We start from the raw sequence: 126,128 nt of genomic DNA, 5'->3' as shown, positions 1-126,128 counted from the left end.
GTTGCCATGGCGACGCGTGGCCGGTCGCCCGGACGCCGCCCCACCGCGCTTCTGTGACGTCAAGGTCTCGCCACTTGACGTCACGGCCGGGCGGTGCCGCAGGGCGTGGTCAGCGCGGGGCAGGCCGACTTCCGGAGCTGGCGGCGGGAGCCGGCTGGGTGGGGCCGGGAGGGGCGAGGAGTTTAGGTCGACGGGCGAGCGGTTTGGCGGCGCTTTCTCCGCGTCCTAAGAAACAGTGACGTAAGCGAGGAGCCAAGGAGGGGGGTCACCCAAGGCACTGGTCCAGCTGGGCCTTCCGGCCGAGCACGGGCCCTGGCACGCAGCTGGCGCTCAACAAGTGTCGTCTGCAGAGTGCTGGCTCACGCACTGTCAGTCCACGCCGGACCGAGAGGAAGCTTGGGGAGGGGCGACTGGCAAGGGCCCCGCAGTGAGGCCCTGCTCCCCCCGGGACAGGGCCTCATCCGGCGGGGCATTTTTACCGTTGGAGGAGACTCACTCATTCTCGTCTTTATTAAGTGCCTGCCAGCGGCTCTGAAAATAGAATGGTGAGCTAGGCTCTTGGCATGGATTCCCCCCGAGTCCTAAGTCCTGAGCCGGGGGATGGACAGGACGGTGAATAATGGACACGACGGTTTCAGATGGTGTTACAAGGTGGCTTGGAGCAGAGTGACCAAGGTCCAGGCCCTAAAGGCTAAGAGCTAGATGTGGCAGACGGGAAGAAGATTTCCATGGTCTCAGCAGCGAAAAACGGGGGAGGAGAATTAAACTGGAGGGGGGCGGCGGAATGACAACGGTTTAGGGCTTGTCCTGCCCCAGTCCTCCTGCTTCAGCCCCACTTACAATGTCACCGCCTCCGGGAAGCCCAAGCCACGTTCCCCTGTTGTCCTTTCTCACTGCATCCTCAGTGTCTCCAACCTGAGCCTTACCTTTGTTTCAAATCAAAGGCTTCCACCAGCCGTGCAAGAACAGGGACTGAATCTGTTTTGCTCACTGCTGTGCCTGTATACAGTAGGCACCTACTCTTGACGTTCAAAAAAAATCTGCCCTCAGGTGCTCAACTCCCAGGGGAGCAGGAGGCATGGTGGCCTCTCCTCCAGATGTATTTGAGCCTTAAACCTGAGCTCCAGCCTTGCCCCTGTAAAAGGCAGGGGGGCTTGTGCAAAGGAAAGAATGCAGAAAGGCCACGGGACTGGGGTTGTGCCAGCCAAAGGCTCTGTGACTATGAATAGGTCACTAACCCCCTCTGGTCCTCTGCATCTTCGTTTGTAAGTTGTAACTAACGATAGCCCCCTCGGGTACATCATGAGAATCCATGAATTAGTGAATAAAGAACTGCCAGCATAGGACCTTCTGCCTCAAATGGACATATTTCTCTCTAATCACTTGGGATCTTTGAAAAAGCAAACAGCCTTTCATGCTCCCTCTTTTTTAACCCACTTCAAAGGTGCTCCACATGTTCCTGCTTCCTTTTGGCTTTGATCATGGGGACACCATTTGGGGAATCTGGGGTAGGAAACAGCCCATTTGCGGCTCTCAATAAAATAATAAGAACATTGCAAAGAGGATGAGCTAGTCTCCACATTGCCCCCTCCTGCCACCCCTACCCATCCACCAGGGAAAGTCAAACAACATCCCCAGCCTCCCAATAAATCCCAAACAGCTGTAGATTTCGGGGAAGAGACAAACAGGGAGCACCCCCTTCTGTTCCTTTACCCTTGTAAGAGGCAGGTGCATGGAGAGACCCCAGGACAGAATCAGGGCTGCGTCCTGGTGTCCAGCACCAGCCCACAGACACAAGCGGGTGCCCCGGTTAGCTTTTGTTGAATTGAATGGAATTAGCCCTGCCTGCAGCCAGGCCTCTGCCCCAGTGGGGCAGGTACTTGGACACGTACATTTCCATTTTCGAGCTGTGGAAACTGAGGATTACAGAGGCCAAGTGACGTGCCCAGTGTCTCCCAGCTTCAAACCTCCAGTGCTGCTGCCTTCCACCAGTGGGTAGAGGGTGGGCCCAGCACCACCACCCCCCTCAATCCCAGTGGCTGCAGGCGAGGCCTGGCACCATAAGCTCACCAGTGATTGGGACAAATCAAATTTCTCTCTTTGGTCATTGTGAGCTATGGAGGGAAAACTGAGGCCAGAAGACACATACAGGGCAGTGAGGGGCAGCCATGAAGAAATCAAGGCCTTGAGGATGCAGAAGCTCCCTGGGGCGAACTGTTCACCCCAGGGGCCTCCCCATCCTCTGAGAACAGCCCCCAGCAACCAGGTCTGTACCATGTGACTTCCCAGCCATCTCTGATTGGCCCAGCATGAGCCAGTCAGATCCTCCTCTAGGACTGCTCAGCGGATGGAGACCAAGGTACATGACTTGTGTGAGATGTGACCCAGATGGTGGCCTTGTGCCATTGTGTGGTTTCTCTGGCATCCACCACCCCCCATTGTTGAGACACAGTGTAGGGTGACCAAGCACCCCAATATACCCAGGTCTCCTGGGACCCGAACCTTTCATTGCTAAAATCCCGAAAATCCCACCAAACCAGGAAGGCTTAGTCACCTGAGCATGGGGCATATAATGTCCTACCTGTCCCCAGGGAGCCCCCACGAGGAGCTCCTTCACCCCACTCCTGGGGGCCAAGGCCTGGGCAAGGTAGAGGGTTGGATAGCATCCGCCCAAATTCACATCCACCTGGAACCTCAGAATGTGTCCCTTCTTGGAAATAGGGTGTTTGCTGATGTAATTAGTTAAGATGAGGTCATGCTGAATTAGGGTGGCCCTAAATCCAATGCCTTGCATCCTTATAAGAAGAGGGACACATAGAGAAAACAGCCACATGAAAACGGAGGCAGAGACTGGAGGGATATGTCCACAAACCAAGGATACCTGGAGCCCCCAGAAGCTGGAAGAGGCAGGAAGGACCCTCAGAGGATAAATAGCTGATTTGAGCCACCCAGTTTGTGGTACTTTGTTACAGCCACCCCAGGAAACGCATACAGATGTGTACCCAGATTTAGCCACTGTAAAGAATTGTGGTCCCCAAAAGGTACATTGAAGTCCTGAGCCCTGGGACCTGGGATGCAACCTTATTTGGAAATTGGGTCTTTGCAGTCGTGATCGTTAAGATGAGATCGCACTGGTTTAGGGCGGCCCTGATGCAATGGCTGGTGTCCTTGTAAGAAGAGGGACGTTTGGACACAGACACAGGGAGAGGCCACATAACCACAGAGGCAGAGATTGGAGTGATGTGTCTACAAGCCAAGGAATGACAAGGATTTCTGGAGCCACTAGAAGCGGGGAAAGACATGGAAAAGATTCTCCCTGGTGGCTTCAGAAGGAACCAGCCCAGCTGACACCCTGATTTCAGACTTCCAGCCTCTAGAAACAGAAGGGAATAAATTTCTCCTCTTTTTTTTTTTTTTTTTAGGCCGCGCCACATGACTTGCAGGATCTTAGTTCCCCAACCAGGGATCAAACCCAGGCCCCCAGCAGTGGAAGAGCAGAGTCCTAACCACTGGACCGCCAGGGAATTCCCACATTTCTGCTCTTTTAAAAAAAAAAAAATTTTATTTATTTATGTGGTTGCACTGGGTCTTAGTTGTGGCAGGCAGGCTCCTTAGTTGCAGCACACAGGCTCAGTTGCTCCATGGCACGTGGGATCTTCGCAGACCAGGGATCAAACCCATGTCCCCTGCATTGGCAGGCAGATTCTTTATCCACTGTGCCACCAGGGAAGTCCAGGTCTGCTCTTTTAAACCACGCTGTTTGTGTTAATTTGTTACAGCAGCCCCAGGAGACTAAAACAGCCACTGAACAGTCCTGTTCGGGATATGGAGCCTGGAGCCAGCTCACACCAGCTCACTCCAGGGACGAGGCCGTGGTCCTACCCTCTCACCACGCAGGATGCTTTAGAAGATGATGTTCTATTAGCATCTCTTGGTCCTCACAGCCACCTTCGCTCCTGGTCCGGGGTCTGATTCAGGGTCCCCAGCCACCCACCAATTCCTTGGGCATCTGCTAAGTTCCTATAAATCAATTTACTCTGAAAAATCAATTCCAGTGAATTCCTGGGCCGTCTCGAGACAGCCGGAGTTGGTTTCTGATGCTTGAGGCGAGATGCCCGGCTTACCCGATGGGTGAACAGAAGTCACGAGGCAGTGGGGAGACATTCTGGGTTGTGGGTGAAGGACCTGGTTGGTGACGGCTGGGGTCACAGGAGCAGAGATGAAGACTGGCCAGGCGACAGGACAACCCGTCTGTGTGTGTGTCTGGGGACAGCTGTAACAAAGCATCCAGACTGGGTGGCTTCAACAACAGATTTATTCTCTCCTGGTTCTGGAGACCGCAAGTCCAAGGTTGAGGTGTCCCTCTGAAGGGGAGAGGGGAGGCCCTTCTCTGAGCTTCTGGTGGTTCCTTGGCTGTGGCAGCATCACTTCAACCACCCCCGGTGTTCTCTCTGCCTGCGTGTCCAAACTCCCCCTTGGATAAGGACACCAGCCATACTGCATTTGGACCATCCCATTCCACTATAGTCTCATTTTAACTAATTCCACATGCAATGACCCTATTTCCAAATATGCTCCCAGTGAGGTCCTAGGGTTTAGGACTTAAACATACAAATTTGCGGGGTGGGGGGTGACGGGGAGAAACAATTCAATTCATAACAAGACACAAACACATTCCCCACAAAAACACACACACACGCACGTGCACACACACAGACGCAGGCACACAGACCAGCACTCTCCACCTGAGGGCAGAGTCAAGGCCCCCCGGCCCCCAGCCCAGGTGTGTGAGCTGGAGGATGAACGCCCCTAGCACCCCCGCCCCCGTGGGCAGACAACCTGAGGCAGGGTCCTCGAGGGACTGAGCCCTCCTGACTGCCCACGGCTGTGACCTGCTCATTTATGACTTCTGCCTCCCGGGTAAACCTTTCACCCTCAATCTGTGTCTCGGATCCAAAACATCCTGCTGCAAAGGAGCCGACGGGAGAATCCAGCTCCTCCTCTCTGAAGCCACAAGTCAGAGATTCGAAAAATGAAAGCAATGTCACTCATCCTTTTATTTTTATTTTTGGAAAATGTGGTTTTTAAAAATGTTAAAATGCAGGCATAGAAAACAAACTTATGGTTACCAAAGGGGGAAGGGGGGGGGATAAATTAGGAATTTGGGATTAACATATACACACTACAGTATATAAAATAAACAACAAGGACCTACTGTATAGCACAGGGAACTATATTCAATACCTTTTAATAACCTATAATGGAACACACCACTGTAAAGCAATTACACTCCAATAAAGATGTTAAAAAAAAACAAACCTATAATGGAAAAGAATCTGAAAAAGAATAGATATATATGTATGTATACCTGTATCACTTTGCTATATACCTGAAACTAACATAACATTGTAAATCAACTATACTTAAAAAAAAAAAAGTTCAAATGTAATGAGTTTATTTTTTAAATGACATTAACAAATGTTTCAAAATTTTCTGTCTTCAATCCTAATATAGTAAATAACAGTACTGAGCTGGGAGAGGCAGGAAGGGTCCCCCCAAAGGTCTCAGAGGGAGCAGGGCCCTGTGATACCTCAGCCTTGCGCTCAGGCCTCCAGAACGTGGGCGTCAATTCCTGCCGTGTTAAGCCACCCAGTCTGTGGTCGTCTGTTACGTGGACCTTGCCACCTGCCCCCTGGCCCCTGGGTCTTTGTTGATGAAGGCACAGCATCTAAACCCAGATTCCCCGCCCCCCAGCTGATGAGTTTTCTTTGAGAGAGTAGGTTCGGAGTAAACTCGACAAATCAAATGTAATCTTGATCAATCATTCATTTTCTCCGTAGCAAAGTTAAATCGCTTCCACTTACCTTTTTTTTTTTTTTTTTTTTTTTTTTGGCCACACCGTCACTAGACGCCCAGGCAAGTCCCCTTCTAAAAACTTTCTGGTGTTTTTTGTTTCATGTTCTTACTCCTGGAAGTGACTTCCATCAGCATCGATGCTTTGGGATGAAACTGAGGGTACCTGATCCCTCAATCACATTAAAAAAAAAACCAAAAAACCTTCATCAAGTTTTCTAGTTCAGTTGCTGCTCTTGACTTCCACTGAGAACAGATTTGCCAGGTCAAATCTTGCAGCTAAAGCAGGGATCTCACCCAGGTGGTCCTGCCCCCAGGGGACATGGGGCCACGTTTGGGGACGTCTGTGGCCATCACGACTGGGGGGCTACTGGCATCAAGGGGGTGGGGCCAGCAAGGCTGCTCCACACCCCGCAGCACCCCGGACAGTCCTCAGAAGATGCTCCAGTCTGTGTCCGCAGTGCCCAGGGGACCCCGAGCTAGAGGACGGCTGGCGAGAAGCTGTCAGCTATCAACTACTCACCATTGGCAGGACCCGCCTGGTCCGCCGGCCTCCTGTCACCAGAAGTGACCTGTCCCTGCTCCTGACCAAGGTCAGCCCCTCTCCTCGGATCCCACTAAGGATGCTCTCAGCCCAGCCTCCCCTGCAGGAAGGCTCCCACGGGCGTCTCCAGGTGCCCTGCCCCCACCCTCACCTGCGCCCCTTCCCCCATGAATGATGCTCTCGTCCATCCCAGGGACCCATCCCCAGAGCCAAGCCCCTTGGTGCAGGCTCGGTTCTCTTTCCCTGGACGGGCTGAGCGGTGGCCCGGAACCCGTGAGCTTACTTGGAAACAGGGTCTTTTCAGATGTACTAAAGGTAAGGATCCAGCTGAGATCATGCTGGACGTGGGGTGGGCCCCAAATCCAAAGATTGTTTCCTCGTAAGAGACAGAAGAGAAGGCTGTGAGGACAGAGGCAGAGCCTGGAGCGCCCTGAGGGTGGGAGAGGCAGGAAGGACCCTCCCCTGGAGTCTGGAGGGAGCGCGGTCCGGCCACACCTGGATCCAGAACCGGGAGTGATAAATCCTTCGTTTAGGTCCCAGGTCAGTGGTCCCGTCACGGCCGCCCCAGCAGACGGCCCCCTTCTTGACCTGGCTTTGGTCCCCTCACCTCCACCCTGTCCTGTGTCCCCCACGTCACCTCTGAGCCGAGGACGCAGATGCCCTTCCCCAGACCCGCATCCACCGTCCGGTGTCCGCCTGACCCGTGTCCCCCAAGCCGACAGGCGAGCCCTACAGCGCGGCGCTCACGGCCTCCTTGCCTGCTCACCTCCGATATTCGCGGGGCGCCCGCGACCCAGCACCGCAGACTGCGCAGCTCACACACGTGTATCCCCTCAGCTCAGCAGGGCAGAGCCCGAGATCCGGGGTCCCAGGCTGGCTCCTGCCGAGGGACCACCTGCCCACCTCCGCCCCCACTCTCCCCCGTCTTCCGGGGGTCCCCGCAACCCTGGGCTCGGAGCGGCCTCACCCCGTCTCTGCCTCCGCCTTCACACGGCCCCTCCCCGTGTGTGTCCAAACGGCCCCCTCTTAAGGACACCAGTCCTGCTGCGTTAGGACCACCTGTTCCCATGTGACCTCCCCTTAACTAACTACTCCCGCAAAGACTCCGTTCCCACACAGGTCCCACTCTGAGGTGCCGGGTCAGGACTTCACGTGAACTTGGGGGGATGCGAGGAAACCCACGCCACTTGCTCTGGGTTCCGTCTGCCTCCCTCTCTGCGGACTTCGTTTCCTTCCCCTGGTGTCCGTGGGGTAACAGACCCACCGCCGCTCTCCCGCGTCCACGCAGGGTGTCCACTCCACCACCAGGGCCCCCCGTGAGCCGGGCTGGGGCCCCTGCAGACCCGCACCGCTCCTATCCCAGCCACTTCAGCCCTCGTGTCTCCTTCACAGCAAGTGGCGCTGGTGTCTCACTTTCTGCAAATTTTTTCAGATGAAAGCTGTTGAGCATGAAGAAAATATGACTGAAAGCAAGAACACGAAGGGACATGGCTTGCGGGCGAGGCTGCCGGCTCCTCCGCGGTGGGTGGGGCAGGGTCCCAGGCAGGGGCGGCCGGCAGCGTGGACGGGACTCGGCCCAGCGCACAGCCTGGTCCTGGTTTATCCCGCCGGAGGCCGTGGGTGCTGGGATCCAGGGGAGGAAGGCCCCGGAGGTGATACCACGTGGCGCCAGGAACAGCCCCTGCGGAGGCTCCTCTGATGCAGAAAGGATGTCTTTATTTCCTGGATATTCTCACGTAACAAAAACCACAACGCACAGCGAGGAGCGGGGTGGGGGTGGGTGCTGTGGGCGATCCCGGGCTGGCTGACGCCTGCTCATCGCCCGTCACTGGCGGCGCCCCGCTCACGCAAGACTCGGCCCCACGGGGAGCGTGGCGCACGCCTCCGTCACGGGAGGTGGCCTTGGGGACGCGACGGGACCCAGGTTTCCCATCTCAGGGACCCATCAGGGTCCCAGACCTGGGCGCTTTCTCGCGGCCGCCTTCGGGCACCGCGGGGCGGTCAGCACGAGTAGCCAAGCAAGCAGGCGGGGGCGTCGGGGGCGGCCCAGCTGGTGCGACAGGAAGGGTGTCCTGCCCCGAGGGCCGGGCGGCTAGGAGCTGAGGGGCAGCGTCCGGGGCGCCCGGGAGCCTGGACGGGGGCCCGTCCACTCACACGGGTGCAGGCTGCTTGTCTGGGAAGGAGCTGGAAGGACAGCAGGACAGAGCGAAGGGGCGGGGGTTCAGATTCCTAATAAGGCACAGACTTGTCACTCTCCTCTGTCCCCTCGGGGACTCCAACTCCTGTCCCCGCGGCCCGGGGAGGGCTGCGTGGATGGCAGCCCACGAGCCTCGGGCCCAGCGCTCGGCCGGGGGGGGCGCGCTCCGCGGAGATGCGCCTGGTTTCCCGTCTGCTTCCATCGGGGCCTGACCGGCGGCTCCCCTCCCCCGCAGAGTGAGTTGGTCCCAGGTTTCAGATCTGACGAGGTCCTGCCTGAGGGTCTCAGCTCTAAGACCCCTCCGGGGGGGATGAGAGCGTCTCGGAATGAGCGTGGCCATGGGCAGGGGGACTGGAGGCAAGCTGCCAATGGACAGATGGACGGCCAGCCAGCCGGCCAGACGGGGTGAAGCTCAGATCGTGGCACTGAGGCGGCGAGTCCACAAGAGGACAAACATATGGAGGACCCGGCTACCGTCGAGCCCCTCCGTCTCCCACCAGGGACCGGAACCTGGTGCTGGGAAGGCCTCCCTCTTTCCCTCTTACTGGAAGCTGGGTCAAGGGCGACCGCCCGGATGGAGGCCGGGAAGGGTGGACGCAGGCCAGGGCCCTTCTCCGCGTCAGCAGCTCTGGAAAGGGGGCAGCCGGCCCACCTCTGACCTGCAAGGCCCGGGTCAGCCCCCCGAGACCCCGAGGGGAGAGGGTGTGGCTGCAGCACAGTGGACATCACGGTGACTAAACGCATTCAGGACCACAGTGGGTGTCCTTCTGCTGGACAGCGGCGGCCGGACAGCTTCTGGGCAGAGCTCGCAGGGCACCCTGCTTTCGGGAGTGAGGTGAATGCGGGGACGGGTCCCCGAGAGCCCCCGGGTCTGCCGTCCCGGCTGGCGGAGGGGCCTCACCAAACCCAGGGCGGCGGGAGTGGATGGCGAGGGGCAGGTGGGCCGGGGGAGGCTGGGCAGCGGGGCCGCCGGGCTGCCCCTAAGGCCACTGGCTGCCGCTGGCCGGGTAGCTGGGCACGGTGGGGTACTCGGGCAGGCTGTTCCCCGAGAAGTTGTTGTACTGGGCCTCCCGGGATGGCGGATTCCGCCAGGCGCCTGTGCTCCACTCCGTCTGCGCCTTCTGGAAGCTCCCGCCAGCCCCGCGGTAGATGCTGTGCACCTGCGGGGGTGGAAGAAAGGACAGTGGAGGGACCCACTTGGGTTCGAGGCGGGGCTTTTCTTAAACGGATGACAAACTGCGGGAACTTTAGAAAACGTGCAGAAGCTGAGACGGGGGCTCTGAAGGCCGTGCCTGCGCTGTGACCACTGCCTGCCCGTCCGAGGGTCTCCGCCGCCCCAGCAAAAAGGGGCTCGTCCAGGACAGGTCTGTGGCCTGGCGACCACCCGGTGACTCACCCCCCGGGGCACATCAGGCCCCAGGCCCCTGTGTTGCCAAGGGCATCTCTGCAATGACTACCTCAGCAGAGACCTCTAGGGACTAACCACTGCCTCCTCCCCACCGTCCAGGAAGGCTGGGCCCTTCGGACACGGGGCTGGGCTATTTCTGGAAGTCCCGGCAAATCCACTAACTGAGAAGATGGCGTTTGTTTTAACTTGAGGCACTTGAGCAGCGAAGCTGACGCTTTTGTCCTTTGTCTTTCTCCTGTGCAATGGCCTCACGGCGAACCCCCAAACCGGGGCGGTGCTGGGGACCCCGACGGGGCAGCTCTGCTCTGGAGGACTCGCTCAGCTCGGAACCCCTCCCGTCTGCTGCTGAGATGTTCCTGGTGGAACCGCAGCTGTCCCTGCGTGGCCTTCGTCCCAGCATCTCCCCAAGCCTCCCGGGGCCTGCTTTCTGCTGGTTCCTCCTGCCCCCTTCAGGTCATCCATAGAGTCAGGGGACTTCAGGGGCAAACACGGAGGAGCAGGAACCCGTCTGTCCTTCCAGATGACCCAGGGCTCCGACGGAACAGTGCAGGCCTCAAAACCTGACAAAACAGCTGAGATTCCACGGCACGGAGGCTGGAAGGGACTCAAAACCCAGCTTTCAGGGACTTCCCCAGCGGTCCAGTGGTCAGGACTCCGCATTTTCACTGCCGAGGGTGAGGGTTCGATCCCCGGTTGGGGAGCTAAGATCCCACAAGCCCCATGGCATGTGGGAAAAAAAAAAAAAGTCGTGGGTAGGGCTGGCTTCCCTGAGCATTGGTACTGGGCACACAGGAGGGGCACGGCCGAGAGGGTCACCTCTGGGAAGGCCAGGCGGACGCACCGTCAGCCTTGTCACCCGTCGGTTTCCACGTGGCCCCAGGACAACCCTCGTGCAGCCGATGCTCCCAGACTATAGGGCTCACGTTCCTGCTGGAAGCCTCCAAACGCCTGGAGTGGGGCTGTCCAGGGAGAGCCCGTACGGTGGAGCTGGTCGGCGCCAGCCCCTCACGGCCTGAGCGCTCAGGAGGAGGTGGGTGCGATGGACACAAGGAATTTTTAGTTTTAGTTAACTTTACTCAATTTGGATTTAACTGTAAACAGTGATTAGTGGCCGGTGGTGGCTTAAGTGGCAGTGTGGACCACCCTCTGGGACACGCGTGCTAGGGGCTCTGGCAGGCAGTGGTCACCATCGGTCACAGGGCGCTGTCTCCCTGAGTCCCTCCTCCCTGGAAGGCCATGTGGGCGGGAAGGCAGGGCCCTGGCCTGAGCAGTCGAGGGTCCGGACCACGGAGGGTGTGCCCTGCTGACAGCGCTCACTTCACCTCCCGACGCTCGGTCTCTTGCTCCCGAAACAGCGTAAGATGAGCCCCCGGGGCTGGGAGGTCAGGACACAGGATGCGAGAGAGGAAGCGGGATGTCTCGGGACCTAGAGGAGTTACCTTCATGATCGTGATGGCCATCATGGTGGCCGACATGGAGAACATGATGGCCGGAAGCAGCATGACCACGGCGGCCCCGACACTGGTCTGGAAGAACCCGATCGCAGCCAGCCAACCACTGCAAGGGGCGAGAGGGCGTGTGGGAGCCAGCATGACCGCCAGACAAGGGCCCACTATCCCTCATATGTAAAGAGCTCCAATAAATCAACAAGAAAAAGGTAAATGACCGACAGAGAAAATGGGCAATTCGCAAGGAGCAACGAACTTAGGAAGCGATGCTCGAACCCACCAACAACGATGTGCAAGTTAGAAAAAGTCTTGTTCTCACACCATTGTCCCGGCAAACATCGTGAGGGAATGAAGAAACAAACACTACCTTGTCAGTGTGGGGTGCACCCTCCCTGGAGGGCAATGGGGTGTGACCTAGAACAAGACTTAAGCGCTCATTCTTTTTCCCCCAACTATTTCACTTGTAAAAATTTATGCCACGGCCATTGTTTGTAAGAAGAAAAAGCTGAGGGTAACCTGTAAACGCCCACTGGCTGGGAACGACTGGAACATCAGTTTACTAAGGAGACAGCAAAACAAGAGAAAGCTGGTGGTCCCTGGGTGCGTCCCGAGTCCACACGCGGAAGAACACCCATCTGGTCTCTGGGAGGGAGAGGCAGGAAATAGGGTGTTTTTGAGAATGTTTCTTCTTAGCAAGTAATGACACCGCATAGTTCAAGATTCAGGAAATTTTTAAAAATACACAATAGACAGTCTCTCTCCTGCCGACCCCCTCCCCAGCCCAGAGGGAACCGGTGTAGCTCATCTACTACGTATCCTTCCTGAGAGAGTTTATAAGATGTAGGCAACCCGCTGCAGGCACACATGAACAGGCCTCGCCCCTCTGTGAAACCAGGAGGGACGTCCTTGTGTACAAACAAGGACAGCAGAACACGCTGCTTTGCACTTTGAGGGGTATGAGCACAGCCGGGCGGCTGGGGGGCTCAGGTGGGTAGACAGGCAGCTAGGGCTGGGCCAGTGGGGCGCTAGATGCTGTCTGTGGGCTCCTGGGAGGGGAGGAGGGGCTGGCTCTGCTGAGGGAGGGGCCACTTTGGGGACCAATGATCTCACATCGGATCTGGGGCCATGAATCCTGGCCACTGGGGAGGGTGGGGCTGTAGGATGGGGACCTGCTCCACGGCCCAGCCTCCCAGAGGGACCGGCAGCCGGAGCTTCCAGAGAACAATCTCACCAACAGCCCAGGGTGACCCACTCAGGACAGTGGGTGATAAACCAGCCTCGACCAGCTACGCACAGACGTGCAGAGCCTGCGGCACCCACCAGGCGGGGCAGCCAAGGCAAGCGGCAGTGGGGGGAGGGCAGGGAGGATGACAGGCCTGGAGACAAGGCGGCGGGGACACGAGGGTGCCAGGTGCTCCCCCAAGGCCACTCGGCCAGGAGCTCGAGGGGACAGAGCCAGGGAGATGGGGACAGAAGGTGCAAAAGGACAGCACAGGGAGGCAGCCTGCAAAAGCTATGGGAGGGCCTGGCAGCTCCTCCGACGGCTAAATAGTTACTGCGTTGCCCAGCAATTCCACAACCAGGTGGAAGAGAAACAAGGACACACATTCACACAGATACCTGTAGAAACTGCACAGCAGAACGACTAGCAATAACAGACAGGCACAGACAACCCAAGCGTCCACCCATGTGTCCGTGAACGGACACACGTACCGTGTCCCTCCACACACGGGAGCATCACGCAGCCACGAAAAGGGGTGAAGCCCCGACACTCGCTACCACGTGGACGGACCCTGAGAACATGATGCTCAGTGAGAGAAGCCAGACACAGAAGGACACACAGTGTGTGATTCCATTGATGGGAAATGTTCAGAACAGGCAGGTCCACAGACACAGAGAGTGGATGCGTGGTTGTCAGGGGCTGGGGAGGGGGTGGGGGTGACTGCTGATGGGGACGGGCTTCTTTTTGGGGTGATGGAATGTTCTGGAATTGGATAGAGGTGATGAACCTCTATCCTTGTAAATACACTGAAAACCACTGAATCGTGCGCTTAAAAGGCTGCCTTTCTGGCTGTGAAGGCACCTGGATAAAGCCCCTACCGTGGAGACTACAGACGGTCGAGCTCCCGGATCAGAGAGGCGTGCACACCTCACCTGGAGTCTGATGTGAACCAACCGCAAAGGCCAAACGTTAACAACCCACAGGGATTCCCGAGGGGAAAGACCTGTCACGGAAACGCTGTGGAAACCCGTGACACCTGCAGGTGGGTAAGAGCACTGCACCCGCCACGTCTGGTCGTCTGGTCGAGGAGAGGCCGTCAGACGTGGGCGGCGTGCTCTGCCCCGGGTCCGTGAACCTCTAAGGAGCCCCACGTGAGAAGGTCACGAGAGGGCAAGAAAGACACGTCTGAGCATCTGAGGTGCTGGGGTCACTGTTGGTTTCTTGGTGCAAAGCAGCATTGCGGCCTTTTATGTAATAAGATGTCTCAGAGGTTTTAAAAGTCCACCTCCTGCACGGACTCACAGGGAAGCGTCTGGGGTGGGCAGGAAGGGACAGACCTGCGGGCCTGGGACTGGCTGGGAGCCGGTGCCCCCCGAAGGCATCCCCAAGGCTCCACATGCTGACCCCAGGGTGGTCCACTCGCTCCCTGGAGGTGACCTGCGGGACTGCGGCCACCTGGGCAGGAGGGTGAGACCCCAGGAACAGGGAGACCCCAGCCAGCCAGGAGGAGACTCCCGGAGTGGGCAGACCCCGGGCGGGGAGGCTCAGCAGCGGGGCAGACCCCAGGCTGGCCCGTCAGGGTGAACGCAGACCGGCAGAGCTGCAGCTCCTCGGCCCCAGCCCCAGCACTGAGCCCCGAGGAGGCCCCCGGGCCAGGCGCCATCTACTCCACCACATCTGCGGAGCCCGGGGGTACCCGTACGGGACCAGAGCCAGGACAGCTGCCCACACTGGCAGGAAGGGGAGGGCCTTGGGTACCAGGTACCGAGCCTAACCCTGACCCTAACCCCTGCCCCCATCCACGCCCGTCCCCCTGTCTGCAGACTAGGAAGTCAGGAGACTCCTTCAAGGGGAGCAAATGAGCCAGCCCTTGGGAGGTGCCCAGGCCAGCCTGCACACCCAGGAGCACCGTCACCGTCACTGTCACCGTTGTTATTACTACCCCCTCCCCCTCCCCACGACTTCCCAGACAAGGGCAACATCTCGGGGCAGCCCCTGCGCGAGGTGAGGTCACCAGCTGGGGAGGCCCCCATGGGAGGTGGGAAGGTCGGCTCCGATGTTCCCTTTCTGCAGACTGGGCCCCAAGGAAGGTGTGCGCCCTGCCCGTCCGCGCAGAAACCACGGCGATGGGGGGCCAGGAAGAAGGCGGCTGGGTGCTGGCGTGAGGCTGCGTCTGGAACCGGACCTCGGGGGCTCCCTGTCCCAACACCGCCTGTGCAAACGTGGGATCCACCCGGGCACCTACTCTCCCGCTGCATCTGGGGTCTCAGCCATGCCTGGGGGTCGCCCAGTGAATCACTGCACCTGGGGTGGTCCTGGGGACCCCAGACCCGCATCTGGGAAGGCATCGGCCAAGAGGAGGCCCAGCACTCAGGGTCTGCTCACCACGTGGGGAGGGAGCGATGTCAGGAACCCGGAGAGACGCACCCTGGAAATGACGCTGGGTGACAGGCTCCATGCTGCGGAGGGGTGAAGGCCCGGCAGCAAATGGACACCGAGAGGCCGTGCAACCTCAGCGGGGCCTCAAGAACAAAAGCAGGGCTTCCCTGGTGGCGCAGTGGTTGAGAATCTGCCTGCGAATGCAGGGGACACGGGTTCGAGCCCTGGTCTGGGAAGATCCCACATGCCGCGGAGCAACTGGGCCCGTGAGCCACAATTGCTGAGCCTGCGCGTCTGGAGCCTGTGCTCTGCAACAAGAGAGGCCACGATAGTGAGAGGCCCGCGCGCCGCTATGAAGAGTGGTCCCCACTTGCCACAACTAGAGAAAGCCCTCGCACAGAAACGAAGACCCGACACAGCCAAAAATAAATAAATAAAATTAAAAAAAAAAAAAAAAAAAAAGAACAAAAGGAGCGCGCACAGCTCACCACTGCCAAGGGCACGTGGCGGCCGTCCCCGCGGACACGGCAGAGTGACGGGGACAGACACCTTGAAGGCAATGGCGACAGGCACCCCCCACCCAGGAGCCAGAAGATCCACCAGAGGGCGTGACCCAGAGGACTCCCCGCCGCTCACACGGGCAAGGTCCCGACACGCCGAGAAATTGTACCAAGAGATGTGGGGACACGCCCGGCGGCACATGAGGCAGGAAGAGCAACCGCCCAGTGCCACCTCTGGGCACTGCCTGCCGCAGACGGACCCGCTGCCCCGACAGTGCCACGTCCTGCTCCAGGGCCCCGAGGATGTGGCACCTTAGGTGGCAAAAGGGACTTTCCAGGTGGGATTAAGTTAAAGCCCCTGAGACAGGGATGACCCTGGATTCCCCGGGGGGTCTAGCGTCATCCCAGGGTCCCTATAAGAGGAAAGCGGGAGGGTCAGAGGCAGAGAGACGGGAGATGCGGCACTGCTGGATACGATAGAGATACGAGGATAGAGGACGGGGCTGCGAGCCAGGGAGGCGGCGCCTCTAGAAGCTGGAAAAGGCGGGAACCGCTGCTCCCCTGGAGCCTCCAGAAGGACCAGCCCTGCCCACTCACAGGTTAAGTGAGTTCTGACCTCCAGAACGTGACATAAGTTTCTTTCATTTCAAGTCACTAAATCTGGAGTAATTTGTTACAGTAGCCACAGAAACCTCATATGATACCCCAAAAGCAAACAGATGGAAAATGGCTCACCCCCTAGATCGTAAGCCTAGGCACAGGTGGCCGCTCAGGGCAGGTCCTCGAGCTGCTCTCCCACCCCCCAGACACACCATGGACCACGCCTCCCAGGTCCTCCTGGGGCCGGGTGACCACGCACAACGCCGACTTGGCAGAAGGCGGGCGGATCCGCCACACCCAGCCCCCTGAGCCGGCACCTCCCTGGAGGGTTGACAAGAGCAAGGAGCAAACGTCAGGCCTCTCCCAGCTGTCGGAGTTTTGGGGTCCTCGTCACAGAGCTCGGCCTGCACTAACGGTATGAGCAAGTGACTCGTGGCCCCAGAGCTGACCCCGCTTGTCGCGGGCTCTCGGGGGCCCTGCTTACCACGCGCCCCATCCCGAGAGGCCGACAGCCTGGATGATGGTCAGGACAAACTGGGCTCCGAAGATGAAGAAAAACGCCATGAAATTGAAGGAGCTGTCAGATCTGGAGAGAAGAAAAACAGCCATTACTGAGGCCAGAGAGGAAGAGGCAGAGGCTGCGGGAGTGGGACGGCCCCTCCCCTGCAGTTCCCATCAGGAGGGGCCCAGCGCTGCCCTTCCCGGAGGACATCACCCAGACACACTCCTCCTGGGAAGGGAATTTAAGAGCCTCCTGCGTCCTAAGCACATGCCCGCACCCGCGTGGCCCGAGGGAGGTTCATCGCAGATTTGAGGTGCTCTGCATGCTGGACCCATGCCTGCCGCCCCGGACAAGGGAGGCTGCACGGGGCTCACCCAGGCCACTTCCGGCTAATGAAAGGAGGGCAGGCGCCGGGGAACCCCCAGCAGAGGAAGGGCGGGGGAGGCAGGGATGCTCGCGCAGCTCAGGGCTGCTCCCAGGCAGTCCCCGAAGCCCTCGGGGGTCCCCATTCCTGGGCACAGTCGCACCAGCCAGCCTGGGGCCTCAAGCAACGGGCCCCTTTCGCTTCAGCACATGTGAGCGGGTTTCTGGTTCTTGCCTCCAAGAGGGCATCAGGGGCCCTGTATGACTCCCACTGAGTCTTGGATTCAGGGACCTTCCAGGGGCAAACATGGCACACACCTGAGTAGCAGGGGGCTGGCTGGGGGCAAACATTCACAGAGCAAGATTCACAGCATCCAAAAGGTGGCAATAACTCAAACGCCCATCAACGGATGATGGATAAACGACTGTGGGGGGACTTCCCTGGTGGCGCAGTGGTTAAGAATCCGCCTGCCGGGCTTCCCTGGTGGCGCAGTGGTTGGGGGTCTGCCTGCCAGTGCAGGGGACGCGGGTTCAAGCCCTGGTCTGGGAGGATCCCACATGCCGCGGAGCAGCTGAGCCCGTGAGCCACAACTGCTGAGCTTGCGCGTCTGGAGTCTGTGCTCCGCAACAAGAGAGGCCGCGATAGTGAGAGGCCCGCGCACCGCGATGAAGAGTGGCCCTGGCTTGCCGCAACTGGAGAGGGTCCTCACACAGAAACGAAGACCCAACACAGCCAAGAAATAAATAAATAAATAAATAAAGTGAAATTCCTTTAAAAAAAAAAAAAAGAATCCGCCTGCCAATGCAGGGGACGCGGGTTTGAGCCCTGGTCCAGGAAGATCCCACATGCCGCAGAGCAACAAAGCCCATGCGCCCCAGCTACTGAGCCTGCACTCTAGAGCCCGTGAGCCACAACTACTGAGCCCTTGTGCCACAACTACTGAAGCCCGTGCGCCTAGAGCCCGTGCTCAGCAACAGAAGCCACCGCGATGAGAAGCCCGCGCACTGCAACAAAGAGTAGCCCCTGCTCTCTGCAACTAATGAAAGCCTGCACACAGCAACGAAGACCCAACACAGCCCAAAAAATACCCACGATATTATTTTTTTAAAAAAAACAAAAAAAAACCTGTTGTTCCTCCACACATGGGAGCACCACTCAGCCACGAAAAGGGGTGAAGCCCTGACACTCGCTACAACGTGGATGGACCCTGAGAACACGATGCTCAGTGAGAGAAGCCAGACACAGAAGGACACACAGTGTGTGATTCCATTGATGGGAACCGTCCAGAACAGGCAGATCCACAGACACAGAGAGCAGGTTCATGGTTGTCAGGGGCTGGGGAGGGGGATGGGGGGATGCTAATGGGCACGAGGTTTCTCTTTGGGGTGATGGAATGTTCTGGAATTAGACAGTGGTGATGGTTGTACAACCTTGTGAAGATACTAGAAACACTGAACTGTTAAGCAGGTGAGCTGGATAATATGTAAAATGTTATCTCAATAAAATTAAGAAAAATGAACAAAACAGGCAACAGCTGGTTTTGGCCCGTGGGCCGCTGTCTGCAGAGCCGATATAAAGTGCCATCCCAACTGGACAAGAGGAAGGGGTGGCGCTCACGCCTGGGCCTGGCGGCAGATGCAGACCAGGATGCAGCCCACGCGGGGCTGGGCACGGAGGGGAGCGCACACGGTGAGGTATCCTGTTCCCCTCGGTTTGGGGCTGTCAGCACCAGACACTCCCCGAGGGCCCCTGGAGGGTGCGGGCTGCCCGCCCCACTCACCGGAAGGCCTTGTATGCGGGCCGGAACCAGCACACGTAGCTGCAGGGGGAGAACAGCAGCAGCCAGACCAGGGCCAGGCCGAAGTTGGCTCCCGAGCCGCCGGCGATCCACCAGGCCAGGCAGGCGACGAGGTTGACGCCCAGGGTGGTGCAGTAGACTGGGGGGAGGGGGCGAGGGGGGAGAGAGGGGCTGAGCCGGGACACCCCCCACCCTGGACTGAGGCTCCCATGAGTGCAGGGACCGCGAGGCCAGAGAAGGGTCCAGGGGGCCCAGCCCCCCACCTGCTCCATGCACACCGGACAGGAGCTCATCAGAAAAGAGCTTTATTACCAAACCCTCAGGCTCTCACCGCCCGGGCACAGGGTGGCCTCCTAGCCTGTCCCTGTCCTGGGCTTGGGTCTCTGGGTGGTGCAGGTGGCCCTCCCATTCCTGCCCTGTCCACTCACACAGCCACAGGCGGTAGATCCTCTTCACCAGGACCTGGTGCTCGATAGGGATCTCGTCAGAGAAGTTCTGGTAGAAGCAGGGCTTCAAGGGGATGAACTTGGGCAGCGGGGGGAAGTTGTTCTCCTTTCCTGCAGGGACAGAGGGGCCAGAACAAAACCCACACTGCAATCAGCTCGTAGCGGCCCCAAAGATGCGCCCATCTGGTCCCAGGACCTGTGGACATGTCACCCCACGGGGCAGAGGGCACTTTGCAGGTGGGACTAAGTTAAGGCCCCTGAGACGGGGACGACCCTGGATTCCCTGGGGGCCCAGCGTCATCCCAGGGTCCTTATAAGAGGGAGGCGGGAGGGTCAGAGGCAGAGAGAGACGGGAGATGCTGCGCTGCTGGCTGTGAGGATGCAGGAGGGGCCGCGAGCCAGGGATGCGGCGCCTCCAGAAGCTGGAAAACGCAGGAACCGCTGCTCCCCTGGAGCCTCCGGAAGGACCAGCCCTGCCCACGCCTGGATTTAGCCCCGTGAGACCCCAGTCGGACTCCTGACCTCAGGACTGTCAGAGAACAAATTTTATTTAAATCACTGAGTTTGTGGTGATTTCTCAGAAGTCACAGGAACACACACAGACTCGATGGCGGGGCCCACGTGCCATTCACACCTTTGACTCCAGGGAAGGTTCTGGCACTCGGGACATATGAACTCCCCGGGGCGGCTGTAACAAACGACCACAGACTGGGGGGCTTAACACAACAGAGATTTATCCATCTCCATTCTGGACACCAGATGACTGAAATCCAGGTGTGACAGGGCCGCGCTCCCTCCACACGCTCCAGGGGAGGGTCCTTCCTGCCCTTTCCAGCTTCTGGGGGTGTCCTGGGCTTGTGGACCCATCCCTCCAGTGTCCGCCCCCATCTTCCCTGGCTTCTGTGTGTCTGTGCCCACATTTCCTCCACACGCTCCAGGGGAGGGTCCTTCCTGCCCTTTCCAGCTTCTGGGGGTGTCCTGGGCTTGTGGACCCGTCCCTCCAGTGTCCGCCCCCATCTTCCCTGGCTTCTGCGTGTCTGTGCCCACATTTCCTCCTTCTTAGGACATCTGCCATGAGACATCAGGGCCACCCTATGCCACTGGGACCTCAAATTAAGTCACATCTGCAATAGGGTCCTGTTCCAGGGTCCCGGGGTCCGGACTTCATGGTTTTCAACACGAAACTTTTCCGGTCTTGCGTGTCCCCCCGCGCAGGGGCCGTGCTCATCTCTGTATGGCTCCATTTTAGCGCACGTGCTGCCGTGTCAGGCACTGCACGGGCCTCAAGGGGGACGTGATCCTGCCCGCAGCACAGCGTCCAGCACCCGAGCGCTTCCCAGAGGGGTGGAGAAGCCGGAACCCTCGCTGCGCGACGTGGCCAGGACTCACCTGACATTTCCGCTGTGAAGACAGGGCAGGGGTGGAAGCCTGCAGCCACCTGGAGAGGAGACAGTCACAGTCAGGGGGTCCCCATGGCTGCTGGGCGACCCCAACGCCAGCTGCAGACCCAGGGGGCCACCGCGGGCACAGTCCTAACCACCAAACCGTCCACAGGGGTATCTGGGCTCTTGGCCCAAAGGCTGGCCCAGCCCCGAACGTGCGATCCCAGTCACCACCTCACCTCAGAGCCCCCTGGGCAGCCTGGCACTTATGCGAGGGGAGGCATCAGGCCAGAGGATCCCGGCAACCCACCCCCACTGCCCTCCTGCCTCATCCCCCCCACCCCCCCAAACTTCCCCTTTATCCACGGATGGCTCTGAGCACCTCCTATGGCCACAAAGAGTCTCTGAATCACCGATAAATGGGTCCATGCTCATTGCTGTGTGACTTCAGGCAAACCACACAACCTCTCTGGTCTGTGGTTTTTGCCCCTGTGAGCCTTCCAAGGCCAAGCACCCCATTGCAATCCAAGTAAAATGCCAGGGGACAGGCCCGGCACCCAGCGGCCCTGCCCAGAAGGAGCCCAGGAGCCAGTGTCAGAGAACAGCCCCTCACAGGAGACACCACCAAGGCGCGTAACTGAGCTGAATTCACCTGTTCCACGAGGGCCCTGTGGGCAGATGGTGCCATCTTCAGGAAATGGGCCAGGCAATGTGGCCACGCCTGGTGCCCACCTGGCCCTCACGGTACAGCTGGGCCTGCACTGCCCCCTGCGCCTGGCACCAGAGTGAGTGGGGGAGCCCTGCCTGGAGGTGGTCCAGGTGGGAAGGATCCAGTGACCGAGAGTTCCCTGGGTCCACCCCCCGGCCCCCTGCTCAGCGAGGGACCCACCGGGACCCTCAGCCCAGCCCGGCCCTGCCCTCCTGCCTGCAGGCCCCACTGTCTGTCCACTGCTCCGGCTCTGGCCGAGCCCCCCTGCCCTGTCCCCACGGGCTGGGCGCATCCCCGGGCTGGGGGCTGGAGCGGGGGCTCAGAGCAGGGATGTCTCAGGGCCCTGTGGCACCGTGTGGTCAGTCAACGCGTGTCTGCTGGATGGACAAACAGGCTGCTCCGAGTCCCACGCACACGGGTCCTAGTGCTAACCCGCCTTGGAAGAGCCCAACGGCCCCTCTGGGGACCCGGTGGGCACCTGCGAAGGACGGGAAATTGATGTGGTCAGCTGAGTCCAGGCTGGTGGGGCTTCTCCCCAGAGTCCAGCCACAGCCTTCCAGACTCCGGGGGCCCCGCCCTGCCCATGTGTGGCTCAGAAGCTCGCCGCCCACCCCCCCACCCCAGTACAAGCCCAGGTGTCGGCGGAAGCAGCCACCCCGACCGAGGGACCCTCGCTCCTCTGTCAACAGACAACGACCTGGTTTCTTTTTTTCTCTTGGCCGCACCGCGTGATACGTGGGATCTTATTGAACCTGCACCCCCTGCACTGGAAGCGCAGAGCCCTAACTACTGGACCGCCAGGGAAGTCCCAGACACCGACCTGGTTTTCAGTTGTTTATTTTCACACGTCAGAGCTGTTTCCTGACACCTGAGAAGAGGAGACACAATCCCGGTGGCCCCAGAAGCCCAGGTCTGAAGCTGCCTGGCTACTCGGCCCAGCTGGAGCCCCGCTATGCCCAAGCCCGGGGAAGAGCTCACCCAGACAGGCATGCACCCCACGCGCCGGCAGCAACAGCGCGAGTGTCCCCAAGCCGAGACGGGGCGGCAGCCTCCGGCAACATGAGGGAGGCCGAGGAAGGTCCGGGCCAGGCCTATGCGTCGGGGTCCAGCCGGCGGCACTGGGCCTCCAGCAGGCCACAGAAGGCCTGGAAGCGGTGGTTGAGGTCCGGCTGGGCGTGGAGGCGGAAGCGGGTGCCCAGCGCGCCGTCCGGAGAGGGTGCCCCGTAGAAGACGCGCCGCACGCGGGAGTGGACCAGGGCCATGGCGCACATGGCGCAGGGCTCGCGGGTGACGTACAGGTCGTAGCCGGTGCACACGTAGGGCAGGCCATCGGCGTCCTCGTCCAGCTTGCGCACGGAGCCCGCGCGGATGCCCGGGGGGGCGGTGGCTGGGGCGAAGGAGCAGGCGGGGTGGGGTGCGAGGTCATAGGCGCCGCGGCCCTGGCCCCGGGCCACCAGGTCGATGCACACCATGGTGGCGTGCAGCAGGGGGCCGGCAGCGCTGCTGCAGTCGTGGCCCGTGGCCAGCACGCGGCCCGAGGCCGGCTCCACCACCACCGCCCCCACGGCCCGCAGGCCCCGCGAGGCCGCCTGCTGCGCGGCCCACACGGCCCGCTCCATGTGGCTCTGCATCGCCGCCCGCTCCTGCGCCGAGAAGAGCTGCCCGGCCAGGGCTCGGGTCACCTGCCGGTCCTCGTGGAAGGTGGTGGGCCAGTGAGCGCGTGCCTCCTCGAACTGGCCCCTGGTCAGGGGCGGCCGCGCGGGCACGGGCACCAGGAAGGGCTGCCCCAGGCCGCGGGGGTCCACGGCCGGCGGCGGGAGGAGCTCGGCCAGTGATCGCACGCCCGCGGCCGGCCCCGCCAGGCACAGCAGCATCTCCAGCGCGTGTGGGCAGCCGGGGCGGGGGCTGGGTCGCACCCTCTTGAGGTGAGGCTGTGCGGGCAGCGGGTGGACGGCCGACACCTCCTTGAGGAGGCGTGAGGTCTGGCGCTTGTCCAGGACCGGCGCGGCGTAGGCCAGCACCAGCTCCACAGCGCCAGACTGCTGCTCAGACAGGATCGGGAGGGCCTGCCACGCCGGCTCTCGCTCGGGGCTCCCGACCTTTGCGTCTCTGTGTGGCTCCACGGCGCCCGGGGTGGGGTCCATCCTCGGCGGGGCTCCGACTGCGGGGACAGACACCGGAGCAGGACATCATCCTCAGCTGCGGGAGGCCTGCTGGGCCGGACGAGGGGTCGGTCCCAGGAGCGTGCGAATCTGGAGGCTCGTCCAACCGAGCAAGACGCATCAGCGGTCGTGCTCTCACTCACGGCCTACTAACGCTTGCTTTGCACAGAGTTTAAACCGCCCTCGTCACGGTGTCTTTTTTCCCCCTTTTGCTCTGAGATGTTTCATGTTGGGAGAATGCACACCGGACCTCAGAGACTTAATACAAAAGAAAGAACGTAAACTGTCTCAGTTTTTTCTGTATTCTACAGATACCGAGGACCGTCTGCACTACACCGTTTTATATAAGGGCCTTGAGCATCCTCGGATTTTGTTATCCTTGGGGGTCCTGGAACCAGTTCCGCATGGATACCGGGGAATGACTGTGTTGCCTACGTGCTGAAGTGGGAATACTCTGCCTGTCTCAGGTTAAAGAAACGTACTACTAACGTTAAGTTCACCTGTTTCTTCATACTTTTCAAAAACATGGCTTCTAAACGCTTCATCTCACATACATGCCCTGCATTACATTCCTACTGGTCAGGGCTGCCTTGGATGACGTTAGAGATGCACTACAGATGACCTTCGCGGGACCCCAGAGGATCTCGGTGCCATGCCCGCAGCGCCCTGCACCCTGGCGGCGTCTCGGAGTGGGCCAGCCCCTTCCGCCTCTCCCCCCGGACGAGGCTTTTGCTCCTGTGATGCGCCCCGGCTCACAGGCCCCCCCAGAGGACACGGTAGGTCCTCGCCCACCACCGCCTGTCCGAAGCTCACGATACGAGCTCGGCAAACGCACAGGACCAGGGGTGCAGGTGGCAGCTCTGAGAAGCGGCCAGCGTGGACGGCCCCTCGGGCGCCCATGACGCCCGTGCCAGGCGGGGCCCTCAGGAGGGTCTGGAGCACTGGCTCTGAATCCGCTCCCGGCACACACCGTGCCCAGGATGCCACGGCCCGCACAGCCTGCCCCAGGGCACAAAAGCTCCCATTGTCTCCTGGGCAAGACAGACACAGTCCCGTTTGTGTCTCCAAGAATGCAAGCTCTGTCTGATCAAAATAAAACAAGCGACAAATACAGGGGGCTGCCATTGGGACACTGCTGGCCGGGCTGCTGGCTCCCAGGGAGGATGCCTAAGAACCACAGCAGGCCACCGTCCGCTCCTAGGTGTGTGTCCAGGAGAACTGAGACCCACATCCACACAGGCACCTGCACATGCGTGTTTGCAGCAGCGGGATTCACAGCAGCAAAAGGTGGACACAACCCAAATGTCCACAGAAAGACGGACAGATAAACACAACGTGGTCCCTCCACACACGGGAGCATCACTCAGCCATGAAAAGGGGTGAAGCCCTGACACTCGCTACAACGTGGATGGACCCTGAGAACACGATGCTCAGTGAGAGAAGCCAGACACAGAAGGACACAGAGGGTGCGACTCCACTGATGGGAAACGTCCAGGACAGGCAAATCCACAGACACAGAGAGTGGCTTCGTGGTTGTCAGGGGCTGGTGGAGGGGATGGGGAATGACTGCTGATGGGGACAGAGTTCCTGTTGGGGGGATGGAATGTTCTGGAATTAGACAGACGTGATGATCACACAACATAGTAAATACACTAAAAAACACTCAAACATACACTTTAAGTGGGTGAACCACACAGTGTGTGAATCGTATCTCAGTAAAGCTGCTGCTCCTTGGGGGTGGTGGGGGACATCTGGTGGTCGCCAGGGCAGCCGGCCCCAAACGAGGCCCAGCACCTCATGACCGCTGCTGGTGCTGGAACCACTGCACGTTCTCACACTGCCGTGAACAGGCTCCCCGACTCCTTCCCATGACCCGGGACAGAGACTATGGGGCTGTTCCCTTTCTAGAGGACAAGGAACTTGCCTGGGGCCACGTGGCTGGGAGGACAGAGCCAGGACCTGATGCTGAGGCCAGGTGGCCAGGAGCTCCCCGACTCTGCCTTCTGAGCCCCAGACGATGGGGGTCCTGAGCCCCTTCTACAGATGAGAAACAGGGTCCGCAGAGGGTGACCCGCCCAGCGACTTGCTTCATCGTCCCCGGGGACCTAAGCACGCGCGCTCGGAGGCTGACCTGTTCCTCTTTTCGTCCTCGAAGCCCCGCATCCACCCCCAGCTCTGGGCGCCCCACTGCGCCCCACCCTCCCCGCTGTGCTCTTTGCTGCTCCCGCCAAGCTCAGGCCCTTCCCTGGGTGCGTCCACCTCCCTCTGCCTACAGCGAGGGCACCTCCTAAAGGTGCCTGTGCTCCAATGGGGCGGGCAGCCCCGGTCACAACTGTTTACATTTACGGTTGTAGCCTCTGCGGCGGGCACCGGCTGCCAAGCTCAGGGAGGGCTCAACTGCGTGGGGCAGGCCCTGGAGGGTCTGCGGAACCAGGGAGCCAGGACACCTAACAGCCAGTCCCCTCACTGGGTGCCCTGGAACTCCTGTGGTGCCCGCGGGCTGTGGGTCTGGGGTCCCAGGAGGCAACGGGGCTTATTCAGCAAGCTGAGTCAGGCTCTGAAGGTGACACCCAACCAGAGGAAGGGGCCTTATCTCACCCCTGGGTGTGTCCCGGCCCTGCCCGAAGCCCTCACCCAGCCCACATTTTCCTGGCTGAGACCTGATGTTACCTGTCCTAACGCCACCCCCAGCTTCCCCCTCTGTGAAATGGGATCCACTGCCGCCATGCACGGCTGCCTGGGGCAGAAAGTGAGAAAATCCACAGGAGGCTCAGCGGCCCAGTGCCCTGTGACGAGCAGACTCCAGGAGGGCTCTTCGGAGGCGGTGACCCAGAGGTGGGCCTAGAAGGAGGGTGGGGAGACCTGAACAGAAGGAACAGCCAGGGCTGGAGTCTCCGACGCTCACACCGCTCACACATTCTGGGTGGGCGCTGGTTTGAAATACGGTTTCCAGGACTCCGCCCCACAGAAGGGAGAGGGCCCCGAAATCTGCATTTCTGACAAGCTCCCCAACAGAGTGAGGTCTGCAGATAACATGCAGAACGCCTCGCTAAATTCGAATTCCAGATGAGCAGATAAATTTTTAGCATAAGTGTTGTGTCCCATGCAATCACTGGGATATACGTATTCTAAAATATATATGTATGTGTTGTTTACACAAAAGTCCAATTTAAGGGGGCAACCTGCGTGTTTACTTGCAGAACCTGGCCACCCTGTAAGTGGGCCTTCGTGCATGAAAATTCGAGAACCTCGTGCATGCGGGGTGTGTGAGAGACCCGAGGTCACAATTTTAAAAGGTCTTGAAAACTCACACTTTCGTTAAGTATCAGAAAGGATTATCAATGTTTAGGACGTACAGAAAGATTGGGGTCTTTCCCCCAAAGCGGGCGGGAAGCCGGTAAGTGGACAGTCCAGTGGACAGCCGGGAGGCAGAGGGCTGGCCGCGATGACCCCAGGGCAAGGCACGCCAGAAACAGCTGGGGCACGGGGTCTCCACCACGGACGGCAGGGGCGCACGCACGCGCAGAAAGGCGATGGCACGGAGAGCTGGGTCCCGCGGCCCGGCAGCCCCGCGCGCACGCGCACGCGCACGCGCACACGCGCCGCTCCCCGCCCCCGCCCGAGGCGCGCACGAGCCCGGCCCAGTTTGCTTCTTAGCTCCCCGCACGGCCGGCCTCCGCCGCAGCCGCGACCCCCGCCCCAGCTCCCGCTCGCCCTCCGCGGGAGCCTGGGACGCAAGAGCCCGAGACCCCGGGGCCGTGCGCTTACCTGAGGAGACGGGCGGAAGCGCTGCGCTTCACCAAGTCTTAGCAACCGGCCCGCCTGCCCCGCCTCCGCCACCGCCTGGCGCCGCGGGGCACGACGGGAGCGTAGTTCCAGGGGCGGAGTCAGCGCGAGGCGGAGGCGGAGCCGGGACTACAATCCCCACAAGGCCGCGCGCGCGCGTGCCGCCTCACTCCGCCCCTTTCTTGAGCGCTGGTCCCGTGACCCGCAGGAGAGAGGGGCGAGCTCTGAGTCGAGGGTTCGAGACCCATCAGGGCGGCGGGAAAAGTCCGATACTGGGGGCCCTTTGGGAAATCAGCAGAGTGAAGAGACTGAGGCAGAGGGGTACACGCCACCCGCTGCAGTCACTCCCCGAGTCCAGTTTGCTGCTGCCACGTGGCACCGGAGAGCCTGTTCCCAGAGACCAGGATGCGGTCTGGTTCCAGTTCTGCTCTGGGGCCCCAGCCGACTCCGGCCTCACTTTCCCGTCTCTACAGTAGGCGAAAGGGACCTCTTGACTCTCCCAGGCAAAACATGCTAATTTTTTAAACATGCTAATGAGCAAATCCGGTTATTCATTCTGGTTAAAGAGGATAAACCCAGAGGGTCTCAACCAGGGGCAATTTGTCCCCCCACTCCCAGGGGACACTGGGCGATGTCTGGGGACATTTGTGGTTGTTACGCCTGGGGTTCCTCCTGGCATCAAAACCTGGGATGCTGCCAAACACCCCACAATGCATAGGACGGACGCCCCCAAAACAACCTCCCCAATTGTCCACAGTGCAGGGGGGGGTTGGAAGACCGTGGTTTAACCCCACTGCTAAGCAAGGAGAAAGATTTAGGTCTAGAAGGACCCTGAAGGGGGAAAATTTTCAATCTTTCCATTTTCTCCCTGCTCCCCTCCTGCAAGAACCAAGGAATCCCCTGCCAAGATCCGTTCAACGTCTACCCTTGGAAGGCGGTGGCTGGAGGGGAGAACCCACCTCCTGGGGTCCCCACCGCAGCCCAGCTCCTCAACCTTGCAGGACCCTGAGAGTCCAACCCCCTGTGTTTCTCCTCTTAATTTGCAAAGCATCTCCTGGTGTCCCAATCTATTCCTATGTGAAACAGCACTCCGGGAAACCATCCTGCTGGAAGCTAATCACTCTTTTCTTTTCTAAATACTCAGATTAATGTGTGCTTTAGTTTAACTTTTTTTTTTTTTAGAGACATCTTTCCATCCCTGTATGTCCCACTCAAGCTAGCCAAGCTAGCCAAGAGTCCCTGTTTTGCTGATTTTTTTTTTTTTTTTTAATTTGTGGCCCTGCCGCACAGCTTGTTGGATCTTAGTTCCCCAACCAGGGATTGAACCTGGGCCCTTGGCAGTAGTGAAAGCACGGAGTCCTAACCACTGAACCGCCAGGGAATTCCCTGCTGATTTTTTTTTTTAATGCTCTTTAATTGGTATGTTGTTAAAAGCAATGCCTAGGGGGCTTCCCTGGTGGCGCAGTGGTTGAGAATCTGCCTGCCAATGCAGGGGACACGGGTTCGAGCCCTGGTCTGGGAAGATCCCACATGCCACGGAGCGACTAGGCCCGTGAGCCACAATTGCTGAGCCTGCGCGTCTGGAGCCTGTGCTCCGTCCGCAACAAGAGAGGCCGCGATAGTGAGAGGCCCGCGCACCGCGATGAAGAGTGGCCCCCACTTGCCGCAACTAGAGAAAGCCCTCGCACAGAAACGAAGACCCAACACAGCCATAAATAAATAAATAAAATTTAAAAAAAAAAGCAATGCCTAGATTATTTGCATCTAAAAAATGAATCTCTTCAATGTATCTTTCTGCTTATTTTTAATTTCTCAAAATGCAAAAACACATACAGGTATGGATGTAAAATGGTGCAGCTGCTGTGCAAAACATTGTGGTGGTTCTTCAAAAAGTTAAACAAAAAATTACCCAAAAATCCAGCAATTCCACTTCTGGGTATATACAGAAGAGAGTGGAAAGCAGGGACTTGAATGGATACTTGTACACCCAAGTTCATAGCAGCATTATCCACAATAGACAAAGGGTGGAAACAACTCAAATATCCGTCATCAGATGAATGGATGAACACAATGTGGTCCATCCATACGGCGGAATATTACTTAGCCATGAAAAGGAAGGAGATTCTGACACCTGCTATGACACGGATGAACCTTGAGGACGTGACGCTCAGTGAGAGAAGCCGGACACAGAAGGACAAATACTGTCTGATTCTGCTCACAGGGCATCCCTGGAGGAGTCACATCCAGAGAGACAGGAAGTAGATGGTGGGGTCAGGGGCTGGGGGAGGGGCTGGGGAGTGCCTGATAATGGGCATGGAGTTTCCTTTGGGGTGATAAATATGTTCCACAGTTAGATAGGACTGATGGTTATACAACATCGTGGATGTACTCTCTATCCCACCAAATTGTACTGTCAAAACAGTTAATTTTGTGTTGTGTGAAATTCTCCTGGAAACAAGAAAGACATAAAAGAGAGAAAAGAAATGATCCCTGTCTTCCTGCCTCTTGTTTGTATGCTGCCTTCATTTCCTTACCGGACAGGGACAGACAGGATTTCTGCAATCCCCTGGCTGCAACCTGACAGCTGCTGGCTGGCCTCCAACCCATCTGTCTACCAGTGGGGTCCCCTTGTCCAGGGACTCTGCTGTCAGGCTGTCCATGCAGACAAATGTCCGCCTACAACATGCATCCTCTGTGTCAACACAAAGAACTCCACTTTGGGGAGAAAAACCAACAAAGGCTCACTGAATCTTTCTTTTTTCTTTCTTTTCTTTTCTTTTTTTTTCTTTTGGTTGCACTGCACAGCAGCAGAATTTCGGGATTGAACCCGGGCCCGGCAGTGAAAGCGCCGAGTCCTAACCACTGGACCGCCAGGGAATTTCCCCCCCATGCCCGCCACTGAATCTTTCCAATGGAAGTCACGCACCAAGTCTGTGCATCCACAGGGCACCAAGGTGGGGAGGGAGAGGCAGTGTGGCGGGGTGGGCAGAACAGGGCGCACACACATAACAGCTTGGTCCAGGGGTGTCTCTTCTACTCGGGTACTTCCTGGTCATCGGCATGGATACAGCAGAGGGGGTGAGAGAGGGGGTGAGACTGGAGTCAGGGCATTGACTCCCAGGTGCACACCCCAGAGAATTAAAAACAGGGACTCAAATACTTGTACATGAATGCTCCTAGCAGCTCTACTCGCAATAGCCCAGACCTGGAAGCAACCCAAGTGTCCATCGATGGACGCGAGTGGATAAACAGAACAGGGGACTTCCGTATACTAGCGTATTATTCGACATTGGTCCTGGATCAGGAAGATGGGGGGGGGGAAGCTGCCTGTGCTTACGTTTCCAGGACTGGGACGGGGTGGCAATGGAAATGGGTTGGCATCTCCTTACTGGAAACCCCATCAAGGCCAGGCACTTGTAAGTGGTGTCTGTGTTCTATTCTCTTAGGATCCAGCATACCCTTCTGGACATGGCACTCCAATGTTTGTGGGGGACTGTCCCTCTCACATGCTCATGTGGTTCTACAGATCCATTATCAACTTAGCCCCATCAATCAGAGAATTTCCATCCACAGAGATTCCATCCACAGTGATTGGTTCAGGGAATGAACATGTGACTCAAGTGGGACCAATGAGTGTCATCCCAGGCACTTTGTCTGAAATATAAGCAGTGTCGCTCATGGTGCCATACAGTGGAAGCCTGGAGCTGCCAGGAGTCATTTTTTGCCACCCAACAGCTCTGAGATCTGGAGGGCGTGACCATGTTCCACATAGACTCTGACCCTAGATACTGGCCACTCTGCTGTTCCTCTTTTGTGCATTCACCCCCACCTATCAGCTGGGCTTAAGCCTTCTGGGAGCATCATTGTGGTTGTTTTGTATCTCTGGACCATGAGCCTCAGTTAAAAAAATTTTTTTTTTAATGAGAATGAAGACAAAACAGAAGAGGGCAGATCTTAGAGAGAAAGAGAAGTTGAGGAGTCCATGCCTTCACAACATTGTTTAAGCACCTTTTTTTTTTTTTTTTTTTTTGGCTGTGCCACACGGCATATGGGATCTTAGTTCCCAGAGCAAGGATCAAACACGTGCCCCCTGCATTGTAAGCATGGAGTCTTAACCTCTTGACCACCAGGAAAGTCCCTGTGTAAGCACCTAGATCCAGCCATACCTGAAGCAGGTAGCCCTTAGCCTTTCCTGTGTATTTTGTTTTGGTTTTTTGGTTTAAGCTAATTTGAGTCATGACTTCATTCTTTTGTAAACCAAGAGTTTCGACTGATAGTGTCCCTTTTTTTTTTTTTTAATTTTGCATTTATTTATTTATTTTTATTTTTTGGCTGCATCAGGTCTTAGTTGCGGCACTCATGCGGGCTCTCTAGTTGTGGCGTGCTGGCTCAGTAGTTGTGGCGTGCGGGCTTAGTTGCCCTGCAGCGTGTGGGATCTTAGTTCCCCGACCAGAGATCGAACCGGCGTCCCCTGCATTGCAAGACAGATTCTCAACCACTGGACCACCACAGAAGTCCCATGTCCCTTTTGTTTTGACGTGATTCATCATCCAGCACCTCTCACAAGTAACGTGACCCTCAAAGCTCACGGTGGTAGGTTAGTGTCTGCCACCAAAATGTGGCAAAACCATGGAATCGGTTCCCCAATTGTAAGCTCAACAGCAGCAGAAAGCACCCTGGAGTCAGTCAGAAGCCTGTGTCAGCTTCAGAGGTAAGACTTCCACCTCTGCAGGGCAATCAGTCAATAAATGAGTCCAGGGGGAAGAGAGGCTTCCCCCCAAGCCACCCCTGTCTCCATGCGGCTGGGGCCAAAGTCAACATTTCTTCAGCCAAGTTGTGTGGCTTGTGTTTATCTGGCTTTTCATCCTGTTGACTTTCTGAGGTTGCTATGGGGAGCTGTATAGGCCCCAGGTGTTTCCCGCCTCTCTGGGGATCTTCCTGGAAATGGGTTGCAGGGGGCTTCCTTCAACTGCCCAGGAAAGGCAGATTAAAGGCTGTGAGAGCCTGACAAGGAGGGGAAGGTTGCCGTCTCCTGTTTCCCGGAGGTTACAGGACACTTTCAATAAATGAATCTCTGCCTACCTACCCAGACTCTAACACACACACACACACACACACACACACACACACACACACACACACACACAAACACACAGCTCATCTGGCCATTCCCCCAGGCCGGAAAACATTAGTTTCCAAAAAGCAAACTCAAGTGTTGTAAAATTCTAAAACACAACCCCTTTTCTCACAGCCCTTTAACGCTTAGTTTACACACAATTAAAACCTACAGCGTTCTCTGCGTTCCCAGGTCTCAGATGCTGAAAGTAATGATAATAATTAACAGAGGTTAGGGACTTCCCTGGTGGCGCAATGGTTAAGAATCTGCCTGCCAATGCAGGGGACACGGGTTCGATCCCTGGCCCACGAAGATCCCACATGCCGCAGGGCAACAAAGCCCGTGTGCCACAACTACTGAGCCTGCATGCCGCAACTACTGAAGGTCGCATGCCACAACTGCTGAGCTCATGTGCTGCAACTACTGAAGCCTGTGTGCCTAGAGGCTGTGCTCTGCAACAAGAGAAGCCACCACAATGAGAAGCCCGTGCACCGCAACAAAGAGTAGCCCCCACCTGCCACAACTACAGAAAGCCCGTGCACAGCAACGAAGACCCAATGCAGCCAAAAGCTAAATAAAATTTTTTTAAAAATAGTGGTTAATATTGAGACTTCCCTGGCGGTCCAGCGGTTAGGGCACCATGCTTCCTCTGCAGGGGGCATGGGTTTGATCCCTGGTTGAGGAACCAAGATCCGCAAACCGTGTGATGCGGGAAAAAAAAAAAAAAAAAGTGGCTAATATTTACTAAGTGCTTATTTGGAAACAGACACCATTCTCAACACTTTATATCATCTCATTTAGTCTTTTCAATAACTCTGTAAGACAGCAGTGTAACCCGTTTTAAAGATGAGGAAACAGAGATGCAATCTCCTAACCACCCAGCTATCTTTCATTGAATCTGTTTCCTTTTGATTATTTTACATTTATGCTTACATTTATGTGTGCACCTCCCCAACTAACATCCCAAGGTCTGCCTAGCTGTCCACTGTGGTTCTAGCTTAGCCAAAAACAGGGCCTGGCACAGCTAGGAAGACCACAAACCTTCGTCTCTGAGTTTTGTGGCCACGGAATGACCCCTTCTCATGTCAGGGGGCTGGAATGCACCCCACCAGGCACACATTCCAAATGATCCTCCCCAAACCCCTGGCCACGTGGGAGTGGGGTGTCAGAGAGGAACCCCCATCTCTAGTACTCCCTATTCTTTCCCGGCCAGCTCTTTATTGTATTGTCTTTCCAGCATTTATATTAGCTGGTGATATTTACCTAGAATGTCTGCTCCAGGATGACTGGACATGTTGTCTACGGAGGTATCCCCATTGTCCAGAGTGAGAGAGCAATTCATGCGAAGTGACCACGTTATTATTGTTATGTTGGCAAGTCAGTCGCTCACGCATCCCGCCCCGCCCCAACCCCCCCCCCTTCCCTGCACCCCTTCCCCGACCTCCAGGATCAAGCGGGCACTGTCGCCACCTAGCGACGAAAGGCACCATGGTCCGAATCCCTGGCTTCAGGCCAGATCTGGAGATGCAGTCATTTGAGCGCTTCCCCCAAAACATCCACCCACCACCACACCCCTACCCCGCCCCCGCCCGCCTCTGGCTCCTCCCGGTCAGAAGGAGGCAGCACCTGGCTCCGAGTGGCTCTCGGTCTGGCAGGGGCGGCGTTACAGCAGTGGGTCTCCGAGAGGGATTCCCCACCACCAGCAGCACCTGCAGCACCTGAGGGCCTTTAGAAATGCAGATTCTTGGGCCCCACCTCAAACCTGCGGAATCAGAGACTTGGAGCGAGGCTGGGCCTTCTGTGCTTCAGCGGGGCCCCCGGGGGATACCCCTCCCGCCCTGAGCAGCAGTCTTCAACCACGTTTGCTCCCCGACATTTTCCACAAGTGGGGAGTCCTCCAGGCATCGTGCAGGTGGGGACCAGGGATGCTGCTCAACACCCTCCAGTGCCCAGAAGGGCCCCAACTCAGAGAACGATTGGGCCCCAAATATCAGCAGTGCCGAGGTTAAAAAGCCTCACACTATTTGGGGGAGAAAATGGAATCTGACTCAATTGAGTCCCTGCTCACACTACGCACCAGGATAAATCCCCGATGGTCAGACAGGGTAAACCAGGGTGACCCCCAGTGTCTGTGTCTCCTCCTCTCCCTCCCCCTCAGGTGTGTATTTAAATGTGTGTAGCAGCATCCCAGGACCTCAGAGGTCAGATGGTCATGGAGTACATTGTCCTGGGGGGTCCATGAAATCCCCTAATCCAGTGAATCTCATCCATGGTGATCCTGCCAACCCCCCAGGGGACACTGGGAGATGTCTGGGGACATTTGTTATTGTCATGACCGGGGGGCGGGGGTCCTGGCATCCAATGGGTGGGGGCCAAGGATGCTCTCCACACCCCGAAGTGCCCAGGATGGCCCCCCCGCACCAAGAATCATCCACCCAGTCTACTGTCTAGACTGAAATTCCTGCCCCAGAGCCAAGCAGATATGCTAATCATAGTGGGGGACCTTGGGCAAGGGTCTTGGGGCTCGGAGCCTCCAAGCCCCAACTTTTGTAAGTTGGGAATGATGACAGGACCCATCCGCCTAAGGATGTTGCAAAGACAACGACGAGCATGGACACGGAAAGACCCAGTCCCTGGGTTTGGGAGGAATCTATGGGGCGGCAGACCCCTCCCCTTTAAAACGGAGGCCCGTATGGGACTTGGGGAGACCTGCTTAAGGAAATGGGGGCCTTTCTGCAGAAGCCCGCGCCACTGTGCCAGGGACTGGGGGAGCCCCCTTGTCCTTCCGCCTCCTGCTCTAGCCTGCAGGTACAAATGCCTGGCCGCGTCTCTTCCGCGAGAAATGCGGAGACATACTGGCCGCCCGTCCCGCCTCCGCCGGGAAAGACCGCTTTCTACTGGTCTCGGGTCAGCAGTGGCGAGGTCCGATTGGCCGAGAGGCGGGCCGTGGCGAGTGATGGACAGACAGGGGGCGGGGCCTCGGGGCCCTGAGAGCTTTCAGCGCGCGTAGGCTGATTCTGGCCGCTGGAATGCGGTGCGAGGAGGGGGCGGACAGAGCTCCCCAGCCCCCGCGGAATTGCCCAGGGGCCGATTCTTAGGGGTGGAACCGCAACAGCGGGGAGATTGCCTGTCTTGCTCCCACCCTCTCTTTTCCTTTCTCAGATGGGGAAACTGAGTGTTTATTCAAAATTTTATTTCCTCCACCATGGCTTTTTTGCATTAATTTTTTTTTAATTAAAAAAAATTTTTTATTGAAGTATTTGCTTTACAATGTTGTGTTAATTTCTGGTATACAGCAAAGTGATTCAGTTATACATATATATACATATCCTTTTTCATATTTGTTTCCATTATGATTTATTACAGGGTATTGGATATAGTTCCTTGTGCTATACAGTAGGACCTTGTTGTTTACTTATTTTATATAAAGTAGTTTGTATCTGCTAATCCCAAACTCCTACTTTATCCCTCCCCCACCCCCTTTTCCCCTTTGGTAACCATAAGTTTGTTTTCTGCATTAATTATGATTTTTAAAATATATTGCAATAAAATGGTATTTACCTCTATGACTGAGTTTTTCTGGCGTGACCCAAGTCCACCTCTGCAGAGAAGGATCCAGGCAAGTGAGCCCAAGGGATCTGCTGCTGCTTCTTGGGCCTCCAGCTGCTGGGGTCAAATCATCACTCCCAGATCTGACCTTTGGGAGGGAGAGGGAGCGGCCCTGGCTCCTTTGGCCTTACATTTTAAAATTGATTAATTAATTAAGTACAATGACTAAGTTTTGTAACATGTATATTGAGACATAATTTTCATGCCTTACAATTCACTCATTTAAATTGTACAATTCAGTGGTTTTCACAAGGTTGTGCAACCAGCACCACGATCTATTTTAGAGATTTTCATCACCCCAAAAGGAACCCTGCCCCCCTCATTAGCAGTCACTCCCCACTCCCTTCCCCAGCCCCTGGCAACCACTAATCCACTTTCTGTCTCTGTGGATTCGCCTGTTCTGGAATGTTATATAAATGGATCATACAGCATTTGTCCTTTGGTAACTGGCTTCTTTCTCTGAGCATCATGTTTTCAAGGTTCATCCACATTCTAGTGTCAATGCTTCATTACTTTTTACTGCTGAGTAATAGTGTGTGGACAGACCACACTGGTTTATTCATTCGTCAAGTTATGGACATTTGGGTTGTGTCCACTTCTTGGTGATTATGAATCATGCTGCTGTATGTGTGCACACATTTTTATGGGGCATACATTTTCATTTCTTGTGGGCATGTACCAAGGAGTGGAATTGCTGGATCATATGGCAATTCTGTGTTTAACCTTTTGAGGAGCTGCCAGACCGTTGTCCACAGGGGCTGCTCCATCTTACATTCCCACTTGCCACGTGTGAAGTTCTGATTTCTCCACACCCTCACCAACATTTGTTATCATCTACCCTTTTGAATGCAGCTGTCCTAGTGGGCATGTGGTACCATCTCACCATGGTTCGGATTTGCATTTCCCTGATGGCTTATGATGTTGGAATGCCTGCTGTGTGCCAGGCTCTTTCCTGGGCTCTGGACATAGAGCGTGGACAGCAAACTTGGCCCCTGTTCCAGGAGCACTCACGAACAGTGGAAGGAGACAGGTAATAACCAAGTAAGATAAAATTGGGACTTCACAAGCAGTTCAGTGGTTAGGACTCCGAGCTTCCACTTCAGGGGACCCAGGTTCAATCCCTGGTCGGGGGACTAAGATCCCGCGTGCCACGCTGTGCAGCCAAAAAGAAAAAAAAAAAAAAAAGAAAGGTGAGGTCACAGGAAGTGCTCTACGGAGAATGGAAAGTAGTTGCTGCCTTCAGGATGACCATGTGGCCATGGTAAATGGAGTGGTCAAGAAGGCATCTCCGCAGAGTGACACTTTCCCTGAATCCTGAATGATGAGACATTTTCTGTCAGAAAAGCATTCCAGGCAGGACCTGGCTCTGCACATTGAAACCAGGAAGATTCCCTGGGATTTGAGTTTGGGGAAAACAGGGGCAGGTAGAGGAGATGAAGCCAGGGAGCCAGAGACCCCGGCTACTCTGAAAAACCATTCGGCATTTTGGACAAAATCTAAACTCACGGGTATTCCGTGACCCAGCAAATCAGCTCCTGAAGGCGTAGGTGTCTGTTAGGGACTAAGTTTTTTCTCCCTAGATGCACACATTGAAGTCCTAATTGCCTGGACCTCAGAATGTGGCTGTATTTGCAGACAGGGTCTTTACAGAGTTAATTAGGGTAAAATGGGTCTAGACCCTAATCCCATCTGACTGGTGCCCTTGTAAGAAGAGGAGATTAGGACACAGGCTTGAACAGAGGGATGACCATGAGAGGACAGGGGGATAAGATGGCTGTCAAGGAGAGAGGCCTCAGAGGGAACCAGCCCTGCCCACACGTCAGTCTTTGGAGCCTCCAGAACTGGGAGAGAATCAATGTCTGTTGTTTAAGCCCCCAGACTGTGGTACTGTGTTATGGCGGCCCAGGCAAACGAATACAGTGCCCAGTAAAATATGAGTGCGGGCTTCCCTCGTGGCTCAGTGGTTAAGAATCCGCCTGCCAATGCAGGGCACATGGGTTCGAGCCCTGGTCCGGGAAGATCCCATATGCTGCGGGGCAACTAAGCCTGCGCACCACAACTACTGAGCCTGCGCTCTAGAGCCTGCGAGCCACAACTACTGAGCCCACGTGCCACAACTACGGGAGCCCGCACACCTAGAGACCATACTCCACAGCAAGAGAAGCCACTGCAATGAGAAGCCCACGCACTGCAACAAAGAGTAGCCCCCGCTCACCGCAACTAAAGAAAGCCCGTGCGCAGCAGCGAGGACCCAACTCAGCCAAAAGTAAAAAATATATATATATACACAGCCAGGAAAAGACTCATAGCAGCTATGTTCATAATAGCCCCAAAGTGGAAACCACCCAAGTGTCCATTTGCAAGAGATGGGTCATGAAATGGTGGTACGTAATAAACAATGATAAACCATAGTGAAAAAGAATATATATTTAACAAAAAAGAATGTAAGGACTTCCCTGGCAGTCCAGTGGTTAAGACTCCACGCTTCCACTGCAGGGGGCACAGGTTCGATCCCTGGTCAGGGAACTAAGATCACGCATGCTACACAGTGCGGCCGAAGAAAAAAAGTATATATATGTATAACTGAATCACTTTGCTGTACAGCAGTAAGTAACACAACATTGTAAATCAAGTATACTTCAAAAAAAGAGAAATCACAATTCTCAGGTCAGTGCATCAGAAGAACAAGAATGCTTCCGAATTCTTGTAATCTGTATTTTGACTTAGGATCATACAGTGCACTGTGAAAGACTTCATTTAGACTATTTGTGAATTTAATATATGTAAATTAATGAAATTGAACGGTTTTTTAAAATAAATTCATTTCTTTATGTATATATGTATTTATTTATTTATTTATTTATTTTTGGCTGCGTTGGGTCTTTGTTGCTGGGCGTGGGCTTTCTCTAGTTGCGGTGAGCAGGGGCTACTCTTCGTTGCAGTGCAGGGGCTTCTCATTGTGGTGGCTTCTCTTGTTGCAGAGCACGGGCTCTAGGTGTGCGGGCTTCAGTTGTTGTGGCACTCGGGCTCAGTAGTTGTGGCACGTGGGCTCTAGAGCGCAGGCTCAGTAGTTGTGGTGCACGGGCTTAGCTGCTCCACGGCATGTGGGATCTTCCCTGACCAGGGCTCGAACCCGTGTCCCCTGCATTGGCGGGTGATTCTTAACCACTGTACCACCAGGGAAGTCCCAAATTGAACGGTTTTTAACATGTTTTTTAAAAAAGAAATGGTGGTATGTTTACACAATGGAATACTATGCAGCAAGGAAAAAGGTGAGTGCCCTCTGCATGTAACCTTGTCCTGCATTCCCTGACACAGTGTGGAGTGGATGAAGCTGGTCTGGAGAGAAAAAGCTGTAAGACTCCTTTTACAGAAAGTACAAAATTGGACAAAACATGTCAATGGTGATGAAAGTCAACCAGTGGTGACCTCTGGTAGGGGAGGGACTGGGACAGGGCAGGAGGGGCCTCTGGGGAGGGGGGCTGAGGTTGGGGCTGGCAGTGGGTCACATGCACAGGATTGTAGATATTTGCGTGCAGCTTTTTTTGTTTTTGTTTTTGTTTTTTTAAGGTATTCTTTTTGCTGTTGTTGTTGTTGCACTTGGTTTTAGTTGCGGCTCGAGGGCTCCTTAGTTGAGACTTGCTGGCTCCTTATTTGTGGCATGCGAACTCTTAGTTGCGGCACACATGTGGGATCTAGTTCCCTGACCAGGGATTGAACCTGGGCCCTCTCCATTGGAGCACAGAGTCTTAAACACTGCGCTACCAGGAAAGTCCCTTATGTGCAGTTTTTTTTTTTTAATTTATTTATTTTTGGCTGCATTGGGTCTTTGTTGCTGCACGGGGGCTTTCTCTAGTTGCAGCGAGCAGGGGCTACTCTTCGTTGCAGTGCGCGGGCTTCTCATTGCGGTGGTTTCTCTTGTTGCAGAGCATGGGATCTAGGCGCATGGGCTTCAGTAGTTGTGGCTAGCGGGCTCAGTAGTTGTGGCGCACGGGCTTAGTTCCTCTGCGGCATGTGGAATCTTCCCGGACCAGGGCTCGAACCCATGTCCCCTGCATTGGCAGGCAGAGTCTTAACCACTGCACCACCGAGGAAGTCCCCCTTGTGTGCAGTTTTTAAATACAATTTCTCAGAGCAGTTTTAGGTTCCCAGCAAAACTGAGCAGAAGGTACAGAGATTTCCCACTTCCCCTCCCCCCCCACGCATAGCCTCCCCCGCTATCAACATCCCCCACCAGATGGGACATTTGTGACAAGGATGAACCTACACTGACAGGTCATTATCAGCCATTGTCTGCAGTTGACACTCGGATTCACTCTTCCTGGTGAACAGTCTACGGGTTTGGACAAATGCATAATGAGAGGCATCTATCACTATGGCATCACACAGAGTATTTTCACTGCCCTGAAACCCCTCCGTGCTTCACCTAGTCATCCCCTCCATCCCCCAACCCCTGGCCACCACGGATCTTTTTACCGTCGCAACATTTGCCTGTATGTATGTGATTTCATTCAGTCGTGCCACATTACGCTCTGTAAGATACATCTTTTTTTTTTTTTGTCCTCACCACCATGGCTTGCAGAATCTTAGTCCCCCAACCAGCGATTGAACCCGCGCCCTCTGCAGTGGAAGCTTCGAGTCCTAACCACTGGACCGCCAGGGAATTCCCAATATATCTTCCTTTTTTAAACTTGATTTCTGGGTGTGTCTGTGCAGGGCTTTCCGGATGAGGTGGTCCTTTGAATTGGTGGACCCCGTAAAGCAGATGGCCCTCGCCTAAGTGGGTATCAACCAGTCCATTGTGGACATGAATAACAAGCAAGGCAAAAGAAGGGAGAATCTGTCCCTTCTGCCTGACAGCTGGCAGGACCATCCATCACCTCCTGCCTTTGGCCTTACAGCACCAGGTCTCCTGGGTGTCCAGCTTGTAGACGGTAGATCCAGATAGAGGGACTTCTCAGCCTCTATAATCCTGATTATACATCTCTTTCTGGGTAGCAATATATCTATATCTATATATTATTAAATTTTCTTTCTTTATTTTTTTGGCCGCGTGGCATGTGGGATCTTAGTTCCCTGACCAGGGATCAAACCCACCCCCTGCATTGGAAGTGCAGAGTCTTAACCACTGGACCGCCAAGGAAGCCTCCACAATATATCTATATTTGTATCCTTATATAGTCTATTGGTTCTGCTTCTCTTGAGAACCCTCATCCAAGCTCTTAGGGTGGTCCTCCTGCACCTCTTTGCTTTGAAACCCAACTCCTGAGGCTGGGCTGGTAGGGCCGTGGTGCAAGGTCTGGCTGTGTCCAGGGAAGGAGTGGGGCTGGGTTCCGGGGAGGGGGCTTCCTCAGAAAAGTCCCATCCAAGCCCCTCTCCCCGTCCCCACCCGCAATCAGCTGGGTGAGCAGTGCTATTTTCAGACCCTCCCCCCCACTTCCTTCCGTGCCCTGTCAGAAGCCCACTTCCTGACCGGGTCTCATCCTCTCCCCTCAGGGTGGGGTAAAGACAAACTTGCATATTGCGGCGTTTCTCCACCGACTCCAGGGTCCCAGACCCCGACCTTGAGTCCTTTCCCCGAACCAAGACTGGCCACATAATGTACAGATCCCAGTGCAGAATGAAAATGAAGATGCCCTTGTTCAAATACTATGAGGAATTTCAAGACACAAGCCACAGAGCAGTAAATCATGGGTGCGGCCCTTCTGAGCGCGAGGTCCTGGGTGACTCCACGGGTCTCAGCCCAGGAGGCTGGCACTGCCCCCAACCACCTGCAGCCCTCCCTCCACTTCCTGGTTTCATAAAGTTTTATTTATTTTATTGTGTTAAAATACACATACTATAAATTTTCCATCTTAAACATTTTTAAGCACACAGCTCAGTGGCATTAAGCACATTCACATTGTCGGGCAACCATCCCTGCCATCATCTCCAGAACTTTCTCATCTTCCCAAACTGAAGCTCTGTCCCCATGAAACACTGACTCCCCAGCCCCTCCCCCAGCCCCTGGCCCCCACCATCTACTTCCTGTCTCTGTGGATGTGACTCCTCTTGGGACCTCACATGAGTGGAATCAGACAATATTTGTCCTTCTGTGTCTGGTTTCTCTCACTGAGCATCATGTCCTCAAGGTTCATTCATATGGTAGCAGGTGTCAGAATCTCCTTCCTTTATAAGGCTGAATAACATTCCACTGTGTGGATGGACCATGTTTCGTTCATCCATCAATCCACACATGTTGCTTCTACCTTTGGCTGCTGAGAACCATGCTGCTGTGAACATTCCTGTACAGGTATCTGTTTGAGTACCTGCTTTCAGTTCTTTTGGGTCTGTACCCAGAAGCACAAACATTAATTTTTAAAAATTAATCAATTAATTAATTAATTTTTGGCTGCGTTGGGTCTTCATTGTTGCACGCAGGCTTTCTTTAGTTGCGGCGAGTGGGTGCTAAACTTCATTGCGGTGAGTGGGCTTCTCACTGCGGTGGCTTCTCTCTGTTGCAGAGCACAGGCTCTACGCGCGTGGGCTTCAGTAGTTGCGGCACGCGGGCTCAGTAGTTGTGGCTCGTGGGCTCTAGAGCACAGGCTCAATAGCTGTGATGCACCGGCTTAGTTGCTTCGTGTGGCACGTGGCATCTTCCCAGACCAGGGCTTGAACCTGTGTCCCCTGCATTGGCAGGTGGATTCTTAGCCACTGAGCCACCAGGAAAGTCCCACAAACATTAATTTTTAATAGCCAGCCTTCCCTTAGGCATCTAGTTTTATCTCAGCTTCTGGCTGATCCTAACAGTGAAAGACTCCCTTTGCCTGGCAAAACCAACAAAAACTCAGAAGACACATCAAGGAATGAAGAAGAAAAAAAAAAATCTCCTGTAACCTCATCCCCCAGCGTCCCCCACCCCGTTCCCACTGTGGCGTGTGTTTGGGGGCAGGGGTGTCGGCTACAGTTGCGCTGGTTGCACTGTTTGCTGGATGTGGCGCGTGAATCTTCTCATTAGAATCCTCTGCTTCCAGGAATCTTCCCCGCAAGTCCCGCCCACAAGTGGGAAATGCCCCAAGTGCTGTTTTTGTCCCGCCCACAGCGGAAACAACCTAAGTGTCCAGCAAGAGCGGACTGTGTACACAAACAGTGGGCCAGCCCTAGGGGTTGCATGAGAGGATCGCAAGTGCAGTGTTGCTGAAAGCTACTATATGTGTCAAAAAATAAGAAGAATGGGGATTGTGTCTTTACACCTGCTCACAGGTGAACACAGATGCCTGGGTTTCTCGGCACTGAATCGGTTGCAACTGGGAATACTGGCCGCCTTAGGATGGGGTCATCTGTTTCCTGCGCAACAGGTTTGGGGGAGAGATGTTTTCTGCACAGCCTTTTAAACCCTTTGAATTTTGAACCATGTAAATATATTTCCCATAAAAACATAAATCAAAGTAAAACTTTTTAAAAAAAATTTATTTATTTTTGGCTGCGTTAGGTCTTCGTTGCTGCGCGCAGGCTTTCTCTACTTGCGGTGAGCGGGGGCTCCTCTTCGTTATGGTGCGTGGGCTTCTCATTGCAGTGGCTTCTCTTGTTGTGGAGCACGGGCTCTAGGCGCGCGGGCTTCAGTAGCTTCAGCACGTGGGCTCAGTAGTTATGGCTCATGGGCTCTAGAGCACAGGCTCAGGAGTTGTGGCGCTCGGGCTTAGTTGCTGTGTGGCATGTGGGATCTTCCCGGACCAGGGCTCGAACCCGTGTCCCCTGCACTAGCAGGCAGATTCTTAACCACTGCACCACCAGGGAAGTCCCCCAAAACTGTTTTTTTAAAAAAAAGACCGACAGCCTAGTATGGGTCCGCATACCTCAGGGCTGCAGTATTTTTCATCAAGGGTTGACCATAATCTTTTTACTTAATTTCCTCTCTTCACTTTGAGGATGTTTTTCTGTTTTCTTTTATATTTTCTTTTATTTTTTTATTGGAGTATAGTTGCTTTACAATGTTGTGTTAGTTTCTGCTGCACAGCAAAGTGAATCAGTCATACATATACATACATCCCCTCTTCTTTAGATTTCCTTCCCATTTAGGTCACCACAGAGCACTGAGTAGAGTTCCCTGTGCCAGCATTCCCAAACTTTTTGGCACCAGAGACTGGTTTCATGGAAGAAAATTTTTCCACGGACTGGGGGCAGGGGGCGGGGGCGGGGGTGAGGGGGTTGGGGGGATGATTCAGGCAGTAATGCAAGCGATGGGGAGAGGCAGATGACGCTTCCCTCGCTCGTCCACCGCTAACTTCGTGCTGTGCAGCTGGTTCCTAACAGGCCAGGGATGGGTACCTGTCCGCGGCCCGGAGGTTGGGGACCCCTGCCCTGTGCTATAAAGTAGGTTCTCATTAGTTACCTATTTTATACATTGTAGTGTATATATGTCAATCCCAACCTCCCAGTTCGTCCCACCACCACCCCTTCCCTTCTTGGTAACCATAAGTTTGTTCTCTACATCTGTGACTCTATTTCTGCTTTGCCAATAAGTTCATCTGTACCATTTTTCTAGATTCCACATATAAGCGATATTATACGACATTTGTTTTTCTCTTTCTGACTTACTTCACTCTCTGTGACAATCTCTAGGTCCATCGACGTCTCGGCAAATGGCATTATTTTGTTCTTTTTTATGTCTGAGTAATATTCCATTGTATATACGTACCACATCTTCTTTATGCATTCCTCTGTCGATGGACACTTTGCACTGTTGTAAATAATGCAGGGATGGACATCTATGGATAGAACTTGCTGTCTTCATCAGATTATTTACTTTGATTCCTACAAGGAGAATTCCTTCTTTCCTCCCTCCCTCCTTCAAACATTCATTGAGCACTGACTGAATGCTAAGCCCAAAGGTAGGCACAACAGGAAACCAAACGGATACCGATGCAGATGCCTTTCCTCTTGGAGCTCAGGGGCTAGACCGGTACTTTTAGAACTTTCCAGGTGATGGACTTGTTCTCCATCTGTGCCATCCAAAATGGGAGCCCCCAGCGCCAGGTGGCTCTTGAGCACTTGAAAATGAGCCCATAGCGACTGGAAAAGTGAAATTTAAATTTTATTTACTTCTAATCAAGTCATTTCAATTTAAATAGTGGCTTAGGGCTGATGGCCTCCATACTGCATAGTGCGGGGCTGGAACTCATGGCTCCAGGTGGGATTGACCTCAGAGAGAGACAGCAGTGAGCGGGGGCTTGAAGTGAGATCTTAGTTCCCCACCCAGGAATTGGACCTGGGCAGCCTGGATGAAAACCAGGAATCCTAGCCGCTGGTCCACCAGGGGCTAGAGGCTAGAAGCAAGGTTCCCATGGCTCTTGCTCCCATTGAAAAATGCATTTCTCAAGGAGGCAAAAACTGTAAAAAACAGGTACAAAGTCTGTTATTAGAGACACAGCACAACAAGCGGCAGAGCACACAGAAAAACAATTTGTTTAGTTAAGACAGAAGCAAGGCAGAGATGCACCCCTGGACAGAAAGGATATGGGCGTCCCCCCTAATGAGGAGGAGCGCAGTAAAGAGGCGGTTAAGTCATTCATATAGGGCAGTTCTTCCGGGTCTTTGTTTACCTTTGGCCAATTATCTGGCTTATTTTTCCATACCTGAACTGCCCTAGGACCCTCCCCAGCACGTGTGCGCAACTTTTTTCCAAGATGGATTCCAGCCCAGAGGCCTATGGGGGGCCTTGGCATCACCTATTATGGGGTGACGCCCCCTCCTTTTTGTCCCCGAAGGAGGCTTTCTGCGCATGTGCGGTGTCTCCCTTGCCCCAAGGATGGGAAATATGTGACCTCTTGATCTTTTCCTCAAACAGGATTGCTTTTAAGACCATTGATTCCTGTGGTCACGTTATTTTGCCAGTGGGTTGAGCGTCTCGGGAGAGAAGGAAAAGCACAGCATCCCGCCAGCCTGAGGTCTGTGCCGGTGGCACCCAAAAGGTCGTGGAGCCTCCCTCCACCCTCCCGAAAGCCTTCCTCTGGGCTGGAAACTACCCTCCTCCTGTGCATCCATTGCTTCATCAGACAGCATGGGAGACAGCTGGGGACCTGGTGGTAAGAGCCTGGGTCCCTGCCCCGGGGAGCTCATGGAATGGGGGGAAGACAGATGACAAGCAAACAACTCGATATAATGATGTCAAGTTCTATGATGGAAATGAATAGGGTGTGGTAGGGATTTTGACTGGGGGTGGTCAGGGAGGGCTTTCTGAGGAGGTTATATTTGAGCAGGTGCTTGAAGAGGAGGAGAAGCTGGCCATGTGTCTATCTGGGGGCACTCCAGGCAGTAGGCACCACTTGTGCAAAGGCCCTGAGGTAGGAACAAACTTGGCAAGGATGGTTTGGCTGGGGCAGAGAGAGCAGGGGCAAAAGAGGTGGGGAAGGGACTTCCCTGGTGGTCCAGTGGTTAAGACTCCGCACTTCCAATGCAGGAGGCATGGGTTCGATTCCTGGTTGGGGAACTAGGATCCCACATGCCTCGTGGTGCAACCAAAAAAAAAAAAAAGAGGTGGGGAAAATGGGCCAGCAGCTGCATGGCAACACCAAGCAGGGGCTTTGGGGAGGGGAGGAGAGAGGGGTGACTGACCTTCTGAGACCTTGGGACATTCACAGCAGCGCCTTCATCCTTGCAGAGTGCCCTCTGGTTGGTGGGGGAACTCCATGGGAGCGGGGCAGGCCACATTTGGGTGGGGATTAAGCCTATCCCCACCTCCTGGCCACCCCCTTCACAGGTGTTCCCCTTAGGGCATTTCAGTCCTGGTGGAGCTGGGCTTTCTGGAGGCGCCACTGCTCTGGCCCTTTCTAGCCCAGGGGAAGAGGGCCTGGAGGGGAAGATGGGCGGGGGGGGGGGGGGGGGGGGGAAGGAGGCTGCGGACAGGCCTCTTCCTGTTCTGGCACAAGGAAACTGGAAGGAGCCTGGCCCAGGTGTGACCTTTGGACCTCAGGAGAAGAGCTGACGCCAGGAGCCCTGAGGGGGGCAGCCGAGGCAGGGGGACTCCGGGGCACCCCTCAACAGCCCCCTGGCATATGGCTGTGGAAGGTGGCAGCTGAGCCCGGGGCCGGGGGCCAGAGGAAACTGGCTGGAAACTACCTCTGGACAGTGTCCACTCCTGAGCCTAAGCCTCTCCGGGAATGGGGCCCTGGGGGAGGGCTGCCCAGGGAGGCTTATCTCTGCAAATGAAGCTGAAGGTTAGGCTCCCCGGGGAGGAGAGGGGCCTGGGGTTGCCTGCAGCTGGTGGGGCGGATTTTGAGCTGGAATAGGCTGGCCGGCCCAGGGAAAGGCACACGCAAAGGGCGGAGGCCTGGAGTGACGAGGCTGTCCCACTAACTCATCTCCCTGCCTCAGGCTGGGCCCTGTTGGCCTCTGCAGCCTTCCTGCCCCTGTCCCTGTCACTCCTCAGGAAGGCCTGCCCTGACTACCCTCGAAGAGGTTCCCTGGTCACCTTCAGCCACACTGCCACTTTGCTCTCAACTGACATCCTTTTTCATCTCCCCTACCTTCAGCTCTGTAACCATCCGCCTCCCTGCCCGCAGGGTGAGCTGAGTGGGAGGGGCTCGCGATCCATAATATTTTATTATATTATTTATTTATTTGGCTGCCCCGCGCGGCATGCGGGATCTTAGTTCCCTGACCAGACATGGAACCCGTGCCCGCTGCAGTGGAGGTGCGGAGTCTTAACCACTGGAACTACTGGACCACCAGGGAAGTCCCCGATCCATAATATTTTAATTGCATTAGTAAAAAAGCCAAAACCAAGGCAAAAGAACCCATGATGAACAAAATATCAAGATTTTAAATAAAGGCAGGATGACTCGCCTCACCCCGGTCAGGGGCCTGGTTCCAACAAAACTGTGGGTTTTTTAGTAGTGCATTAAAATATTTTTTTTTATGTTGACTACTGAGTTTTTTGGCACGCTGTAAGCTTATTTTCTAGGCGAGTGCCTCACTTGCCTCACCCGAGTCCTGGCTCTGGAATGAGTGAAGGATCCAATGTATGGTTGTGAGTCTCCACTGCCTGAAACCTAGGGGGAACCCAAAGCCCTGGCCCCGCCCACCCACTAGTGCCCCGCCCACCACGACGTGCCCCGCCCCTCCAGGGAGCCAGCTCCACCCCCAAACCCTGCCCCGCGCCCGGCTCCTGGCCCCCGGCCCCTCCGGCCCCCGCGCACACCTGCGCGTCACTTCCGGGGCGGCGGTGGGAGTGAGGTTCACTTCCGCCAGCGGGGGAGCGGCGGCGGTGGCGGCGGAGGAGACCGGGCCGGGGCCCCGGGGGATCGACGGACGCACGGCCGGGCGGCCGGGAGCCATGGAGCGCGGCCCCGGGGCCGGGGGGCGCGGGCCGCGGCGGTGAGTGTCCTGCAGGGGCTGGCGCGGCTGCGCGGAGCGGTGTCAGTGCTTCCCGCGGCCGTTTGGAGAGCCGGGCCGGGCCGCGAGGCCGGGGCAGTCCGGCCGGACGCCCCCGAGACCCCGCACTCCCGGAGCGGCCGCGGTCCCAGCCGGAGGACCCCCGGATCAGGGCCAGGGACCGCGGGACGGCGTCTCCGATTCCGGCAGAGCGCCGTCCGCCGTCCATTCAGCCCTCCGACGTGGGGTGTGTTCTCACCTTTGCGGGTACGTGGCCCTGCCTTCGGGGAATGCGCTGTCTGAGCCGCGGACTCTATCCCCGGCCCCGAACCAGTGCCCCAGCCTGACACCCGGACCCAACGAAGCAGCCGGAGCCCTGCTTCCTAAACGTCTCCAAGACACCTCTGCCCTTTCGCGGGCGTCCTCTGGCGGGCTGGGACACCTGGACAGGCTTCCCAGCCTTTGCTCCAGTCCCATCTCCAGGCTACAGCTAGGGCATATCCACAGCTCCTAACCCACGGGCTCCATTCCCAGCCCGGGACTCCTCCAGGGCTCCTCCTTTTCCCCCAGGATGAAGTCCAAACTGCAGTAGGGCTCACGGGCGCGGCCCGACCCAGCTCTGGCTCTCTCCAGGATCCCTCTGCTCTCCTCTTCCTCCCAGTGTCCCTCTAGCCTGGGACCCGCAGTTCCTGGAACCCGCTGTCACTTCTGGGTTTTGCCTGTTTTCTCCCCTCCGCCCTGCTCCCTGTCACCCGGCACTTTGCCTGTGCCTTTCAGGCTGACTGGCTGAACGAGGTGCGGTCATAGTCGTCCGTATTTAGGTCGTCCTGGAGTATTGTAATTGCCTGGTTCCTTGTTGGTCCTCATGACACTGCCAGCCTGCACCGGGCCCGGCAGCGGGGTGCCCGATTATGTGCTTGTGGGTGAAATCGCTGGGCTCTTGGTGCCAGGGGTGCCTGCCCAGTGAGTGAGGCATCTGGGTGTGCTCTGTCCAGTCCGAGGCCCGGCTCTCAGGTCACATTCAGTGACATCCATAAAAGACAGCGGGAGGTCCCAGGTCTGCGTGGCTTGAGAAGAGACCTTCCCCCGTCTCTGTCAGATGTCAGACCTGGCGGACTGTAGCATCCCCCTTTCCCTTTTGCCCCTGGTACTTTGTCCATTCGTTCAGTCAGTGTTTACTGAGCAAGAACAGGTAGTAGTCTTGCCCTCATGGAGTTTCTCTTTGGTTTGAGGGGTATGGTTGAACATGCAACCAAAAGCTGCAGAGACAGATCTGAACCATGAGAGTGTGTGTGGGGGGCTGACCCTGTTTGGAAGGGTGCTGGAAGGGAGATGTGAAGGGTGGGTGGGACAAGGGTTACAGGCTGTCTGGTGAGATTAGGGGAACTGCTGGGGCTTTGGCTCTGAGGCAGGAGGAGGCAGTGGGGCTCATCAGGGGAGGGTGAGGTACAAGATGCGTGAGGCTGGAGAGGTCGGCCCCACGCCTGGTGCCGACCTGGCAGATCGTGGTGAAGGCTTTGATCTCTATCCTGAAAATAGGGGGGCTACTGGGGCACCCAAAAAGGGAGGTAGCGTGATCAGATTTGTGTTGTGAAAAGATCTTTTGGCAGCTGGGGTGAGAATGGCCCAGAGTGGGTGATGGTGGCCCAGCCGGGGAGGGGGGGGGACCGGCGAGGAAGGAGACTGTGCATGCCCCAGGCAGAGTCAGCAGGCCCTGTGACGGGCAGATCTGAGGGTGCAGGGAGGTGTCAAGGATGGCACCCCAGTTTCTGGCTTGGTCAGCAGGACCGTGTCCACCTTAGTATACCTGTTCATCCTCGGGTCACCAGAGGCCTCCTACCTGCCCATTGGCTCTCAGCCAGGCCTTCCTCTCAAAACGAGCCTTCCCTGTGCCACCCAAACTCCAGACCCGCCAAGTCACCAAAGCACCAGTGCAGTGTCATCTGTTGGGGCCTGGGCCTCTTTGAGAATATGTTGGAGCAACATCGGTTTGGTTGACACTCTGGAGGGGGAGGGAGGGCGTCCTGGGCACTGTGGGGTGTTGAGCAGCACCCCTGGCCCTGCACACTCAGTGCCAGTAGTAACCCCCCCGCCCCCAAGTCACGACAACCAAAGATGTCTCCAGACCTTGGCAAGTGTCCCCGGGGGGCAAACTTGCCTTCGTCTGAGAACAGTGTGATGGACTTGTAAAGCGAGCATCCCACCTGGGAGTCTGGGGGCTCCTGGAGGCAGTCCGTGTCCCCGCCTCGGCTTTTGCCACCCTCTCCCATGCCACTCCATGTGCCCCCATCCGAGTGACTGCGATGCGGCTCTCTGCAGCCCCCGGTCTCAGATCACAGGTCTGGAGGGAACAGGTGTATTTCTGGGCCTCAGACTGCGCTGACCTGCTCTGCATCTGCGTGTCCCTGGCCCAGTGGTTTACAAATGCTGTGGCCCCGAAACAGAACGGGCTCAGGTGCTCTGCTGCTGACACTGAGTTGTGAGCGTGTGTCCCTCCCTTACTCCAGGCTGTAGGGAAAACGTAGTAAATGAGTATTCTGTATTTTCAAACCTCTGTATTTTCTTCCAGTCTCCCTGTTGGCAGCTCCATGTACGATTGTAGTTGCTTTAGCAATTTCGCTGTAGTCTGTTCAAGGCCACGTTTCACACGACATTCTGCGTTTCTTCTCTGAGCCTGGCCCATTCCACCACTTTCCCCTCATCTTATTCACTGTCTCTGTGACCTGAGTGGTGTCTGATTGATAGATGAGGAAACTGAGGCCCAGGGAGGCTAAGTGACCTGCCCAAGATCACAGACACCTAAGCTGGCAGAGCTGGGGAAGGAACCCCAGGCTCCCATGACCCAGCCCTGCCTCCCCCCGCAGCAGGCTGACCCCTGGGCCTGGCCCCAAGCACTGGAGAGAGCCATTGTCTCAGCCCAGTAGCCCTTCCCAGCCTCGAGATGTATCCTGCTTTTGTTTCCAGAGCCTTTGTTTGTTGTATTTCCTCTGCCTGGGCTCCTGTCTCCGGACTTCGCAGGCCCTGGGAGCTGGGAGCGTGCTCCTGGGTCCCTGTGGTCAGCAGTTGGTCCTCGCCTGGCTGAGCTGTGGCACCTGGGGGTGGCAGATGGTGATGGGCCCCAGGGCAGAGTCTGGGCCAGCCGTGTGGACAGAGGCACGGGGCGGGAGTGGGGTGGGGTGACGTTTCTCGGGGCCTGGAGCAGGAGCTGTGCTGGGGAGAGCTGGGTGGGCCAGGGCTCTGATCGCCCCGCACAGCCTGCAGGCCGAGGCTGGACTGATGAATGGGCTTAAATGTCAAGAGTTGGTGTCTGCCAGCGGAGGAAGGGTGGTGGCAGGCGGGGTCCTGGTCAGGTTTAGGTCCCACCAAGGTCACTTGGGAGCCCCGGGGGAACCCCACATCTTGCTGTCCCCCTGCAGGGTTTCCCTCTGTGCGACATGGACACACGAGGCTGCGAGGCTCCCAAGGGCTCGGCTTGGACCGCGATGGGGCCGGGCTGCGGCCTCCTAACGGGGCTCTCGTCTGGGGCGGTGGCCGGGGGTCGCCCTGCCCCCTGCCCGTGTCTCCAAGCACCCCCATCCCTCCCCTGCCGGACAAGGCCCGCCCCGGGGCCCGGCGCCCGCCATGAACGGCCTGTCGGTGACTGAGCTCTGCTGCCTCTTCTGCTGCCCACCCTGCCCCGGCCGCATCGCCGCCAAGCTCGCCTTCCTGCCTCCAGAGCCCACCTACTCGCTGGTGCCTGAGCCCGAGCCCGGGCCCGGTGGGGCCGGGGCCGCCCCCTCGGGGACCCTGCGGGCCTCGGCCGGCACCCCTGGGCGCTGGAAGCTCCACCTGATGGATCGCGCCGACTTCCAGTACAGCCAGCGCGAGCTGGACACCATCGAGGTCTTCCTGACCAAGAGCAGCCGGGGCAACCGCATCTCCTGCATGTATGTGCGCTGCGTGCCCGGCGCCAGGTGAGCCACGCTGACTCGACCCCCCAGGGTGGAGGGACCGGGTGGGGGGTGGGAGCCCAGGATGTGCTCCATCCTCAGGGCTCTTTTTTCGGCCAGTGGTGGCCCCTGGATGGCCAGAGACTGGCGAAAGCCCATCTGGAGGTGCGGGTACCCCGGGGATTCTTCTCGCCAAAGGGGCGGCAGATGAGATCTGCCCATGGCCACCGAGGAACTGCCGGGGGCCCTTCCACGTGCAGCCCTCTGGGGGGCCCTCTCGGCACCCTGCCTTGTGGACAAGGACCCTGAGGCTTGGGGGTGGCTCTGAGTGGCTGTGTCACATCACCTGCTCGATGTAGAGCCATCTGCTTCCGGGTCTCAGTGTTCACCTGCCCAGGGCTGGTCTCCTGGGCCCTGGGTGCCTGGTGAGGCCCGGCACCCGCTTTGGGCCGGTGGCCCCTGAGGCCTGGCTGGCAGCTTGGGCCAGGTCTGACTGCCGGATCCCTACAGTGGTGCAGAGGGGGGCCTTCCAGCGGCTTCTGCCTCAGAGCAGGCTGGGTCCAAAGGGCAAGCTTTTACCTTTCAGCTGGGCTGGGCTAGGGCCACAGCGGGGCTGGAGGAAGAAAACTCTGCAAGGCTGTCGGCCGGGATCCAGCCTGGTCACCTGCCCTCGGCATGACCGCCTGGCAGGGCCGCCATGGGGCACAGGGCAGAGGTGGCGGCCCTGGTCATTCCCTGGAGGAGCGGGAAGAGCTGCACCGCGGTGAACAGGGGTTGGCTCTCTTTGCCTGTGGTCGGAGGGGCCGCGTCTCATCCTCCAGGATGGTTCTGAGCAGTGGGCAGACGTGCCTCCCATCCTCGGGCCGTCAGAGTCCCTCCAACAGGAACAATTCCAGGGGAGAGGTGGCTGCTGCCCAGGGCGTCAATGTGATGGTCACTGTGGCTTCCTGGGCTCACGCTGGGGGTCCACCTGTGCCAAGAACGTGACCGGTGGGCCCAGCGGCCCCCTTTGATGAGCGGAAGCCCGAGACTCCACTGTGTGTCGTGGCCTGAGTCACGCCGGGCAGAGCCAGGCACTGTTCCCCTCGACAGGGCTCCTGCCCCCTCTGCCCTCTGACCTGTGCTTCCCCACTGCCCACCCCAAGGTACACGGTTCTCTTCTCGCACGGCAACGCGGTGGACCTGGGCCAGATGAGCAGCTTCTACATCGGGCTGGGCACGCGCCTCAACTGCAACATCTTCTCCTACGACTACTCGGGCTACGGCGTGAGCTCGGGCAAGCCCTCCGAGAAGAACCTCTACGCCGACATCGACGCCGCCTGGCAGGCCCTGCGCACCAGGTGAGCTCACGCGGCGGGGAGGGGCTGGCAGGCGTGTCTCCTCGCAGGGGGCTGGACCTGGTGAGACCAGGTGGGAGGAAGCCCAGGTGGGTAGCCCCGCAGGAGAGGGAGCTGGTCTGCGGCCACACTGGGCCACAGGAAGAGGCCTGACCCCTGTTCCCTCTGCAGGGTGCAGGGGGAGGGCGGTCCTCCAGCCTCCCTGGGGGGAGCCCCTCCTGGGAGCCGCTGGCCTGGGACTGTCCCCATGGAAATGGAGGTTCCGCCTGGAGGGAGGGGGCGGGCAGAGGACGAGGCCCCTTCTGAGCCCAAGAGGTGGTGTGCGAGGGCGGTGTGAAAGGACTCTGGGAGCCCCGAGGCTGAGGGAGCACTTGGGGTGCGGGGAGGGGCCGGGCCTCTGCATCAGGGTTCTGGTCATGGAGCTTGGCCTCATCCTGAGGAGGGTCTCCTCTGGGCCTGGAAGGTTCTGTCGGGCAGCTTCGTACCCAGCACAGTCCTGGTGGCTGGAGGGAGGTCAGCTCCCAGAGGCTGGGTCCTCCCCAGGCATGGTGCCCAGCACACAGCTGCTTGCTTGACTCAGACAGGGCCCCCGCTGTCTGGTCTACATCTCCGTCCCCAGACCCCACCGCCCCGGTCATCCAGGTCCTGGCAGCCCCCTTCCACCCGTGCTCGCTCACTGAAGCACAATAGCTCAGTCTCTGTGCAGAGATGGCCCGGCGCCCTGTGCTGCTCTAGAGGGAGACCCACCGAACCCCACCCTCCCGAAGGCGGTGCCCTCTGCCTGCCCAGGGCCACCCCATCTTGGCCCTGCCTGGCCGACTGGCGCAAGCAGCTCCTTCAGGGACCACAGCCAGCCTGCCTTGGGGAGGCGGGGCCCTGGTTGCTGGAGTGATGCACCAGGCAGTCCCTGATGCAGGCCCTGGGAGCAGGGTCCCCTGGCACCACCCTGGCGCTGGGGACCCATGCTGGGTGGCGTGGTGCAGGTGTGTGTCCACACTCGGCTGCCGCAGCCTGTCCCCACTGGCTGGGGGTCGCTGGCAGAATCATACCCCGCCAAAGGGCCAGGGGTCTGAGCTCTGTCATCCATCCGTCTGTCCTGCTGCCAGCCTTGACCTCCAGAGACCTGGTCCCTCAGACCCAACAGCTGAGAATCATCAGGAGGGTGGGAGGCTGGGGCCCAAGTGGTGGCCCGGGGCGGGGCAGGCCTGGAAAGAAGAGCTGTGTCATCCGGCACCTGTCACGTTTGTCCAGGTGGAGACAGCCAGGTGGCAGCTGGGGGTCCCTGCCTGGAGCTGGGTGATAGGACGAGGCTGGTGCTCAGCACAGCAGTGCTCATGGTGAACCAGGGAGCAGGTCGGGAGGAGCAGCCAGGGTGGTAGGCACAAGGCCAAATGGCAACCCTGAGGCCTGGGGGTTGGGGCCGGAGGACAGGGACGGGTACAGATGGCACCTGGGTGCCCAGGTGGGTTGCCCAGGTGAGGCGAAGACCTTCCCTGGCCACTCGGAGGAGGGGCACCCCCTTTGAGATCAGGATGTGGGTGTGGGGAGGAAGGCCGTGGAGGCCCCCTGCAGTGGGAGGGTGGTGAGTGGGTCCTTGTGGGGTCAGGAGAGGACTGTGCTGGGGCGGCGCTGGGGGAGGCCCGTGTGGAGGGGGCGTGGGGGGGTCAGGACCTGGCCACTGTGTAGGAAAGGTGCCCAGGGAGGGAGGTGGTGGCCACCCACCTCCCCTCAGGAGCCGCTATGCCTGCTCACCCACGTTGTACTAAGCAGCTGAGGGGCCGCAAACTGGCTGAGACGAGAGAGGACGAGGCTGCCTCCATTCCCCGAGGCCAAGGGGGTGGGTGAGGGTGACGGGTGCTGGGAGGAAGACACGCCCCCTTGCCGTGCGACCTGGAAAGGCTGTCGAATTCCGAACAGCGAGAACAGGAGGGCCCCAAGCAGGTTCTGCATGTGGCCCTAGTCGAGTGTGTGTAGGGGTGGGGGTGGCCTGGTGACCAGGAGGAGCAGGAGAGGCCCCAGGGATCTGCCCCCAGAAACCACACGGCGCAGGTAGGGCCCACACAGGTGCACTGCCCAGGTGTGACCAAGTAGATGCTGTCGAAACTGAGGGTAGAGCCGGGGGCCTGGGGCTGCGGGCAGCCAGCTCCCCTCACATCTGCGGGTCCTGCCCCCCCTGCTGAGCGGACCGCCTCGGGGCTGGGAGGCAGGGGAGGGTGCCTGGGCGCCACCCTATTACCTGGAGCCTGCGCGGAGAACGGGGGACTGCACTAGGAGGGCAGGCAGTGGGAGGGGTGTGCTTGTTGCGTCGCGGCTGATCTGCACCCACCGCCGCCAGGTACGGCATCAGCCCAGACAGCATCGTCCTGTACGGGCAGAGCATCGGCACGGTGCCCACCGTGGACCTGGCCTCGCGCTACGAGTGCGCCGCGGTGGTGCTGCACTCCCCGCTCACCTCGGGCATGCGCGTCGCCTTCCCCGACACCAAGAAGACCTACTGCTTTGACGCGTTCCCCAAGTGAGCGCGGAGCGGGGCGGGTCCGCGGGCGGGGGCGGGGACCCAGGGGGCGGGGCCTCGGCGGTGTTGGGGCGCGGAGGCCTAACGTGCCCCGCCCCGCAGCATCGAGAAGGTGTCCAAGATCACGTCGCCGGTGCTCATCATCCACGGCACGGAGGACGAGGTGATCGACTTCTCGCACGGGCTGGCGCTCTACGAGCGCTGTCCCAAGGCCGTGGAGCCTCTGTGGGTGGAGGGTGCCGGGCACAACGACATCGAGCTCTACAGCCAGTACCTGGAGCGCCTGCGCCGCTTCATCTCCCAGGAGCTGCCCAGCCAGCGCGCCTAGCCTAGCGGCAGGCCCGAGCCGCACCGGGACATCAGCAATAAGGCGGCGCCCGGATCCCGCCCCGGCCCCGGGGGCTGCATGTGAACCCCCGGGCGCCCCACGTCCTCGAAGCAGCCGGCCGGTAGGGGTCGGGACCTGACCCGGCCCCTAGGCCGTGGACAATGTACAGGCGACGGAGCTATGCTCTCCTTTCCTTTTGGAAGCAAAACGAAGGAAAAACGTGAGAACAGAAATTAAAGATTTAAAATTTTAAGGTTCCTCTCCCTATCTTGGCTCATGCGTGCTCTCCCTGGGGCTCAGCAAGCACGAAGAGGGGGCCGGGCTTGTCCCCAACCCCCCAAGGAAAGTTCACAACTGCGGATGTCAGGTCACTCCCTACAGAAGAGGGGTCCAGTTCGGGTCCTTGGGGCTGCCGGTTGCCTGGGTGGTGACGGAGGGGCGGCAGCATTCGAACCCAGGACTCTGCGTGCTCGGAGGGCGCGCCTGGGGAGGGTGGTGGGCTTCCTGTCTCCGAGACAACCCTGGGGGTGGAAGTGGCCGCCGCCGGTTTAGGCTGGGCCTGCTCCGGGCCCCCAGAGAGGCAGACAACCCTTCCGTGCCCATGTGGTAGACATCGCAGGGCTGCTCTTCCCATCCCACCCCACCCGTCCTCGGCTCCCGCTGCACAGAGGGCCAAGAGAGTCTTGCAAACGGGGACGCTTGGGTCCAGTGGAGGGCAGTGGCAGGTCTGAGGCCCCGTGGGGCCTCCCCAGGAATGAGGTCACGATGAGCACTCCGCAACACGCCTCCGGACCTTGGTCTGAGCTGTATCCTCCACCCGGGGTGCCCTTGAAGACAGGGTCGGTCCGCGTCACCCTGGACCCTGGCCAGACGCCTGGCTCATCAACGGCCTCCGGAGTACCCCCTGCGACCTCCAAGGGCGGCACTCTAGAGTGGGTAAGGCCTCAGAGGCCTGTCATCCACCCCGAGGTCGGGCGGCGGCTCGGCGTGTGTGGCGACACTAGGCAGTGGCGAGGCCGGGAGCCGGCGATGCTTCCGCCTCGGCCCCTCGGGGTCCGCGGCCCCTTTAAGAAGGGGCGGTGCTTAGGCCTGGGGGCGGGGAAGACGGCAAGGGGCGCGGCCGGGCGAAAGCGGAAGTGGGGTGGTGCCCGCACAGCGGCGGCGGTGGGTGGCTGAGCGCGAGGAGGCCGCGGCCTGCGCGGTAAGTGGCGGCGGCTCGGGCTCCGGCTGGCCGGCCCTGCCCTTGCCGCCGTCCCGGCTGTGGGGGCGCGCCCAGCGGGCCGGCCGACGCCGGCGGGTGTGTGTCAGCGCTGTCTGTGGCTCACAGCTGGGCCTCGGGCCAGGGGCGCTGGAAGAGCTGGGAGTGGCCCCGGGCACGCCGTCCCTGACCCAGGACGGTGCCCGGCCTTGACCCTCCCGAGCCCCACGGGCCCTCCCGCTGGGAGTCTAGGCTCGCGTTTGATAATCCACGACGTCTGGGAGCAAAACGGAAAGTGGGGTGTGTTCTCTCGGGAGCAGAGAGCATCGGTCCTTTCCGCCGCGGGGCCTTTGCACGGGCTGGTCCTCGTGACCGACTTGCCGCCACTACGGCCCGGCCTTTGCCGATCCCCCTCAGCACGTCCGGCTCCTCAGCCTCCCGCTGCAGTATTTCTTCCCCGAAGCCGCCCCCCGAGCCCTGTGCTCCCATTGACCCCACTGCTGCCCGTGTCACAAGAGCCCGCCGTCTTTTCACCCCATCAGAATGTAAGTTCCCTGAATGCCGGGACTCCGCAGTGCAGCAAGTCCAAAGCGACGGCTCACGATTGAACAAAAATGTTTTCAGACACACAGAGTAATTCAGAGTACAGAAGAGTGTTGGGTGAAAACTCAGTGTTCTTCCCACCCCTGACCTCAAGTGCTCCCCTCCACTGGGGCAGAGAGGAAGCAGTTTCTTATGTGTCAACAAAGAAAGTGCATGTGTAGCTAATGAGTTTATAGAAAAGTGTGATCCTCTTACTCAGCGTGCCTTGGAGAGTGTTGAGTTTCCCCTACATAGATAGATTGGATCCAGTCCTCCTGGTGGCCACGCCATAGTTTATTAGCACTATAATTTATTCATCCTGTTTCTTGTTGGTTGAAATGTAGGTTTTTTCCAGTCTTCTGTAGCAGGCAATGCTAGGTCCAGTATCCTCGTACAAATATCTTCCTACCCAAGTACGAGTACTTCTGGAGGATGAATTCCTTAATACAGAAGGGCTAGGTCCAAGGGCTTTCCATAGAACTCTAAATGGGTATGTGATCCCTTAAAATAGTATTTCATTGTAGCTTCATTTGTGTTTCCTAGAAGTATAATCAAACATCTCAGTGCTTCTGTCAGATTTGTTTTTATGTTGATCATTTCTACCACTAATATAATCATTTTGAAACTGGAAGTCTATTATAAACATGTATATACTTAAAAGCCATTTGTATTTCACATTCTTTGTCCATTGGGTTCTTGATGTTACTATTGGGTTCTTGGCTTGGGTTCTGTTGGGTTCTTGGTGTTACTGTTTTTTAGGAACACTTTACAGATTAAGAAAATTAGCCCACTGTCTTAAAAAAGATATATTTTTTTCCCAACTTGTCATTCGTGTTTGACTTGGATTGTGTGTGGCTTTTTTTGGTTGTTTTGTTTTTCGTTTGTTTGTTAATTTTATTTATTTATTTTTGCCAGGCACTTAAAATCGTTATCAGTCATTACCTTATCAATATGGCTTCTGCATTTTGTATCATGCTCAGAGATATCTTCCCTGCTCCACGATTGTAAAACGTTTGATGTTTTCTTCTGTAAATATAATGGTTTGTTTTTTAAATATGTATTTAAATTTTTGGTCTAACTCTAGAAAGGACTTCTGAAAAGGAGTAAAGTAGGAACCCAAACTGCTTTTTCCCAAATCATTCGCCCCCAACGCCATTTCCCGATAAAGCCATTCTTTCCCCGACTGAAGCACCGCCTTTACCGCACGTACGAGGCGCTCTCCGTGTCCGGGGCTCTGTTTCTAGACCCTATCACCCTAGTCATCCTGAACCCTGCTGACTTCTTTACTGTCTGGAGGCCCCAACTCCCCTCATGAAAATCAAGAGAAGTTCTGTCATAATAAATATAGCTGATGGCTTGAACATGTTCTCTGTAATGCTAGTTCTAACAGGATTCTGAAAACTTAAGCCTTTGGGCCCTCCCCCCTGGCGCCCGTGTACAGTCACAGTGCGAGGTGCTGACCTTGCTTGAGGTCAGCACAGTGCTTTACTCGCCGGTGCCTGCCCATTGCAAGGAAGGGATAAGCTAAGGCCAGGGGCTCCTCAGGCTGGCCCGGCCGGCGGGCTCTGCCCCTCTGCGGGGGACTCGCCTCTCCCACGGGGGGTGCCTCTGAGGGGCTCAGCCTCTGAACCGCAGGGGCTGTGATGGGGGTGTGGTACCTTCCGGGATGCACCCCCCCCCTTCCTTTCCACTTGGTACAGCCCATGAGCCCAGGCCGCCTGGGACAAGGGCCAACTTTCGGTTCTCCATTTTGTGAATTTCCCAGGACACACGTGTTCACACCGGGCAGCGTTCTTGCGCTTCTCAGCAGGCGCCCCCCGGCTCCCCGGAGCCTCTGGTCCTCCGCTCGACACTTGGCCTGGCGCACCTCACCTGACACCTGGCCCCTGGGTCCCGGGACCAGGGTCCAGGCTCTCTGTTCCGCGGCCTAGGCACGCCTGGCACCCAGAGACCCCGGGGGACACAGCCTGCCCAGGGGGTGGGGCTGCCTCAGCCAGGCACAGGCCCCTCCCCGAGGGTGGGGTCCGGGTTGTGCGCATGACCCTCGCCCTGAGGAGCCCCGACTGGACTTCATGCGGGGCCCAGCCCCCGAGGGCCCTCCGTCCATCCTCCCTTCCTTCCTCTGGCGACCCTGCTTCACTGCCCCCCCAATGAAGCTGAGCTGGTGGGACCCACCCCTCTGGTTCTGCCGTCTCCGTGTGAACTGGGGGTCCCAGAAGAGGGTGGGGAGTTCAGTGTCCTCCCTGACGCGTGGTGGCTGAGGTTATGTGAAGAGCTGTGTCCCCCCCCAAGGCCCAGATCTGAGATGGGGCCTCGCGGTGGGTACCACCCGTCAGGGCCCCTGGCACCCTGACCCAGGGCCTGGGCGCTCCCCCAGGGCAGGCACTTGTCTGTCTGCTTCACGGTCAGGGTGTAGGGCCAACGTGTTAACTATGCGATTCCGTCAGGTGGGAGTGCCAGCCCAGCGTCAGGGTCCCCCTTAAGTTTCGAAGCTCCTGCCGTGTGCCAAGTGGATCTTCACGACGACAACCCTGGGCTACTGGGGTCGCCGTCCCCACTGTCCCCACTTCAGGGGAGATGGCTTTGGCCAAGCTGCCCAGAGAAGAAGGCCTGGGACCCTGACTGGACTCAGGCCTGGGCTCTCTCGTCCTCAAGTGGTGTTGGGACACAGGTGTGCCCCTGCTGGACAGTGAGCTCTGTGCTGCCAGACCCCAGGGCCAGGGGGCACAGGTCAGAGCCCCGTGTGTGTCCACAGCATGTCCAGGTGAAGTGGAAGGGACGGGCCTGGCTGTGGTCATGGTCATCGCTGGGAGGAGCCGAGCCAGGTGCTCTCTGAAGCCCAGCAGAGCGCCGCGCAACCCACGTTACAGGAGAGGGCCTTGAAGAGGGCTTGCCATCTCCCCCAGCAGGGCACGGGGAGGCCAGGCCCACGGGTGGCCCCCACTGCAGCTGGCCATCTGAAACTTGCCTCCGGAAGCCCCTGCTTTCCAGGGGTCGGTCCCGGGCCAGCAAGGAATGGAGGATGAGAAGGGGCCCTGGGGAGGGAATTCACACGGCTCAGGCCAGACCCGCCTCCTCCCGCTCCTAGAGAAGGGACGTGTTGCGGGGGCGGGCGGGCTGGGTCTCTCCCCAGCAGCTGGGAGCAGGGACCTGGCACCTCCTGTGGGGGAAGATAGCCACATGCCCACTGCCCGGCTAGGCCTGGGCTGGGGCCTTCTGCACTTCCTACGTGTGACCAACCCCTAGGACCACGGTGAGTAATCTGACACACGTTAGAAATAAACACGGATGGGGACATCCCTCGTGGCGCAGTGGTTAAGAATCCGGCTGCTAATGCAGGGGACATGGGTTCGAGCCCTGGTCCGGGAAGATCCCACATGCCATGGAGCAACTAAGCCCGTGTGCCACCACTACTGAGCCTGTGCTCGAGAGCCTGTGAGCCACAACTACTGAGCCTGCGAGCCACAACTACTGAGCCCGTGTGCCTAAAGCCCATGCTCTGCAATAAGAGGAGCCACTGCAGTGAGAAGCCCGCGCACCGCAACGAAGAGTAGCCCCCGCTCGCCGCAACTAGAGAAAGCCCACGCGCAGCAACGAAGACCCAATGCAGCCAAAAAAAAAAAAGAAGAAATAAACACGGATGGGTTACAGAGGAGAAGGCAAATCATGCATGAATCTTAAAAAATGCTCTGTTGTCAAAGTACAACATCCTGCTGGAACGTCCGCTCCACGAGGGGTGGGGGCTTTTGTCCTTTGAGAGCTGCAAGCAGGACCCACGTGGAGAGGCTGGGGGTCACACCCACAAATGTCCAATGCCAGGCAGGTGGTAAAAACGGGTGCACCTGCCTGCCCAGCCTGACGCTCTGAGGAGCTGAACCACCCGCCCCTAGCCCCCCACCCCATGTCCCCTTCCTCTTCGTGCGTCTCCAGGCCCCTGCAAAGGTGAACGCTGTGGACGGGCTGGCAGAGGCCACTGTGCACTAAAAGGCTGCAGAGACAGGTGGAAACACCGAGAGTTCACAGCGTGAAGGGGCTGTGGCTTCCGGTGAGCTCGAGTTCGCAGCTGACCCTGTGTCTTGGCCCTCCCATAGCCTCGTGCTCCATGACACAGTGACCGACACAGGCTGGTCCACCTGTTCTCCTCTTACCCCATTACAACAGTGCAGCCATACACAGACGTTTCTGTTTCCTTAAGAATATTTTCTGGGGGACCTCCCTGGCAGTCCAGTGGTTAAGACTCCGCACTCCCAATGCAGGGGGCATGGGTTCGATCCCTGGTCAGGGAACTAAGATCCCGCACGGTGCACGGCTTTAAAAAAGAAAAAGAAAAGAATATTTTTTGTGTACCTTTGCAGGAGTGGAATTGCTGGGTCACAAGGTACCACATTTACGGCTGTGACAGCTCTGTACACAGCTGTGAGAGTGTAGAACTCCTCCTGGTGCCTCCGATGTGGGCTGCTAGCGTCCACTCCTCGTGTTTAATTTCAAATGTTCACCTCGGATTAGTTTGGGGTTTACAGGAAAGCTGTCATGCCTACCCTTCCCCCAGCGCCCCTCGTGGGAGGGTCTTGTGAAAACCAAGGACTAACTTGTGTACCTGCCCATTCGCACACTCCAGACTTTTTTCCCATCTCTGCAGTTTTCCCACTAACGTCCTGTTCTGTTCCAGGGTCCGACCCGGCAGCCCACATGGCCTTCAGTCATCATGTCTCCTTACCCTCTTAAAATCTGTGACGCTCCTGCAGTCTTTCCTGGTTTTTCATGACCTTGACAGTTTGGGGACCAGTCGGGAATTTCTGTAAAATATCCCCTAATCTGGGCCTTTCTGAGGTTTTCTCGTGATCAGACCAGGGCTATGGGTATAGGGAAGAACACCCAGAAGTGAGGTGCCCTTCTCATCACATCCCACTGGGGATTGCTGACACCCTGAAGACGACCTTGACCTCCTGGCTAAGGTGGGGTCCCCAGGTTTCCCCACAAGCAGGTTACTGTCCTCAGCCCAGCCCACACCAAAGCGGGGGAGTTATTTAGAAGATAACTTCTCAGTGACTTTACCGGCAGTCCAGTGGTTAGGACTCCGTGCTTTCACTGCCAGGGGCCCAGGTTTGATCCCTGGTCGGGGAACCAAGATCCTGCAAGCCACATGGCATGTCCAAAACAAAAAGAAAAACGAAAACTTTTCATACAGAAAAGTATGAAAGGAAAGGGCCCATGGCCCATAATGGCACTGCCTAGATATCTACTGACATTTAAAGAAAATAAAATAAATACACATGGATTAAAAAAAAGGTTGAACTATACAGAAAGTACTATTAAAACAAAAAGTAAAGGCTTCACTGTCTTTAAAAAAAAAAAAGCTATGGTCCTTCCAGAATGTCTATACATACAGACACACAGACATACACTCAGGTACATGAGCCTAGATTCCCACCCTGACCTGTCGGGGCCCCAGGGCATCCATGTTTCCGATGTGCTCCACTTTATATTGCCTTCCCCTCACTGGCAGCAGGGAGGCTTGCCCTCTGAGCCCCCTTCCCTTCCACACCTCCCTGTGTCTGCTCCTGCCCAGCTCGGCTCCGTGGGCCTTGTGGTCTGGCGAGAGCCCCCCTGAACCCCCTGGTGCCAGAAGGGAAGGCTAGAGATGGGCCCCCATCTACAGGTGAGGAAACTGAGGTCTGGAGAAAGAAGAGACTGACCTCTGTGTGGGTGCCCCGGCCAGGACAGAAGCTCAGGCCCCCAAACCCTCTGCTGCCTCCTAGCTCTTGCATGTGGGCCAGCCACTTCAGGCCTCTTCTGGGGCCTCTCCCAGCCTTGATGTCTTCATCTATGAAATGGGGTGACAACTCCTGAAGGGCTGTAGTGAGGATAGGGTGACGAAACATAAGGCAGAGGTGAGCATGGGGTCAGGGTGGGGCAGGGGGTGTCATCAGGGGTCACCCAGGCATCCCCGGGGGCCTGGGGTGTGAACAGAAACACTGTGGGTGGAGTGTGGTCCCCCGCCTGGGGTCTCCTGCCTGCACCAGTGGTCCGTGGAAGAAAGCCACAGGTCCAAGACCCTGATTATCCGTGGGAGCTAGTGCACACCTGGGGTTCTGAGAAAATGGTTTATCTGGGGCCGTGAGATCTGTCAGGCACAGCCAGGACGGCAGTCCTAAGCTCTGCTTTGCCACAGTCCACCCCCCCCCCTTGCCTGTGGGAAGAAGGGCTCCCTTCAGTTATCGCCCCATTTTCCCGTGGCTGCCCCCTTGAACTGCAGGCCCCAGGGGGAGCCATCTTTGGGATGCTACCCCCACTTCTTCCACTTGTCAGGCCTGTGTCCATCCCCTGTGCCACTATCTTGAGTCCCAGCTGCCTTGCCCTAGACTCTGAGCCCCTGGAGGGCAAAGCCACTGGGGAGATCTTGCTCTGGGCCCTATAAACATCAGTGGAAGGAATGAACAAAGGGTCCCGGCCTCTTTCTTGTCCTGCTTCTTCCCCACGTGCTGGGGTGAGCTGCGGCCTATGGGGGCAGCCCGCAAAGCACTTCCTGCCTTGTCTGGACTTGGGAGAGGCCAGGCAGAGGGACTTGGGGAAGACCTGAGGGTGGGTGTACTGAGATGGTGGAGGGTGGGGGCCTGCCCAGGTGGGCCACCCTCCTAGACTTTCAAAGGCACAGGAGGCCCCAACCAGCAGGAATGCTGACAGCCGGTGCCCACCAAGTGCCCACCTGGAGTGGGAGTGGGCTCATCTGTTAAAGAAGCGGCATCTCCTCTCTGAAGCCTGAAGTCATTGCTCCAGTGCCCCTCTCCTCTCCCTCCCTCTGTCCACCCTTGTGCAAGGGCGGGCCCCCAGAGGGGGCTGGCACAAGCTGGCACCACCAAGGATGGTCGGGCCTAGACCAGGGGGACGCAGGGGGCAGAGGCCAGCCTGGGGCCAGAGGGGCGGAGCCAGGTCTTGTCAGCTAGCGCGCGGAGCGGGTACGTGTTGCAGGTGGCCAGGGTGAGTATTCAGTCCGGGGATGGGGTCTGGGCCAGAGCCCCCGGCCTCTGTCCACACCCAGCTCAAGACAAGAACCCGTGCAGGAAGGCCCCCTGGAGGCCGCTCCTGCCACTGCACGGTCCCCGTGGCCTGCCTAGGAAGGGGCGGGGGCGTGGTCGCAATGGAGGGGACCACCCCATCGCCCCACTTCCCCGCGCCCGCTGCTTCAGATCTGCGGGTTGGGCGGACCCCGGGCATCTGCGTTCCTGGCGTCATCGACGACATTAAACAACTTAGCCAGGACGTCCTCGGGGGCTTGCCGAGGCCCCACTTTCCCCGTCTGCGCCCCAAATTTCCCTGACTGGCGCCGGTAGCGATGTTCCCGACCCCCTTGTCCTGGAGGGGCCGGCCCACTCTTCCTCCCCAAAGCACCCCGAGCCCCGCCCTTTGTGACCCCAGCCCTCCTCACTCCCGAATGGGGCAAAAAAAGAGGAACGAGCGCACGTTAGCTCGACCCTGCCAGGCGGGGAGTCCTCCCCTCCCCTACCTAGCTGCGGGTCTCCGGGAGCGGCGAGGGGGACCCCCATGAAAGCGGGCGAGAGAAGGCAAGGGGCGCGCGGTCGAGCAGGGCCACAAACTGCGGAGGAGAAGAGGGGGAAGGGTCGCGCACGTGGCCGGGGGGCGGGGCTAGCCGCTTCCGCACCCCCACCGGGCCACGTGGGGAACGGACCCCTCCCCCATCTTGACCTGGGGCGCGCCCGGGCCGGGGTGGAAGCGTCCGAGGAAGGGGCGGGCCCCCGCCGGCCGCGCGCCTCAGCGTGGGGCGGGCGAGCCCGCGGGGAGGCGGGGCGCGCGCCGAGCAGGGAGGGGCGCGCCCTAGGAGGCGGGGCCTTCCGAGGAGGGAGGGGCGTGCTGGGACGGGGCGGGGCGCGCTCCGGAGGCGAGACCGTAGCGGGGACCAGGCGGAGCTTCCTGGTGTGAGGAGAGGGTGCTCGGGGAAGCGGACCAGGGGTGGCCGCAGGGGGAGGGGAGGGCCAGAGGGGGCTGGCTCCACGGCCTGGCGCCCCGCGTGGGTAAGGAGCGCTCGGAAAAGAAGGGGAGGCGTACTCTGCTGCCAGAGTAGGCGCGCCAGGGGGCGGCTCCTTCGGCCCGGCCCCGCCCCCGGCGGCCGCGCGCAGCGGGCAGGGTGGTGGAGGGCGCGCCGGGCGGGGGGCGTGGCCGCGCGCCCCGAGGGGGCGTCCTCCGGGCGGGGCGGGCCGCGGCCGCCCCCGCGGGCTCCGGTGCGTCAGGGCGCGTCAGGCGGGGCGGGGCAGGCCGAGCGCGGGCGGCGGCGGCGGCGGCGCGCGCCGGCCTCCTCCTCCTCCTCCTCCTCCTCCGCCTCCCGCACTCGAGCAGCCGCCGCCGGCCGGACGGGCGCCGCTCCCGCCGCCTCCGCTCCGCCCGCTCGGCCGCGCCGCCCGCCCCTGCCTGGCATGTCGGCAGCCGTGGCGTGCGTGGATTACTTCGCCGCCGACGTGCTCATGGCCATCTCCTCAGGCGCCGTGGTGCACCGCGGGCGACCGGGCCCCGAGGGCGCGGGCCCGGCCGCTGGCCTGGATGTGCGCGCGCCGCGCCGCGAGGCCGCCCCGCCCGGGCCCCCGGGGCCGCCGCCGCCGGCCCCCGCCGTCCCGGGCCCAGGCCCGGGCGCCGCCGCCGCCGCACCCCACCTGCTGGCCGCTAGCATCCTGGCCGACCTGCGCGGCGGGCCCGGCGCCGCTCCGGGGGGCGCCTCGCCCGCCTCCTCTTCTTCGGCCGCCTCGTCCCCGTCCTCCGGCCGCGCCCCCGGCGCCGCGCCCGCCGCCGCCAAGAGCCACCGCTGTCCCTTCCCGGGCTGCGCCAAGGCGTACTACAAGTCCTCCCACCTCAAGTCGCACCTGCGGACGCACACAGGTGAGTCTGGCCGCGCGCCCGGCCCGCGCGAGGGCGGCCTCCCGCGCTCCCCACCCCCCGCCGGGACCCCGAAACTGCGTGGCGCGTCGGGGGCGGGGAGGGGGGCGCGCCCGGGCCGCCGCCGCGCCGGCCGGGAGGGCGGGGCCTTGGTGGGTGGGGCGCGCGCGGGGGGCGTGGCGGCCACGCGGTCGGGCGGCGAGCGGATGGCGGGCGCCGAGGTAGCGGCAGGGGCTCGCGGGGCGCGGGGCGCGCGTCGCGGCGGGGTCCGCGGGCGGGGTCGGGGCTCCCGGGCAGTCTCCTTCGCTCTCGGCCTCGTTTCTCTTTTATTTTCCGTTGGTTTCGGATCTGGTCGGTGGGCGTTATGGTCGGAGCGTCCAGTTCTGAGGTTCTCGTTCTCTCTCCTGCCTTGGTTTCCTTCTCTGTAGAAAGGCAGGAGGAACCGCGCGCTGCCTCCGAGGTGGCCGCGAGGATTCACCCCAGAGAGCGGCGGAGCGCCTGGTGCGGAGCCAGGTTGGGGGGTGCCCGGCACGTTTTTTTCTTCCTTTATATGTATTTTAATAAGGCGGAAGGCAGGGCTGGGAGTGCGGGTTAGGGCTTGAGTCTGGGGAGGAGGGGGACCCCAGAGGATGTCACGTCCTCAGTGCGTTTCGCAGCTTCCTGGGTCCCCCCCCCACGCCCCCGCCTGCAGCGGGAGCCTGGAAGGCTTGGGGGCGGGGGAGGGTTCCGCGCAACACTGTCACGTCTCACAGCCCAGCCGGGGGTGGGGTTGGGCCGCGCCGCTAGGGAGCCGGAGGCAGGGAGCTCTGGCCACCCTTTTACTCTGTCACCTCCTCTTTTTCCTCCTGTGGGTCCCTCCAGTCCTCCCCACGGAGTCCCACCCTCAACCCTGAGTATTTTCTCTTGGGCTGGGGGTCTGGGGATGGTGGGCCTTCGTCACCAGCCTGAGTTTGAACATTGGAGGTTTTCCTTCTGTTGGGAAGGGCAGGGGAGCTGGGTGGGAGTGCACTTGGACTTGGTGGTTCTGTCCGTTTCTAGCGCATTACGTACCGCCTCCGGGCTGCCTTCTCCTGAGGGCCGTTATGGGGGTCACGTCGGGCAATAGGGTGCATCAGCTTGGCTCAGTGGACACGCTCCCACTGTAGGAACACGTGGAGCGGGTGCATGGAAGAGGGGTTGGACCTAGCGTTGTGGCAGAGACATGGATGGTGTGAACCCTGAGAGTGGCTCAGACCCCCTAGTGCACTAGTTTGGTTTTTTCCACATTCTGTTCGAGTCTCTGGGTCTGGTGAAGGGGGTGGCCACCTCCCTTCCTACTGTGGCTTTGTAGGGACACTTCCCCAGGGTATCCTGGGATCCTTGAGTACCCACGTGGGCCCCCAGGCAGTACTGGCTGCCCCCCTAAGCCTTTGGGGGAGCAAGGACTCCTTGTCGAGGGCCTGGATGTCAGTATTACCATTCTGGTTTTAAAGAGAAAGTGAGGCCCAGGGGACTGAGTTGAGGTGTCCCAGTGATGGGTGGGGGAGGGCAGGGTGCCATCCCCCCATGCCTTGCCCCCTGGATAATAATGGTGATGGGCCCTGGGGTGGGGGGGTGCTGCTCCTAAGAGTGAAAGTCGTGCACCCAGGCACCTTTGGTTCCGGTTTTGTAGGGTTTGGGGCACCTTCGTGCTCAGTGATTGCTAATTCAGCATCTGTCTAGTGTTCAGGACCACCAAACCCTACCCAGGGTCTGTGTCAAGGCCTTTGGGTTTTTCCAGCCCCCAGGGGAGGGGGCAGCTGTTTTTATGCCTGTTTTGGGGTGGGGAAGCCATGTTTGTCTTGGACCTCTTGTTGCTCACTGCTGGGGGCAGGCCTGGGGAGTGATGTGATGAGGAGCTTTAATTAGATGATGGCTGTCTGCTGCGCCGTTGTCCCCCGAGGGCCTTTGGGAGGGAGTCCCGTTCCACCCGCCTCTGCCTGATGACCGCTCTCCTCTCTGTAAAGTAAAGAGAGCTCCCATCCTGGCCTGGCCCCATTTTACAGATGAGCAAGCAGGCCCAGCAGGAGCCAGGCGAGTTGAGTGTGGCGTCTCATCATCCCTGCTCCATTTGGCACAGAGGCTTGGGGTGGGGAGACCAAGAGGGGCGATGGGGTCTTTCACAGGGCCACCCAGCTGTGGGGGAGCGGGGACGGCTGTCCTCTGGTCCCCTGTGTCTGGCCCGCAGCCCCTGGCCCAGAAGGAGCTCTCCTGCCTCCAGTGTGGGGCAGGGAAGGACTGGGAAGCTGCAGGAGATGTTGACGCGGTTGCCGTGGATACCGAGAGGGAGAGGGAGGGAGGTGGGGCGGGGGCGGAGAGGCTGACAATCTACTCCTCGCTCTCCCAACCTCCCTCGTCTCCGGACTGCTCCCCTGCCCCAGAGCCCCCAGTGTCCAGCACCTCTGGGGGGCTCAGGCCCCCTCCCCGCAAGGAGCTGAGATCTGGAAGTGGGGCTGTTAGTCTAGGGTCTCCTCTTCGGCCCTGCTGACTTCGGGGCTGGCTCATTGTCTGTGTGGGGCGTCCTGGCTACTGTAGGGTGTTGAGCAGCCTCCCTGGCCCCCACCTGGAGCACCCCCCGTTGTGACAATGACAAATGTTCTCAGACATCATCCAGTGTCCCCTGGGCGTTGCGGCAATACCTCCAGCTGAGACCCCCTCTAAAACCCTGTCTGCTTGAGCCTGAGCAAGAGTAGCTGAGCCTTTACAGTGTGTGAGAGGCACTGTGGGGATGACCCAGTCCCCGTCCCCCGGGACTCCTGGAACACTGGGGGGACAGTGAAAGCAGCGGTGATGGAGGAAAAGGCTTCCTGGAGGAAGAGGCCTCTGAGCGACACCGCGGAGTCAGATGCAGCAGGGAAGGGTGTGTCCCAGGGGAGGGGACGGCACCCTGGCTGCAGGGGGTGGGGGCAGGGGCCCTGGGGCGTGGATTTGGAAGGCTGTGGTGGGAGATGGGGAGGGGGCAGAGTAGGTAAGTGTGCCCTTTAATCCCAAGGGCAGGGCGGGGGTGGGGGGGGCAAGCCCGGCTTTGCAGAGGAAAATCCGTTTATGGGGAAGGGATTAGGATCCAGCAGAGGGATCGAGGAGGGGGGCCGCTGTGTGGGAGGGAGAGCGGGGGGCCACCGCAGGAATTGGGTGGGAGGGACAAGGCCCAGGACTTGGGGGACAAGAGGCGGCTAGGGCGACCGCTGTTTGCCGAGCAGCCTAAGGAGGGGGGTGAGTGGTGGTGGTATTCTTTGCTGAACAGGCCCCCAGGAGGAGAGGCAGATGGGGAAACTGAGGCCCAGAGGGGAAGTAGCCACCGCACCCCCCAGGGCTGTCTGAGTCAGCAGACCCCACCTCCACCCCTCGCAGAGCTGTGAGCGCCCCTAGCGCACCAGGTGGGGCGCAGGAGACTGGTGGCTTATCTGGGGGGCCAGAATGGGGCAGTGCCAGGGCATGGGGTGGGGTGCGAGTGCCCAGGACTGCCTGCCCCCCAAGCCCCCTCCTCCCGCAGCAGGGTGCAGCGAGCAGCTGGGACTGCTCACAGTGTCGGCGCCCCCACCTTGCAAGGGGTGATAACCACCCCCCACCCAGGCTCCCTGATAAAGATGGCCCAGATGGCCCGGGAGTTGGCACACGATACCAGCCTGAGGAGCTGGCCTCCCGGGGAGGGAGGGGCGCCACCCTCACCCAGTCCCGTTTCCAGAACAGCGGGGCTCCGGAACACACATGCTCTGGGGGGCCTGAACACACAGGCACTGAGTAGGCCATCACCCCCGATGCTGAAGATGCCGGTCCGGGTGGGGCAGCAAAGCCAGGGCAGCTTGGGTTCCCCAGGAGGGAGGAGAGGTGTGGGGTGGCAGGTGGCCCGCTTTTTATGTAAACGGGGGTAGTGGTGGCTCCTACCTGGGGGGGTGGGGAGGTAAACCAGATGACGCACCAGCAAGCTAGCTGGTTAGCTGCTGCTGGAGCTGTAGCAACCTGAGTGCCATTCTCGGGGCTTGTAGACGCTTTCCACGCATGTGTTAAGCACCCACGGTGTGCCAGGCCTGTGCTGTCAGCTTTATGGTCAGGTGGGGGGCACATATACCCAGGAGAGACTGAGCATAAGCGTAAGAAAGCCGAGAACGGGGTCAGTGGGGGGGTACCCCAGCGGGATAAGGAGAGTCTGCTCTGAAGGGTGACGTTAGCACAGAGAAGGGACGGAGTGATGGGGGAGAGGTTCCAGGCGGTGTGTGAGGAGCAACTACCGGGGCTGCAGAGAAGCGAGGCCACAGTAAAGACTTCAGCTTCGACTCTGAGCCAGGGAGCAGAGCACAGACTGGGCGGCCCAGGCACCCGCCGATGGGCTGCCGCCCCACTCCCGGCCTGAGCCGGGGGCTGGAGCCACGAAGAGCCAGGGGGGGTTTGGACATATTTTGAAAGGGGCTCTGATGGGATTTGCTGCCAGGTACCACGTGGGGAGGTGAGAGTCTGGGAGACCTCTGCCTATGGTTTTTGGTGGCAACCGCAGAGCAATTGAAATGGAAAACCTACAGGAGGGGCGGGGACAGGGAGAGAGATGGGGGTGGCTAAGATCACAGAGCAGATGAACTTCGCACGGGTTGGTCTTTGTTAAAGCCATCAGGATGGCCAGCCGCACGGGGACCCTGTGCTCTGCCCCCCGGACCTCACCATCAATTTTCAATCCTTTTGGCTGTATGTCCGTACTGTCCTTCGCGGCCTGCTCAGGCCTATTTCCTTTGGGAAGCCCCCTGCCCCCCCACATGCTGCAGTCCCAGCCTTCTCCAGCTCTCCTGGGATGCTACCTTACCTGGGCCCCTCCCCCGGTGCAGTTCACCTGGTAGGTGGCCATTTGCGCAAGGGTTGGCTGCGGGCCACACACACACCCCCCTTAGGTTAGTCATGACCTCAGGAGGTCACAGTGAAGGTCCCCTGTCAGACCCTTGGCCCCCAGCCCCAGACCAGGGAGGTGGGGCACTGTCCCCCGTGAAGGCCGAGCACACTGAGCCAGGCCTGGCGCACGGTTGCCAGGACCTCCTTTCTGGCCGTCCTGAGCTCACGCCTAGTCCCAGCCCAAGTCAGAGAGTCAAGTCCACCGCAGCCCCGCCCACCGCATCCTCCTCCGGCACCCAGGTGGACTCAGCAGACAGGCGGCCGCACCCGGCATGCCGGCTCTGAGCCTCTGAATGTTACCCTCCTTCCCGACCAGAGGACTGAGAGGGTGGCAGGTCCTGGCATCCTGCAGGCATCCTCCCGACGTTGTGGGGAGGGAAGCCTGCGCGCCCCGGGCCCCGCCACCCACGTGTGCACGTGCGCTGCGCTACCCAGCAACCGGGCGTGGGGCGGGGTTGGCAGGCGGCCAGCCGGTGAGGCGACCCCCGGCCCCGGCGGGAGTGGGACCACGTGAGCGAGGCCGGCTGGGGCTGCGGATGTCCCTGCCGCCGCCAAGCTACGTGCGGCAGCTGTGTTCCCGGCGGCTGCAGGCGTCCGGCCCTTGCGGGCACTGGCACCGCTCTTGCAACCTGCTGGTGGCAAAGTAGAGCTGCGGGACGGAGGGAGGGGAGGGCAGGGCGGGAGGCGGGCCCCGCTGCCCTAAATGGGGAAGTGAGCCAACTGCGGGGCGCACCCGCGGTGGCCTGGCCCCCCTCTCCCTCACCTTCTCCCCGCCTGCGTCCTGCAAGATGGCGACAGGGCCGCATACCCCTCGGAGGGGCGTCGCTCCCCCAGGCCCCCGTTTGCTTGGAAGCCAGCAGCCCCGCCCCCAGACTTCGGCCCTCGGGACCTGTCGGTTCCAAGTGGGGTGGGGTGGGGTGTCCCTTCTGGGGCTGTTTTGAGCCCCGTGATTCTATGGAGGACGTCCCCGCTGGGGCCCCTCCCCCAGCGGCTGCGGACTCTGCCTGCTGGATTGTTCCAGGGGAAGCATGGGGTGTGGGGGGTGGGACAGGCCCAGGGATTTGGGGCCACCTGTGGTCTTGGACAGTTGCTCTCCACGAGCACCACGATTGTGGCCTGTGACCCCTGGGGGAGGTGGCACCAGCGCGTCTGGGTCCCCAGCCTCCTGGGGCCTGCCCTCCCCCAGCCGTGAGTATAACCGACAGGTATCCCGCAAGAAACTTTCTGGGGGAGGCTGCTGGGCTTTGACCCCCCCTTTTCTGCCTCGCTGGTGGTGTCCGAGTGCGACCAGGAGGAAGGGGTGGGGGAGGGGAGGTTTTAGTGCCGCTCTCTCCTGGGCAGCCCCTCTAAAGTCCACTGGTGCCCCTCATTGGTTCGCGATCCCTTCCCCCTCCCAGCCCTCTCCCCAGGGCGGGCCTTGAGCTTCCAGAGCAGAGATGTCACTGGGTCACCCTGAGAATGCAGGTTCCCCCACCCCACGGCTGCGGGTCTGTCCCATGGCCCCCACCGCCGGCTCCTGGTCAGCTGTGCACGCCCCCACTAGGGTGCTGCTTTGGGGGTGCTTCTCTGATCCTCGGCTGAGGACACCCTTCAGTCTGTCTCCCTCAGCACCTCCCCCACCGAAGGGCGTGTTTCCTGAGGCAGGGTCAACCTGGGTCACCGCAGTCCCCAGTGCTCGGTGTGGGCCTCCCAGTGTGTAACCTACCCTGACCCCACTGTGGCTCCCCCTCCTGCCCCCCAGCTGGCCTCCCCCTCTTCCTCTGCTGGGTTCCGTCCAGTGCCACGAGGGGCGACCCTGCCCACGTGTCCACACTCTATCCACCCCCAACACACCCTGCAAACCCCCTGGGCATTGGGCAACACAACGCCTGGGGATTCCAGGGTCCCAGGTACCCGGCGCTGGGTCCAGAAGGGTGCAAACTCTTGGGTGCTTCACGGCCCCTGGGCCTGGGGCGTGGCGGGGGTCCCCCCGGGTCGGCTGGGGACACGCTGACAACACACACGGTTGATGAGGGGGGATCGGGCGACCCTGTTCCGGGGCGGAGACCCCCCAAGGGATGGGCGGGTGGGGACTGGCAGGCGGGATGGCGGCGCCCGCAGGGGCAGGATGGGCGAGGCCGGCCTGGCGGTGGGAGGGGTCTGCGGAGGAAGTTGCCGGTGGCGGCCCGCCCCTCCCCTCGCCTTTGCTCCGATGGGGCGGGGCGAGTCCTGGGCTGCCTCGGGCTCCGCCCCTTCCCGCACCGCACCCAGGGGCTGTCCCCGCCTCGCCTTGTGTCACTCCGCACCCTGCGAGTGCAGCCCCGGGGTTGGCCGGGGTTGGGAGTCCCTTCACATGTCCCTCTGCTCGTAGAGGGGCCACGAGGGTCAGCGGTGGCGTCAGGCACGGGAAGCTGCCCAGTCGGTGCCCCCCACCGGGTGGTCATTTCCAAAAGGAAGGGGCTTGACTGGGATCGCGAGCACCTGGGAGCCCCCGGAATGCCCCCACAGGAAGGGCAGAAGGGAGTTTCGCGGGGGTGGGGACGGCAGGACCCGTTTGCATAAGAAGCCTCTCCGAAAACTCGACGTGCGTTCGGAGCGGACACGTGTGTGCCAAGTACACATGTCACCGAGGTGGCGCCGTCCTGGGGGTGGGGGCGCGCCGGCGCGCGGTCCTGGGAGAACGCGGTCTCTTTAGGTTCTCCTTTCAACTCATGGCAGCTGCTCTCAGTCTGATTACCATTAGTCGTAGAAATAGAGGGGAGAGTATTCACGGGGGTTCGCGAAATGAGTTGGGGCCGTTTTCTTTAAACATTCACGTCCAGAATTCAGCCTCTAGAACGAGGTGGGGAGAGATGAGGCAGATGACGAGGACCCTTGGGGATCTGATGGGACTTCCTCCTCTCCCTCTCTGCCCCCACACTGACCGCTGTCTGTCTGTCCTCCGCCTCCTCCGCGCAGGTGAGCGCCCCTTCGCTTGCGACTGGCCGGGCTGCGACAAGAAGTTCGCGCGCTCCGACGAGCTGGCCCGCCACCATCGGACGCACACGGGCGAGAAGCGCTTCCCCTGCCCGCTCTGCTCCAAGCGCTTCACCCGCAGCGACCACCTGACCAAGCACGCGCGCCGCCACCCCGGCTTCCGGCCGGAACTGCTCCGGCGCCCGGGCGCCCGCAGCACCTCGCCCAGCGACTCGCTGCCCTGCAGCCTGGCGGGCAGCCCCGCGCCCAGCCCGGTGCCCAGCCCGGCCCCCGCCGGCCTGTAGAGCCCCAGTCCAGCCGCCCTGAGCGCGCCCCCGCTGGGCCTGGGCATGGAGCACCAGCAACACGCCTACTGTCCCGGCCCGGGGCGGGGAACGGACTGACCGCCAGCCCGGCCCCTTCCAGTGTCCCCCTGAGGGCCCCCCAGATGCCCTTGCCCCCTCGAGAAAACAAGGAGGGGTCTGAGACTGGACCGGGGTCATCCGGGCCTTGGAGTTTGCTCTCGGGAGGGGTAGTGGCCCCGTGTCTGTATATAGCCATGATCGTTAACTCTCTTCCCAGCTGTTAAACAGGGACCCTGGGTGGGTGGCCAGGAGGCGTCCCCCTTCCCCCTTCGCCACCTCCCTGCTTTGAGGGACGTGTGGGCCTTGGGGGGAGGTGGCCCAGGAAAGGCACCCCCTAACCGGTGTTCACACTTGGTCCCCAGGCCCCTCTGTCCACGTTGGGATGAAGTATGCAAAGAGCCATAGGTGAACCAGGGGTTACCACGGGCTGCCTCGTGTCCCCCCATCCCCCGCCCCGGGAGCCCCTCACCCCGCCGAAAGCCATTGGAGACGTTCAGGGAAACGGGGTGTGGCCCGGCCGCCCCCTTCGGGTACTCAATCTCAGGTGTCCACAGGTTCTGCCCCACTGCTCACGGGAGGGGCCCCTCAGCTCCCCAGCCTCGAGGGCTGGGTGGGTGGGGACGGGGGAGGTCGTAGGGTTTCCATAGGGGTACCGGTTTTGCTTCTGAGACTTGGGGTAGGGAGGGAGAGAAGGGGGGGGTTCTTCCAAAGAGCAATTTGACTCACGGTGGGGGCGGGGTGCGGGGCGCGAATATCACGGGATGGGAGTTACTGCAGGCTTATTTATTTTCCTCTGTCTGCTGGCGCGGGGGGGGGGCTGCCCTGCCCCTCTGGGTGGGTGTGCGAGTGTGTCAGTGAGAGAGACTGGGGGGAAGCTGGCCCCCAGTTTGGATGGCCGGCTCCCCTCTCCTGAAGGGGAAGAGTCCCTGACTTTGGCCTTGTGCAGCATCACGTGACAATCAATCCCTCCTATTTGGGACCAGGCCAGCCTTCGGGCAAAATGCACCCCTTCCCCGCCCTGCGGATGGGGGTGAGGAGGCCCCGGGCCCTGGCTCCATCCTGCCCCCGGCGTGGCCACTGGACCAGCGGTTGAGGTCCCGCTCACGCGGGCGGGCGGGAAGCGGGAGGGCTGACCCCCGAACCCCCTGGGATAGCTCGATTTTTTTGGACCGGGTAGAATATTTTTTCAGGCGCCAATCTCTTCCTTGATCTGGGCCCCGGTGGGTGGTCTGTTGTCCTCAGGCTTTGTGGGTGTGGGAGGGAGGGTCTGCGTGGTCTGAACTTAGGATGGGGAGGGACAGATGTCACGTCCCCTCCTGGTGTCTTCCCACTGTGGCTGCGGTTGGATTTCATTTTGGACAGAGGGACTGAAGACCCCGCCCCTGGAATGGGAAGGGACCCAGGCTTCCAGTCCCATACCGTGAAAAGGCCTATCCTGCCTTTGGCTGCACGAGGTCTGTGGCACCCCTGTGTGTTCCAGAACCTTCCTGCCTCCCAGTTGGGGGCTGGGGCGTTTGGATGGCACTAGCGTGGACCGGAACCGGCCCTGGCAGGATCCAGGGACAGGTGCCTGGGGTCCTGGGGAGGGGGGCGGGGCTGCGGAGGATCTTCCCGCGGTGGTGAGATGCCTTAGTCCAGGGGGCAGAGGGCGGGCCAGGGCCTTGTTTCCCTTTGTGTCTGTCTGGACGCCCCTCTCATTGTCCCAGCCCTGGCCGGTGCATGTCCGCAGTGGGTGGGCTGTGGTCTGAGGACCCAGGGAGCTGAGAACTTGTCCCTGGCCCCCCCCCCGCCCCTCCCCCCCCCGTGTCCAGGGGTCTGGAGGGACCGATGGTCATTGGGATCTGGCTCCAGCCATTTTAGCTGTGGCCTTTCGAGGTGTGTGTGTGGGGGGGTAGGGTCCCAAGGGATTTGTGCTTTCGGGTGACCCCCCCCCTCCCCTTGCCCTGCCTGGCCTCATCCTGGTATTTAATTAATTAAACATGTCTTTTTTAAACCCGATTTCCAGAGCCTGTGTGGTTTTTCCCATCGCTGGTCCGAGCCGGTGGGCCCTCTGAGTTCCTCTGTCCCCCTCGCCAGTGGGGTCCCCAGCCTCCTCTTGGGGAAACTGAGGCAGTGGGCTAGTGAATCGGGGGACCTGGTGGCGGTCTTGGCAACGCCCCTCCAGCCCTAAGGCGCGGGGAGGGGGCTGCCCTCTGCGGCGCGTGCTGCAGTCCAGCGGCACCCACGCCTCGCACAGCTGCGCCCCCAGCCCGCCTTCCGGCTCCGTTACCCGGCAACCGAGGCGCGGTGACACGGCGCCCGGGGGCGTCCGCTGCCCGCCCCCTTCCGGAACCGGGGGTGGGGGGAGCCCGCGCTTCTCTAGACTAAAGGACTCCCGGGCTCGACAGGGCTCCTCCCCGGAGGTTCCCCTCGACCCCTGCCCGGCTCCTGTGCCCGTCGTCTGGCCGCTCCTGTATCGTATGCCTGCTGTATGCCGGCTCCCAAGTGAGAGGGCAAGGGGCCTCGGGAGCGTTGAGAAACTGGTGAGGGCTCTGAACCCCTTAGGAAAAGTGCATCCCAGGTTCCAGCGGTCTCCAGAGCCCGGAAGGCGTGTGGGACTGCGGTGGGGGGAGCGCGGACCCTCCCCACGCGTTTCCCCGCTTCCCGCCCCTGAGAAGGCGGCAGACCCGCCATCTGGTGGCCTCCCCTGGTACTGCACCACCGGCTCCGGCCCACCCCTCCCCAGGGTCCTGTCCTTGGGGCCGCCAAGGTCGCCCCAACCTGGGCACGGGGCCCTCGCCTTTACTCGAGGGTGGCCTCCCTCTGGCACTCCCCTTGCTCCCTTTCTCCTGGAATCTGGCCCGAAAGCCCGCAGATCTCGCTCCCTGGACCCCTGTCCCCCTCCAGCTCTGGCAGGCTTCTCTGCTCCTTTGTGGCAGGGTTCCTGGAATGCTGGGTCCACGCGGGCAGCCCCCCACTTTAGTCTCTCTTGGTCGCACTCCCACATGCCCCGGAAACAGCTCGAAGATTCCCCCTCTGCCTCCTGGACGCTTCACTGGCAGGTGGCCTCGGGGACCCCTGGCCCTCCTCCCCAGGTGTGCTGAGGACACCCCCTGGTCCATGCCAGCTGGACCTCACCCTCAACTCCAGGCCCGGGATATTCTTACCCCTGCCCCCAGTCTGCTTTGGTCGGCTCCCCTTCATCACTGCAGCTTCATCTTTCCAGGTGTACAGGCCAAAATCTTTGGGGTCACCCTTGACTCCCCTCTTTGTCTCACCACCCACATCCAGTCCACCCGGAAATCTCCCTAGAGCTCTACCTTCAAAACATATCCAGAATCCACCCACTTCTCCCCCCTCCTCGGCCTCCACCTGGTCCCACCTCATCATGGCCCACCTGGACCAGCATGGCTTCCCCCGTGGTCCTTGACTCCCACCCTCGCTCCTGACAGTCTGTCCACCCTGTAGTGGCCACAGGGCACCAGTGAGCACCTGCACCAGGTCCAGTCCCTCCTCTGCCCATAAGCCTGCAAGGCTCCCACCTCCCTGGGGGTAAAAGCCCATGTTCTCCCCGTGGCCCACTGGGACCTGCACGACCTGCCCCATCCCCTCCCTGCCCTCCCCTCCTCCCTCTCTCCCCCTTGCTCACTCTGCTCCAGACACATGGACCTTCTAGCTGTTCCTCCAACATGCCAGGCCCGGCCCTGCCCCAGGGTCTTTGCACGGGCTATGCCCTCTTCCTGGAAAGCCCCTCCCCCAGATGCCTGCTTAGCTTCCTCATTCCCTTCCTTAGAACTGCTCAAATCCCACCTTTCCCATAGGACTATGTGAACCACCCCTTGTCCCAGCCCCCTACCCTGTTCTACTTCCCCGCCATAGCACTTTTTACCTTGTATCAAGATACTTACTGATTTCCTGTTGTCTGTCTATCTGCATCTAGAATGCTACAGCCACCAGGGTGGGGATCTTTGCTTTGTTCAGGAGCCCACCCTCCTGTTGGCAGTGGAGGAGAGACATTGAGAGACCCCTGGGGTGAGGGGTCTCAAGCCCATATGTCTGCAGGGCCAGGTGGCTGAGGTAGGGAGAGAGGTGGGCTGGAAGAGGGGGGAGGTGACCTGCGCAGACTACCACCTGCTCACAGGAGGATCCTTGGTAATTGCCAGCTGGTGGACAGGCTGGGAATTGTAGTTGTATGTGACATCTCCCTACATTTTAAAAATGGGCAACAGGCAAATTTACATCATTTGAAAAACTAGTACTGAAACAAAACTGGTACTCAGATACACATACACACATGTTCACAACAGCACAATTCACAATAGACAAAAGGCGGAAACGATCCGAATGTCCATCATCTGATGAATGGATAAAATACGATTTAGGGCAGGGCCTTGGTATACAGTAGGTGCTCAATATTTGATGGACAAATGAGTGAATTGGAACAGGTCTCCTCTGGTAGACCTGGGGATTAGACTGCTGACAAGAGTCCAGGTGGGAGAAATGAAGCACTTATTGCCAGTCAACCAGGCCGGAGTTGAGTTTCAGAGCCTGAACTGGGTAACTCAGCTGAGGGTTCCCAGGTGCAGGTGAGATGCGCCCGCAGGACTCGAATCGACCCGCAGAGGGCGCTTTAGGGAGACAAGCTAATAAAACGCAAATTGAATGCAAATGAGCCACAGCCGGGCCGTGTGGGGCGTTTTTTTTTTTTGATCAGGCACGCCTTGGACAGCCCAGGTGCCGCAGGGGCCTGGGGCTGAAGATGGTGCTTCTGCCGCCACAGAGGCCCGGGCGGCGGCGGCGGCAAGACACCGGGAGGCCGCAGGCAGGGCAGCCCGCGCCCCCCATCACTCCCCCCGCAGCCACCTGTCCCAGGCCACGGGTCCGCGACACGCCTCGGTCCCGCGGGAGCAGGCGTTTCTGATCAGGCGCACTTCGGGCAGCCGCTCCCGGGGTCCCTTGCGGCGGCGTCCCGGGGGCCTCCGGGGACCTCGGAGCAAGATGGCGGCGGCGGCGGGGTCCGTGAGGCGCGGGCGGCGGCGACCGCGGCGCCAGTGAGGGGGCCCGGGGGCCCGGGCGGCTCCGGGCCGGGGCCCCGCCGCGGGACGGACCATGCTACGCTCCACCGGCTTCTTCCGGACCATCGACTGCCCCTATTGGGCCGGGGCGCCTGGGGGACCCTGCCGGCGGCCCTACTGCCACTTCCGGCACCGCGGGGCCCGGGGCCCGGGCGCACCTGGCGAAGGCGGAGCGGCGCCCCCCGCAGCAGGTAATGTCTATGTGCCCGCCCCGGGCTGCGTTCCCTGGCGCGGGCCTGGACCCCAGCGCCCGGGCTTCCATGGTTTCCTGATCCCCGCTCAGCCCTCTCCCTGCATGGTCGCGGGCTTCGTCCCCCCAAGCCGGGACCACCCACCCCGGGGCCCAGTGCCAGTCGCGGGACCTCTGTGAGCCACCGTTTCCATAAGTGTAAAACGTAAACAATGGGAGGACCTGCCCTCCTAGAGGTGTCGCGAGGGTGGAGCGCGCGGGGCTCGGGAAACGAGCGCGGCCGACACTGGTCTGCAGGCTCGGGACTCCTGCCCGAGGAACCGTTCCCGCCGCCTCCCCGGCCCGGGGTGTTGGTTGCAGCCGTTGTTTATTTCCGCGCTTCCTCCCCCGCCGCGCCTCTGCTCGTGGCCGCTCCTGTTTACTACAGCGGAGTCGAGAGGGTCTTGTTTGGCGGCCGCCGACTGTGTGTCGAGCCCTGTGTGTCACGCCAGGGTTAGGGAGTGAGTCAAACCCGGTTGACTGTGTGTGTGTTTTGGGGTCGGGGGCAGGCTTCCGAGAGAACGCTCAGAGACTGCGCATCCCATCAGCGTGGTGATTATCAATGTCATGGCAGAGTTCGGTGAGAGCTGTCATGGGGCAGGCAGTGCTTCTCGTAGGAAGTGTGGGCCTTGAGCCGAGACGTGAAGAACGGGGGCAAAAAGAGGGACATCACAAGGAAAGGCCCGCCGGGAGGATCGAGTGTGGTGTCATTCTTTCCGAGGGGAATTCAGGCTCCCGCTGTGGCCCCTGTCCTCTGGGACTGGCTCCCCCTTTCCATCAGGGCCTAGATTTCCCCCATAAGGCACTGGACGTCATCTCAGAGCTTTCTTACTTGAAGAGAGGAGCGTCATTGCTAGGATGAAACCATAGGGTTGTTTTCCCAGTTTGCCAGAAAAAAAAGAAAAAAGGTAGAATTTTTTCAAATTTCTACTGTAAATTTGCTCAGACCACTGGCTCCTGTGGCCCAGTGTTTGCAGCCGGGCAGATGCCAGCGTTCAAGGTCGGGCTCCACACCTGCGTTGGGCGCCGGCCTGGCTCTCAGGAACCTTCCCTCGAGGAGGGAAGACAGCCGTGCACACAGGTGCCTGAGCTTCAGGTCTGGGAGAGGGGAAGGGGGTGAGTGGGAGGCCTCTCGGTGGTCACCCTATCACAGTGCAGTTTCTCACTCCATCTGTTGAGTTATTGGCGCAGTGTGTGGCGTTCTGTAAAGAGCCCCTAGTGTCTAGGCTCCTCACCGTCGGGACAGATCGGGCGGGCCGGCTCCCTCAGACGCCGGGACTGACTCTTGTGCAGGCCCACAGGTGGCCTTCCAGCCGTCTGCGCTCTGGGGCGCCGACTTCTCTTCCCGTGCCTTCCTTGTGCCAAGTCAGTCTCTTGATTGCTTCCTACACCACAAATGGCCAATTTCCCAAAGGATCGTTTTTGAGAATCCATTCGGTGACGTAGCCCTGTCTGCTTCACTTTCCCGCAGGAAAAAGTGCAGCTGCCTACCCCTGACCCCAGTGTGTCTGCATTTTCCTTTTGCAGGTGAGAATAAGCAGCCCTCTTCCCATCACGGAGGGCGGGGCCTGGGGGGTCGGCTCTGGTTACCTTCTGGTCGAGGGTTGCCTCGCCCTGCAGAGAGGCAGGGGCAGATCCCAGCTTGGCCTCTTTCTCGCTGTGGGGCCTCTCTGACACTCTCTTTCCTCCTCTGTGGTGTGCTCATGGGCCAGCGGGAGTGTGTGCCTAAACCTACCCCACCGCTTCAGCTCCCTTTGCTCCAGATTTTGATAAACCCACTTCCCATCGGGCTTGGAGAGACTGCAAAAATCCAGGCTTTGGCTGGGTCCACTTTTGACCAGATAGGCACGGCCCAAGCACAGGTGCTTTGGCAAGGGTGGGCTGCGCAGGGATGCTGAGGTGCTGGGTGATGGCCACCTGCAGGCAGGATGTGGGGGTCCCTGTGTGGCCCAGCACCTCTGGCCTTGGGTTGATGGCCTCCTGAGGGCTGGGCGGGCATCCCGTTCTTCCCGGCCCTCAAATCTGCCCTCCAGAGCTCCAGGGTCCCCACCTTGGCACTCAGCTGGGGGATGCCCAGTTACCGCCACGCACCCTCAGGGGTGCTCTTTAATCAGTGGTAGGGACGATTGTCCCTATTTTACAGACAAGGAGACAGGCCCAGAGAGGGGAAGCCACGCACCTGTGTACACATGGCTGGTAAGTGGGTGACACGGGGTTGATCTGGACTGTCAGGCCCTTGCCCCTCACCACCGGCGGCCGATTCCTGCTGCCTGGCACCTGTGGGACCTGGGCACCTGGGTACCCATTACGTGTGGGCTCAGTGCTGTGCCCTGATGCTGGGAGGTAACAGTGAGATCTGGGAAAGGCGGTATAGCAGGGCCTGAGCACTGAAACCTTCCAAGGATGGGCCAGAAGGAGGCTGGAAGGCGGGGGTGGCCCCAGCTGGGTGGCAGTGGCAGCTCCCTGGGCAGCCCCCTCCCCCGGGTCTCAGATTTGGGCCTCGGCAGCGGCCCCTTGTGGTCTGGAATCCTGAGAGCAAGCCCTGCTTCTCCAGGGAAGGTAGCAGCCAGCAGTCAGGCAGGGAAGGGAGGGTGCAGCCAGAGAAACAAGTGCTTCCAGCAGAGGGTGGGTTTTGTTTGATTTTCTCCGTGAGCTGACTTGGGACAGGAGGGGACAGCAGCCCCTGCCGTATCACTGCCCCGGGCCGCTGGCCACGCTGCCCCTTAGCTGCCTTCCCCGTGGGCTGGGTGCCAGCAGCTTTCCCACTGTTCTGATGACAGTGCTTTCCTCGGTTTGACACTTTCTCTTCCAGAGTGAACTGCCGTGTGCACTTCCCTCCCTCCCCTTCCTGGGAGAGAACTGATACTGAGAAAACCCAGCAGAGAGCAGTATCGCCTTTGTGTCTGGAGGCCCAGCCAGGGTACTTGAGGCCCCGGGAGGGATTTTCTTAGCTGGCTGTCAGGTGTGGTCTTTGGTCAGGCCAGCCAGGGCCTCTCACTTCGTCGGGGGGTCGGGGGGAGCTATGAAGAAGAGCAGAAACTGGGGACATGGGGGGTTATCCTCTGGGGCCCGTCCTGGGCACTTTGGGGTGTGGAGCAGCCTCCCTGGCCACAGCCCCTCGATGCCAGCAGCCCCCCAGTCACGACATGCGCAGATGTCAGATGTCCCCAGACGTGGCCCAGTGTCCCCTGGGGGGGGCGGGATCACCCTGGGTGAGACTCCCTGGTTGTAGGCTGCTTCTTGCTGAGGCCACTTTTTTTTTTTTTAAAGTCTCCTCCCTGCCCCTCCCAGGGAGCTGTGTGCCCAGGTGCAGCTCCAGCCCCAGGGAGCCCGGGCCACCAGGCTCAGAGGACAGAAGCTTGTGGCCTCCCAGAGGAGGGGCCTTCAGTGCCATCCTGTGGGTGGTTCTCTTGTTCTATTGTTCTTGACTTTTCTGTAAAGAGGGAGTGGAGGAGAGGTGCTGTTGGATTTTCAGAGCAGAGTTCGTCTCTTACACCAGGATGAGAAGAATCTAGGTTCTGTTGGTGGTTCAGCCCCACCCAGATGCAGCCCTTGTCTTCGGGGGCAGTGTCCCAGCCAGCGGCAGCCTGGACACGTTGTCTCTCCATTCAGAGCACTTTTTTTTCTGGACTCGGAGAAACGTTCATTTTAAAACCACTGGAGAATGCCGCAAAGTCAAAGGAAAGATGTTTCGTACGTTGTCCCAAGTCCTGCATCTGCCAGCTTGTTGTGTGTCCTCCCAGCCTCAGAAACAAAAGGCTCTGTGTCTCTTTCCTGTACTTGTGACCCTGCCTCACTGGTGAAGTTGCATTCTTTTGCCAAGGCTCCAGAGACCCCAGTGAGGTGAGAGGCCATCCCCAGGCCTGCGGCCCCTCTTCAAGCACTTGGGGAGCTTTAAAAACCTGCCTTCTTGCCCAGATCCAGGCTTGGGACATTTGAATAAGGGTACATCTGCCGCTAAAGCTGTTTTTGGGATTTTAGGATTTTTTGCTTAGTGTCAGTCAGTAAAGCAGTGTCTTTCACCGTGGACAGCCCTGATCCCACGGGGGACACAGGGCGATAACAGGGACATCTGTGGTTGTCGTGACTTGGGGGTGCGCCTGGCAACGAGGGGGCGGGGCCAGGGGTGCCGCTCAGTGCCCTCCGGCGCCCAGGATGGCCCCCTTCCCCTACACGCACAGACTTACCCAGCCCCAGACGTCAGCGGTGCCGAGTGCCACGGAGGAGCCTGAGCAGTATCCCAGCAGCTGGCCCTTTGTGTATTTGAGAATAGGACGGGAGAGCTGGCCACGCCTGCAGGGAGCGAAGAGCCCCGAGAATCGTCACCGCCCCAGCTCCTCCGGCTCTGGAGGTGAGGCAGGGCGGCCCAGGCGCCCAGGTTGGGGTGGACAGGGACCGCACCCAGCTGGGAGAGCTCAGAGGACCACGTGGGTGCCCGAGTGTACCCCCACCCCCAGAGCATCCTCCAGAGAAGACGTGCAGGCGCCACGGCTGGCTTTCAGCCCTGCAGGTGGAGTAGGGCCTCAGATGAAGGCCTTTTGGCTCCACCTTCCATTGTGCGAAGAGCCTGGCGTCAGTTACCTCTTCTGCAAAACGGGGTCACAACGCAGACCCTCTACACACAGTGCGCCTCTCTCGTCTCGCTCAGCTGTGCTGCGCAATGCTCCTGCTTTGCCGTCCTCCTCCACTCCCATTCTGCCCTCAGAATCCCCCGCACAGGATCATTTCCAGTGACGAGCGAGTGCTGGGTGCATAGGAATTTGGTTTATTATCATTTAAGCTGTCCAAGTGCGGAAGGTGGATTTCTGCTGGTCTGATCTGACTCAAGGCAAAACCTGGAACGCTAAAGAGGAAAAGCGCAGGAGGGTCACGGGAGCTGGGAGGTGGTCAGGGCAGATCCAGCAGGAGCCCCACAGGGTCATCTCCTGGTCCCCTGTCCTCCTTGGTGGTGGCAGGTCCTCAGGCTCCTGCAGTAGCCAGTCTGCCCTTTGAAGAAGCAGGCACATGTGCCAGCTGTTTTAGGGTGCTGGGTCCGTGGCTTCCTCTGAGCACTGAGGCTTTCTGTGAAGGGCCATGCGGAGCACCCTGCCCCCGAGGGCTGTGCGGGTGGCAGGCAGTGTTGAAAGCCCAGGAACGTTTCTGGGGGAACTGCCCTCCTGCCTGCTGCTGTAGTTGCTGGGGGGAGCAGGATGGGTGGCTGACGGACCTGGGTGCTCTGGGGGCTGGGACTTGGCCATCTCACAAGCTGTGGCCTCAGCCTGGGCATGCACGCGGGCACGGCACAGCCTCTGTGTCGTCCATAAAATCAGGAGCTGACTCTGGGGCCCTCCAAGGGCTCTCTGGGTCTGTCTGAATTCAGTACTTATCTGGGGACCAGGCTGTGGGGATTCTGCAAGGGAAGGAGGGGTGTCCAGCAGCACAGATATAGGGCCAGAGTCCAGGAGAGCGAGCCGTTGGCACCTGAGGTTGCAGGGAGTCGGGCAAGTGTCCCCAAGCAAGCAGTTACCGAGCTGGGCTTTGAAGGATGAATAGAAGTTTGCCTAGTGGCTGGAAGTGGAATGTCCTCCCTTCTTTCGCTGCCTTTGAGGCTTCTGCCACCTGGGTAGCTTCCTGGGGCAGGGGTGGTCTAGTTGCTCTTCTTTGACTCATCCTTGTGTCCTGCTTACCTCTCGTGTGGCGGGACGGTGTCTCTCTTCTCCTGGTCCCCCTGCCCACCCCCTTGTGTTGTGGTCGTCCCCTGTGTTGGAGGAGTCCCAGCTGATGTCTAATCAGGGCACAAGTGGGCGGGGGGGTGGGACCACTGTGTGCTTATCGTCTTTGGAGGTGCAACGGGGAGGAGGGGTGGGGTGATGGGGAGTCTTTCAGGACCCGGGAAGGATCGCGCCGCGCTGGGTCTTCTGGTCTGGGGGCGGGGAGCCAGGGTTTGGGGTTAGGCGGATCCCTCACCCGCTGCCCTAGACCCAGCCTCCTCTTTCCTCTGTGACGGGGGCTGATGCGGGCAGGGCGAACGTCGGGATTAAAGGGGAAGGCCTCGGAGCTGGCTGGGTGGGGGTCACGTGTCTCCCAGTGGGGTCTTCACGCTCCTATGTCTGCTCGTTTTCGCTTGTCGTTAATTTTACGTGCAGCTAGAGCTTGTGGGCCGGGCGTCTGCACAGTTATGGAATGGTGCGGAGTGTTTTCTGGAATGGAGGGACGTGGTGGGAGCAGAGAGGAGCAGGGGGAAGGCTTGGAGGGGTTGGAGGTGGCCACCACCCCACGTTGTCCTTCGACCTGCCGTGGGCTCCGCGTGATCCGTTCCCTGAGCGCTGTGGCCCCGGGTGTTTGCTCTTCCCGCCGTGGAGGTGGGGCAGCTGGCCTGGGCCCTGACATGCCGGATGCCTGCTCAGAGCTGGTGATCAGAGCCGGTCAGGACTGGGTCACTGGGAGAGCGTCCAGCAGCACCAGAGCTGGGAGGGGGAGCTAGCACACACAGAACTGGGCACAGGGATGGCTGAAGAAGGCTCGGACCCATGAGCTGGCTGGGAGCCTTCCCAAGGGGCGTCCTTCAAGCGGCAGCCCACCTGGGCAGACCCTTGGCCTTGTGGGTGTCCCTCGAGCGGCAGTAGCCGACCCCTTCCTTGCCCTGGGCCAGGGGCAGGAACATCTCCTGAGAGTGTAACCCCAGTAGCCAGGCCTTCAAGGTGCTTTTCCAGTCATCCTGAGGTTCGCCCCCTTTCCGAAAAACAGCCCAATTAATCTTGTTTACCAAAGGCATGCTTCCCTGGTGCAAGCCCCGAAGGAGCTCCCATTGGCTTCCAGCCAGGTTAACTCCCCAGTAACGAGGAGGCGCTTCTGAGGCGCTCCCACGGCCATTCCTGACCTCTTGAGGGTCACCTGTCGAGTCACTTGTAAAACAGTTTCTCGGGGAGCTTCTCCAGTTCCTACCGGTCCCTGAGGCAGGGTAGGGTGGGGGGGCTAGGTAGCATCACAGATATCTTCTCCATTCGCTCGCCTCCCCCCCACGAGCCTCCAGTAGCCTTGGGGGGGGCTCAGGGCTGCTGCTCCAGGGGCCAAGCTCTGGGCCCCATGCGCTAGCTTCTGAGCTACAGGGGGCTGCCGCCGAGCCCCTGGCAGCTGTGTCCTTGACGCGTCTAGACCTGTCTGGAGCTCCTCGGGCTGGTGATTTGGCCTTATGGTACCTTGGGGACACTGAGGCTCTGGAGGGGAGGGTGTTGACCTAGACGGGCTCACGTCCACCTCGGGCTGTTTCTTTTGCTTTTTGGTGTAGCCTGATGGGGTGTGAGCAGGCAGCCTCCCCTGGGACTGAAAACACCCCACGCTGACAGAGCTCCTGGACGCTCAGATCTAAGGGGCTGGGTCCCAGGTCACCTCCTTCCTCTCCTTGCTTCCAAAGCACAGACTTGTTTGTGGGGGGATTCCTTTCAAAATACGAAGTGCAGGGGTTTGAACTCTGCCCTTACTTGGGAAGGGCTAGAGGCACTCCTGGGTGATTTGCATGTTGTCTGTGGCCCTTTGTGACCTGTTCCAGAGCAGGTAAGGGGTGGGGAAGGACCCCCATCCATTCGATCCCCACCCTGCCCTGCCCACCTCTCCTGGGGGAGGGGCATTCCCACCAGCTGGGCCCTTGCTCCTGTCCCCCACCTAGGGGAGCCGGCTTGGGTGGGAGCCATCTTGGCCTCAGGAGGGAGGTTGGGAGTGAGGTGGGTTGGGCTGGAGGCCCCCTGAGACCGGCAAGACCCGACCCACCCCTCACTTGACATGCCCTGTAAGTGCCCCCCGGCTTGCGTCCTGGGCCCTACGGCGTGTGGGGGCACTGGCTCTTCTGTTCATCCGGGCGGGTGGTGGGCTAGGGGTGGGTCTGCTTTAGTGCCTTCGGACCTGTTGAGGGTTAGGGTGGGCTGGGAAGAGGGCCCTGGATCTCGCTGTTGGGGTTTCTAGCCTTCCCTCTCGATGGTGCCTTCATCTTGAACCTTGTGTGGGGCAGAGGGCCCAGTGGCTGTGTGTCCTGACCTGTCCCCCACTCCGCCCTTCACCCTGGCATCCTCAGCTGGGAGGTGGGGGCATGAAGTGACTGCTCCCCGGCACCCCAGTCCCGCTGCCCCCTGCGGCCTCTGCATCTTGGTTTTACCTCCCCGTCTATAACCCGCAGCCTGGGCGTGTCCTCGGTGTTCTGAAGCACAGGTGTACACGCGTCCTTTCTCCTTTCTAAGCATCGTTTGAAAAATAGGTTCCAAGGTACAAGCCAGACAACAGGCCTGCAATGGGCTCCGCCCCACGTTGGGCCCCCAGGCGGCCCAGGCCCAGCCACTGGCCCCGGCAGTGCCGGGTTCTCTGGTGCTTCCTCAGTCAGTGATGCGTGCGTTTCCCGGGGCTTCTGCAGCAAACCCCACTCACCAGTGCCTTAAAACAACACAGGGCTTTTTTTCCCTGGTGGTTCCGGAGGTCAGAGGTCCAAAGTGGGTCTCCCTGGGCTACAGTCCAGGTGTGGGCACAGCTGGTCCTATCTGGAGGTTCTGGGAGAATTGGCTGTTACTCTGCTAACCAGAGGGCACCAAATCGATCCACTTTTTTGTCAGAGGTTTTACAAATTATGTCTGACAGACGCTCTTAACAATGAATCGTCTTTTTTTTTTTTTTTTTTTTAATTTATTTTTATTTACTTATTTTTGGCTGTGTTGGGTCTTCGTTTCTGTGCGAGGGCTTTCTCTCTAGTTGTGGCAAGCGGGGGCCACTCTTCATCGCGGTGCGCGGGCCTCTCACCATCGCGGCCTCTCTTGTTGCGGAGCACAGGCTCCAGACGCGCAGGCTCAGTAGTTGTGGCTCACGGGCCTAGTTGCTCCACGGCATGTGGGATCTTCCCAGACCAGGACTCGAACCCGTGTCCCCTGCACTAGCAGGCAGACTCCCAACCACTGCGCCACCAGGGAAGCCCCAATGAATCGTCTTTACGTTCTGGAATATTTGAACACGGTACGTTATTCCTTTCTCGGAACGTTGGGCTTTATTTGCTTACATCTTACTGAGAATTTCCGCACCTCTGTCCCAAGTGAGTCTCCCGTGAGCTCCGTGTCAACGTGGGTGGTATTGGGGTTGGACTGGTCTCGTGGAATACACCCCGGAGCCAGGTAGCCCGCCAGCCGCTCCGCCACCCCTGTTCAGATGGACACAAACCTGTGTGTCCTGTGCCCGCCTTGCCGTCCACCCCACTTTGTGCTTCCCCAACATTGCCCATTGCCGGAACGTCTTTCACGCCGTGGCGCTGTTCCCTGGACGTCATCGTGCTTCGCTTCCCCCGTGAGATGTGCTGTGCTGTCCTTCGTCCACCGCACCCGCTGCCCCTTCCCAGTGGACGCTTCGGGGCTTTCTGTGTCCTCACTGGTACACACGCAGCCGGCGGAGTTCTCTGTGGGCGAGAGCGCGTGTGGGGGACAGAGCCTTAAAGGCGCTGTTGCCAGGCAGGGCCGTGTGCACCCGCCTGCCCACCTGCTGCTGTGGGCGGGCTGTGTCGCCCCGCCTCCTGCTCCCTCTCTCACCCCTGTTGCCCCCAGTCAGGCGTCTGTGCACCCTGCACTGTCTGCCCCGGCTGGGTGTCCGGCCTCCCCGGCTGCAGGGAGCAGCGTGGTGTGGCTTCAGTGTGGGCTGGGCCCTGGGGGAGCCACCCTCTCGCCCAGCTCCCCAGGCCTCACCATCCCCTGTCCCAGGCGGTGAAGCCCCCGGGCTCTTGTGGCCTCCTCTGGGGCCTGGTCTCTGTGCCCTCACCCCACTTGGCAGCCTCTTCGGGGCAGGACCTGCAGGGAGGGGCCCTCTGGAAACCCTGACTTGCTGCTGGAGCCTTGGCGGGGGTCGGCCGGAGGCCTGGCCCCCGGTGGGTTCTGGAGGCTGGTACTCTGCTCTTCCTTGCTGGCCCCTGGGGTCGCGGCCCGGGACGAGGCAGTGACCGGTCCCCGGCTCGTCGGGCCTGCTGCGGTAGCCGCCTGGTCAATGCTGTTTTCTCCCTCTCCGTTTCAGGGCTCGGTTACGACCCGTACAACCCCGAGCTGCCCAAGCCCCCCGCCCAGAGGGAGAATGGAGCCCTGGGCAGAGGTGCCGAGCCCCGCTCAGACATCCTGGAGCTGGAGCTGGTCAACCAGGCCATCGAGGCCGTGCGCTCTGAGGTGGAGCTGGAGCAGAGGCGCTACCGGGAGCTCCTGGAGACGGCCCGGGAGCACGGCTCGGCCGAGGCCCCCGCCCTGGCGCCCCACGGCCCCACTGCTGGCCTGGATGGGGACGCCTTCCCTCTATCCTTCGAATACAACCCCAGCGGCCGAGGCCTGTTAAGCCCCGATGCCAGCTACCAGCCCACGCCTCTGGCCAGCCCCACCGAGCCTGGCACCAAGTACTCGCTGGCCTCTCTGGACCGGGGTCAGGGCCATGGTGGAGGGGCTGGCGGCACCCTGGAGTACGTCCCCAAGGCCGTGGGCCAGCCCCGGCGGTATGGCCGCCCCGTCTCCAGCGGCAAGTACGTGGTGGACAACTCCAAGCCATCTACAGACCTGGAGTACGACCCCCTGTCCAACTTCTCCGCCCGCCTGCTCAGCAGGGCCAGCAGCAAGGACGACAGGGCCCCCAAGCGGCCCCGGGGCTCCCGCGGCAGTGAGCCCTACACACCTGCACCCAAGAAGCCCTGTGACCCCTTCGGCGGCTGCGACGCCAGGTTCTCAGACTCGGACGATGACACCGCTGCCGCTCCGGGCGACAGGCCTGCCACCGCCAGCCCACCGAGAGCCCGAGCGGGCCCTGAGAGCAAGGCCCCGGGGAAGCTGGGCTCCAGGGAGGGCCCAGAGCCCGAGGAGGGCAGCCTTCGGGAGACCAAGGAGATGGCCGTGCAGTACGACGTGGGGGACCTCGGTCAGCCCGCCAAGGGCCCAGGCGGGCTGCCTCCTGCCAAGCCCAGCTCCCCGGGCAGGGCCTCGCAGGAGCGCAGCAGCCCCAAGGAGGGGAGACCCAAGAAGAAGAAAAGCGGGGGGCCGCCAGCCGCCGGCCGCAAGGATGGTGTCGGGAAGACAGGCAGGGGTCAGGGTGGAGAGCATGGGAGGCCAGCCGAGAAGCCCTGTGTGGACAGGAGGGGCCCGCAGGCCGGCAGCCCCCGGCACAGGGCAGAGCGGCCCCAAGGGACCAAGAAGAAGCCATCTTCAGCCACTCCGGTGGCCAGCTCAGGGAAAGGCCGGCCCGAGTGGCCGGGCCCACGGCCCAGCCCCGCACAGGGGGCTGCCCACCAGCTGCCAGACAGGACGGGCAGGAAGACCCCGTCAGGGAAGCTGGCAGAGCGGAAGGCCCGCTCGCTGGATGAGGGTGCCCCCCGGGGCGCCCCCAAGCTGCCGAGGCGGGCCCTGAGCCACGCCGAGCTCTTCGGGGATGAGAGCGAGGACGAGGACACGGGGCCCGAGGCGCCCGCCCCGCGGCCACCTGCCCTTCCCAGCCTCAGCTCCAGCTCCGATTCGGACTCAGACTCCAGCCTGGGCCTCTCTGGTGCGCAGGGGCCGCCCAAACGCCTCAAGGCCTCCCTGCCCCCCTCGGCCAGCCGGTCCTCCCCTCCCCCGCCCTCCTCCTCCTCCTCCTCCTCCTCCTCGGGGGCGGGCTCCGACGTGGACTACTCGGCCCTGGAGAAGGAGGTCGACTTTGACTCCGACCCCATGGAGGAGTGCCTGCGCATTTTCAACGAGTCCACCGCTGTCAAGACGGAGGACAAGGGCCGCCTGGCCCGGCAGGTGAGGGCGGGCTGGGCTCGGGCAGCCGGGCTCCTCCCCGGCTTCCCCAGTGACTGGAGTCCCAGCGCCCGGTGGAGACGGCTCGCTCAGCGTCGGCCTCTCAACTCGTTCAGAATTCAGGACCCCTCGCTGGCTGCCTGCTGCCCCCCTGCACCCCGTCCAGAAAGAGGACGCTGGCTTATGGCCCACCCGGCGGGGTTCCCACGGCAGCCTTCTGAGAGCATCCCGGCCAAGGGGTATCAGGCACCACCATCCCGCCTTCCCTGGCCCTCTCCCCTGAAGCCTTGCTTCTCCCCTGCCTCTCTTGCCTCTCCCCTCCTCCCTCCTTCCCCGGCTTCCCCCCCTCCCCGACCCCCCAAACTCAGCCAGCCTCCACCTTTCTGGTCTCCTGCTGCAGTGTCCCCACCTCGCCACCAGAGGGAGCTTGCTCTAAACAAAGCAGGCTGAGCCAGTCCGTGCAGAGAACTTGCCGCTTCTGAGGGATCCCAGGGTGGGACCCTGGCCCCGCCCCTTGCTCCCTCCCTTAGTGCCCCACCCTGTTCTTGGCCCGTTGCTTTTCCGATTTCTTCCCCTTCATTCCCTATTCTGAGCTCGTCCCTGTGCTGGCTGGGTGCGTGAGGAGCAAGAGGCAGGCATGAGCGTGGGCTGGGCCAAGTCTGCAGAACTCACCATCCACAGGGCCTGGGAGGGGGGCCCGGGGCTCAGGCAGCGCTAGGGGCCTTGGCTCCGGGGCGCCAAGTCTGTTTGCTCACCTGGGAGGCAGGGCAGGGCCTGCGCACCTCCCGGGGTGGAGGTGAGAACCCCAAATCGCATGTCTAGAAGCAGCAGCCCTCCCTCAGCACGGTACTGTCTTCCACCCGCTCCCCACCTCGGGCCTGGGAGTCAGACCCTCCGCGTGCTGCAGGCCAGGGTGAGAGGAGCCGCAGCCTCGGTGTGGGGGGGAGGGGGCCTCGCTGAGGGCCGGATGTGTGTCTCAGCCCCCCAAGGAGGAGAAGGCCGAGGAACAGGGGCGCTCGGGGCTGACCACTCTGTTTCCTGGGCAGAAGAGGAGGATCTCCCACCTCTCCAAGCAAGGCAAGGAGGTAAGGGAGGGCCCGCTTCTGGGTCCTGGGTAGAGGCTGGCGGGGGGGAGACGGGCCTCGCTCTCCCTTGCCCATGGGCGCCTCTGGCAGCCGTGGATCCAGCACTGCCCGTGTCCTGCAGAGAAATGCCTGGGACCCATGTCCAGTCATCAAGTTGCGCTTAGTGCGCAGAGTGGGGCACAGAGCAGGGGCAGCAAGGTGAGGGGCAGCCCTCCAGCAGGGTCACACTGCCCCATCCCAGTCCCAGTTCAGAGGTACGCTGTGTGATCTTGGGCAAGTGGTGTGACCTCTCTGAGCCTAGGTTTCCTCCCTTGTGGTCCAGAGACAGGATCAATTGTCAGTCACTATGGGGCTGCTCAGTGAGTTAGCACAGGGAAGCCTGGAGCAGAAGACAGGGCTCTTGGCTGAAGAACTGCAGGTGATCCAATGACCAGACCCCTGCCCCACCCTGATGGGGATTTTGGAAGTACAGTTCAGAGAAGATTGGATCAAGCAGGATCTAATCTAGAGGCTGGGCGTTCCCACCCACTCTGTGTCTATATAAGGGCTGAGAGCACAGTCTGGGCACTTAGAAGCCAGGACAGCAGGGCTGGGAAGGGACCTGGGATAGTGAAGCATCATGGTGAATTTGAGAGCCGAAGCACCAAGCTGGTTCCCTTCCAGGTATCTGCAAACTTGGGAGGAAGGTAGTTTGTTCCTTCCAGGGTATCAGCAAACTCAGAAGACCAGCTGGTTCCCTCCGGGACCCCTGCACGCTCAGGAGAAGGAGAGCTGGTTCCTTCCGGGACCCCTGCACACTCAGGAGGGGGAGAGCTGGTTCCCTCCGGGGCCCCTGCACACTCAGGAGGAGGAGAGCTGGTTCCCTCCGGGGCCCCTGCACACTCAGGAGAAGGCTTCTGAGGTGGCCTGCTCCATCCCAGCCCTGGAGCACCTGCCGCCCGTCCCGCAGTACTACCCCTCTACTGACACCCTGGGAGGCCTGCTCTGGGTACCTCTGACGTGCAGTCTGGACTTGAAATTTGTCACCCAGGCAGAGCCCACGAGCAGAGGCCCCGCGCTTCCTACCCGCCCCCCGACTGCGCAGGAGGTGTGCTACCGCCGGGCCCAGCAGGCACAGAGGGAGTCGGCCGGCCGGGCCGAGAAGCAGTCCTCCGTGCACATCTCAGCCCCCGGGGAGAAGAGGAGGATTGCCCACGCCCCCAACCCCCTCCTGGCTGCAGGTGGGTCCCAGGGTTCTGGTCTCGGGCGTGCTTCTTGTCCGGCAGGAGGATCCCAAGGCCGGGCTCCTTTTATGCCAGTAGTGGTGGCCTTGAGCAGGCCCTGGCTGCGTCTCGGTGATTATCTGTCAAAAGGGGATAAAAGTCTCCCGGCTGCTAGTGGGAGGCTGAGGCAGGCCTGGTGTGGTGCCCGGTGGCTCTGGGCCTCTGTGGGCTTTGGTGTTAGCAGTGGGGCGGGCCGTAGGGAGTCTGAGGGGTGTCTTCCTCCCTTCCCTGTCTGTCCACCAGCCCCAGAGGTCTGCCTGTGACTCCGCTCTGCCCCTGCTGCCTGCTCTGTGGGGGGCTCCCACCCAGGTGTGGCTTGCACCTGGTAAGGTGTTAATGGGGGGGTGGCCCTGGAGGCCTTCACCCTTGAGTCGAGCCAGCTGATCTGGAGTGGGAGTTGGGGGCTGGTTTTCCTCCCCCTCCCACCCTGAGGGCCACTTTCCCCCCACTTGGGCTTGTCTGAAAGCTGGGCTGCCCTTCAGCAGTCTGATGCATGGGGTGCTCAGTGGTGTGTCTGGGGCTGAGGACGTGGGATAGGAGCCGGGGCTCCGCAGCCACCTGGAGGCTCGTTCAGATGCAATCATTTGCCCCCTTAGGCCGGGGGGACCCCTTTGAGGAGCCAGCCCCGAGGAGACGGCTCTACGCGCTGGTCCTGCGGATACAGGCTTCCGCAGGCCTCCCTGGTTTCCCTGGGTGCTAGAGCCTCCTTTAGGAGAAGCTGGCCAGATCCCCATCCTTCCCCCTGCCCTAGGATGCTGGAGGGAGAGCTTGCAGCCAGGGGGCTTGTCAGCCAGGGGCTCTATCTCCGGCCTGGGCTTTAGCAGTGGTTTGGCCCTGGGGATGTGAACAGAGATCGCCCTAGGCTGTGGACCTGAGACGGACACTCTCAGAAGCCTACACCTGCTCTCAGGTTGTCTGGTCATCACCGGTGGCTTGGGACAGTCCTGCCACCGTTGTCACTGCACGCACTCGGGTGGGGTGGTGGCTCTCCCGAGCCCCAGGGGGACTCACCTGTCATCCAATGCCTCGTGCTCCAGATGACCGTAAAAGCGTTTCTTCCTCCGTCACTGAAAAGTGTGCATTCTTAGAGCCGAGGCCGGTCGGCAGCTGGCCTCCTTTGTGGCCCGAGAGGGTGGGCCTGGTGTGGGCCCCGCCGCTCTGTGTCTGTGCCTCGGTCTCCTCGCTGCTCCTGTCCTTCCTCGGGGCTGAGCCCTCCCGCCACCCCACCCACCCCCCGGCCCTTGGAAACAGCCCTGCTGGTGGTCACAGGAGATTGTCTGGTTTGTGACCTCATCAAAGGGAGAGACAGAACACAGAGGCCGCTGGGGGCAGGCTGGCCGGTCACAGTGAGCAGGCCCTCTGCCCAGGAGCCAGGGCCTTTCGTCCCTCACGCTTGAGCGCCTCGGGGTCGGGGCCGCAGCATGTGGCAGAGGCTCCCCACACACCCCCCCCCCCACTTGTGGGGCCACCCCAGCGGCGACCTTGTCTGAGCCGGCCTCCAAAGCCCCATTTTCGTCCCCTCCCCTCTCGATGGACTTGCCCAAAAGCCGATAGAGCCTAATGGCGTTCCAGAGCCCGCAGGCCAGACCCCGGCCCTTCCGCCTGTGCCCCGAGATGCACGTCCTGCTGACGCTGAACGGCCGCAGCTGCCTGGTGCTCTGCAGCTCAGTGATGGGTGTGCTCTCCTCCTGTACTCACGTCCCCTGTCCCCCTCCAGCCCCTACAGGTGCCAAGAGGACCCTCTCGGCCAGCAGCAGCCAGCCCCCCAATGGCCCCGAGCCGGGCAGCCAGCCCCTGAAGACGCGCACGTTGTCGGGCATGGCGTCCAAGACTACCGCCACCGTGGCCCCCAAGCGTGTGGCGCACAGCCCATCCTTACAGGTGAGCCCTCTGCTCGGCTTGCCTCTCCTGGCTCCCCCGTTGTTTCCATTTAACCCGCAGCCTTACTGCTTCGAGCAGTTTCAGTTTGCAGACCCTGAGCGGGGTGCAGGCGGGAGCGTGCCACGCTCTGCTGGTCTCTGTTCCCCTAGAGTTTAAAGAAGCCCGTTATCCCAAAAGAGTTCGGGGGCAAAGTCCCCACTGTCATCCGCCAGCGCTATCTCAACCTGTTCATTGAAGAGTGCCTCAAGTTTTGCTCTTCTAACCAGGAAGCCGTAGAGAAGGTGCGTGGGGCGGGGCTGCCGGGAGGCGGGGCTGGGCGGGGCTGAGCCGAGTGTCCTCCTGCAGGCGCTCAACGAGGAGAAGGTGGCCTACGACCGGAGCCCCAGCAAGAACATCTACCTGAACGTGGCCGTGAACACCCTCAAGAAGCTGCGCGGCCTGGGCCCTGGCACCGGGCCTGGTCTCAACAGTAAGTCGCCTCCGGAGGACCGGGGCCCAGCCCTCCCCACCCCCATGCCCGGGCCGCCCGCAGGTTGTCAGACAAAGGCTCTGCGCGCCCGGCCACCCGGTTGCCAGGCTCCTGTCAGGATGGCGCTGGCCCCGTGCCCTCAGCACAGCCTCCTCTCGCTGTTAACCGCCCTACTCAGCGAGCCGAGGGGCCGCCGCTAATGGAGGCCTCTTCAAAGCACAAGGCAGGGGGGCATTTCCTGACCCCTCTCGAAGGATGCATTAGCGCCCGTCCGCTCCGCCTGCCCTCCCGCTCGGCCCCGCTTCCCCGGCAGGCGGCTGCGCACAGCGCCCGAGGTGGCCATCAGAGCCTGTGTCGACTCCTTTCCCTTCTCCTCCAAGGGGGTGAAGACCCCCGGGGGGTCCAGGGGAGGTGGAGGGGCTTCCGGGCCGCCTGCTGCTCCCCAGAGAGTTCAGGTCACAGGAGGTCAGGCCGTCCCCTTCTGGAGGGGGGTGCAGGAGCACTTACGAGGGCTGAACCTCGTCTACCCTCCCCTCCCCTTCCAGAACCCAGTGGCCGGAGGGTGGTGTCCCATGAAGTGGTGCTGGGGGGCAAGTTGGCTGCCAAGACCAGCTTTTCGCTCAGCCGTCCCAGCAGCCCCCGCGTGGAGGATCTGAAAGGTGAGCCTGGCTCCTCCGGGTGCGGCCCCTGGAGGCTCTCCCACCCTCCCCGGCCCCTGGGTCCAGCCCCAGCCCGGCTGGGGGCTGACCCCTCTCCCCTGTCCCCAGGGGCCACCCTGTACAGCCGCCTCAAGGAGTACCTGCTCACCGAGGCCCAGCTCAAGGAGAACGGCTACCCCTTCCCGCACCCCGAGAAGCCAGGGGGCGCCGTCATCTTCACGGCCGAGGAGAAGAAGCCCAAGGACTGTGAGTACCTCCTGTGCTACCGCCCTGGGGGCGGAGGGGGCAGGGAACGCCCGCCCAGGCTGGCCTGACGCCTTGCCCTTCCTCCTGCCCCGTCCCCACCGCAGCCGCCTGCAGGGTCTGCTGCCGCTGCGGCGCCGAGTACCTCGTGTCCTCCTCCGGCCGCTGCGTGCGCGACGAGGAGTGTTACTACCACTGGGGGCGGCTCCGCCGGAACCGAGGTGAGACCCCCGCCGGGCCGCTGGGCTGGGCTGGCGCCAGCTCTGACCGTTTGTAACTTTTTTCCGTTGGTTGTTCTTCACGGGAAAAGTAATACAAAGGTCTTCCTGTGACAGTGTTCCCGGGCAGATAAAAGGAAGGCCTCCCACCCCATGGGGCCCCCACGCACCCTTTCCACGCCTGTCCCTGTGGAACTACGTGGGCGGTTCTGCCCCAGCGGGAACAAAGCGTTCGTCCTGTCCTTCCGCTGCTTGTTTCATTTTGTCGCCGATGTGGCCAAATTCCCTCTCCTGGGAACACAGGGGGTGGAGCTGCCGGCTGGCCGCCCACAGACCCATCTCTGGGTGGGCAGGCCTCCCTGGGGGCCGCGCCAGGCGTGTCCTCACTACCAAATGCGAAGGGCTCGCGCTAGGCCTGGGCGGGGGGGGCGGGTCTGCGAGCTGTCCTGCCCCTTACTGCCTGGTCGGGCCTGCGGCCCCTCCAGGGAAGGGCACTGGGAAGCCCCTGCTCCGCGCAGGCAAACCGGCGTTTGTAGTTCCTTGCGGGAGGCTTGGGCCCAGGGCATCAAGGAGGTCTGCTGACCACGTCTCCCTTGCAGTGGCCGGGGGCTGGGAGACTCAGTACACGTGCTGCTCGGCCGCCATCGGCTCCACCGGCTGTCAGGTCGCCAAGGTGGGTGTCCTGGGCCCTTCCTCGTCCTGGGAAGCCCCTCCCCCATTCTGGCCAGAGCCCTGACCGCTGAGCGTCCCTTTTCCCATCCTTGATCTACCTGCCTGGTCTGGGGGCTTTGGGAAGAGGAGGACAGTCTGTGAAAGCCACCAGCACAGCCCAGCCCCCTGAGCCCGGCCGTGACCTTCCTTCCCTCCTACCCTCAGCAACACGTGCAGGACGGCCGGAAGGAAAACCTCGAAGGGTTTGTGAAGACTTTTGAGAAAGAACTTTCAGGAGATGCACACCCAGGAGTCTACGCCCTCGACTGTGAAATGGTGAGTTGGCCCGGCTGCCCAGCGGGGCTGCCCCGGTCCCTCTACCCAGAGCCTCGGGCCAGCGCAGGTGCCAGGGTAAGAGCGTGTACAGCAGCCGGGCCCACCTGCCCGCTGAGCACACGTCACAGCCTTGCCCGCGCCCGCGGGCCTGGCACACACGGGCCACCTTGGTGCTCGGAGGCTGTGTGTGCCTCACGAGCACAGCTCTGGCTTTGGGAGGGTGCCTGGGTTCACGCCCCCTCCGACCAGCAGAGAAGCCCCAGAAGGCCTCTGGCCGGGTTTCTGTATCTGAGAGTGGGAGCTGAGCCTCCGCCCGCAGGGTTCGGGGACAGGGGTCGCCTAGGCGGGAGTGCTGGTGTGCGGGGCCGGGGAGGGCCACCAGGCGCTCTGTCTGAGGCCTGTTCTCTGGCCCTGCAGTCTTACACCACGTATGGCCTGGAGCTGACGCGCGTCACGGTGGTGGACACGGAGCTCCAGGTTGTGTATGACACCTTCGTCAGGCCGGACAATGAGATCGTCGACTATAACACTAGGTGTGCCCCTCCCACCCTGACCCCCGACCCCTTGACCAAGGAGCTGGGAGCCCTAACGGGACCCCCATTCCCCACCACGGCCCAGCCTTCCTGCCCGCAGCCCAGCCCCCGGGTTGGGGTCCCCGTGCCCTCCCCAGCTCCCTAAGGCCTCCATCCTCCCGCCCCAGGTTTTCAGGGGTGACCGAGGCCGACCTCACAGACACGAGCATCTCGCTGCGGGACGTCCAGGCCGTCTTGCTGAGCATGTTCAGTTCAGACACCATCCTCATCGGCCACAGCCTGGAGAGCGACCTGCTGGCCTTGAAGGTACCCGCCCACCTAGGCTTCGGCTCCCTGAGGGTCCTTGGGGGGGGTGGGGCCGTCCGGGGCCCGCTGCCCTTAGCCCAGGGCGGGAGCTGTGGGGTTGGTGACCAGGCACTCGGCGTCCTCCTCCCCCTTGTGCCACCCCAGCCCTCCTGGGGTCCCTGACCGCCCACCCGACCGCCCGACTGCCCGCAGGTTGTCCATAGCACCGTGGTGGACACGTCCGTGTTATTCCCGCATCGCCTGGGCCTCCCCTACAAGCGCTCCCTGCGGAATCTCATGGCCGACTACCTCAGACAGATCATCCAGGACAATGGTGAGTGCCGGGCCGTGGGGCCGTGGGTCGCGGGGGCCGCGGGCTCCCTGCCCTGACGCATCTGTCTGCCCCGCAGTGGACGGGCACAGCTCCAGTGAGGACGCCAGCGCCTGCATGCACCTGGTGATCTGGAAGATCCGCGAAGACGCCAAGACCAAGCGGTGACCGCCGCCTGCCCGCCGGCCCGCCCGCCTCTCCTGCTGCCCCGGCCCGTTCTCTACCCCAGGCCTCTTCCAAAACAGTGCAATAAATCTCGAGAGCTAACCCTGTCCACGTCGCCAAGACACAGAAAACCGAGAGAACGGGATGAGCCGGAGGCTGCAAGAGCCCAACGCCGAGACTGACCCTGGAGCCCTGAGCCCCCGCCGCACCCTGTCGCCCGTCCCTGCCTCTCTGCCCCAGACCTCTGTCCTCTGGAGACTGCTGCTGACTCGACGGGCGAGGCCGGGGCCCTCCCACCCGGCACCCCCAGCGGGCCCTGCTCGTGCCCCGGGCAGTGAGACCACCTGCCCCCGCTCCTGCTCCTGCTCCTTCTCGTGGGCAGGGGGCGGGCGGCCGGGCAGGCTTGTCGAGGGTTTGTTTGTGACAGGAGTTCTTTTTATTTTGTATTGTTATTTTTATTATTTGTAATTTAAACCTGATGACTTGCACAGTTGTCTTCCCCCACCCGGAGGAGCAAGACCCTGGTGCTGCCTTCCCTCCTGGGGGACGGGGGTAGGGCTGGGAGTGGAGCGCCGGCACCCCAGCAGCCGCCAGGACCTGGGAGTTCTGGGAACCAAGCCAGCCCCTCCATCAGCCCCCAGGGCCTTGCCTTCTGGATGCCCCAGGGCCCGTCGGCCTCTGGACACTGTCTTCCCGCCAGAGCCCCGCCCTCCTCCGGGGGCTGTCTGTAAAGGCCCGCAGCGCCCCAGTTCCTGCATCCCCTCTCCCCCACCCCCAGGCAGGGGCAGAATAAACGTTTGTATGGATTTTAGAGCTCATGGCATCTGGAGGTGTTCTTGGTGGCAGGTGTGGCTCTACACACACAGTGGAGGTCACCGTCACCCCTAACGGGGGGGGGAATCAGGAATGGGACCTTGCCGTTCTTCACAAAAACCAGCCCAGTGCCCGGGTTGCCCCCAGGACCAGTGTCCAGAGCAGACCAGGGCCCCATGCTTCCAGCCCCTCGGGGTGCCGTGACAGTGGGGCCAGCGGCCAGGCCCTGGGACTGGAGTTGCCTTGCCCACCCATGAGGTGGGGCCTGCGTACGGGGCTGGGAGTGGGGAGACCCCGACCACCGCTGCATGTTCCCTGTCTGAGCAGCTAACTTGGGAAGGGAAGGGCAGCCACTGGGTAAAGCAAAAAGTGAAGCCCAAAGAGCCTCATGGGTCGGGGAGATGCTGGGGGGCCCCAGGTCCCAGTGCAGGAGCACAAAGATGCTGGAAGGAGGGCTGCCTGGAGGAGGCCCCCTTGCCACTCCACTTCTGCAGAAGTTCCGCTGGCTTCTGCTAAAGGCCTAGAGGGCAGGCTCCCATCTGAGGACACAGCAGCCAGCGCTGCAGGGTCCCCAGGGGGTATCGACTGAAAAATACAAGACCTGAAAGCTGAGTTATGTTTTATTCCAGGAACTCAACTGAGGACTGTAGCCCAAGACATTGCTTCTCATATAGCTCTGAGGAACTGTTCCTAGGAGTTTTTGCTGAAGAAAACAAAACCAGAGTCAAACATCAAAAGTTTCCTGCTAATCGCAAAAAGCTGACATCTCTAGTTAATGATTGCAGTGCTTTTCTGTGTATGGGAAGATGCTAGATGCTGTCTGGGCTCACTGAAATCATTCCTTTGATATGCACTTCAGCTATCTAGGGCCAGTATCTGGTTTTTCTCCATCCTGAATCCCCTCAGGGCGCACCACTGTGGGGAAGCGGGGCGGCGCTGCAGTGGCAGAAGGCTTGATGGTGGGCAACATTCTCTGTCCACAGGGGCCCTGAGGGGAGGGTTCTTGGTGAAGTCAGGCCCCTGCCACCGTCGTGTCCCTCCGGGGCTGTTCTTGTGACCAGTTGACTTTCCCCCACCTTCTGTGAACAAGGAGTGTTCTTCTAAAGAAAAGATGCAGGCAGCATCCCAGGAGCCCCGTTTCTGTGTGGTCTATCCCCCTCCCCAGAGCATGAGTGCCCCAGGGAGGCCTTGGGCAGTTGGGGGAGGAGCTCCCGGGGGTGGGGGGGGTTGGGGGTGGGGTGCAAGCTTTCAGCTTGCCGAACCTGCTGCCTCTTGGAGGCCAAAGAGCTTTTGAAAACTCGCTGCTTGGGAAACTCCTCTCCCTTCTGTCACTGTCCCAGGGGGGAGAACCGATCCCGACCCCCCCCTCACAGGCGCACACCGGGTGAGGTGTCTCCTAAAGGCTGTTAGAGCAGTTTGTCCAAGCCCCTCCCCGCAGGGCCTTTCTCAGTAACCGCTGGGTAGGGCTGGACGAACGTTTCCCCGGTGAATGAAGGAAAGGTTTACCTGGCATCCCCCAGAGGCCGCTGGGTGTGCAGGGCTTCCCAAGAAATGGGAGTGGGAGGCTGCTGCTCTGATGGGGGCGGTCAGCTCCTGTGTGCTGTCACCACCCCATCATTCATTCCTTCACCCAACATCAGCTCAGAGGTGATGCCCGTGCCCCAGGCAGGGCACAGTCAGACAGGCACCCTTGGTCCGTTGGGTGACGGCTGGGCCAGAGGGAGGGAGCAACCCCGAGGCTGGGGAGAAGGGTGGTGGAGGTGTCCAGTACCTTCCTACTCTCTGCACTTCAGAGGGTTCCTAAAAGAATATGAAAAACAGAGCTTAATCACCACCCCTGAACCCCCAAGTTTGCCCCTCCTAGGAGGACCCTACCTTCAGTAGCGTCTCCCACACACCCTCCCCGCCCTGGCTCAAGTCCCCCATCTCCGGCCTGGACGCTGCCCCAGCCTCATCGCTGTCTCCCACCCCTGTCACCACCTCCAGGAAGGCCCCCGGAGTCCCGGCCGCGCGCTGGGTAGGCATACACCGGGCTAGAACCCTGTGGGCTTCTTCCTGGCGGGATGAGCTCGGTGGTTCTAACAGTCTCCCCCAGCCCGGCGCCCAACACTACCTGCGCGTACGACATGCTCGCTGAACTGGAACGCGCACACAGCTCAGACTCACGCCCCGCATACCTGCGATTACCTCTGCGTCCTTTCTCCGCCCCTAGCCTCTCCCCCCGCCCCACCCGGCCCCGCCCAGCTTCAGCCGGGTCCAGCCCACCCTCCCCAGCGACTGGCCCCTTAATACCCAGGCCCAGATTAAGACTCCTCCATCCCGCCCCCGCTCCTCGAGGTCACGCTCGGTCCCGCCTTAGGCCCCGCCCCTTTTGGCCCCGTTCGGCGAGGAGGCCTAGCTCGGCCCCGCCTCTGTCCCGCCCCGCCTTCTGTCTTGGCCCCACCCCTGGGGTTCCACCCCGCCCCCTCTACCCTGGCCCCGCCCTCGGCCCCCTTGCATTCTGCCAGGCCCCGCCCCTAAGCCCCAACCTTCCGCGCCGCCCCGTGCCGCCCCGCGCCGCGCCCGCGCCGCCCGTTTCAGGCCCGTTTCAGGCCCGTTGGCACCGGGCTAACAGCTCCACCACGTCCGTCGCCCTGGACGCCCGCGGACCGCCCCAGGAAGCCCGGCCCCGCCCGCCCCGGCCCGCGCAGGTGAGCGGCGGCACTCCCGCAGCTGTGCGTCCCCGGGCGCCCGCGCACCCTCTCTGGACTCCGCCCGGCCTGAGGGCGGGAGGCCGCAGCCGCGGCGGCGGGGGCGCCCCCTAGAGGTTCGCGTGGGCCAAGGTCCGGACGAGCGCCGGAGCGCCCGGTGTCGTGTGGGCCCGGATCTCCAGGTGCATTTCCCAGGGGGCTGGGCGTCGAACCCTGAGCCGCTTCGCTGCGGGAATGCTCAGGGCTTCCCGGGGGGTAGTGGGCGTTCCGGTGAGCTGAGAATGCGAGGGAGGAGGGCGTGTCCCTTCCCCCTGATACGCTTTGATTGGATTCTGGCCCACAGCATTCGTCTAACCCCATCTGGCCCCGGCCGGGTTTCCCCCGGCTCTGGCTCCTGTGGGGCCAGAGCTCATCCTGGCTCTGGCCCCACGGGATGAGCCTCACCCTGAGCCTCACTTTTCCTCATCTGGTGAATGGGCACTGGCCTTGCTTGGGCCCCCAGGAGCATCAGAGCTGGCCCTGAGCCAGGCCCTCCCCCTGGGGGCCCGCCCCCCTCGACACCAGTGACCCAGACGCCAGCAGTCCCTGCCCTGGGAGGTTCCAATTTCAGCAGGCAGCCCAGACAGGGGAAGAAGCAGAGGGGAGAGGGTGATCAGAACTGGGATGGGGGATCCCGAAGGCAGAGGGGAAGCCCAGAGGAGACTCCAGAACAAGGCTGGGCAGTAGAAGAAGTAGGGGCTGAGAGCCGAAGGGTGAGGAGGCTCCGGCCATGCGAGGGGGAATGGTGCTCAGGGCAGAGGGAACAGCGGGGCCAGGGCGTGGGGAGTAGGGAGCTGCCGAGTGCTGGGGGTGGGAGTCATCTGGGGAGCTGCCAAGGGCATCGAAGGACTAGGACTGACCATGAACTAGCTGGTGGGAAGGCTCCGGGCTCTGTGGAGGGCTGGTGGTCCCTGCCCCAACACCACACTCAGACCTCTCAGCCCCTTGGTCCTCAAACACACTTCGAGACATGATGGAGAGCCCTGGGGCCCCATTTAGTCTGTCAACAAACTGACTGAGCACCTGACCAGGCTGGGCATCGTGTGCCGTGTGGGGATTGGGGCAGGAGGGGCAGCAGGGGGGCCCGGGAGGATGTGCATGTGATCGGCCCCGGAGAGGTGATGGGGGCCGACCATGGGGGGCCATGGGGGGCCGTGGGGGTGGGGAGCAGCGGCCGGGTGACCGGCTGTAATGGGGAAGGACTCACAGCTGGTGACTGGACCTCCAGAGCCTGGGGAGGGGACAGCAGATGGACGTGGGAAGTGACATCAAAGAAGGTGGAGTGGTGGGCACTGTCCGGCCGCCAGTGTGACCTCAGTCCCCTCTCCTCGACAGCCCCACCAGCATGGGCAGCCTCGCGTACCGAGAAGACCTTGAGGAGGAGAAGAACTCAGGTGCATGTCCGGCCAAGAGCGGGTGCAGGGCTGGGGGTACAGTGAGGGGGTGCCAGGGGGACCCCTACAAGGGGCGTTAGAGTGCAGTGACTGAAGTGGGGAGACGGGAGGCCCAGCGCGGGGTTCTCAGTGGGTTACAAAGAGTTCAAAACTGTATCACTGAAAGGTGGACTCAGGATTTGTGGGCCTGTGAGCCCAGAACTATCTGGGCAGGGAGTGGAGCCTCGGACACCTCGGCGCCCGTCCCTGGGCCTCAGTTTACCCCTCTGTAGACGGAATGTGCGTGAGTGGGTCTCCCAGGGCCTAGGGATTGGCTCAAGGGGAGCCGGATGCTCAGATCCACCTGGGCTCCCCGAGCGCCTACTGTTGTGCAGGGGCCGCGTGGGCCCTCTCATCTGTTTACCGGCTGGATCCCCGGGGGGCCCCTTAGCCTTCCTCTGGGGTGTCGTTAGCCCGTGTTTGTCCTCTCGGGCCTCAGAGTTCACCTGGGAGGTGCAAGCCAACAACCGGTCCTACAACAACCAGTTCAAGGAGAAGGTCTTCCTGTGCTGGCAGAGGAAGAAGTACAAGGTGGGCAGGCCCAGCCCCCCACGGCACAGGCCTCCCCCGTCCCCACCCCCACCCCACCCCCGCGGGCCTTCGGGACCTGCCACCCAAGCTCTGCACGCTGGGTCAGTCCACTTAGTCCTGAGGACCATAGCGCCGCCCTCGCTGAGTTGTGGGGTCCGGTGCTGGCGCTTCGCGTGTCTCCTCCGCCCTAAATAAGTTACTAGGAAACCTTCACGGTACAGCGTGTCCGTTGGGCTCTACCAGAAACCCCCTGCCTGCGTCTCACGCGGGGAGTCCTGGGGTCACAGCTTGGCTCACTGGGTCTGCACCCGCGCTGGTTGTGGCCGGAGGGAAGGGGGAGGCCGGGTGGGGCTGGGTGGGAACCTGGGCCCTCCTGGGCGGCGCCCCCATGCCGGCTGCCGGCTCTCGTCCCAGAGGAACGTCATCCATACGGCCAAGTACAACGTCTTCTCCTTCCTGCCCTTGAACCTGTACGAGCAGTTCCACCGCATGTCCAACCTCTACTTCCTTCTCATCATCATCCTCCAGGTGGGGCGGGTGGGGCAGCCCCAGGGGTCAGCGCCTGTGCCCACTCCACTCCTTCTACCTGCTCAAGCCACCTCCTCCAGGAAGCCCTCCCTTCCCACCTTCCCACGTGGCTCTGTAGACCCAGGGTGGTCCTACCCCGTGTTTGTCTGTGTGGCTGGTGGGTCAGTGTCCGGCCCCCCTCACACTGGGAGCACCCTCATGGCTGGGTCCCCACTGCCCGGCCCAGGGCCTGGCACACAGGAGGCGCTCAATATATGTTGGATGCCGAGGGTGCATGGGTGGCCCCTCCAGGTCTGAGGAGGCCTCCTGACCCGTTTGGCCCCAGCAGGCTGAGCTGATCCCAGAGGGCCAGGAGGAAGGATCAGGTTCTTGGGACCCGCCGGGTCACTTCCTGGCATCAGGCCGGTCATGGGTGGAGATGGGTGAGGGATGGGCAGTTTCCAGAGCACCCCAACCGCACCCAGTTTCTCATTCTGTTCTGAGTGAAATGAGACACTCTGCTTTTATCCGTTGATCCGATAAACTTTTATTGAGCACCTACTGTGTGCAGGTCCTATTGTGGGTACTGGGGACCCAGCAGTGGCCCTAACACCTGTCTTCAGGTGGCCCAGGGAGTGTGGGAGGTGACTGTCATTAAACCACATGGTGGGGACCAGTGATGGGGACGGGGACCCCCCCCCCAGACTGGTCTAGGGGCCACTCGGAGCTCAGACCTGAGGGTTACAGGGAGGGGAGCCAGAGAGAGCCAAGGCCCTGAGGAGGGAACAAGCTTGGGGTTGGGAAGGCTTCCTGGAGGAGAGAACGTAGGAGCGGGGCGTGGAGGGGAGAGGAGAAGGCATTGCTGGGGAGGAGGTCTGGGTAGGGAGAGGGACCGAGGTCGGAACACACGATGCCGGGTTGGGCTGCTGGGCGTGTGGGCGGGGGCAGGGCAGGGGCACCCAGGACGGTTGGCCAGCGTGACCCCCCCACTCCTGTGTCAGGGCATCCCCGAGATCTCCACGCTGCCCTGGTTCACTCTGTTCGCCCCGCTTGTCGGCCTCCTCACCATCCGGGCCACCCGAGACCTGGTGGATGACATTGTGAGTGGGACGGGGGCAGGCGGGCCCTCAGGACTCCTGGGCACGGCGGGAGGAAGGTCGGCCCGGGCAGCCCCGGTGGGCTGCAGCGTCCATCGTGCCTTGTGGCCACGAGAGGCAGGGGCCGATGAGGTTACCTTGGTGTCAACGCGGGCGGCAGAGGCAGGAAACTGCCCTCCTTCTGCCGCTGCCCCCGCCCTCCTGAGGGCAGGGTCGCTGGACGGACACAGCAGGGTGTGGGCTTGCTAGTGGGGCACCTGAGTCTGTACGGTCACCTGGGCGGCGTGGGGGGCAGCGCCATCGCTCTGACCTACGTCCCTGTCGGCCCAGGGGCGACACAGGAGCGACAGGAACATCAACAACAGGCCATGCCAGATCCTGATGGGGAAGAGGTGAGGCCGTGGCAGCCGGGCACAGGGTCCATCCCCGGGCGGGGGGACCCCAGCGCAGAGGGGGATGGATGGACACCGCAGGGAGGGGTGCCCGGAAGATGGTCCAGCACCTTCCATGCTCCCGGACGTCCCGGTTGGGTCTGACGGCGGGGTGGGGGTGGGGGGGCAACCCAGACCAGCACTTATTAGGCGCCTGCTGTCTACCAGGCCTGGGGTGGGCCCTGTGAAGGGGCAGAGGCTGAAGACCCAAGTGTTCACCCTCGTGGAGCTGAGCGTTCAGCCCAAGGGGAGGGCGGGAAGGTCTGAAGGGGCTTGGAACCTGGGAGGAGGGGGTGGTCAAGGCTGAGCCCCCAGGGCAGGTGGGTGGGGGCTGGGAGGACCCCCCTCCCCCGCCTTCACCCCTGCCGCCCGCACCCACGCAGCTTCCTGTGGAGAAAGTGGAAGAATCTGTGTGTAGGAGACGTGGTCTGTCTGCACAAAGACAGCATCGTCCCGGTGAGCTGGCGGGCTCCAGGGGTCACGGCCGCCCCCCACCTGTCTTCCTCCCCCCCCACCCCCCGCCCCGTGCAACACCGTCTCCTCCCACCCCGCTCCCCACCCCAGGCCGACTTGGTCTTGCTGGCCAGCACGGAGCCCAGCAGCTTGTGCTACGTAGAGACGGCTGACATCGACGGGTGAGACCAGGTTATCACTAGGGCTTTCAAGGGCCTGGGGGCTGCTTTCCCAGCCCACTTGGATATTGTGGTCCTTTGCCCTGGGAGCATGGATTGGGGGGGGGCGCCTGCGAACCAGCAGGGGCAGTAAGATGCACCAGTATTTCTGGAAGCCCCACTGGGTGCCAGGTGCCAAAGCAAAAAGGCCTAGGGTTTGGCCTCAGCCCGTTGGCAAACGCACTGCGTGACCTTGGGCAAGGCCCTCTCCCTCTCTGGGCCTCAGCCTTGTGCTTGGCAGCTGGTGCACAATGGGTGCTCGGGGAAAATGCTGGAGGGGCTCTGGAAGGAGGCTGGGGACGACTTGCCCGGGCACTGTCTGTCCCCACCTTTCACCTCACTCCACTTCTCGTCACCAGGGAGACCAACTTGAAGTTCAGGCAGGCCCCGACGATCACCCACCACGAGCTGACCAGTATAAGGAAGATGGCGTCCTTCCAAGGTGGGAGCTGGCAGAGCCATCCACCCGCTCTGGGCCCTGTCTGCCCCCCTGAGCGGTGGGAGCACAGGTTTCCCACTTGCTGGGGTGGGGGATGGTGATGGGGTGCAGTGGGGTGTGTTGGGTGGCTTCTGGCCTCCAGATGGGCACAGCCAGTTCTCCTGCGTTTTCCCTTGTCTCGTTTATGCCCAGACCGTTGGGATTGGGATAGCTTTTAAGAGACGGGGTTATTCCAGGCCCATATCAAATCCCTTAAATTGATGCAACAGTGGAGGCATTTTCTGTTGTTATTACGAAATGTGCTGGGCGTTTTATCAAGTGATACATTTTATTTTTAGCACACTTCAAAGCAAACGCTTTCGGTTGTTTATGCAAAAAGGCAGCCTGTGGGAATTCCCTGGTGGTCCAGTGGTTAGGACTTGGCGCTTTCAGTGCCCGGGCCGGGGTTCAATCCCTGGTCGGGGAACTAAGATCCCGCAAGCTGCGTGGCATGGCCAGGAAAAAAAAAAAGGCAGCCTGTGTACACTGGCTAGCAATTCACCTGCATGGTGGGAGAGGCCCATGGGAACAGGGAACCATCCTCCACCTCCAAGTTTCTTATTTTCCACCAGGAAAGTATGACATTTCACACCGTTTCACACTAGGGATCCAGTTACTGTTTGCCAGGACCCAGCGAGGGGATACTTTTTAAAAATGATTGTCATTTTTATCATTATTCCCCTGTCATGTTGCAGAGGCAAGTTACTCTAATTGGTTCTGGAGCAGACCAGGACCCTTCTCTCCAACCACAGCCCCTCTGCTCCCAACATCCAAACACTGGTTGCATGTCTGCTCATGAATCTGGGGAAAGGCCTTCCCATCCCGATGGCTCTCTCTGGGTCCTGACCTGGCCCAGCTGCCCCAGAATTCCTGCAAGGCGTGGCCCCATTTGCCAGAGAAGGGGACCGAGGTTCAGATGGGTGGCGAGTGGCGTGGGCTTGCCCTGTGGCTCCTCCGTAGTCCTTTGCCCTTCCCCACCCGCCCAGACAGCTTTCATTTCTACGTTCAGGACAAACTCAGGCTCTGCACCCTGAGAAGGAAGGGGTGGAGCAGGTGAGGGTCATTCAGGAGCAGCCCCATGGCCCCCAGCCGACTCCCTTCTGGGGTCCCAGCCCCTACCCCGCCAGATGCTGCCAGGGGCCAGCCTTTGCATCCTGGGTGGGTTTTGTCAAACGCGAGTGAGGCCGGTGGTAGCACTTTCTCAGGGTGATGGGGGAAAGGCCCTCCCCTACCGCCTGCTGGGGAACTCTACGCTGTACCCTGCATTTGGCCCCTGTGGTTTAGGGTGCTGGATGGGGGCATCCCTTCCTTCCTTCCCTCCTCACACATTTATTGAGCACTTACTGTGTGCCAGGTGCTGGGCTGGGCCCTGGGGTCCCCAGCTCAACCGAGACAAGGCTGGCGCCTGCACTCGAGAACCTCACAGACGTTAATATCTGGTGACATCCCAGGATTGTAACCACGAGGAGGGGGCTTAATGGGGGGAGGTACCTGATCTGGCTGGAGGATCAAGGAGAGCTTCCCTGAGGAGGTATGAGTGCAACCACAGGGGATAGGACACACAAAGGTCCTGAGGCCGGGAATGGCCAGCTTTGGAGCATCCAGGAGGAGGCCGTGTGGTGGGGGTGACACCTGTCAGCAGGTCAGGTTTGGGGCAGGGCAGGGCCTGTGAGGGTGGCCCCGGCCGGAGGATGACAGGAACATTCCCTGAGTACCCCCCGACCCCACATTGGAGAGGGGTGGCTGAGCCCAGCTATGCCCGAGACTCCCTGACCGCTGGCTCGCCCCCAGGCAAAGTGGTGTGTGAGGAACCCAACAGCCGGATGCACCACTTTGTGGGGTGCCTGGAGTGGAAGGGCAAGAAATACCCGCTGGATAGCGGCAACATCCTCCTGCGCGGCTGCAAGATCCGGAACACGGACACCTGCTATGGACTGGTCATCTACGCCGGTACAGCCACTCCGGGGACCCTGGGGCGTGTGCCGTCCAGGTCAGGAGTGGGTGGGTGAGAACCCTGAAGTCAGTGGCAAGAAGTCACATGGCCAGGCACGGCCGCTGCATGTCTGCTGCTGTGTGATGAGGGGCTCCTGGCGTGGTTTCTCTGCACGCTCAGTTCTGAAACTGTGGAAGTGGACAAGTTGAGCCGGCACCTTTGTTTTGACTGGGAAAAATGGGGTGCTTGTAGTAGACGGAAGGATGGGTGGCTGGGCAGGTGGATGGTTGGGTGGGGGGATGACCCAACCTCCACCCAAGAGGGATGTAGGACGGGTGGATGGGCGAGTAGATGGAAGAGTGGATGGATAAATGGATGGATGCATGGACAGATGGACGGATGGACAGATGGATGGATGGACAGATGGATGGATGGATGGAAACCTTGCAGGTTTTGACACAAAGATCATGAAGAACTGTGGCAAGATCCATCTGAAGAGAACCAAGATAGACCATCTGATGAACAGACTGGTGGTCCTGGTGAGCTTCCCAGAGCCCCTGCCCTGGGTGGGGCGACACGGAGGAGGGGAAGGAGAGGGCCCTACCCCATATACAGAAGCCCCGGCTGTCATCTTCCAGGCCTCAGTTTCCCTCCTCTGCCAAATATGCAGCCTGATCCTGCGGACAGGTCTTCGGGCCAGAGAATGTTTTCTTAAAATGACCATTTGGGGAAAAAAAAAAAAAAAAAGTTTTTATAAAATAATATTTGATCCTGACGTTTTCCAAACCCACAGGAGATAATAAAATGCTCACCTATCCTCCACGGACGTTTAACAATCCTTAATTCTTTGCCTAACCAGCTTTACCTTTTTAAAAGTTATCGAAATAATAATTTAAAAAATAGCAGCCGCGAAGCCCGGCGGGGGGGCATCCCCTCTCTGTGCTTGTTCGTTCACACTGAGCGCGCGCGTGTCCCCGTGGGCGCGTCCCCGGGGTGTCTCGCTGCCGCCCGGGCCCCCTCACGCTGCGCCCCAACGCCCCCCCCCCCCATCCGCCGCGCAGATCTTTCTGTCCATGGTGGTAATCTCCGCGGTCCTGACCTTGGGCTTCCGGTACAAGGTGAGGGAGTTCAAGGCCAAGCACCACTACGTGTCTGCTCAGCACGTGCGCAGCGAGGCCACCCAGACCTTCTTCATCTTCTGGGGCTTCCTCGTCCTGCTCAGCGTCATGGTGCCCATGGCCATGTTCATCCTGTGAGCCCCGGGGCCGGCGCGCCCCGCCCTCTGCTGAGCCGGAAGGGAGGGGCGGGAGGGCGAGGCGGCCCGCGGGCTGGGCGGTGACCCCGCGTGCGCGCTTGGGTCCGCAGGGCCGAGTTCATCCACCTGGGGAACAGCATCTTCATCAACTGGGATGAGCGCATGTACTACGAGCCCCAGGACTTGCCCGCCAAAGCGCGAAGCACCAGCCTCAACGACCTGCTGGGCCAGGTGGAGTACATCTTCTCCGACAAGACGGGAACGCTCACACAGAACGTCATGACCTTCAAGAAGTGCTGCATCAACGGCGTTATCTACGGTGGGGCCCCGCCCCGCCCGGCTGCCTTCCCGGGCCCACCAGCCCTCCGCCTCCCCCACTGGGACCCGCCACACGGGGCCGCCCCCGTCCTGAGACCTCCATGGGTGCTGCCCGCACCCAGCATCCCGCCCAGATTGGTGCCCCAGAACCGTTGCCAAAGGGCTTCTTCTCACTTGGGGGTCGGCAAGCTATTCCTGTAAAGGACCCACAACAAGTCAGTATCTTTGGCCGCTGGGACAGCCCCCTCTCTGTCCTGGGAAAGCAGCCGCCTCTCGCAGGGACGACGAATTTTGAATTTCATAGCATTTCCACGTGTCAGATAAGATAATATTCCTCTTTCAATTTTCTCCCAACTATCTAGAAATGCGAAGAACATTCTTAGCTTCGCAGGCCACACAGAAACTGGTGCAGAGGGAGTCTAGTTTATAATTAGCGGACACGGTGTAGACCGGGAGCCCACAGAGGACCCCACTGGGCAGTCGCCAGCATGACAAATAGACCTGGGCCCACGCCCTCGGGTAGATGCCACCTGACCCTCAGCCAGGCTCTCGGAGTGATGGGGGGCACTGGGGCCTGTGTTGAGCGGCACCAACCCCAGGCTGGGTCCTCTGATGTTTCTAGAAGTGCTTCGGACCCAGGTTTTCATGTGAAATCACCCGAGTTTTCAAAGCAGGTAGCCAAGTCCAAATTTTAAAAGGACACCAGGGACATCCCTGGTGGTCCAGTGGTTAAGACTCTGCGCTTCCACTGCAGGGGGCACAGGTTCGATCCCTGGTCGGGGAACTAAGATCCCGCGTGCTACACAGCATGGCAGGGGAGGAAAAAAAAAAGAAAAAAAAAGACACCATGAGGAAGTCAAACTAAAACATGTTCCGCAGGGCTGAGCCCCACTCTGGGACGCCCTCCCAGGGCCCCTGGGACACGGGGCTGCATCCTTTGCCTCCTCCGGGCAGAAGCTGAGGCTGGGGCCTTTGGCTGCTTGGGGCGTTGGGTCCAGAGCTCAGGCCTGGCTGGTCCAGCTGCATCCAGCGTCCTCAGGAAGCCCGGACCGGGGAGGGGGCGCTGTGGGACCCCATGCAGGGCCCGGGAGCTGAGGCCTGAAGCAGGGTCTTTCCCCAGGCTCAGAGGAAGAGGACACCCTACTCAAGGTGAGCCCGGCCGCCCTGAAGCCCCAGATGGTGGGGGCACGGACAGGGACCCACCCAGGGCTGGCCTGTCCCCCCACTGCCCCCCAGGAGGACCCCTACCTCTGGAACAAGTTTGCCGACGGGAAGCTGCACTTCCGCAACGCAGAGCTCCTGCAGGCTGTGCGGGCCAACCAGGACCGGAGGGTGCGCGAGTTCTGGCGCGTACTGGCCATCTGCCACACGGTGATGGTGCGGGAGAAGAACAGTGAGCCTGCCCCCGGGGCTGCCTCCGCCCTGGCCTCCTGAGACACTCTCCCGCCCAACTCCCGGGGCCCTCTCAGCCGGGTTAGAGGGTGCGCAGGCCCCTGGCCCGAGCCCCAACCTTTTCCGCAGAGGGTGTCCGGGCCTGTCATCGCGCAGGGAGGAGGAGGTCATGGACATTGGGAGCCAAGCTTAGAGGTTGTGCCGGCGCAAGAGACCGTCATCCCGCAAATACCTGACGGGCACCTCCTGTATCCACTTTCTCCCTGTGCTAAGGCTGCGCAGATGGTTGGGTGGTGGGTCCCTGATGGAGGGCAGGCTCTCAGCCCCCTCCCCCTCCTCCACCCCACCCCCCTCCCGGGCCAGACCAGCTGTTGTACCAGGCAGCTTCCCCAGACGAGGAGGCGCTGGTCACGGCGGCCCGGAATTTCGGCTACGTGTTCCTGGCACGCACGCAGAACAGCATCACTGTGATGGAGCTGGGAGAGGAGCGGGTGTACCAGGTCCTGGCCATGATGGACTTCAACAGCGTGCGCAAGCGGATGTCGGTGCTGGGTGAGCCCCCGTGGCTCCAGGTGGGGTGGGGGGAGGCGGGGAGGGGAGCGTGTGTGGGCAGCCAGGGCTCTTCCTCCACAGTCCGCAACCCCGAGGGCTCCATCTACCTCTACACCAAAGGGGCCGACACCGTCATCTATGAGCACCTGCAGAAGAAAGGCCTGATGGAGCGGACCACGGAGGAGGCCTTGGCCGTGAGTCCCTGTGGGAAGGGAGGGTGGAGGGGCAGGGTCAAGGGCACAGGGACAGGAGGAGAAGGGTAGGAAAGGAGAGTGTGCAGAGAAATGGCCTCAGGTACCCAGGGCGGCCATGTACAGTTGATCAGGTTGTGCACTGTTCTGCCCAACACGCACACACACACACACACACGCACATACACACACATATACACACACACACACACACAGAGACTGGAGAGGGAGCCAAACTCCAAGCTGCACCTGCCCAAAGGGAACATCTTTTTCTCAGTCACGCAAGGACACCCTGTGGTTGGGCTTTTGCTCTGGTTGCTACCCCCCTACCCCAGCCAGGCCTAGGTTTCAGGACACGTCGCTCAGCCTTCTCTGCCCCAAAACTTTTGTCTCCGTGGGTGAAGCCCAAACGCCTTGGCCCAACTTTCCAGGCTGTGTCTTTCTGTGTTCTGCTGTCCTGTCTAGCCTGGTCCCTCCTTGCCCTCGAGGGGTTCCCCGGAACCCCAGTTTCTGGTTTGCAGTTTCCTCCATGCTCAGGTGTTGCCTCAGGACCTTTGCACACGCTATTCCCTCTGCTAGGAATGCCTTCCTCCACTCTGGCGCTCAGTTAGTATCCTTTGGTCCTCAAGTTTCAGCCTTAGGTCCCCACCTCCAGGGAGCTGTTCCCGCGCCAACCCTGACATGGGGCTGTCCTGTCGTGCTGGCCCAGCCCTGACCCTGCAGGTCCCCAGCCTCACCCAGCACAGGGGCCAGCGGGGCTGTTTGTGCAAAGAAATGTCCTGTGTCCCTCCACACGGGGGCCTCCCAGACTGCCCTGTTCTACCTCTGCCGGGGGTGGGGGGGTGGGGAGCAGGCATCTGGTTTGTGACCCAGAACTGAGGAAGTGCAGTCAGAACCATGACCCAGAGCCCAGGAGCTCGGCAAGACGGCTTGGCTTAACCGCCTATGGAGTGGATGGGGAAACTGAGGCACGAGAGGAGCACAGGCCTGTCTGGAGCTCCTGACCTGTCCAAGCTCGGCCGCTCAAGCCCACCTCCAGTCAGGAACAGAAGCAAGACCCAGGGCAACAAGCAAAAAGCCTGGGGGAGGGTTGGGGCGTAGGAGGGAAGGAAGGAGCCACGATGGGACCCCCTGGGACAAGCGAGCTCTGGGTCTTCCCTGGGGTCTAGAGACAGAGTCCCCAGGATCCTTCCGGTTCCACCCACCCCAGAGGCCTCAGCTCCTTGAAAAATGAGGCAGAGGGAGGGGTCTGGGGCTGGGGGAGCCCTGACGGCAGAGGGTTCTGGCAGGGCTGCACCGAGCGTCTTGCAGAATAGTTAGAATTTGCCTCACAAAGCAGGGGAATGGCAGGTGCGAGGTCTGGGGGCAAAACAGAGCTGGGCATCTTCAGGGGGGTGGGGGGGTGGGGTGCGGGCTGAGACAGAGCGGGTGTGGAGCAGGGGCGGCACGTGGTCTCAGCTCCCCCTGCCCGGGAAGGCAGACTGTGGGTGGCGGGTAGGTTGGGTGACCCCAGGCAGAGAGAGAGGGCTGGAGGGGTGCCCGGGTGAGGGGGCAGGGGTTGGCGGGGGTGGCAGCGCCGCCTGCCCACCCGGGGCCCAGTCCTTCGCCGAGCAGACCCTGCGGACACTGTGCGTGGCCTGCAAGGAGGTGGACGAAGACATGTACGAAGAGTGGCGCCAGCGGCACCAGGAAGCCAGCATCCTGCTGCAGAACCGTGCCCACGCCCTGCACCAGGTGTATGAGGAGATGGAGCAGAACCTCCAGGTGGGTGGAGCTCAGGGGGAGGGGTGCCCGCACCCCAGCTCCAGCCCCTCAGCCCCACCAGGGAGCTGGGTCCCTGCTCAGTCTGTCCCCACGCCCACCTCCAGCTGCTGGGAGCCACAGCCATCGAGGACAGGCTCCAGGACGGTGTCCTCGACACCATCAAGTGTCTCAAGCAGGGGAACATCAAAGTGTGGGTTCTCACAGGGGACAAGCAAGGTGGGTCCCAGGGCGGCCACCCCCAACATGGGGAGAAGGGAGGCGCGGGGAGAGCTCACCCCTGCCCAGGCACCACCGTCGGCCCATCCCTCTTGTCTGAGTTCAGCATTGCCCTGCACCTTGTCCCTGGGAAGGGAGGACCGGGAACAATGGACTGGGGTCCCCTGGGCGCCTCACTCGGGTGGGCCACTGCCATGCTGAGCGTCTCCTTGGGGTTTGGCCCCCTGGCAGCGCCATGCGGTGGGGCCCTCATTACCCCTGCCTCACAGATGGCCCAGCGGGGCTCAGAGAGCATGGGCACCTGCCGAGGTTGCCCAGCCACCCAGGAGCCAAGCTGGAATGGAGCCTCAGGTCCTGTGGCCGTGGAGCTCTGACTCCACCCTGCTGAGGCTTCTTTGGGGACCCACTGGGCATGGGTGCCCGCAGAGCTGCATTAGAACTTCTGTGGGCAGGAGGCACGTACACACAAAATATTTAGAATGACGTTTAACAGCTGTGCTGGTGTAAAGACAAATATCCAGGCTGGATTTTTATATTCATTTTTTTCCCGCTTCTTTATTTTTTTTAAACAAATTAATTCATTTTTGTGGGTTCCTAGAAGTGCCCTGAGGCCCTAAGCATGATATGTCTAACGATCCCTTGGCCCTGGCCCCAGACCCACCTCCCACTGGCAGCCCAGCTCCAGCCAGGCGAGTGGAATGGAGCCCCCTCTGCTCAGAGCTGCAACCAAAGTCTCAGGGCTGACTCTCATTGGCTGGCCTGGTCACATGCCCTCCTCCAAACCAATTGCTGTGGCCAGGGGGAGGGGCATGCTGCTGTGATGTGCAGAGTGGGCGTGGCCCCCAGGCAGGGGGCCGTGGAGGGGCTGAGCTGGGCTGGTTTGCAGAGACAGCGGTGAACATCGGCTTTGCCTGCCAGCTGCTCTCGGAGAACATGATCATTCTGGAGGAGAAGGAGATTGTGTAAGAAGTGGGGGTTGGGGGGTTGGGTGGATGAGCCTGTGTTGGGGGGGGTCAGGGTGGGGGCAGGGCACCCATGGCCCAGGCGTGGCTCTGGGGTCTGCAGAATGCCCTCAGCCTCTGCCTGGTGGGGGGCTCCCAGAAGGGGAAACCAAGGCGCAGCTGGGGAGTGGGTAGAAGGAAGCCTGTGTGGCTGGTGTGGCTGAGCCCCTGCTGGACCCCTGCAGGCGGATCCTGGAGGTCTACTGGGAGAGCAATAGCCTGCAGGGTGGCAAGAAGGGCCACCTGAAGAAACAGCTCCCCCTGCAGGTCCAAATGGCCTTGGTCATTAACGGGGAGTTCCTGGTCAGTGTCAGCCCAGGGCGGGCAGCGGGGCCCTGGTACCTGGGAGGGGGCTGGGAGGAGCCGCGGTCTGGGGCTGGGGACGGCCTCCACCAAAAGGCCCCCAGATGTGGTGTTGGACCAGCCAAGGCGAAGGGCCTGAAGTGTCACACCGAGAGATGGTTCTCAGCAGGGCGAGAGCAAGGGAAGGACGCAGTCAGGTCCAGCCGGGAGGAGGGCCCAGTCGGGGCGTTCCTGGAGGGGAGGGGTGCAGCTGAGTGACGCGCCCCCTGTCCCCCGCGGGCCAGGACCAGCTGCTGCTCTCCCTGCGCAAGGAGCCCCGGGCCCTGGTCCAGAACGTGAGCTTGGATGAGGAGGAGCCCTGGCAGGAGCCCAGAGAGGAGAGGGCGGACTTCCTGCAGGCCAGGCGCCTGTCCCTGATGTGGCGGGTCCTTGGGATCCAGCTGTGGAACACGGGGCTGGCACCGCAGGACAAGGGCTACAAAGCCCTTGAGAGCGCCGAGGTGCGACGGGAGCGGGCCTTCGTGGAGCTGGCCTCCCGGTGCCAAGCGGTCATCTGCTGCCGGGTGACGCCCAAGCAGAAGGCCTTGATCGTGGCACTGGTCAAGAAATACCAGGACGTGGTGACCCTGGCCATCGGGGACGGGGCCAATGACGTCAGCATGATCAAGAGTGGGTGGCGGGCAGCAGCGCGGGGGGAGGCCGGCGGCCGGCAGCAGTTGGGGGTGGTAGCTGAGGGGCCCGGGGCCGACAGGCTGCGTGTGCCCCTGCAGCTGCGGACATTGGCGTGGGGCTGGCGGGTCAGGAGGGCATGCAGGCGGTGCAGAACAGCGACTATGTGCTGGCCCAGTTCTGCTTCCTGCGGCGGCTGCTGCTGGTGCATGGCCGTTGGTCCTACATGCGCGTCTGCAAGTTCCTGCGCTACTTTATCTACAAGACGCTGGCCAGCATGATGGTCCAGATCTGGTTCGCTTTCTACAGCGGCTTCACTGCCCAGGTGCGCTGGAGGGAACTCCCCTCTTGGGGCGGGGAGGGGCTCTGGGATTGTCGTGTCCTTCCCATAGCCTCCAGCAAGGCAGCAGGCAGGCTCACACTCTGGGGTCCTCACTGGGCAGAACTTGCCTGAAGTGACAGAGCAACACAGACTTTTATTTGGCTGCATTCATAGAGGTGTAGATTGCAGATGAAGGGAAGGGATGGTTCCATGCCCAGCTCAGTGCCAAGCATTTTCAGGGATATTTGGCAAATTTGAGCTTTGGAGCAAGGGCAGGACAGGTGCTCCAAATATACATCCTTCAAGGGGAGAGAACGAGAGCTTGAACTTGAGAGAAGATAAGACTATGGGGGCTGGGTCCCTAACTTCAAGACTCTTGACAGTATCATGGTGAATACTAGCTGTGCTCTCCAGAGCGTTAGAGGAGTTGTAGGGCAGTGATGTCCCCTGTGTGCAAGGAAATTGTCTGAAGATAGACTACTGTGAGAGGGAATGAGCTTCCCATCACTAATGCCCAGGCATTAGAGAGAGAGCTTTACAGCAGCACCCCTCATAAATATATATATATATATATTTTTTTTTTTTTTAATTTTTATTTATTTATTTATTTATGGCTGTGTTGGGTCTTCGTTTCTGTGCGAGGGCTTTCTCTAGTTGCGGCAAGTGGGGGCCACTCTTCATCGCGGTGCACGGGCCTCTCACTATCGCGGCCTCTCTTGTTGCGGAGCACAGGCTCCAGACGCGCAGGCTCAGTAATTGTGACTCACGGGCCTAGTCGCTCTGCGAGCATGTGGGATCTTCCCAGACCAGGGCTCGAACCCGTGTGCCCTGCATTGGCAGGCAGATTCTCAACCACTGCGCCACCAGGGAAGCCCATAAATATATATATTTTTGTTTTACTTTTTATTTCTAGATATTTTCTTCTTTTAGATGCTGCTACAAATGGAATTGTTTCCATAATTCACTTTTGAGATTGCTTATTGCTGGTGTATAGAAACAGTTTTTTGTGTGTGTTGATCTGTGTGCCCTTCCACTTTGTTGAATTTGTTTATTGGCTCTAGTAGCTTTCCTGTGAATCCTTTGGGATTTTCTGCCTATAGATCCTGTCCTCTGCAAATAGAGATAGTTTTACCTCTCCCTTTCCAATTTGGATAATTTTTATTTCTTTTTCCTGACTAATTGCTCTGGCTAGGACTTCCAGTGCAATGTTGAATTGCCATGGTGAAAGCAGGCACCTTTGTCTTGTTCCTGATCTTAGAGGGGACAGTGTCCAGTCTTTCTGTATTTGTTAATTGGAATTCTTCCATGGGAAGAACTGTTCCTTCTCCCCTATTTATTTATTCAATTATTTATTCCCATCAGTGTGGACTCGTGGGTGTTTATTTTATTCTATGCTTTGTTGCTCAAGTTGTCCCCGATTTGCCCCTTTGTCATGTGCCTGCTCTTCTCCAAGTACATCCTCACTTCCTGGTGCTACAGGAGGTTCCAGGCCCATTTTGTCTTTTCCGTGCCCCAACCCTGGAATGAGCCATTCCCATATGGAGCCCTGGTTCTCTTCACCAGAGAATGGTAGCTAGACACCAAGATCCAAGTGCTTAGTGTGGTCATCGCTACTGGGATGCCATTACCCTCTCAGTAGACAGAGCTAGGAAATGCACACATATTAACCCATGTTTAGATGCAAATCTATATCGCTATCTGCACCTATCCATCTATCTATTTTTGTGTATGTGAGTTCACACCGATACCTCTGATTCCTGACCCACAGAACAAGGCTCAGCTTAGCCTTTTCCTTTTACTGCTTTGTGACTCTTATCTCCAATGGTGAGAAACTTGATTCTGGTCAAAAGTTTGATCGTTACTTATTTGCTCAATCCCAGAATGCATATAAAGTGGTGAAACTGATATTCTTTTAACTAGTCTGGATTCATGCATTCGGGAAGGGAGCTGGGCTATTTGTCTGTGAGGTCTCTTCCAACTCTCCTACCCATCAGTGATTTCCTAAATCGAAAATGATCTAAAAACACACTCTCTAGCCGTTTTCCCTCCTGTAGCTTTTTATTGAAGTCATCCACTTAGAACAGGCTCAAAGGTGCTGCTTTAAAAGAATTAGACCATGCTTTTTCTCTCTGCCTTTTTTTTTTTTAATAAATTTATTTAGTTAGTTAGTTTTGGCTGTGTTGGGTCTTCGTTTCTGTGCGAGGGCTTTCTCCAGTTGCAGCGAGTGGGGGCCACTCTTCATCGCGGTGCGCGGGCCTCTCACTGTCGCGCCCTCTCCCGTTGTGGAGCACAGGCTCCAGACGCGCAGGCTCAGTAGTTGTGGCTCAGGGGCTTAGTTGCTCCGCGGCATGTGGGTTCTTCCCAGACTAGGGCTCGCACCCATGTCCCCTGCATTGGCAGGCAGATTCTCAACCACTGCGCCAACAGGGAAGCCCCTCTCTGCCTTTTATCTTTCAGTCTTTATCGCTTAATGTGGCCCTGATCTTAGCCCCAGTCTTGCTTGCAACTTGACTTTCGAAGTCACCTGGAATCCTCTTCAGGTGCCGACCTAGCTTGGGTGGGTTTCCTCAGGTAAAGGCTGGTTTCTGTTTCTGGCCATTTGGCTCTGAAGGCTCACCTCATTCTCCCTCCCCTTTCCCCCTCTCCCCCACCCCACACCCAGCCTCTGTATGAAGGCTGGTTCCTGGCGCTCTTCAACCTGCTATACACCACCCTCCCGGTTCTCTACATTGGGCTCTTCGAGCAGGTGAGCAGCTGCATGTCTTGCCTCCTGCTTCCCTGTAGACGCTCCTGTCTCTGCCCCACCTTCTCCTCCCCGGGGGACTGGGGTGGGGTGGGGGACGTCCCCACCCGGTCCCTAGAGAGCCGGCTTCCCCACTGCAAACTCAACAGGACGTGAGCGCCGAGCGGAGCCTGGAGTTGCCCGAGCTGTATATGGCGGGCCAGAAGGACGAGCTCTTCAACTACTGGGTCTTTCTCCAAGCCATCACCCACGGCACGGCCACGTCCCTGGTCAATTTCTTCATGACCCTGTGGATCAGCCGGGACTCAGCTGGACCTGTCAGCTTCAGTGACTATCAGTCTTTCGCGGTGATCGTGGCCCTGTCGGGACTGCTGTCCATCACCATGGAGGTAGGCATGGCCGCCTGCCCACCCCATCCCCGGGGACCTCAGACAGGCACTGAGGTCTCCCCGCTCAGTGACCTGCCCCTTCACGGGCCCCAGGGGCCGGGCCGCCACCCTCCCCGTGGAGAGCCACCCCGGGGTTCCTGGCCCCCCTGCCTTAACGCCCCCTCCCTGTTTAGATCATCCTCATCACCAAGTACTGGACCGTCCTGTCTGTGCTGGCCATTTTCTTCAGCCTCGGCTTCTACGCGGTCATGACCTGGCTCACCCAGAGCATCTGGCTCTTCAAAGTCTCCCCCAAGACCTTCCCATTTCTGTGTGAGCCCCCAGCAGGGACGGGGCAGTGGGGGGGACCCCAGTCGGAGCACCCTCTCTGAACCTCGGTCTCCTTGGCCATACAGGTGGGGGTGTGTGTGTGCAGGGGATGTCGGTGTCTTTTGGGAATTTTCACAAAGGCATCCCTGGGGTAAAGGGAGGGGAAGGAGATGGGGCGTTGGGGGGTGAGGGGCACCAAGCAGGCCCTGGGGAGGCTACACCCCAGGCCATTCATGACCCTGCCCTGTCACCAGACGCTGACCTCAGCGTGCTGTCCCAGCCCCCCATCCTGCTGGTGATCCTGCTGAACGTGTCACTGAACACCCTGCCCGTGCTGGCCTTCCGCATCATCTACCAAGCCCTCCAGAAGCCAGGGCCCAAGGTGAGGGGCGGGGGTACCCACCGCATATGTGGGACCCCAGCAGCTGGAGCCTGAGCTGGGAGCCGGGGACTCGACAGAGACGCAGAGCTGGGGGTACAAGGATGGAGACCAGACACACGCCCAGTGCCCCCAGGGGGCCCAAAGGACAGGCCTCAGGGCCCCAGAGGGGAGGCCGCACTTCCTGGGGAGGAAGCAGTGGAAGCACGCAAAAGGCCAGTGCTGGTGCTGTCAGACTTCCGCCAGGAAGTAACTAGGGCTTGGGGGTCGAGGTGACAGGAGTGACTTGGAAATGGGGCAGGCAAAAGGGGGACTTAGGAGTAACCCCAGTGTTCGTCGGCAGATGATGGATAAACAAAATGTGATATAGACATACAGAAGAATACTAGTCTTAAAAAGGATGGAGTTTCTGACACCTACTATGATGTGGATGAACCTTGAGGACATGATGCTCAGTGATATAAACCAGACACAAAAGGACAAATACTGTCTGATTCCACTCACAGGAGGTCCCCAGAGGCGTCACATCCATAGAGACAGGAAGTAGATGGTGGGGGCCAGGGCCTGGGGGAGGGGTGGGGAGTCAGTGTTTCTTGGGGACAGAGCTTCAGTTTGGGAAGATGAGAAAGTTCTGGAGATGATGGTGGGGATGGTTGCACGACAATGTGAATGGACTTAATGCCACTGAACTGTGCACTTAAAAATGGTTGAAATGGTACATTTTATGTTATGTGTATTTTACCACAATGAAAAATGGTGGAGGAGAGGACTCACTGGCTCATGGAATCAGAATCTAGAAGGATGGGTCTCAGCTGGGCTGGGTCCCAGAATTGACTAGAATGGTGGACTAGGACATGGCCACAAACCTGCCACCTTCAGCCACACAGGCTGGACATAGGGCTGCCCCAGACTCTGATTGGCTGATCCAAAGTCAGGTCCTAGGGAAGGAATCTGATGGGCTGGTCCAAAGTCAGGTCCCACGGGACTTCCCTGGGGGTCCAGTGGTTAGAACTCTGCACTTCCATGGCAAGGGGCACGGGTTTGATCCCTAGTTGGGGAACTAGGATTCCACATGCTGCGCGGTGTGGCCGATAAAAAAGAAAAAGAAAAAAGTCAGGTCCCATGGAGGACTCCAGTTGGGTCAACTTGGGTAGGAAAGAGCCTGGCCAATCAATGGTGGCCAAGGGCCCTGATTGGCCCCCACTGGAGGGGCAGGTGACCCGAAAGCAGTCAACATGGCTTGGGAGCCTGATGACTCCTGCTTTCCCCTTTGCTCTGTAGGAGGAGGAGGAGAAGACCACAAGTGAGGAGATCATCACCGTGGAGCCCATACCCCATGTCCTCCGGGAGGCACGGACCCGGCGCTCCAGCTATGCCTTCTCCCACCGGGAGGGCTATGCGGACCTCATCACGCAGGGCACAATTCTGCGGAGGTCACCAGGGGTCAACAGCGACATGCTGGTTGATCACACGAGGCCACCCGATGAACTGCCCTCGAGCATGGAGGAGTCCTCCTGGTACCCCAGGAAGATGTCGTTCCTGGGGAGGAACAGGCGCCAGCACCAGGGGAAGGTGTCCTCCGAGGATGTGCAGCCTGCCTCTGAGGTGAGCTCATCCGTGCCTGTAGATGGGCAGTCCTCTCCTTATCAGGAGAGCCAGCACTCTCTCACCAAAAACCGGCTGTCCGGTTCTCTCCAGGAGAAGCTGCCGAAGAGGCAGGAGAGGTCACTGTCATATGAGCCGTGGCCATATACTCCCGAGAGTCTGCCACCAACCAAGGAGACACCACTATCAGCGGAGGAGAGCCAGATGACATCTTCTGAGAGCCAGATGCTGTCTTCAAGCCAGCTGTCTTTGAAGAGCCAGTCAGCACACTTGCAGGAGAAGACATCCCTCTGGAAGATCCGGAAACTGTCCTGGAAGAACTGGCCATACACCTGGCAAAAGGAGCCCGGGCCCCCCAAGGAGGGGACGGTGCCAGTTTCCAACTCGAACCTCACTGCTCTGATGGAAACTCCGCCACCAACTGCGAGAGGATCATCCACCAGCGAGCAGCCGATGGAGGTGGAGCCCTCACCTGTGGAGAGGCAGCCGTCACCCATGGAGTGGCTGCCAGGGCCCAGCGAGGGTCAAACTCCACCTGATCTGGCAGGGCTGCCGCCCTCGCCTGAGGAACAGCAGTGACTGCCCAGGCTTAGTAAGTGTCACCTGGCATCACGAGGCCTTCCCCCAAAGACAGGGGCTCCACCTGCTCTTCTTTCTCTAATAAACCACGGTCTGTCTGACCCCAGGTCTCCTTGAGGCTCTCTCTTCCTATACTTCTTTTTGTGATGTCCCACGGAATAGTTCTTTTCTGGTTTTAAAAATCAAAACACTGACCTCTAGTGGCCTGATGGGGGATTTGCAGGGAAAGCTGGGTTTCTTTGGGTTTTTTTCTTTACCCTGGGGTAGATAATGTGGATAAAAGCTTTATTGCTCTCAGAAGGGAGAAAGGTGCTGAGCAGACTCTGCTTACCAGCCCTGGCTTCCTGCCTGCAGCCTGCTGGCCTGTCTCAGGGCAGTTTATAAGGTCCAGTCCTGACACCACCCAGCCTTTTCCTCCACCGGGTTGCCCTGGTTTCTTCTCAAACAAACCACCTTACACTTTAGGCTCCAGAAAGCAGTGGTCAGTGACACCTCAGAAGCAGAGCCCAGTGAGATCCTGAGGCTCAGGTGGCCCAAAGGCCCCGTGGAGGGTGGAGCCCTCTGGGGGCGGGGGCTCAGGGAGGGCTGAGTTCAGAGCGGAGAGGGGTGGGCTGGGAGAGGCCCATTTCCACTTTCCCTCGTCCCCTTCCTCCTTCATGGAGGGTGAGCCCCATGCCTCCCCCTCCTGCACCAGCCCCTCCCCCCCATTCAGCAAAGGCACAAGCCCAGGTGAGTGACTAGAAAATAATTTATTGGAGGGAAACAAAACAACAAATCCAGCACAGCAATGGTTCACAACGATGATGACGATATATTTTTTTAAACTTTTAAGCCTGTCGCCTGAGGGTAGGGTGGAGGGGGCCTCCGTTCCCTCTAGCCCTGGGGGTTCGGGGGAGGACTTTGGATGACCGAAATCGTGTGTCCCCTGAAAGCAGCCCTAGTGTCCAGTTGTGATTACACACTCAGGGCCACATGGCCTCTTGGCCCCCCCTCACCCCTGGTGGAGACAATCCCCCCAAAGACCAGCCCTTGG

At 60.0% G+C, this 126,128-nt stretch overlaps 6 protein-coding genes and 3 long non-coding RNA genes across 23 annotated transcripts; 4 read left to right on the top strand and 5 right to left on the bottom strand.

The window, feature by feature from the left end:
• Window positions 1-8,093: 8,093 nt before the first annotated feature.
• On the bottom strand, window positions 8,094-22,461 carry SCAMP4 (secretory carrier membrane protein 4). Its single transcript, XM_082381826.1, has 7 exons — window positions 22,331-22,461; window positions 20,651-20,699; window positions 19,244-19,372; window positions 18,798-18,954; window positions 16,636-16,737; window positions 11,442-11,559; window positions 8,094-9,754 (listed from the first exon to the last, which is right to left on the bottom strand). The coding sequence occupies exons 1-7, from the start codon at window positions 22,340-22,342 to the stop codon at window positions 9,575-9,577; spliced, it is 747 nt and encodes a 248-aa protein (XP_082237952.1). The 5' UTR covers window positions 22,343-22,461; the 3' UTR covers window positions 8,094-9,574.
• LOC309624131 lies at window positions 13,368-16,278 on the bottom strand. Its single transcript, XR_014241779.1, has 2 exons — window positions 15,533-16,278; window positions 13,368-15,218 (listed from the first exon to the last, which is right to left on the bottom strand). It is a non-coding gene; the product is annotated as an uncharacterized lncRNA (long non-coding RNA).
• Window positions 22,174-27,396, bottom strand: ADAT3 (adenosine deaminase tRNA specific 3). Of its 2 annotated transcripts, none has more exons than XM_082381812.1 (3): window positions 27,283-27,396; window positions 22,331-23,772; window positions 22,174-22,220 (listed from the first exon to the last, which is right to left on the bottom strand). In XM_082381812.1, exon 2 carries the CDS (start codon window positions 23,494-23,496, stop codon window positions 22,444-22,446), a length of 1,053 nt encoding a protein of 350 aa, XP_082237938.1. In that variant the 5' UTR covers window positions 23,497-23,772; window positions 27,283-27,396; the 3' UTR covers window positions 22,174-22,220; window positions 22,331-22,443. The 2 variants fall into 2 exon arrangements, with proteins under 2 accessions (XP_082237938.1, XP_082237939.1); XM_082381813.1 differs by having other exon boundaries at window positions 22,331-23,513; window positions 27,283-27,382.
• A 20,824-nt stretch (window positions 27,397-48,220) lies between these two features.
• Window positions 48,221-56,738, top strand: ABHD17A (abhydrolase domain containing 17A, depalmitoylase). Its single transcript, XM_082381816.1, has 5 exons — window positions 48,221-48,379; window positions 51,793-52,329; window positions 53,451-53,645; window positions 55,978-56,157; window positions 56,260-56,738. The coding sequence occupies exons 2-5, from the start codon at window positions 51,998-52,000 to the stop codon at window positions 56,483-56,485; spliced, it is 933 nt and encodes a 310-aa protein (XP_082237942.1). The 5' UTR covers window positions 48,221-48,379; window positions 51,793-51,997; the 3' UTR covers window positions 56,486-56,738.
• Window positions 56,739-61,910: 5,172 nt separating this feature from the next.
• On the bottom strand, window positions 61,911-67,059 carry LOC309624127. 2 transcript variants are annotated; one of them, XR_014241773.1, is made up of 4 exons: window positions 66,929-67,059; window positions 65,770-65,859; window positions 63,962-64,119; window positions 61,911-62,574 (listed from the first exon to the last, which is right to left on the bottom strand). It is a non-coding gene; the product is annotated as an uncharacterized lncRNA (long non-coding RNA). The 2 variants fall into 2 exon arrangements; XR_014241774.1 differs by lacking the exon at window positions 66,929-67,059 and adding an exon at window positions 65,970-66,052.
• Window positions 66,542-77,338, top strand: KLF16 (KLF transcription factor 16). Its single transcript, XM_082381825.1, has 2 exons — window positions 66,542-67,151; window positions 74,979-77,338. The coding sequence occupies exons 1-2, from the start codon at window positions 66,695-66,697 to the stop codon at window positions 75,278-75,280; spliced, it is 759 nt and encodes a 252-aa protein (XP_082237951.1). The 5' UTR covers window positions 66,542-66,694; the 3' UTR covers window positions 75,281-77,338.
• A 2,954-nt stretch (window positions 77,339-80,292) lies between these two features.
• On the top strand, window positions 80,293-101,296 carry REXO1 (RNA exonuclease 1 homolog). 4 transcript variants are annotated; one of them, XM_082381751.1, is made up of 17 exons: window positions 84,206-84,466; window positions 84,805-84,974; window positions 90,632-92,370; window positions 93,348-93,452; window positions 94,483-94,672; window positions 96,432-96,595; window positions 96,745-96,876; window positions 96,941-97,064; window positions 97,610-97,723; window positions 97,832-97,969; window positions 98,074-98,187; window positions 98,784-98,857; window positions 99,061-99,171; window positions 99,589-99,704; window positions 99,872-100,010; window positions 100,203-100,323; window positions 100,400-101,296. In XM_082381751.1, exons 1-17 carry the CDS (start codon window positions 84,288-84,290, stop codon window positions 100,486-100,488), a joined length of 3,819 nt encoding a protein of 1,272 aa, XP_082237877.1. In that variant the 5' UTR covers window positions 84,206-84,287; the 3' UTR covers window positions 100,489-101,296. The 4 variants fall into 4 exon arrangements, with proteins under 4 accessions (XP_082237879.1, XP_082237880.1, XP_082237878.1 ...); XM_082381753.1 differs by lacking the exons at window positions 84,206-84,466; window positions 84,805-84,974 and adding an exon at window positions 80,293-80,585; XM_082381754.1 differs by lacking the exon at window positions 100,400-101,296 and having other exon boundaries at window positions 84,142-84,466; window positions 100,155-100,278.
• Window positions 101,297-101,902: 606 nt separating this feature from the next.
• Window positions 101,903-104,143, bottom strand: LOC309624130. The gene is made up of 3 exons (XR_014241778.1): window positions 104,037-104,143; window positions 102,805-103,098; window positions 101,903-102,377 (listed from the first exon to the last, which is right to left on the bottom strand). It is a non-coding gene; the product is annotated as an uncharacterized lncRNA (long non-coding RNA).
• Window positions 103,860-125,196, top strand: ATP8B3 (ATPase phospholipid transporting 8B3). Of its 10 annotated transcripts, none has more exons than XM_082381748.1 (27): window positions 103,860-103,988; window positions 105,363-105,421; window positions 105,900-105,991; window positions 106,406-106,519; window positions 107,500-107,598; window positions 107,926-107,987; window positions 108,410-108,482; window positions 108,591-108,661; window positions 109,057-109,139; window positions 110,967-111,125; window positions 111,559-111,647; window positions 112,170-112,360; window positions 112,474-112,682; window positions 113,802-114,074; window positions 114,437-114,625; window positions 114,707-114,819; window positions 116,416-116,580; window positions 116,685-116,796; window positions 117,683-117,758; window positions 117,983-118,100; window positions 118,385-118,769; window positions 118,871-119,094; window positions 121,754-121,837; window positions 121,984-122,223; window positions 122,397-122,535; window positions 122,787-122,914; window positions 124,193-125,196. In XM_082381748.1, the coding sequence occupies exons 2-27, from the start codon at window positions 105,373-105,375 to the stop codon at window positions 125,093-125,095; spliced, it is 4,440 nt and encodes a 1,479-aa protein (XP_082237874.1). In that variant the 5' UTR covers window positions 103,860-103,988; window positions 105,363-105,372; the 3' UTR covers window positions 125,096-125,196. The 10 variants fall into 10 exon arrangements, with proteins under 10 accessions (XP_082237874.1, XP_082237875.1, XP_082237876.1 ...); XM_082381749.1 differs by lacking the exon at window positions 103,860-103,988 and adding an exon at window positions 104,055-104,170; XM_082381750.1 differs by lacking the exon at window positions 103,860-103,988 and adding an exon at window positions 104,724-104,740.
• Window positions 125,197-126,128: the final 932 nt, after the last annotated feature.

This window comes from Balaenoptera borealis (assembly GCF_965194805.1).
Source record: "Balaenoptera borealis genome assembly, chromosome: 2".
In the NCBI taxonomy this organism is placed as follows: Eukaryota; Metazoa; Chordata; class Mammalia; order Artiodactyla; family Balaenopteridae; genus Balaenoptera; species Balaenoptera borealis.
The sequence above is the reverse complement of the archived record's forward strand: the minus strand, read 5'-3'. Positions and strand labels throughout refer to the sequence as shown.

Bases quoted from the DNA above. Each gene is read 5' to 3' on its own strand.
- SCAMP4 (XM_082381826.1), bottom strand. The intron at 18,955-19,243 runs GTGAGTGGACAG...CCCTCCCCCCAG, and splicing joins GATCTACCGCCTGTGGCTGT to TCTACTGCACCACCCTGGGC. The intron at 16,738-18,797 runs GTGAGTGGGGCG...TCTTCTCTCCAG, and splicing joins CCCGCATACAAGGCCTTCCG to ATCTGACAGCTCCTTCAATT.
- ADAT3 (XM_082381812.1), bottom strand. From the start codon at position 23,496: ATGGACCCCACCCCGGGCGCCGTGGAGCCACACAGAGACGCAAAGGTC.
- KLF16 (XM_082381825.1), top strand. From the start codon at position 66,695: ATGTCGGCAGCCGTGGCGTGCGTGGATTACTTCGCCGCCGACGTGCTC. The intron at 67,152-74,978 runs GTGAGTCTGGCC...TCCTCCGCGCAG, and splicing joins GCACCTGCGGACGCACACAG to GTGAGCGCCCCTTCGCTTGC.
- ABHD17A (XM_082381816.1), top strand. From the start codon at position 51,998: ATGAACGGCCTGTCGGTGACTGAGCTCTGCTGCCTCTTCTGCTGCCCA. The intron at 52,330-53,450 runs GTGAGCCACGCT...GCCCACCCCAAG, and splicing joins CGCTGCGTGCCCGGCGCCAG to GTACACGGTTCTCTTCTCGC. The intron at 53,646-55,977 runs GTGAGCTCACGC...CACCGCCGCCAG, and splicing joins TGGCAGGCCCTGCGCACCAG to GTACGGCATCAGCCCAGACA.
- REXO1 (XM_082381751.1), top strand. From the start codon at position 84,288: ATGCCGCAAAGTCAAAGGAAAGATGTTTCGTACGTTGTCCCAAGTCCT. The intron at 97,970-98,073 runs GTGAGTACCTCC...TCCCCACCGCAG, and splicing joins GGAGAAGAAGCCCAAGGACT to CCGCCTGCAGGGTCTGCTGC. The intron at 98,858-99,060 runs GTGGGTGTCCTG...TCCTACCCTCAG, and splicing joins CCGGCTGTCAGGTCGCCAAG to CAACACGTGCAGGACGGCCG.
- ATP8B3 (XM_082381741.1), top strand. From the start codon at position 105,149: ATGGGGGCCGACCATGGGGGGCCATGGGGGGCCGTGGGGGTGGGGAGC. The intron at 109,140-110,966 runs GTGGGAGCTGGC...GCTCGCCCCCAG, and splicing joins GAAGATGGCGTCCTTCCAAG to GCAAAGTGGTGTGTGAGGAA. The intron at 119,095-121,753 runs GTGCGCTGGAGG...CCCCACACCCAG, and splicing joins ACAGCGGCTTCACTGCCCAG to CCTCTGTATGAAGGCTGGTT.